Source organism: Thalassophryne amazonica, chromosome 2, assembly GCF_902500255.1.
Source record: "Thalassophryne amazonica chromosome 2, fThaAma1.1, whole genome shotgun sequence".
Classification (NCBI taxonomy): domain Eukaryota; kingdom Metazoa; phylum Chordata; class Actinopteri; order Batrachoidiformes; family Batrachoididae; genus Thalassophryne; species Thalassophryne amazonica.
In genome coordinates, this window is record NC_047104.1 from 22,750,648 (window position 1) to 22,894,826 (window position 144,179).

A 144,179-nucleotide genomic window follows, 5' to 3' on the forward strand; every position below is an offset into this window, starting at 1 on the left:
CTCCTGTGGAGGTCTTTGGCACTGGCTCAGCCCCTTCATGTATCCTCAGGTTTCCAGTGTGGTTTACGCAGATGTTTACCAAAATTCTATCTGTGCTTTTTGCCCAGTCCAAATTATATGTTGACACGGATCACTAGCCAATGAGCCAAGTAGTGTATTTTAAGGCACATATGGTTTCATCTGAGCCATAGAGAATGGGCACCTCATAGTTATTTTACACTCTTTGAAATGATGTGTACAGTCCAGTCTCACACTTTTTTTTCATGCTCCCGTCACAAAATGAGTCGTATTTTTTATTATTTCTATCCCCACTCCTTCCCCTAACCATAACACCCACCAACCCCCCCCCCCCCCATACTTCATGATGCTGTCACAAAATGAATTTGTGCTACCATCACAAAAATGTGGCGTTTTTTTGTTAAGTCTATCATGAACTAATAGATTAATTTATTATTTGTGATTCCATCACGAGATGGCGTGGGAGTGGGTTGGATGTGGATGATGTGCAAAATAGCAGCAATACCTTTGCAGTTGATGGTCCCTTGCAGTTCTAGTTTTGTCTGCTTCTCATTTGTCTGCATTCACTTCAGTGATGTTATTTGCATCCCTTCATCCCTCACATGCATCTTTTCCTTCTGTCTTTTCCCCCTCCCACTGAAGACACAGGAAGAAGGCATGTGAGGGAAGAAGAATCAATCTAGACCACAGCTTCTCCTGATTTTTCTGGGAACCAAAGCAAAATTCTCATAAATGGTCATCTTGTGTAACCTTTAGCCATGTGACATTGACATGGTCCCACCTGACATACCAGTGCTCCCACTGCAGTTGCCCCCCCCTCCTTTAAATCAGTTTACTGCATTTGTCAGTGTAAAAATAAATAGACATGTATATTTAAAAAATAAAATAAAAGAGTAAGTCCTATAGAGGTCCATAGGGCTGGTGCTTATATACTGATTCTTTATGGCCCCTTCACACATAACATGAACAGAGTTCTAGCGAGGACCATTTTAGTGCCAGGTACATTATGTAATAGTGGCTTATACTGGGGGGTCGCAGGCTCCTGGATCCACGGCCCCCTGAAGCTATATGGTTTTATACCACAAAAACATTCTTGGCAAGCCTTATTTTAACTCATTTCCGGTGGTTTTAGACAAATTGAACGCAAGTATAACGAACAAAAAAATTATATTTATGTTCTAATATTTGTAAGATCAAAGTTATTTTTTGCATGTTTCTGTCAAAGTCTAAGTTAATAAATTAAATAACATTGAAAATGTTAAAAACACATTTACTCTTCTTCAAAAATGACACACAGTAGTTTTTAATCCAGTGAAGCAGGCAGTTTTTCTGTCATCCTGACAGTTTAGTTTAGTTATTTATTTTTTAAAGAATACAAGTATGATCCTTCTGTTCCTCTCTACAGTATATGACCCACAGTCATAGATGTACTGACATGAATGAAGACATGCGCTTTTATCATGTCCACATCTGCTGGCACTGCATGTCCAGCCAGCACCGTGTGTCCAGTAGCCGGCGTTCCACAGGACACCGTGTCATATTCACTTTATACATGCTTCCCTTAGGCAGTATTATTAGACGGTATTGCTTAAATTTTCATTGTTACGCAGATGATACCCAGCTTTATCTATCCATGAAGCCAGAGGACACACACCAATTAGCTAAACTGCAGGATTGTCTTACAGACATAAAGACATGGATGACCTCTAATTTCCTGCTTTTAAACTCAGATAAAACTGAAGTTATTGTACTTGGCCCCACAAATCTTAGAAACATGGTGTCTAACCAGATCCTTACTCTGGATGGCATTACCCTGACCTCTAGTAATACTGTGAGAAATCTTGGAGTCATTTTTGATCAGGATATGTCATTCAAAGCGCATATTAAACAAATATGTAGGACTGCTTTTTTGCATTTACGCAATATCTCTAAAATTAGAAAGGTCTTGTCTCAGAGTGATGCTGAAAAACTAATTCATGCATTTATTTCCTCTAGGCTGGACTATTGTAATTCATTATTATTAGGTTGTCCTAAAAGTTCCCTAAAAAGCCTTCACTTAATTCAAAATGCTGCAGCTAGAGTACTAACGGGGACTAGAAGGAGAGAGCATATCTCACCCATATTGGCCTCTCTTCATTGGCTTCCTGTTAATTCTAGAATAGAATTTAAAATTCTTCTTCTTATTTATAAGGTTTTGAATAATCAGGTCCCATCTTATCTTAGGGACCTCGTAGTACCATATCACCCAATAGAGCGCTTCGCTCTCAGACTGCAGGCTTACTTGTAGTTCCTAGGGTTTGTAAGAGTAGAATGGGAGGCAGAGCCTTCAGCTTTCAGTCTTCTCTCCTGTGGAATCAGCTCCCAATTCAGATCAGGGAGACAGACACCCTCTCTACTTTTAAGATTAGGCTTAAAACTTTCCTTTTTGCTAAAGCTTATAGTTAGGGCTGGATCAGGTGACCCTGAACCATCCCTTAGTTATGCTGCTATAGACGTAGACTGCTGGGGGGTTCCCATGATGCACTGTTTCTTTCTCTTTTTGCTCTGTATGCACCACTCTGCATTTAATCATTAGTGATCGATCTCTGCTCCCCTCCACAGCATGTCTTTTTCCTGGTTCTCTCCCTCAGCCCCAACCAGTCCCAGCAGAAGACTGCCCCTCCCTGAGCCTGGTTCTGCTGGAGGTTTCTTCCTGTTAAAAGGGAGTTTTTCCTTCCCACTGTAGCCAAGTGCTTGCTCACAGGGGGCCGTTTTGACTGTTGGGGTTTTACATAATTATTGTATGGCCTTGCCTTACAATATAAAGTGCCTTGGGGCAACTGTTTGTTGTGATTTGGCGCTATATAAAAAAAAAATTGATTGATTGATTGATGTGGACCACAGCTGACATGTGGATGTGACATTCAAATTGCCAGCTGAGTAGACACATGATCAGACGGTTCTTTTCAAATGGGACAGCCTCCCAATGTGCGCACTAACGCGGTCGCTCCCTCCCATCGCAAAGGCGATGTGTTTTTATGTATTTCCGCGTGGACACCATGCCCACGCATGCACCTCACGATGGAGTGTTGTAAGGTCATATCCTTCATGGCACGGTATGTGTTCTCCATCTGTGACTTGTGAGTTCACAGATCTCAACAGCAGTGGCTGGTGTGGACACACCCACCTCTGTTGACAAACTCAGCTTACAGAGAAAAGTCTCATTCTCTGTTCCTTTATGTGATTATTTATTTTATGTATTTGTTATGTAATTATACATGCAGTTGTTGTATGTATTTATTGAATTGTCCTGTTCTTTGTGTTTTTTATTTAACATTTTGTGCACTGAGCCGCTGTTACTTCCAGCTGACAGTGACTCGCTGGCCAGCGATCAGCTGAGAGGCGCTGTGTGTCCACAGCGCTGAGAGCAATGAGCCCAATAATGCAGACAAGGAGACCACATATTGATGTGAAAGAAAAATACTTTATTTTACCTTATAAAGAAGTGCAGTCTAAACAGTCAATGCATGCTTCTGTTTCCAGATCCAGATCTCCGTTTGGATGTGCAGCAGAAACATGCCCCAGCGCTGACTGCTGAAACATGGAGGACGCAGACGCCATTCCAGCAGTAAGCAGATTTCACTTTCGGAGAACACTGGGAGTCCAGGTTGATACACTTTCCACCCAAATTCCAAAACACCTTTTTCTTTTGTTTTTTGCAACAGACACAATTAGAACAATTTACACCAACACCAATAAAATTGCTGCAAAAAACAAGTTATTTGGGAAAAAATACAACTGGACAGACATTGAAATGGAAGATCTGTACAATTTTTTTTGGACTTCTGATATACATGTTGTTGTGTCACTGCCAAGTCTCCATGACTAGTGGAAACAAAATAATATTTTGTCTGTGCCCTTTCCAGTGAACGTAATTTCCAGAGACAGATTTAGATCAATATTCTGGAACATCCACCTAAGTGATCCAGATGAGGATGTAGAAAATGATAGAAAAAAGGGAACACTAGGTCATGACAAACTGTTTCAAGTCAGGCCTCTTTATGATGACATCCTCAGTGCCTGCAAGACTTATTACCACTCGAGGAGGGAGCTGGCAGTGGATGAAAGGATGGTGGCGACGAAGTCAAAAACTGGAATGAGTCAATATTTGAAGGACAAGCCAACAAAATGGGGTATGAATCTTTTTGTGTTGGTTGTTTCAAGTAATGGCTCCACACTCAAGTTCACCATTTACACTGGAAAGACTGTGACCACAAGTGAGCACAGACGGCCATACGATGTGGTCATGAACCTGATCCAGCCATCCTCGCTTGGTACTGGGTACCACATTTACATGGACAATTTTTAAACAAGTCCCAAACTGTTCATGGACCTGGCTAACATGAAGTTTGGGAAATGTGGCACACACAGGGAGAACAGACGAGGATGCCCAGAGGGACGGCAAATGCTCTCACAAAAAATCTGAAAGAGGATCTATAAGATGGATAAGAGAGTAGCCTCTGGTGTTTGTAAAGTGGATGGACACACGGGACGTGTCTGTGTGCTCCACCATCCATCATGCATTTTCGGGTGAGACAGTGCAGAGAAGGGTGAAGGATGAGAAGGATGGATGCTGGATGGTGAAAGACATTCCCTGCCCTACCCCAGTGTTGGCTTATAATAAAAACATGGGTGGAATCGACCTATCTGACCAGCTCATCCAGTACTACTCCACCAATCGGAAAACTGCACATTCGTACAGGACAGTGTTGCTGCACTTCCTTGACTTTGCAACCACAAATGCATTCATCTTGCATCATGAGATCAGCAGCGTCAAGCAAGTGCAGCCCAGGACACACAAGGACTTATGGTGGAGCTGGTGTGTCAACTGTGTGGCACAGACAAAACAGGTGTCCCACAGAACAGGAGCCAGAACCACGTTCCTGTGCCAATTGTGACAGGCACAGATCCTCGCCAAAAAGCCACAAAAGGCAGATTGAGGTGCCAAAGGTGCCTTCAGGTGGACAAGAAGAGTGACACACCGTGGAAGTGTCAGGCCTGCAATGTGCCCCTCTGTGTGGTGTTGGACAGGAACTGTTTTTTTTTTTGAATGACACAAATAATTTGTGTTGCATCTTGTTTTAACATCTGATTGCTTTGTAAATAGTTTAGCATTTCCTGCACTATATGTTTTTGAAATGTAAAATTTATATTTATATTTTACATTTATATATAATTTCTATTTACATAATTTAAATGTTATTGTGACATCTGACTGTTTTGTAAATAATTGTACAAAAATGCCTGAAGCATTTCCTGCATTTATGTAAATAGTTGCATTTAACTTTGTTTTTTGCTACATTTGTACAGATGTTTTTGAAATTTACAATTTATAGTTACATTTTAAGTTATGAAAATGGTTTGTTAAACAAGTTTGTGGTTTTCACAATAAAAAAAACTTTTTTCTACTTGGATTTTATGTTTTTGTGTGAATTTAGGTTCACTGTGTTAATACAGTAGGCCAGAATGAATAAGAAACTGTAAAATCACACATTTGAGGTTGTGCTGAAAAAAATGACACCAAACAAGGCCAGGTAAACACTTTTAAAGGTAAATTATAAAGGTAAAACCAAACATAGTCAAAAATGGCCAATTCTACCCTGGACCCCAGAGGGTTAAGAACCCACAGTGAAATCTGGATGAATGTCTAATGACAAACCTAAAATAACTGCTACAAAGACTGTGAAGACTCAAGGAGCACTGAAAACACCACTAACGTATAATGTGACCAATTTCAACAAACAGGACGCCAGACAGGGACATGGGGTGGAAGTACTGAATCGATATACTTCAGTAACTCAGCGGTCATGTTAATATTTGCATAAGTCACACTACCTTTTGACCTTAGTTTGTCTTACTCATTCTCAGATGACGGGCTTCCATGTCCGTGGTAATGTGTGTGTGAGGGAGTGTGAACCAGATGATATGGAAGCACATAGAACGACTATAAAGCCCCTCCTTCACCTGCCGCTGACACCTTTCCCCCCGCTATAAGAGCTCAGCCTCCTGCCGTCCTCCTCAGTGCTGAAGCAAACCACTATGGCGAGCAGGTGGTTACTATGGCTGACCCTGTCTGCCATCGTAGCAGCTTGGCACAGCGGTATGTAGACCCATCCATTGTTCAGCTGCACAAATGAGAATCAAAGAGCTCACAAAACTTCAAACCTACTGTGTTTGAGTATAAGTCAAGGTTTGTTTATTCTAAATTAGAAAAGTAATAACTAATACTTCTCTCAACAGAAGCAAAGACCGCTGTGAGCACCTTCTCTTCCATGTCCAAATTACCTGAGAAAATCGCAGGTGAGCTTGTTGTTTGGTGGTGACCTGAGCATCACACGAGGAGATGTGTGAAAGCTGCTGAGGTGTGTCATGTCTTTGTCTGTCCTTACAGGTGTGAGTCCCATCCACAACGGTCAGGTCTGCAGTACATGGGGCAACTTCCACTTCAAGACCTTTGATGGAGATGTTTTCCAGCTAAACTCCACCTGCAACTATGTTCTGACCTCGACATGCAAGAACAGCTATAACGTCTTCAATGTCCAGATAAGACGGCGGGAGGTGGACGGCCGTCCCTCCATCAGCAATATTGTATTGAAACTGGATGGTGCCGCGGTGGAGCTCTCCAAAGGCTCCGTGGCTGTGAATGGAAAGCCGTAAGTTCAACCTCAATTATTAAAACAAACAAAAAATAATAATAATTATTACTGCTCCAGACACATCTAACATACTTCTACTTTTGGAAATGTGACTTTTAAAAGTCATGGAGTTATGAAATTTTCTCACATTGTTTTTATTTGAGTGCATTTAGATATAAGGAATAATCATATTTTTTGGAGTGGATGTCACACCAGTATTCTGTTTTATCATCTCTTTAAATTGGGATTTTTGTGTGCTGTAGTAGTGTTATTATTATTGTTGGCATTTATTCCTGTATTATGGGAGAAAGACCAGGAAAGCCTTATGTAAATATTTAGTACTAGTAATAAATGAATAAATAAATACACATTTTTTCACTTATACTCTGGAAAATACAATATTTAAAATTTAAATCCACCATTCCTCAGTACTTAAATGGCAACATAAAATTTTAAGTTTGATTGCTGCCTTAAAGTAAACTCAACTTCAAAATAAGTTTTGTTTCAATGCAAAAAGTAAAGATACCAAAGTGGTTTTTAGAATGATCATTTATAAATGAAGCTTTTGAGCTGTGCTTTAAGGCAGCAGTTGAAATGATGTTTAAATGTAAGACCACCTCAGTCATATTTCACAATGAGTAACAGTCCTGGTCAGCATGACTGGAACCTACGATTTTTAAAGACATTTTAAAATATGTTCTGAAATATAGTCAGTTTGCAAAATTAGAATTTTTAATGAAATGTACATAGTTATGAAATAACACAAAGCTTTCATGTAGTGAAATATAAAATGCTTAAAATGTACATGTAAAAAAAGTGTCACCATTTGGCACATTTACAGTAAATAATCACTTTTACAACCAAACTTTTTTTAGACAAGTCCGAGGATGAATACAAGAGCATTTCCAAGTCACTCAATATGCCTTAGACATCATTTACATCAATCATTGAGAAATACAGACAGTGTGGTACTGTACGCTAAATCTCTCTGGAGGAGGCAGCTCTCAAAAACTGAGTGACTGAGTGCAAGAAGGAGACTAGTGAGAGAAGCCACCAAGATACCCAAGACAACTTTGAAGTAGTTATAAGCATCTCTGGCTGTTACTGGAGAAAATAGTCAATGTGTAACCTTTTGCTTTTGCATCACCCGTCACAGCTTCAGGGTGGAGTGGAGCAGAGAAGGTCTTTAATTCAAGAAAGCGGATTCAATCTAGGCCCGAGTCTCCCATTTGCCTCCAACACACTCAAAAAATGGCTCATTGGATGAACTCAATTCAACTATGAGCAGGATTTCTACCAAATAATTATATGTACCCCCCAACTCAAATAAAGCACATCCATGCCAGATAATTTAATTTAACTGGGACTACATATACTTATTAGATGGAACGCCTGTTCATAACTGAATTGAGTTCATCCAGTGAGTCAGTTTTTTGAGTGTAGAAAACTGAAGCTGAAATTTCATGTTTTATTTTGAAGAAAATCCCTCTCTGTGCCACTGCAGCAGACAAACGCTCCAGTATGACCAGTTTCTGTGATTACAGCTGAAACACTGACTCATTGGATTGGATTTCCATCTAATAAATATATGTAGTCCCAACTAAATTAAATGAAGTTATCTTGCATGAATGTGCTTTATTTGTGTTGGGGCAGTCCAGTGCCTGTAGGAAGTAGCGTCTGGAAGAAGCATCTGTGTGTCTGTTGCTCGCATATTTCTCAGACAGTGTATTATTCATTTATTAAATTTTTTTTCTTCCGTCTCTCCCCCGTAAACACGTGAGAGATAGACATCTGTTTAAGGCTGAGAGTGACTCGTCTTTGTCGAAGCTGGTGCATTAGAATGTTCCACCTTGTGCCAATAACAATGATGACTTCAAAATAAAGGTTTTGAAAATGAATCCCCAAAATTTCATAATAAAGAATGCACGTCGTTGTGCCATGTGCAAGCCAAATCCGAAATGTGAGGCCGATCTGATAAACAGTCAAAGAGATATGCGAGCGACACACACACACAGCTGCTTCTTGCTTTATAGATAGATGGAAATCCTGCCCATAATTGAATTGAGTTCATCCAATGAGCCATTTTTTGAGTGCATGCAAGTCCTTCACAGTTGTCATGGGTGGATGGGGTTTCATTACAGATCTGCACAAAATTTAAATGATAGTCAGAATGTCAATAAAACCCAGTTGTGAAATGACAGTGTTTCCACTGAGTGACGTTGTGCGACTGGGTCTAAGAACGGTCATTCCGATAGTCATGGTAACTTATAAATATTTAATTGCATTTCACTGTTTTTTTAAATTCAATATTGCTGGAAAGTCACTGCAGATATTGTTGCAGGGCATATATTGTGGCCACGACGATATATGCCGACATTTATGGCCACATTGCAGCACATATTGTCGCCAAGGACAATGGGCCTTATTTATCAAACGAATGTACAGCAGAAAACGTATTTATCAATTTGGACGTGAGCGGAGGCTAAGACGAATCTCACGACAGAGCTCACGTCTGGTCTGAGCTCGTGTACGCAAATCTGAGTCTGTGGATCTGCGGCACAGCACTACAAAATCTGTCTGAGTCTGAAAATAATTATGAAACAAACCTCAGCTGTCATCCAAGCAGAAGCAGCCACATATTCAGAACAGATCAAAACGGATTCTTAAAATGGATTAAACAAAGTTCATTTAAAAAAGCCCACGTTTTTAATGATACTGCTTCCTTTGGAAAATAAAAAATACATATGCTAAATAGCCTAAACATGACAACTAATCATTACACATTACAATGCCTAATGCTGCGCTTAAGTACCGCAACAGGTTTTTTGGTGTCCAGCATTAAATCGGACCACTTTTTCTTGACCTAAATGCAAAGAATTCTTAATCAATTAGCAGGCATAAGCTTTTAACTGTGGGTGCATAAAAGATTGATTCAAAATCATTAGGCATAGGTTAAGTTAAAGAATTCTTCAAACCTCAGCCAGAGTCCGTTCCTCTGTGGCAACGCTGTTGACCGCCTCTGTTACACTCTTCCACATGGGATTTTTATCAGCGCCTTTGACTCCACTTTTCAGACTGCCAAAAAGTACAAGTTTGTTTTTCTCCACCTCCGATGTTAGGATGCCGATTTCCATCTCCAAAAAGTTTTTCTTCTTCTCAGTGCTTCTTCTCTCCATGTTGAGCTCAGTGGGCGAGGCTTCCGAACCATGAATATTTAAAGGCGTAACATGCTAACGACGGTTAAATTCAGCCGCCGCATTTATCAAGGGCCGATCATTCGTACGCTGGGATCGGTCAGATACGAATGTTTCATAAATCACACGTGTGTCTTGTCGTAAGACCAATTATGCGCTCAGATCTGCGCCTGTTTTTATACTTGGCAAGTATATGTATGTATATTGTCGTAATTCGTAATTCGTAATTCATGCGTAATTCATGCACTCACAGCGATAAAACGGCAGAATCAAACCCAGTGCACATCCACGGGAAGACTGCTGTTTAGACTTCCGTGCACTGTGTGCCCGCGTAGTGGGTTAGCAGTTGACGTGTGACGGTCTCCGGCAATGGGGTTGCCTGCAGCCTCCCGCGGGCTTCCCCTTGCCCCGTCCCCCACTTTGCCCTCCTGAGAGTGCTGCGAGCACCCCTGCCCAGGGGCCACTTGCAAAAAGAACAAACAAACAAACAAACAAACAAAAACACCTTTGGGCTACGACGTCTCATCAGACGACACCACCCGCTGAATATTAAATAAATAAATGAATGCCAATGACGTTCTTGGCGGACGTAATGAGAGCGAGTGTGTGTGTGTGTGTGTGTGTGTGTGTGTGTGTGTGTGTGTGTGTGTGTGTGTGTGTGTGTGTGTGTGTGTGTGTGTGTGTGTGTGTGTGTGTGTGTGTGTGTGAAACAGAGAAGAAAAAAAAACAATTCATAGTTAAACATCAAGTTTTACTTCTTGATGACCGCCGATGATATGAGCCTTGATTGTCGGTATATATTGTCGCTTGGGACGATGTGTGCCTGCACCTTTGAACATCGGCATATATTTTCTCCATGACAGTATATGCCGTAACAGGGTTAAGAAGCTCTGTATGTCATGTGAACTATAATTGCAGAAACAAGTGTTTCCTTTTACACTTTCGTGAAATATGGCTTTTCAAATCATATGAAAACCCACCTCATATGAACATGAAAATGGTTTGACAATATTTGAGAATTCTTTTGAATTACACGTTTCCTTAATCTTATTTTCAATTCGATTGTTGAAATTGTGTAATTTCAAGGGTCATGGATACCTGCATAATGTTTTGGTGGCTTCCCTCACTAGTCTCTTTCTTGCACAGTCACTGTAGAATGTATTTGCAACAGTTGAAAGCCAGTTTTGTTTATTCTTGAGTAACTGTGACTTTTTCTATATTGATATTATTATTTTTTAATAGCAATTTAAGTGAAATTTTGTTGACTTTTTTTTTTTGGACTGAAGTCTAAAATAAGTTCAAATGTGCTGCTGCTAAGGATGATTGTCTGGTTCCAGGGTGACACTCCCATTCAGTGAGTCAGGGGTACAGATCCAACAAACTCCCACCTACATCAAAATTCAGGCAAAACTGGGACTCACAGCCGTCTGGAATCTGGACGATTCTTTTCTGGTAAGAAACGATTCTACAGAAAACTTACTACAAAAAATTACTTGAAGTAAATGCAATAAAATCATCTCATTGTGTTGGGTGAATATTGTCTCATCTTTGTGCACTTTGTGTGGAGTGTTAAATGGAGTATGAGGACCATCAAGAGAACACAGGAAAGAGTCAGTGATGTACTTGTGTTACTACAATGTTTTACTGGAGATTTTGGCTGAGACCACCTGCCACAAGTGTGTCAAAAATACTCCATCCCCTTTGGATTCTATAGTTTTATTTCATTTAGATCATGCTCTTAAGTTGTTTGTCTACTTCAACATGAATACGATTTTTTTGTTTGCATTTTTAAATGAATAAGCCTGATAAGTAAAAACAATATTTATTTTCATTTGATACCATAATACAATATTAACAGTGTACACAAACCAGTCCACTCATATTAAGCATCAGTAATAAAGAAACACTGTGGCCTTATGTTGACATTCTGTAGCACATAGAGAATATTGTCAGAGCAGGCACAATGTATAAAAGTAAACAAACAAACAACCAAGAACCACCCAGGTTCATTTTGTTTACATATCTGGAACAATGATGATTTTTTTTTTATGTTTGGCACTGGGCTGTCCGACTACAGCAACAAAACAATCAAACTCCAACTTCCCACAAAACATAATGAATTCATAGTTACAAAGTTTGGGTTCAGTGACTTGGAAATGTTCATGTTACCATCCCCTGACTTGTCTGAAGAAAACTGGCACCTAAAACTGATTATTAATTACAGGTTTTATCAAGTTTTAGAGATTTGCTTTCAGTTTGAGTTTGAGGAAGATAATTTTAGAAATTTTTATTCTTTTTTTTTTTTGTATTTCTTGTATTTAAAATGGCATAAACAAATTAAAATGTGTGAAATTCCAAGTGTTCCAATACTTTTGGAGGGCACAGTATCCTAACCTTATGATGAGTGCAAAATGGCTGTGGTATTATTACTGTTTTGTTTAAGAATGTTTAATTTTCACGTTGTTGCACTTTGTGTCAAATCATAGTCATATTGTATATCATATTGATATGACAATATTGAGATACGATAACTTTGCCATATTGTACATAGTGCAGCAGATAACAGAATATTTACAGAGGAATCCTTCAAATGGTGATACAAGCATCAAAGTTGGCAAAAGTACACATTAGATATTACTCTTTTGAAAAAAAAAATGACAGGCCACTTGAATTTTCAACAGGCGGCCACGTAGGGGTCAATTTAAGAATTACATAGGGGTCAAAATATAAAAATGCTCCAGTCATATTGAAAATTATACCACGTTATTTGTCTGATGGTAAAGATTCCAAAAGGGTATAGTTTGGACTATCTATGACTGAATTCTATAGAGTTATGGGGTAAAAACAACAAGAATGGTGACAAAGTTCAGTTTCAGTTTGTACAGGGGTCAAAAGTTAGAGTTGCTCCAATTTTGTTCAAAGGCGATGCAAATTATTGGTTGAGTTAATAGGGTTTCAAAAAGGAATAGTTTGCACCATGTATCATGCTTAGTTATGTTACGGGGTAAGATATGTCACATGTCATAGAATTTAATGGACGTCAACATGATTTGACCTTTACTTTAGAGACCAAGCATTCAACACAGTTAAAACTATCCCATTTATTAATCCAAGTAGCTCAATCAACAATTTGCTCCATATTTTACTAAAATTGGAACTTTAACTTTTGACCCCTGTACAAACTGAAATTGACCTTTGTCACCATTCTTAAGGTTTTTGTTGTGTGGGCCGCCAGAAGAGGAGGTACTGCTGGCCCACCACCAGAGGGCGCCCTGCCTGAAGTGCGGGCTTCAGGCACGAGAGGGCGCTGCCGCCACGGACACAGCCGGGGGTGACAGCTGTCACTCATTATCTCTTGACAGCTGTCACCCATCTACACTTCATCATCCCACTCCATAAAGACCGGACGTCATCTCCACCTCGTTGCCGAGATATCGTCTACCTTAGGAGGTAACCTTCTCAGCCTGCATATCCAGATAAGTGGTTACTCAGACACTGCACGAGTGTGTGTTAGAGGTGGAGGTGGAATTCCCACCGTTGTTGTTACTGGGTGTTCACACACCCACATCTGATTGTCTCTGCTCCTCGCCAGCAGTACCAGATCCGACACGCGGAGACAGTGGCCACCTGGGGTGTTCGGGATTTGGCGGCTCCAGTATTCTTCGGGTTCGGTGGCGGAGGAAATCGTGTGGTTCCGGTTCTTCTCAGGACAGACGTCCTCTATCCTCGAGCCTGCCCACACGTCACCTTTGCTAATTGACTATTGTACATATTCTGTAATCTGCTGTGTTTGGTTGTGCTTTTCACAACAGTAAAGTGTTCATATTTGACTCTTTCATTGTCCGTTCATTTGCGCCCCCTGTTGTGGGTCCGTGTCACTACACTTTCACAACAGTTTTTATCCCATAACTCCATAACATTCAGTCATAGATAGTCCAAACTATAGCTTTTTGGAATCTTTATGATCAAACAAATAATGTGGTATAGTTTTCAATATGATTGGAGCATTTTTATATTTTAACCCCTGTGTAATTCTTCAACTGACCCCTATGTGGCCGCCTATTGAAAATTCAAGTGGCCTGTCTGTTTTTGCTGGATTTGGTGCTTGTATCACCATGTGAAGTATTGTTTCAGTTATTTGCTGCACTAAGAGCCTGACTGTCAACTAACTGAAAACTTTGAATATTAATTTACATCTACATTTAAAAAATGCTTAGAGTGGCAGGGGGTTAAGAGGGCTGTAGTTAGGGGGTCAGGTGAAAGGCAAAAAAAAAAGAAAAATGCTTAAAAAGGTGAGGGGTATGGGGGGCAGAGCTCCTCCAGAAGCTGAAAGGCAAAGTAAGGAAAATGCTTAATAAGGCAGGGTGTGTGTGTGTAGTGTGGGGAGCGGAGCTCCCCCCATATCCCAGAAGCTGAAAGGTTTTAGTCATGCTCATGCGTCCAAGAACCATTTTACTGAAAAACATCTGAAGGACCTAAAGGACATGGTTAGATGGTGAGGAGCTTCCACGCATGTGAGAGGCAAATAAAGAAAAATGCTTAAATAGGCAGGGTCTGGGGGACCCCCCCCCAAAGTTGAAAGGTTTTAGCCATGCTAATGCTCCCCTGAAGCATTTACTCAAAAAAAGTCAGAAGGACCTAAATGACATGGTGAGATGCTGAAGAGATTCGATTGTTCATGTCCGTGACATATATACTCAACAAAAATATAAACGCAACACTTTTGGTTTTGCTCCCATTTTGTATGAGATTAACTCAACGATCTAAAACTTTTTCCACATACACAATATCACCATTTCCCTCAAATACTGTGCACAAACCAGTCTAAATCTGTGATAGTGAGCACTTCTCCTTTGCTGAGATAATCCATCCCACCTCACAGGTGTGCCATACCAAGATGCTGATTAGACACCATGATTAGTGCACAGGTGTGCCTTAGACTGCCCACAATAAAAGGCCACTCTGAAAGGTGCAGTTTTGTTTTATTGGGGGGGATACCAGTCAGTATCTGGTGTGACCACCATTTGCCTCATGCAGTGCAACACATCTCCTTCGCATCATCCGTGAAGAGAACACCTCTCCAACGTGCCAAACGGCAGCGAATGTGAGCATTTGCCCACTCAAATCGGTTACGACGACGAACTGGAGTCAGGTCGAGACCCCGATGAGGACGACAAGCATGCAGATGAGCTTCCCTGAGACAGTTTCTGACAGTTTGTGCAGAAATTCTTTGGTTATGCAAACCGATTGTTCCAGCAGCTGTCCCGAGTGGCTGGTCTCAGACGATCTTGGAGGTGAACATGCTGGATGTGGAGGTCCTGGGCTGGTGTGGTTACACGTGGTCTGCGGTTGTGAGGCTGGTTGGATGTACTGCCAAATTCTCTGAAACGCCTTTGGAGACAGCTTATGGTAGAGAAATGAACATTCAATACACGAGCAACAGTTCTGGTTGACATTCCTGCTGTCAGCATGCCAATTGCACGCTCCCTCAAATCTTGCGACATCTGTGGCATTGTGCTGTGATAAAACTGCACCTTTCAGAGTGGCCTTTTATTGTGGGCAGTCTAAGGCACATCTGTGCACTAATCATGGTGTCTAATCAGTATCCTGATATGGCACACCTGTGAGGTGGGATGGATTATCTCAGCAAAGGAGAAGTGCTTACTGTCACAGATTTAGACTGGTTTATGAACAATATTTGAGAGAAATGGTGATATTGTATATGTGGAAAAAGTTTTAGATCTTTGAGTTCATCTCATACAAAATGGGAGCAAAACCAAAAGTGTTGCGTTTATATTTTTGTTGAGTGTATATATTAATCATAAAACGTGTTCTGATACTTGGTGACCCTATACCAGTGGTGGGCACAGCTAACCAAAAAATTAGCTTCGATAACAGATAATCAGCTAACTGAAAAGTTAACTTTTATAAAGCTAAACCGATAAACCACCCAAAAATTTATTGGAAGCTACAGATAACTGATAACTTCCAGTATTGTCTCCAGTACACTTGCAATTACTAACAAGCTGATTATGAGTTTTAACACCACGATCGCATCTGGTAGCATCAAAGGTGACTACAGACCCAAACAATGAGTCAGCATGTCTGTCTTTGAGCATCCTGCCCACTGCTGGAAGCTCCTGTTTATTACATAGCTTCCAGCAGTGAAGCAGCTGAGAGGAACAGCGAAGCTCAACTCTCTACTCAATAACAGCGTCGCCGTGAGGCAGAGGTCTTGGAAAATAAAGCAGTGCTGACTTATGGTTTGGTTTATAAATAAAATTAATACTGATATAATAACTCCATTAATGTTAATTCTGTCATTTGTACAAAGTTAAAATATAACATATATCTTTTAATGTTGAATAATGACATCTGTCTGAACACAGACAGATGTCAAAGGATTGTGTGTAAAATGTGCCTCCACTAGCACTGATTGGTTGACTCATTCATTCTATGTAAACCAACACATTAATGCGAGGTATGTTGGTGTTTACAGATAAATGTGATTTTTGTAAAATATGCCATTTTTTATTTGTAAAAAAAAAAAGGCATTTTCAAAAAAAAAAGCCAGGTTGTAATTAGATAGTCTTGTAATGTTTAACAACGTCTATAAACCCAGAGAATATATTCACGAGAGTTTTAGGCACAATATACAAAGAGTTTAATGCTGTTGTCTGTGTGGAGCCTGATCAGAGCGTCTCAAATGCATTTCTTCTGTCGTGAATGTACTGAGATGCCCATAATGCACCTGGGCACAGCATGTCCACACTAAAACCTTCAAAATTAGTGCATTACTTTAAAACTAAAACATATATCTGATATTTTCACTTTATAAAACTTCAGATGTGACGTTAATTTAAATAACTTGTCTGAAATCAGTTTTTTTTTATTTTAACCATAAGTTAAAACTGTATGCCTCTGGATGACTTGGGTGATATTCCCAGCATATCTGTATGGGGTTGAAAGAAATGAGCTTTTTTTCTTTATTGTGACCAGTTCTCCTTTGCTTGCAGAGGCTAGAGCAGTTTTTTTTTAGAACTAGAACTGTTTACGGAGGATAGAACTGTGCATCTATTACAAAACAACAAGTAGATACTCAACTGATTTTAGATTTTCTAAATGTTTGTAACTATTCAGCTTTGTTTACCACATCTGCAATACGTTAGCAGGCTAAAAATTATTGGACCAAAACTTATTGGAAGATACTGTAATTAGTCAGATGATGGTTTTCAAAGTTATCTGAAAAGCTAATCCGATAATGAAAACATTATCTTTGATAATTAGCAGTTAGCAGATTAGTGGAACTGTGCCCACCACTGCCCTATACCGCTTTACAACAGCGTGATATCAACCTCTGAATGTGGGATTTTCATGCACACAATATGAAATTTCCGGACTAAGTCGAAATACATCCGTCAGTGCTGTCCATTAATTGGCTGAGAGTCGCGGTCCATCATGCAGAGAAAATTCACACGCACAGTAAATAAAAAGTCTTACCTGATCGTGGAATTCATTGTCATACGATCCTGAAGAATAATCCACATAAAGCCTCCTAAGTTTGGAACAGAACATGTGAAAATACTTTAATTCCTCTGTGTGCCTGGAAAAAAAAAAGTTCCTCTGTGATTTCGGCACTTTGAGTTCTTCCATCAGAACTCAGATCATGGCTTCATCGGTTGTCCATCAGGTTGGTGATTTTCAGCTATTTTTAGGTTTGAAATTTCTAGCAGTCAGTCTTGATGAAAATTAATGCTGTTATAGTTCATAGCTGCACCTTAAACAAATACATTTGGTTTTACAGGTAGAACTTGACATGAAGTTCAAAAACCAAACCTGTGGACTTTGTGGAGACTTCAATGGAGTCCAGCTCTACAACGAGTTCTTTAGCCATGGTAAGGCATGAATTTATTTATTAAAGAAGTGCTTGTATAAATGTAATTCAAATTATGACTTACATGATATATGTACCTACTAATTCTTTTGAAATTTCCCTTGCATGGTCATATATACAAGACAGTGTCACTTTCTAAAAATAATATTAATTGATATTGGAGTTCAAGGCTAATTTTGTGTTCATTTGAATTTTTGTTTTCCTGTAGAGCAAACGCAAAGAAAGCAGTGTTGGTGGATGTATGTGCTCTAAGAGCACATACATCCACCAACACTTCAGCATATTTTTTTTTGCTTTATATATATATACATATATATACATATATATATATATATATATATATATATATATATATATATATATATATAAAATCATTTCCATCTCACCCTGTCGTCTGTATCTTCCTTTGTCACACACCAACCACCCAAATGTCCTCCTTCACTACACCCATAAACCTCCTCATTGCCCCCCCCCCCCCCACCCCCTCTTGGCTGGTGGCTCCATCCTTGGCATCTTTCTCCATATATATCCTGGGTTCCTCCTCCGCACATGTCCAAATCATCTCAATCTCACCTCTCCAACTTTGTCTCCAAACAGATCAAAATGTCATTTGCAAACATCATAGTCCATGGAGCCTCTTGTCTGATCTCATCCATCAACCAGTCCAATAACAATGCAAACAAGAAAGGGCTCAGAGCTGATCTTTGGTGTCATCCTACCTCCACCTTGAATGAATCTGTCATTCCTACTGTGCATTTTACTGCTGTCACACTATCCTTGTACATGTCCTGCACCACCCTCACTTCCTCTGCTAGTCCAGACTTCCTCAACAATACCATAACTCTTCTCTTGGCACCCTGTCATAAGCTTCCTCTAAATCCACAAACACACAATGTAATTAAACTGAACTGCAAACAAATTAAACAAAATACTCCTAGTGGAAAGTTCTGAATGGCAAGAAAGTTAGTTTCTATGCATTCACTGGTCAACTCCACTAAGGAAAGCATCTTCATTGTTTCAGTCCTAATATACCATCATGACTGATTTGATCTGTTTTCACTGTTCTCCTAAAAAGGAGTGAAAATATCCCCACTGGAGTTTGTGGGTTTCTGGAAAATGGATGGTCCAACTGAAAGCTGCTCAGTCTACAAACAAACATCCTCCCAAAGCTGCAACAACATGGTGAGGCCTCACAACACCACAAAAAAGTGAAATGTACAGCACGCCACTTGTATTGTAATTGTAATTAAAGTATTTTTACATAAGGGAACATCTCGGATGTAGTGATTTTGGTCAAATTGAGAACAGGGTCATCATGACAAATTATCTTTTTTATTACCAATGCTAGATGACATAGGGGTGGTGGCCAAGTGGCTAATGCACTTGGTTTCAGTGTGTTAGGTTCCGGTTCAAATCCCACCCCTGCCACATTTCTCCATGCGTCAGGAAGGTCATCCAGCCTAAAACTTGTGCCAAATCAACATGCAGATCCACCTTGGATTTGCTGTGGTGACCCCGAGTGCAAAACTAGGGAGCAGCCAAAGGGACTTACTTTGCCAATGCCAGATGATGACAGATTTTCCAAATCCTGAATTTTAGTTTGCCCCATATAGCCTATGTGCATACAGATTTACTGCAAGCACCTGTGGTCTGATGTTTACATACACTTTTCATGGGCCTGAATGTCATGGTAATTTTGAGATTTTGCTACTAAAACAACATGGACACTGGGTATGAAAATAATAACTGCACAGATGGAAACTAACAGACTTGCACTGCACAGTGCACTGCTTTGAGGTATGTATAATATGTGGAAGTCCCTGTGTCCATTTTGCATTATTTATTCATTAATAATAAATAGACTATGTTATTTGTAATAAATAGACTATGTGATGACTATGTTAGACAATGAATAGATTAAGTTGGATCTGCAACTGACCTGTATTGCAGATTTATCAGATATTTTATTTTAACATTGAAAAGCCCTTTCGATCAATATTATGTATTATATTTTTGCTTATGAAAATCCACTTCTAACAAGACTTTGACCTTGAAAAGTTTATTGAAGATAAAAGTTTGTGGAATTGGAAACCAGTGTTGGTGAAGGTTTGCACTCTAATTTATTTATTTATTTATTGGTGGAAAACCGCTGCAGTGACATTATGGCATATTTCTGAAAAGTTAGGGGTTTTCAGTTTAAAAGCACTTGGAGCTATCACTAACTAGAATAAAAGAGTGAAAAAGATACAGGTTACAGCTTTTTATTTATTTATTTATTTTTTCTGGAGACAGCTGCATGCAGCCACATGCACTCTGTTCTCATTTAAAGCAATTGAGAAAAATTGCACTGAAAAATGCTCTCCCCGCCCCCCCAAAACAAATAGAAATAACTGTTTGATGGACACGGGTCATAATGGTTGAAGCACGACTGGGACTCAGACAATCTTAATTAGTTGCTGGCAGGGCTGATAGTCAAAACTACTGTTACCTATTAGCAGTCTGATCTAAACAGAGTCCGGGTGGGAAACACAGATGATGTGGTCGAGAGCACAGGTGTGGGTGTGGTACGCAGTTAATCACTTCAATCAGCAAACAGTGTCCTTGAGGGCAACAGCAAAGAGAAAATCCATTGATGTTAGCAGAAACGCAAGAGACAGCAGGCTACAGTCGTACAGAACAGGTAGGTACAGTGTCAATAGCTGAAGGTCAGAACACAGGAAACAAAACCCAAGGCAGCTGGTACATGGATGAGACAATCTGCCAGTGAAGTGATGGAATTGTGACACTTAAATAGTGTTTAATCCTATAAAAGGGGTCGCTGTTGATATTTACTTCTGCCTTTCCCACACATGCGCACACAGAGGCAGAAAACTCCAGACTCCAAGCAGATGCACTGAGAAAACACACGGGAATGGCTTCAGATTACGTGTCAACTCTTGATCCCGCGGACTGAAAGCAATATTGTGAGGAATTAAATATTGGAGACGACGACCATGAAGGAGTTCAAGTTTTTGGAGGCGTACAGTTATTCTGTCAGTCATCACGTGAGGGATCGCTGTAATCAGCCTATTGATGCAGATGCTGATGTTTGTCTGTGTTCTTTCTGCTGTCTGGTCCCGTCTCTGTGTGCTGAGTGCAGCAACAGGAGGTGCTTTGAAGTTGAGGAACTTTTTAAACGCGGTCCAAAAAAAAGACACTTCTGCAGAGTCCGGCCGGTGTGCGCATCGTCCGTCAGACTGCAGTTCACCTGTGTTACAGTCATTAAATGCAGTTCTGCGTGTGTGCAAGGTTGGAAAATGGTGGAGAAAAAACAACAAGCCAAAGGTATCTGTGTGACCAAAAAAAAAAAAAAAAAAAACCCACCACAATGAGCCGGCCGCTTTAATTATATATACCCGCACGTTGATTACATACACCTGTGTGGATCACATGACTTCACAAAAATAAAAAACAACAAAAAGATCCACAAACACAAAATCAGCCTCTGTGTGTGTGTGTGTATGTGTGTATTTAATGCATTTATACATTTTAACAACCTGAAAGCCACCAGACCAGCTAGAATCGAACCATGGGTTCCTGGACAGTCACCTCTGTGTTTCTTCTGGCTGGTTTTATTTATTCCGCAGCTTACAGTCATTTTGACACCAGTGAGTCCAACTTTTCACTTTGTGTTCATCCGTTTGGCTGCAAAATCGCTCTTTTGCGCGTTAAACTGTGTTTGATGGTTTGGAGGGAGAGGTTTGTTTTTAATGTGATGAGTTTGAACACAGGGTGAGCTCATGTGATCCATCTCCCACCTGTACTGGACACAATTCTGATCCGATCCTTGAGACTAAATGCTTGAAAAGTGGAAATCTTTCAAATGGATTGTCATCCATCAGGATGTGATGTGTTTTTTATGCACAGCGCTGATCTGTCAGTGTGTGATGGATCACCAACTGCACGCTTTGGGCGGTGACATCTTCAAATATTACGCACCGTCAGTGGCTGCGTAAGAGTTTTCTGCTTACCGCTGTGGCCCCGCCCAGTGCGTGACATCATCACGATTCCTTCTATTAAATCAGGAAATAAGCATGCACTTGAACTCAGAAACCGAGTGCCCAGGAAGTAAAGTCGACGACATGCACTAACAGCAGGACCGCCAAAATAAAAGCTTGAGGAGAAAAATATGGAGGAGATATCACTAGTACAAAGCACTAGATAAACACTTGAAATATAGCACACGCAGTGAGGCAAATAAGTATTTGATCCACTGTCGATTTTGCAAGTTTTCCCACCTACAAAGAATGAAGAGGTCTGTAATTTTTATCGTAGGACACTTCAACTGTGAGAGACAGAATCTAAAAAAAATAATAAAAAAAATCATATTATATGATTTTTAAATAATTAATTTGCTTTTAATTGCATGAAATAAATATTTGATGCAACAGAAAACAGACATTAATATTTGGTACAGAAACCTTTTGTTTGCAATTACAGAGGTCAGATGTTTCCTGAAGTTCTTGACCAAGTTTGCACACTGCAGCAGGGATTTTGGTCCACTCCTCCATACAGGTCTTCTCCAGATCTTTCAGGTTTCAAGTTTCAGCTCCCTCCAAAGATTTTCTATTGGGTTCAGGTCTGGAGACTGGCCAGGCCACTCCAGGACCTTGAAATGCTTCTTACGGAGCCCCTCCTTAGTTGCCCTGGCTGTGTGTTTGGGGTCATTGTCATGCTGGAAGACCCAGCCATGACCCATCTTCAATGCTCTTACTGAGGGCACTGAGGTTGTTTGGCAAAATCTCACAATAAATGACCCCATCCATCCTCCCTTCAATATGGTGCAGTTGTCCTGTCCCACTGGTAAAAAAAAAAAAGCACCCCAAAAATGATGTTTCCACCCCCATGCTTTACAGTTGGGATGGTGTTCTTGAGGTTGTTCTCATCCTCCAAACATGGCGAGTGGAGCTGATTCCAAAAAGCTCTATTTTGGTCTCATCTGACCACATGACCTTCTCTCATGCCTCCTCTGGATCATCCAGATGGTCACTGCTGAAGTTCAAACAGGCCTGGACATGTGCTGGCTTGAGCAGGGGGACCTTGCTGCCCTGCAGGATTTTAAACCATGACAGCATCATATGTTACTAATGTAATCTTTGTGACTGTGGTCCCAGCCCTCTTCCGGTCATTGACCAGGTCCTCCTGTGTAGTTCTGAGCTTTCTCAGAATCATACTTACCCCACGAGGGAGATTGACAGTCATCTTGCTTTTCTTCCACTTTCTAATAAATAATCCTAACAGTTGTTGTCTTCTACCAAGCTGCTTGCCTGTTGTCCTGTAGTCCATCTCAGCCTTGTGCAGGTCTACAGTTTTGTCCCTGGTGTCCTTAGACAGCTCTTTGGTCTTGGCCATGGTGGACAGGTTGGAGTGTGATTGATTGAGTGTGTGAACAGGTGTCTTTTATACAGGTAACAAATTCAAACAGGTGCAATTAATACAGGTAAAGAGTGCAGAATAGGAGGACTTCTTAAAGAAGAACTAACAGGTCTGTGAGAATCAAAATTCTTGCTTGTTGGTAGGTGATCAAATACTTATCTCATGCAATAAAATGCAAATTAATTATTTGAAGACCATACAATGTGATTTTCTGGATTTATTTATTTATTTATTTATTTTTTAACCTACGATAACAATTACAGACCTCTCTATTTTTTGTAGATGGGAAAACGTGCAAAATCAACAGTGGATTAAATATTTATTTGCTTCGCTGTAGGAGGTAATGCAAGAAGGGATAAAAAAACAAACAAAAAAACAGAGATCAAAAAACTAACACCAAAATGTGAACATGGCAAGATGGGACTCGAAGTCTATGTCGTATTATCTTTCAAAAACTACTCCAGATTATGTGTCTTCTATAATGTGAGACATCTTCTCAGCAATATCATTGTACTTTGACAGTGTTAAATCTTTTTATGCCTGTGACTGTAAGTGCATTTTTCCATTTGCGTGTCCGACAGAAACCACTGTGTGAGCAGATTCTCACAGGACCAGCCTTCAACAGCTGTCGTAGCCTGCTGGATGTTACGTCCTTCACCTCAGCTTGTGCCTTAGATATCTGCAACTGTGGCAACAGCTCAGACAGTCGTTCAGACCTCTTCTGCCTGTGTGATACTGTGTCTGAGTTCTCCAGACAGTGTGTGCATGCTGGGGGCAAACCACTCAGCTGGAGAACACAGGAGCTGTGCTGTGAGTACACACACCAAATACTGTTAAGTAAATATTCAGGAGGTCCACGTTAACTGCAAATGTATCAGGAACACAAATATGTTCACTGAGACAGGCACAGGACAAACATCACAATGTGTTTAAAACATATGCACAAAAAAAGTCATCTTGAACCACAGTTCAAGAGATTTAGTATAAAAAAAATGCAGACATTTTGTGGAATAAGGTGAAATTTTCAGGATAGGTCCAGAAAAACATTTAAACTCAGACACTAAAAGTCCTGGAAAATCCCCCTGTGGCTTTTTCAAAATAAAAAATGGGGTCCAAAATGGCTACCATTTGACTTATTTTTACATTTCTTAAAACCTAATAAAAACCTAATTTATGTGACTAAATGTATGTATTAGGGCTTGTGAAAGGCTTTACAATCATTATCCAGAGGTTTTGAGTGTTGGAAATGTCTGTGTATTTATATATTTTTAAATTAATTCTCATTTGCATATAATCTCCCTTAGATGATTTCTTCTTTCAGTCAGAGTTCACATTTTTTACATAAATAAATACATTCATTTTGCTATAAATAAATAAAGCATAAATGGACTAGATTCAGCTAGCACTTTACAGTGATGCCTCACATTCACGCATATCAGGATGCTGCCATGCAAGGAGATCCACTGCACACCAGGATGAACTTGCTGAAGGACTTGCAGAAGGATATTTTCCTGGACGTCTCCTGAAAATTTCAGCTTGTTCTGTAAAATGTCCATTATTTGTTTTTTTGTTTGTTTGTTTGTTTGTTTGTTTGTTTTTTGAGCTAATGTTGCTGAACTAGAAGTTGCAAAAAGAAATCCTGGCTCAGGGAGCGAAATACATAAACACAAGCAAAAGCATTTGGGTCAAGAGAGAATTGTCAGCTTTGTGCAACCGAAAACATCAGGTCATGGAGTTATTTTCTTGCTCAAGAACACCTCAGTACTCAGCAGTGATCGGGGATTAAACCCAGTGAGACCCTTTAGTTAGCAGACCCCCCCCCCCCCCCGCACGTCAACTGAGTTGTAGTCACCCAGTGGATTTAGACACAGAACCAAGATGAAACAAAACTGTAAGAAGCTTTTCCAGGCACATCTACAGAGGCTTCTGCTTCTTTCAGAGTTTTTCATGAATGTCTTGGTGGTTTCTTTCTTTCTTCTTCACTCATGGCCATTCACATTTTAAAGAAGATTGGCTAGACAGTGCCAGAATCTCAGATCAGGTCAGATTTTGTAGCATGTGTTGTTCCACTCTATGGAATGACCTTGCTTCCTGGAAGGCAATCACTCAGGCAGATAACCAGTCCATCCCCACATCTTGAAAGTAACCATCGATCTACTACAATCAGTTGAAACAGGAGCATCACCTTGGCCTTCTCCAACTATTGTGGTCCTCAACACTGAGGCACCAGCCTACCGGAAGATGTACAGAGAAACGAGCCACATGGCCAAATGTCACAGCTGAAGTTCCTTCACAGTGCAAGTGATGCTCCTCCTCTGAGTCTCCACAAGTAATCATTCATTCGACCTCATACCAGTCATACCGGTGGTGCTGCAGTATTCACAGAAGAAACTGATTTCCAAAGACAGCCAGCTGTTACCTGAGGTCACTGGTTAGTGTCTAGATCTCATGTCCATGCAGGAAGGCAGGAAGGACCAGGACCCTAAAGACCTGAACCTTCGTTCCCCTGCAAAAGTACTAGCATCACCAAACACCTCTGTCCAGCAACCTCATGACCCCATAAGCTCTTCCAAGCCGTCTCAGGACTCAGCAACATGAATGTTTGCTTGGATCAGTGAATCACTGGTCTCAGGCCACCAGTGCTCCATCCTCCAGGAAGGTATCCTGTGGGAGACTTGGGCCAAATCTACAAGCAGATCCATATGGGTTCCGCTGTGGCAACCCTGTGGGGGGGGGGTATGAGCAAAAGAACCTTCATAATAAAGTTTATGGTCTGTGACAGACACCTAAAATAATGATTCTGTATATGTAAAGAGGAGATGTAGTACATTTCCTTGATGGCCTGCAGGATCCTTTGAGAAGTGAACTGCAAATGAAGTGCTGAAACAAGTAGAGTTTACCACCGAAAACTCTGTATTATTTATTTATGAGTTAATGTTTAAAAGCAATTCACTGACAAGCAGGACCACCTCTGAAATACAAAAGCTCCCCAACGACTTGAACAGTAATAAACAGTAGTAAATATTGAACTAGAGGTTACTATAAAGTACTGCTGTTTTCACAGTTAAGTCATGTCCCTCCAATATGGAGTATCAGGAGTGTGGAAGCCCCTGTGCTGATACCTGCTCCAACCCAGAGGCGAGCAGCACCTGTGACAGCCACTGCATGGATGGATGCTTCTGTCCCGCAGGTACTGCAAACACACACACACACACACACACACACACACACACACACACACACACACACACACACACACACACACACACACACACACACACACACACACACACACACACACACACACACACACAGAGAGAGACACATAGACACACACACACACGCAGACATAGAGACACACACACACACACACACATAGACACACACGCACACACACACATAATAATAATAATAATAATGATGATGATAGCGTAATTGTTGCTAGGTATGGTTCTGGATGATTTAAATGGAAGAGGCTGTGTTCCACTCAGCAATTGTTCCTGCAGCTACAACGGCAAAACATATGAACCCGGAGCGTCGTACTCAAGCAGCTGCAAACAATGGTAAGCATTTTTATTGCAACTCGGTGTAGACTGTACGCCACAATATGCAATTCTACATTTGCACCGGTGTGAAAGGGGCTTTAACGATCAGCGGCCGTGGGCAACAAGGCTTGCCATCTCCACGAGGCTCCTGCAAACACCCAAGTTGATGACTCCTCATCATCTCCCTGGACCGGGGTCAGCAAAGGATGGGAACCATTTGGGGAGGTTCTCCATCAGATAACTCAGTGTACTTGGACCCTCTGCACCTTCTTTAGGCCCCCTTCACACATAGTATGAATAAGTACAAATCAGGGCGAATCACGACGAAACAGCTCGTATGAACAAACCGCGAAAACATCAAGCCAACGTCAGGAGGGACACATGGCGTGAACGCTCATGCACGAAACCGTCGCAGTGGGAACACAGTGCAAGCTGCTGGAGCATGTGTAACCACATCGCACAGCTGCTGTGAAAAAAAATACATGGCAACCACAGGATTGGAACCTGCAATTTACAAAAGCTCTGATTGTCAGCCAGAAACTTTACCACTGCGCTACATTGCAGTCCTACAAAAGGTGTGGAAAAATGCCTGAAATCAACAAGGAGATAGACATATTTAAAAAAAAAACAAAAAAAACACACACCATAAAAACAACACCTCATTTTATTGAATCCGTCTTATCGAGCGAACATTACAAGTATGATCTGTCTGTTCATCTGTAGATGACCATGGTCATAGACATACAGTCCTGACATGACATAAATGGAGCAGTTCGCTCTTATCATGTCCAGTCTACTACATCTACTGGCCTGGCATGTCCGACCCGGCACGCATGTCCTGTCGACTCAGGACAGATACTGTGTCATGTGGAACAGAGCTCACGTGGGTGACGTGACATTCAGATTGCCCGCTGCATGTTGTGATCTGACGGTCCGTTTCACCTGGGGCAGCCTGTCAATGTGCATGCCATGCGCTTGCTCACTGCAGCCTGTCGCAACAGTGATATATGTTTTTATGTATGTCCATGTGAGGACAGCAAGCAGACACACCCGCGTCACAGTGGACAGGTGTAAGTTCATGTCTATCCAAACACGGTACGTGTTCTCCAGCTGGGAAGGCCAGAACCACAGATCTCAACAGCTGCAGCTGTCAGTGGCCACGCCCCCTGTCAGTTCAGCACACACACCATTGTGTCACTGTGTGTCTGTGTTATGTGATCATTTCATTTTAGTTATTTTTACTGCTATTTAGTTATTCCCCCCACCATCCACAACACATCCACCATGTGTTGCGGGTGGGGTGGGGGGGTGTAGCGCAACACATGCACGATTCACACACACGGCACATGTGTTGCGGGGGGGCGACACTCTGGCACACCACATGTGCGTTGCTGTTTTGCAATTCTACACTCGTGGGGGAACACAGAGAAATTTCGCATCCAGCTCGAACGTGATTGTCTGCTGTTTCGTGCTGACAGCGTGAATGGCCACACATTTTCTAAGTGCCAAGCGAGCGGTGTTAGATGTGCGTGTGTATCACCTGGAATTTTGCTGACACCTGCCGCAAGAGGGATTGAATGGGCTCTCACAGGGCACTCTTTGTCTTTCAGCCACTGGTGCACACAAATAGTTGTAGCAACAGCTATACGAGACATTGGAGGCAAATCCAATTTTACACATATTGCATACGATCTCTGCTTCGTGCGCAATTCAGCCACATTTGTACTACAGTATGTGTGAAAGGGCCCTTAAGGTTGAATACGAGCACATTGTCTCTGCGCTCACGATCTTCTATTTCGGTGAGCTTTTCTTGTTGTTTTCTCAATGTTTCCATGCATGTAGATATGTTCTCCTCTGCGCTCGTCATGCACTCCTTTAAGTTTGCTGTGTCGGTATGTATTTTCTTTAATTCTTCCATGTGTTTAGATAACGTTGATGTAAGCTATCAAGCCATCTTTCCTACCAATTAATACGTGCCTCCGCTTTTTCTACAGCTTTGCTTGACTTTAATTCCTCCATGGCATTCATCATATTTGCATTGGCGTCACCGAGCTGCCTGTTCAGTTCAGTCATACAATAACTTGTTGTTTAGCAGCACTTGATTGCCTAGTCTTATGGATAACCAAAAAGTAACTTTTGCAAATGAAGTATTTTCCATCTTATGTGACAAACAACTCACGTAAGCCTAAAAATTAAAGCTAAATTCGGAGTGTCTAACGCCGTCTCACTACACCGCCGCCACTATCTTCGTCGGTAGGTTTCAGTGAGGAAGGTTCCTGGTTGAAACCCTGCTTCAAAAGTGTTCAATATACAGTGGGGTAAAAAGTATTTAGTCAATCCCTGATTGTGCAAGTTCTCCTACTTAGAAAGATGAGAGAGGTCTGTAATTTTCATCATAGCTGCACTTCAATTATGAGAGACAAAATGACCAAAAAAATGAAAAATAAAATTTAAAGAATTTATTTGTAAATTATGGTGGAAAATAAGTATTTGGTCAACCACAAACAAGCAAGATTTCTGGCTCTCACAGACCTGTAACTTCTTTAAGAAACTCTTCTGTCCTCCACCTGTTACCTGTATTAATGGCACCTGTTTGAACTTGTTATCTGTATAAAAGACACCTATCCACAGCCTCAAACAGTCAGACTCCAAACTGAACCATGGCCAAGACCAAAGAGCTGTCGAAGGACACCAGGAAGAAAATTGTAGATGTGCACCAGGCTGGGAAGAGTGAGTCTACAATAGTCAAGGCAATTGTAAGAAAATGGAAGACATACAAGACCATTGATAATCTCCCTCAGTCTGGGGCTCCATGCAAGATCTCATCCCATGGGGTCAAAATGATCATGAGAACGGTGAACAAAAATCCCAGAACTACACGGAGGGACGTGATGAAAGACCTGCCGAGAGCTGGGACCAAAGTAACAAAGGCTACACACTACACAGAGAGGGACTCAAATCCTGCAGTGCCAGGCATGTCCCCCTGCTTAAGCCTATACATGTCCAGGCCCATCTGACGTTTGCCAGAGAGCATATGGATGATCCAGAAGAGGACTGAGAGAATATCATGTGGTCAGATGAAACCAAAATAGAACATTTTGGTAAAAACTCAACTCGTCATGTTTGGAGGAAGAAGAATGCTGAATTTCATCCCAAGAACACCATGTCTACTGTGAAGCATGGGGGTGGAAACATCATGATTTGGGGCTGTTTTTCTGCAAAGGGGACAGGACAACTGATTCATGTTAAGGGAAGAATGAACGGGGCCATGTATCATGAGATTTTAAGCCAAAACCTTCTTCCATCAGTGAGAGCATTCAAGATGCAACATGGCTAGGTCTTCCAGCATGACAATGATCCCAAACACACCGCTCAGGCAACAAAGGAGTGGCTCTGTTAAAAGGTGTAGTATGGAGTGACCAAGCCAGTCTCCAGACCTCAACCCCATAGAAGATTTGTTGAGGGAGTTGAAAGTCCATGTTGCCCAGCGACAGCCCCAAAATATGACTGCTCTAGAGGAGATCTGCATGGAGGAATGGGCCAAAATACCATCTACAGTGTGTGCAAACCTGGTGAAGACTTACAGGAAACATTTGACCTCTGTCATTGCCAACAAATATTATGTTACAAAGCATTGAGTTGAACTTTTGTTATTGACCAAATACTTATTTTCCACCATAATTTACAAATAAATTTGTAAAAAATCCTACAATGTGATTTCCTGGATTTTTTTTCTCATTTTTTCTCTCATAACTGAAGTGTACCTATGTTGAAAATTACAGACCTCTCTCATCTTTCTAAGTAGGAGAATCTGCACAATTAGGGACTGACTAAATACTTTTTACCCCACTGTAGCTTTGTTTAGCTATTCCAAAGTACCTTGCATACACATTATGTCAGGAAGATGTTTCTCCTTTAAAATATGTCATGCATATGGTTGTTTTACATATTAATAAAATACTGCAAAGAGATTACGAAGAAGTCTTTTATTGTATTGAAATTTGGTTGTAGATTCATTCATTCATTCATTCATTTTTAGGAGCTTTCCCGGGTCTGGGTCTTTCCTGTCCTCAGACAAGCTCTGTAACTGTTCCCAGGGGATAGAATAGAATAGAATAGAATAGAATAGAATAGAATAGAATAGAATAGTCTTTATTGTCACTGTATAGGGGCGGTGGATACAACAAAATTAGGGGTGCTCCTGCAGACCTACTGTACACCACCAACGAAAAAAAACAAAAAAAAAACAAGACATCTTATACGAGGTCTGTCCATAAAGTATCGTACCTTTTTATTTTTTTCAAAAACTATATGGATTTCATTCATATGTTTTTACGTCAGACATGCTTGAACCCTTGTGCGCATGCGTGAGTTTTTCCACGTCTGTCGGTGACGTCATTCACCTGTGAGCACGCCTTGTGGAAGGAGTGGTCCCGCCCCCTCGTCGGATTTTCATTGTCTGGAAATGGCGGAATGAAAAGGACTTTTTTTCCATCAGAATTTTTTCAGAAGCTGTTAGAGACTGGCACCTGGAAACCATTCGAAAAATTTATCTGGCTTTCAGTGAAAATTTTACAGGCTTCACAGAGAATAAGGACTTTAACTACAGGTATAAGGACCCCTTTAAGGACGGTCGGTGCGCCGCGCTGCGAGCTGCGACGATGCGGCACAAACCACTGGATCATTTCTAAGCTGATGGCTCTGTGGATACGAGACCGTCGTGTGCTCTTTCTCTGGTTATCACAAGACCTGGACATCAGCCATTTTCCGGCAGATTTCACTTTTAACAAGAGATTTTGTCATGGAAAGCCGCGCGGAGGCTTCGCGCGTCACGACCGATTCGCTGATGAAGCAAGACAAAGGAACACCTCCGTTTCGGAGTGTTAGAGGACAAGTTGGGACATGTCCAGCTCTCCACAAGTTCTTTTATACTCACTCGACTGGTAAGCACTGAAAGCTGAGATAGGCATGTCCCAACTTGTCCTCTAACACTCCGAAACGGAGGTGTTCCTTTGTCTCGCTTCATCAACGAATCGGTCGTGACGCGCGAAGCCTCCGCGCGGCTTTCCATGACAAAATCTCTTGTTAAAAGTGAAATCTGCCGGAAAATGGCTGATATCCAGGTCTTGTGATAACCAGAGAAAGAGCACACGACGGTCTCATATCCACAGAGCCATCAGCTTAGAAATGATCCAGTGGTTTGTGCCGCATCGTCGCAGCTCGCAGCGCGGCGCACCGACCGTCCTTAAAGGGGTCCTTATACCTGTAGTTAAAGTCCTTATTCTCTGTGAAGCCCATAAAATTTTCACTGAAAACCAGATAAATTTTTCGAATGGTTTCCAGGTGCCAGTCTCTAACAGCTTCTGAAAAAATTCTGATGGAAAAAAAGTCCTTTTCATTCTGCCATTTCCAGACAATGAAAATCCGACGAGGGGGCGGGACCACTCCTTCCACAAGGCGTGCTCACAGGCGAATGACGTCACTGACAGGCGTGGAAAAACTCACGCATGCGCACGAGGGTTCAAGCATGTCTGACGTAAAAACATATGAATGAAATCCATATAGTTTTTGAAAAAAATAAAAAGGTACGATACTTTATGGACAGACCTCGTACACCACAAAAAAATGTTTAAATATGAATCCCGAGGTGTTCCTAAGCCATCTGGGAAATATAATCTCTCCAGCATGTCCTGGGTCTCCCCCTGGGCCTCCTTCCGGTTTGAAGATCCTTGAAGACCTCCCTAGGGAGACAACTGGGGAGCATCCTCACCAGGTGCCCAAACCACCTCAGCTCGCTCCTTTCAGTGTGAAGAAGCATCTGAGTCCCTCCCAGATAATCGAGCTTTGTGCCCTGTTACAGTTGTAGATTTCAACTGGTAATTTTTATAAAATATAATCTATTTTTGGCCTATGGCCCTCCACACAGATTAATTTTTGGCCTTTCATAGGAAAGACTTTAGGCACCCCTGGTCTTGAGGTTAAAGTGTTGTTATTGGGACCAGATAATCACCAGTTCAAATCCCTGTCAAACTTGAAGATTGTTGAGGTCCTTAATCTCCATGTTGCTGCAGCTGAGCAACATGGTTCAAAGTATGGTGACACATATATGTGAGGCATCATTGTAAAATATTTTGTGTTGTGTGTTGGGGAGTGTGGCTGGATATTTTGGTGTTCTTTTCTTTTCTTTGCTCTTCAGGTGGCATGGAAACTGATTTGTCTGTGGAGAAGGTGCTGGCTGAAGAGTCCTCACCCTCATCAACTTCATGTGTAGCACCTGTGACTGGTGCTCACATGCAACCTTAAAGACTTTCAGCTGAAGCAGATAATTGGATGGCGTTCTGCATTTAAGTCATGTGTGATTCAAGCAGAACTGCCGGGAACTCGACCTTGTGATGTTTGTTTGTGAGACGCTGAGGACCGCGCCTGGGTTTGACACATTGAGCCCGTGAAGCAGGGAAGGGTGAGGACACATGCTGTCAGCACACATTAAAGGTGATTAAGTGTTTGACTAATTGTTGATAGTAACTTGGTGTTTTGTTACACAGTATACTTGAATTGAGATGAGAATTGTGCAGCTTGCTTCTCATTGCTGTGGCGTGCGGATAAGTGATCCTCCACCTGTTGTGAGAAGCTGCTCATTTGCATAAAGTTAAAAAAGATATAGACCTGAATGTGTTGCTGATAGCGTGTGTCTTTTGAAAGATATTGTTGTAACTGCTGACTTACCTCACCTCTTCTTTGCTTCACAGAGAGTCAGTTTGTCGTGTCCACCTGGGGGGTGTTTGGCGGTGGTAGTGGGTCCAGGAGCGCCGGGCTTAGATCCTTACGGGCGCTGGAGAGCGTGCCAACAGTCACTCCACCAGAAAGACGCTGTTTAGTTTGTACACATTGTTATGCACCAAAGAGGGTAAAAAATAAATTGTTTTGTTTTGGAACCGCTTTCTGGTTATTTTTAGCGCTGGGTTCTGTCAGACGCAGGTCCGCTCCTCAACCCGCGTTGACACATAACATTTTGAGCTTGAGGATGAAACTGTGATCTAGGAAAGGAAGCCCATTTATATACCAGAGTTAGTGTAAGGGAGAGTTGTTGTGTGGATTGTTGGGTCTCGTTTGCCTCACAAATGGCAGAGTGTAACTGTGAATGCACCAGTTAATCATGCAACAGATCAAGCTAAACTTTATTTGAAACACAACTTTTTGTGCCAAGTTGCCATTTATTCCAGCCCATTGTTGTCTGAAGTATTCCTAAATTATGAATATAGTATCATGTATCGACTACATTTTGCTGTGACAGTGTTTGTGAGAGCGGTCAGTGGAAGTGTAAGGAGGAGAACTGTCCTGGAACCTGTTCTGTGGAGGGAGGAGCCCACATCAACACTTTTGATGACAAAGTCTACACCTTCCATGGAGACTGCTCCTACGTACTGGCTAAGGTAAGGCACACAGTTGTCATTGGTACAACTATTTTTTTTTACTACATCTGTCTGTTTGCTGTGACAATACGTCCCAGTGACACTGATACACATGCTCAGACAGGTGATTGTTTTCCTTTCGCTCATCCAACAAACCATTTCAAACAGTTTCAAGATAAAGTCTGGAATTATCAATGTCATCTAATCCTAAAACAATGTGTCAGGGCTTCTGTGTTCACTACAGTGAAGCAAATGATTAATCTTCTATTTGGCTTTTTTGTTAAAGTAGACCTGCATTGAAATAAATGTGGTCAGATCTCAGAAATGCAGTAAAGTGCAAATGAATGCAGTAAAGTAAATCTGCAAGCCCAAATTTATAATTCAGCTGAGAAATCTTCATTTAAAAATGACAAATTTGCAGCTAAAATTTGTCCCTCAGCGAAAACTGTTTGTACATCCGGGTCATTGCAGTGACTTCCGGCAGAAGACGGAGCGCTTGCGCCTTCAGTCCGATCCCGCATTGAAATTGATTTTATCTGTTAATAATGTTACTGTTATACACGTCCTGGTTTCAGCATCCAAAAGTAAGCTGCAATGAATGTGAGATACAGCTCTGCATGCTCAGATCAGCGGCGAGCGACAGCAACAGCGGGCGCCGTTCTTCCCCGACGCCTCGCTCTCTGCCTCCGCTGCGCTTACTAAGTCTGCGGGCTCGGTAACCGCCGAAGTGGGCCACTCACATCGCCCCCGTGTCTGCTGTGCAGCCACATCACCTTTCTGTCTACTGAATGGAGGTGCAGCAAACTTGGCAAAAGTCCAGAGACTATGCTCGCTGTTTTGATGCGAGCGGCCAGTAACACCTGTTGCTGCAAGGACAGACTTTCCGCAGCGCCGCACGTCTCGGTAATCGAAGCCACAGAGCTCCGTGGCCACTGAGAGAGGTTTATATCTTTTTAATGACTTGAATTCTTTGCAGGTCCCACCTCCGTACCCCGCGACGGTAACACCGGAGGCGAAAGGCAGTAGATTTTCAATGCGACACCACTCAATCAAACGGGCGTATGAAAAAGGCCCCCAAAATAATTTTCAAGCTCAAATAAAAGAAATGTGTACTCACCAAACGTGCCGCAAGACAATATGAAGTTTTTAAAAAAGTAGATCCTTCCTTATAAGACAAGAAAAAGGTGCAGATGCAAACTGACGTAAATCCACAAATTACAGTTGGCGCGCGCATTGCATGCTGGGATAGGGTCTTCTCTCTGACGTCTCGGCAGCGTCCCGGATGTGATGACAGTTTTGCAGAGGGCTAAATTTTAGCTGTAAATTTGTCATTTTTAAATGAAGATTTCTCAGTTGAATGACAGATCTGGGCTTGCAGATTTACTTTACTACATTCAAAAGGATCTTATGTGTAAATATAAGTCATTTTTTGGTCCGAAGATCTGACTGCATTTATTTCAATGCAGGTCTACTTTAAACATTTACATATAAATGTAACTTTATTGATTTTGTAGACTGTGGACCAGTTACTTCTAAATGGTACAATAAATAAATGACCTGCATTTATATAGCGTTTTTCCATCTGCATCAGACGCTCAAGGTGCTTTACAAATAATACCTCACATGTGAGGGTGCTGCCATACAAGGTGCTCACTACACACTGGGAGCAATAGGGGATAAAAGACCTTGCCCAAGGGCTGTTTGTGATTTTCCAGTCATGTTAGGATTTGAACCGAGGATCTTATGGTCTCAAGCCCAATGCCTTAACCACTAGACCATCACCTCCCCTTCTCAACCTTATACTCCATCCATCCATTTTCTATACCCACTCACTCCAATTAAGGGTCACGGGGGTCTGAAGCATGTCCTAGAGGCCATAGGGCTTGAGGCGGGGTACACCCGTCTGTCGCAGGGCCACATATAGACAAACAAACACATTCACACCTGCACTCACACCTACGCACAATTTAAAGATTCCAATTCACCTGACCTACATGTCTCTGGATGTGGGACGAAGCCGGAACACCCGGAGGGAACCCATACAAACACAGGAAGAACGTGCAAACTCCACACAGAAAGAGCCCAAGTGGAATGTAATCTCATAACCTTCTTGCTGTGAGGCAACAGTGCTAACCACTAATCCACCGTGCTGCCCTCAACCTTAGAGTCACAATTAGTTTGTGATTAATCTCACATTGTTCTTCATGGGTTTACTTTATAATTTTTTGCATATTACTCATATGGCTGAAGGTTTTCTCCCTGTTTGTAAAAATAAGTTAAAAAAAAGTATTTTATAAGCAGATATAAGTTACATGTCTTCACAAAAGCAATTTCCAACATTTATTTTGAACAAACACAAGTTTAATGAATGAAGTCTCTTTATTTCAAATATGTTTAAAACAAAAATTCTATTAATGCAAAAAATTTAAACAGGTCGTGTTGATGTTGTGAAGTTGAATGTAGAAAACAGGCCCCGTTTGAATAGTTACAGAGTGTAGTATCACTGCCACCTGCAGGTTTAGCAGCACTGTATGGAGTGTTTATTGTGTTCCTTGGGTTTGTACTTGCAGGACTGTGGTGGAGACAAGTTTGTGATACAGGGCGAACTGCAACAATGTGGACTGACTGACAGCGAAACCTGCTTTAAATCAGTTACCATGGGGATATCAGGAGGCGCTAATGTAAGTGTGACACATACATTTTTGCCAATTTTACACCTGTGCTACACATATCCTGTGAACAAGAAAACTTGCTTTGTATGACAATCATTTCCACATAAATTTAGCATTATTTCATAATAAAAGATGACGGACCGATCAGAGCGCCTACGTCATTTCAGAGCATCAATAATGACTCACCGATTATCACCTTGTTTTTTGCTTAAAACAGCTTAGTTTCTGTTTAAAACTGACTTTAGAATGATTTAAGAGGTTTTAATTTGTCATTTTTATGGTTGATAATATCATTAATCCCTTTGATTGTTTTGGATGTAGATAGCCTGACTCAGATGTGCTGCTGTCGTCCAAAATGATACATGCACAGTGAAGGCAGGGCGGACCAATTTTTAGGGGGGACTGTCCAGTCAGCGACGCCGGTCCTCACATACTCTCTGCCCCCTAGCTCCTCCTCACATACAGCCACTAAACACAGAGAACACTTGAACAGATAAAACATTATAACATCAACATTGCTGTAGGGTCACTACACGTCTCCCCCCTTACAAAGTCCCTCGCCCCAAGGGATCACATAAAAAAAAATCCCTGAGGTGGTCCGAGCGCTTTCTCTCTCTGAGGCCACCTTAGAGTGAACACCAGTGGCTGCACCTGCAGTCTTGGAACAACATGCTGAGGAACCAGAAGTGAGTGTTGGTGGTGGGGAATTAGCGGGGGAAACCATCATTGAGTATGGGGGTGTGGTTGTCTCGTTTCTCGGTTAAGGTGTTGAGGGTCCAGGATGCAGATGTGGATGTACATCACCTGTGTATGGGGCCAGCCTGTCCCTCTGGAGGGCCACCCATCTCCCCCTAGGTGGCAGCTGGTCCCAGATACCACCTCACCCAGCTTCTCCAATACCTCACAAGGCCCCACCCGGTGACAGTCTATTGTAGGGCACCGGCCCTTCATCCTCCCTGGACTATACATCCACACCAGGTCCTCAGCCTTGAAGTGCCTCCCTCTGGCCCTCAAGTCATAGTTTCTTGTCTGCTTCATGCTTGCTTTCTGCAGCTGGTCACAGGCAAAAGCTTGAGCTGAGTCCATTCTATCCTGGAGCATTCTGGCATGTTCTGGACCTATTGGAACATCTGGTGAGTCTGGAGGTTTGCCAAAAATCATTTCTGCTGGTGTCCGCAGGTCTCTTCCCAAAATGAATAGGGCAGGTGTGCATGAGGTTGAATCCTGCACAGCCGGCCTGTAGGCCAATAAGACGAGGGAGATGTGTTTCCCTTATTGCAGTTCCTTGATTGGCCACTTGAGGTTGGTTCCAAAACAGAGTAGTAGGGCAGCATAGCGAAACAATTGTTCATTTTGTGATAAAAGCATGGAATTTGGCACACATATTCTAAATTAACTAAATTAAAAGTGATGCAAATTATTGGTTGAAATAAAAGGATTAATAAATGGAATAGTTTTGGTTGTGTTGAAAGCATGGTCTCCAAAGTAAAAGGTCAAACAAGGTCAACTTCCATTGAATTTTATGACGTATGACATATGTTACCCTGTAACATGATAACTAAGCATGACAGATGGTGCAAACTATTTCTTTTTAAAATGCTATTAACTCAACCAATAATTTGCATCATTTTTTTTTTTTTTTTTTTACCAAAATTGGAGCAACTTTAACTTTTGACCCCTGTACAACCTGAAACTGACCTTTGTCACCATTTTTGCTGTTTTTACCCCATAACTGCATGGAATTCAGTCATAGATAGTCCAAACTGTACCTTTTTGGAATCGTTATGATCAGACAAATAATGTGGTATAGTTTTCAACATGATTGGAGTATTTTTAAATTTTTAACCTTGTGTAATTTTTTATTGACCCCTGTAGCTCATTATAGGTCAGCTCCAGGATGGCTCAATATCTGAAAATAAACATTAGTTACTTTAGAGTATGTGTGCCAAATTCCATGCTTTTATCACCAAATGAACAATTTTTATGGAAATTTTAGCTAAGCTGCACCACTAGAGCATATTCCCATAGGACTCTATGTTAAATGTCCAACTTGAGACCAGAAATAAACATGTTTACAGCCTGGTACCAAAAACTGTTTTGCTCTCTATAGATGGTGTCTCCCTCCATGACAACTGTAAGGGGGGGGCATTTTTTTTTTTTTCTAGCTTCTCAGTTTAAGACATTTTAAGCCATAACATTCTGTATAACTGTGGGCACGGTTGCTTTGAGTGACGGTGGCTGAGCCCAGTGACTCCGCCTTTCAGAGCGTCCGACCGTAACTTTCAGTAGCTCAATGAAGTTGACCCCCCCCACGTAAAAAAAAATCCAAGCAAACACACTGAGTGGTTAGTGCTTTGTTTGTGCAGATTTGTACCGTTAAAATTTTCATTTGTGCTGTTATGGTTTTTGAGATATTAAAGATGATTTTTTCGGTCATTCAGAGGTCATTAATCCCCCAGCTTGCTCCAAAATTACCCAGACTAGTCTACTTTTTTAGTGCTTCATTTGTGCTGATTTGTGCTGTTAAATGTTTCATTTGTGCTGCTATAGTTTCTGAAATAGTGCAACTTTTATTTACAGAGGGTCACATATCTTGACCTGAATTGATTACGTCCGTGTTCTGAAACGTTTATAATGTGTTAATGTACATATGTGTATAATAACTTCTGAGGGTGTTCAACCTGTGTTATTATTGAAAAAATGTAACATATTTTTATGTTAACAAATGATTTACATTTTTAATGAACTGTGCTTTATCTTTACTTCGTCAATCACATTTCTGACATTAAATGTAAATGCTTCATGGTTTATTTCAGAATGTGGAGTGTTGTATTTTAACTTAAAATTGAACTGTATTATGAACATTCTATACTCCCCATTAAAAACTGCACAAAACAGAGGTCTTTCACAGCGAATCAACAAGTACTCTAAAAAAAAATTTCAATGACCTTTACACAATTTTACCATCTCAGTTGTATTTTTACAGCCCTCAGATAAATCTGATGTCAAGACACAATAAATGGACTTGTAAAATACAGAGGTTTTTAGTTACAATACAGAGTTAGCACATGGTATTGCTAACATTTTCAAAATTGAACATGTAAAACCTTCATTTGCAAATGCATAAAAAACCTAAGTAAGTGTGTAGCTTGCTGGAGACTGATATGCTTTTGTCTCCAGGCAGATTATATGGGCCACAATTAATCTTTTGTATGGATACGATGAATTATTTTACCAAAAGCAGTGGGGACGGTGGTAGCGCGCTCACCTGCTTGCCTTCCCGTGGCGTACGTGTGCCCACCGTCGTCCGCAAAAATAAAACTCTTAATATCTCAGGAACTATATACCAGCACAAATACTTATTTTCCTCACTGTATTGAGGAAAATAAGTATTTGAACACTCTGCGATTTTGCAAGTTCTCCCACTTAGAAATCGTGGAGGGGTCTGAAATTTTCATCTTAGGTGCATGTCAACTGTGAGAGACATAATCTAAAAAAAAAAAAATCCGGAAATCACAATGTATGATTTTTTTAAATAATTTATTTGTATGTCATCATCTCCCCAGCTTGCTCCAAAATTAACCAGACTAGTCGACTTTTTTAGTGCTTCATTTGTGCTGATTTGTGCCATTAAGACCTTCATTTGTGCTGCTTTATAGTTCCAGTTTATGGTAGAAACCTGTTCCATAGTTATCGTATTAATCACTGCACTGTAACATTTCAAAGTGGGGAACTAGCATCCTGCTAGCATTGTATGGAATTCATCAAAACTGTAATAATTACACAGTGTATCAGTAATAACACATTGCTTCAGTAACATGTTTTGTTTTTTCCTCAAAAGGTGATCAGTATCCAAGCTAACGGCAAAGTGTTTCTGAATGGCATCTACGCTCAGTTACCGTTTTCTTCTGGTAAGAAAGAGTATGCTATACATGATAGACTACAGACATTTGTCTACAGTATGTAACATTTAGAAAAATAGAAGGGCAGACACAGAGTGCATACCTCTGTCAAAGCCCAGAAGTCCCCGTCACTTTAAACTGAGGCCCAGTCAAAATGCCAGTCCTCAAACCCCTGTATTGGACCAACTCTGTCTGGTCTGGAACCACATAATAATCTAGATGTGGTTTTAAAAAATCTATATTTTCATAGTACGCCCATGGATACACAATCATAGGATCCTGAAAATTGTTCTGTGAACCTGATCATGATCTTAATCCTGATCACTCATTGATTATCATTGCTGACATTAGACCCTGATCACTGACATTTGTGCATGAACACTAATCTATGCTCCTGATCACTCATCTTTGGTCATGTACTTGGATCTCATCATTCATGTTGATCTTGATGTTTGATTGTAGTTACTTATCTTTAATCCTGAACTTTGATCCTTGTTCCTCATTTCTGATATTGAGCTCTGATTTTTATTGCTGATTGCTTTGAATGGCAGGGTGAATCCTGTCTTTTGAATGTGGTTCCTGAAATGAGATACTGGTAGGATCAAAGGAATCAGGATCAAAGATCAAAAGCAGTATGGTTGCTTGATCTGGAAATGTTCCAAATTTTAATGGGTTTTTCCTTGGCCAATGGCAAATCTTGCCACCAAATTAAATACAACCAGTTCATTTCATTTTGAGATATACTGTTGACAAACAAAAAAACACACAAAAAACAATAATAATAATAATAATAAACACAATGTCTGAGCTTCAATCAATCCATCTGTTTATGCAAATTGTTTGTCTGGATCACAGTCTACCATCTACTTGGTGTCTTGGACATCTTGCTGGACTTCAGGATCAGACTGTTTCAGTGTAGTTGTCACAGAATTTGGATGCAGGATTTGCAAACATGGACACAGCTAATATCTTGAAAGGAATGTGGGAAAGAAAATGCCCCAACAGCTGCCAGAGGTTGCACTTGAGACACTCATCTTCACAGGAGGAGGAGGTGATTCATGTCTGATGGCACTCTGAGTATCATCCAGAGGAGTCGTTAGTGTTGGTGGAACCTCTGGGCTGCACTGTATGAGCGGTTGAGAAAGCAGACAGTGATGGTACTGACGTTACACAAGGAAGAATTTATTCGAGGAATGTGCCAACATCTGACACACCATCTGTGATCTAGTGTCCCTCAGCCTGGTTACAGTGGAATCAAAGCATTAGTGTCTCCAAACCTACACCTCCTTCCCTTATCAAGTAGTAAAACCTCCTCTGGTTCTCCATAAGTAACCTGCCATTTGACACACATTCATTCAAGTTCTTTCAACTTCTCTCTTTATGCACAGAGTCACCACAGCAGGTCTTCTATGCATGAGCATTGTTGATTTGACATGTTTATGCCAGATTATCTGTGTGACACAACTCCACAATACATGGACAGTCGTCTTGAAATGTCAGCCGCCTTCTGTTTGGGAAGCAAGTGCACTGACCACCAGTGGCAGAGGATTTTCTAGAAAGACCTAGAACCAAGGAACCCAGTCATTTTCTTAAGTCATTGATAAGAGTCCAAATGTCTCAGACAGACAAACAGACCAGGAGATAGTGGGATTTTCATGCACTGTTCTGCAGTGACCTGAGTCCATAAGCTCCTCACAGACCTCATAAGTGGAGCTCCCAGAATCATGAATGCTATTCCTGAGATAAGTGAGGTTTCAGGATTCAATTTAATGGCGCCCTTCTTTAGAAAATAAAGGTAATTAATATAGAAGGATGCAGATCTTCCATATCCATTGTGTCCTGGGGATGTGGAGTCTCTCCAGTCATATGATTTGGCGCTATATAAATAAAAAAATTGATATGTGCAGGTTACTGAATGACGTCCACCAGGATTTATTCTGTTTAGAGCAGACTTCAGTGTCACTGCAAGAACATCACGTGCAGCTTTTACAGTTAACTCCATCACAGGAGTTTGGCTGCATTTCTTCTCCTGCCTGCTGCTGTATGTGAACAGAAAGAACGTGCACAGCGATCATTCCCCGCAGAAAAGACAACGCTACCACCTGTAAGTTCAACAAAACTGTAAGTCAAACGAACCATACGGTACTTTGTGATCGTTTCACAGCGGTTCAACTGTAAAACACAAACATGCAAAAGCTTCTTCCTTCTGTCTTTCTGTATATGTGCATATGCATGTGCAGGGATGCCCAATGTGTGGCCCGCAGCCCAAATGTGGCCTGACTTTCCCTTGTGTCGACCTGCTTTTGGCAATTAACTGGCTTTCTGGAATTAATAAATTAGTCACTCATCTTCTACCGCTTAGTCCAATTAAGGGTCGCGGGGGGCTGGAGCCTATTCCAGCAGTCATAGGGCGCGAGGCGGGGTACACCCAGGACAGGACGCCAGTCTGTCGCAGGGCCACAAACAGAGAAACAAATACAGACACACCCACATGCACAATTTAAAGATTCCAATCCACCTAACCTGCATGTCTTTGGACGTGGGAGGAAACCGGAGCACCCGGAGGAAACCCACGCAAACACAGGGAGAACATGCAAACTCCACACAGAAAGGCCACAGGAATTGAACCCATGACCTTCTCGCTGTGAGGCAACAGTCCTAACCACTAAGCCACCGTACCGCCCATTAATAAATTACTCTTCAGCAAATTAAAAAGAGGTGATTCTATTATGCTGAAACTTCGCTTTAGATTTAGAATGTTAGGTTTCACTAAAATAGAAAGTATTTGGTTTTAATACATGTAATCCACACAAGATCAGTTTGTTTGGCCCTTGGCCCTCCATTCTCATTCATGTATAGCCAATTTGAGACCCTCTGTTTTTAAGGTGGGAAAAAAATGAATGAAAAGAACAAACCCATGACATCCCTGATGACAGAGGTTGTTTCAACCACAAATACTAAAAGAATCCATGTAAGTTCCAAGAAATATGCACGAGTCCCAATAACAGTATATCTCAAACTGAAAGTGTCATGCTGTCTCTGTGACAAACCATGTGTTGCAGGGTTCAGTTTAACACCATCCATCTATAGAAAAAAAAATGCAAGAAAGCAATTAAATTAATAATACTACAGCGTGCATACCATGTGGGAAAGATAAATGGATTGTATTTGATTGTGCATTGCATCTGAACATCAGATTTCATTGACTGAATAGCGATAATAGCAAATGACAAGGAGACTCCAAATCTTTTACCTTGTGGAGTGACTGGGTCCCCAAATTCCCAAACTCTAATTCAAACCCTGAGGTTTTATTTCCTGTTGTCAAATTCTTACCTTATGATGCCATAATGATATGACCTGATAAAATTCAGGCTTCCCTGCTCTTTTGGGGTGTAGAGGTAAGAAATCTTCAGCTTTGTCACCCCAGCAGAGGTATGACTTTTCTGAGTTGTTTATAATGTAGATAGAGCAAAAGTGGCCGATCCTGTTGAGGGTTTGGGGAACTGGAACCTGTAGCAGGACTTATTGAGTGAAAGGTGGCTACACCCTAGAAGTTGTGTACAGTCTAATAATACGTCACTGTGTCACTGTCTCCTCCTCCTCCACAACCATTAGTTGGGATTTCTGCCTTTCGAGGATCCTCCTTCTATGTGCTTGTACAGACATCTACTGGTGTGTTACTGGAAGTGCAGCTGCAGCCAGTCATGCAGCTTTACATCACACTCACAAGCTCATACCGGACCAAGACCTGCGGTACGTCTTCCTTCGTGAGGCATATTTGGTCAGTGGTGTGCTTTACACTGAAAAACATGATCTGGTCTCCCTGCAGGTCTGTGTGGGAACTTCAACAGCAATCAAGCAGATGACTTTCTTAAGCTCAGCGGTGTTCCAGATGCCACAGCAGCCGGTTTTGTTAATAGCTGGAAGACACGCGCAAGCTGTGCTGACATTAAAAGTAGTTTTGAGAACCCGTGCAGTCTGAGTCTGGACAATGGTTTGTCAGCTCTGCCTCCAGCATTCTCCATGTCATCACGTCACGATATCTAATGTTGAATTTGTCCTTTCACCAACAGAAAAGTATGCTCAGCACTGGTGTTCCATGCTGACTGATCCTCAGGGGGTGTTTGCTCCGTGTCACTTAGAGATCAGCCCCGAGCCTTACAAAGACGTAAGTCACTGCTGGGGTCAGACATTTCTCACGACTGTTCCCACTTTTCCAATTTGTAATTTATGAAGTCCCACTGCTGTTCAGACACTTTTTCTTCTTCTTCTTCTTTTTGCAGAATTGCATGTATGACAGCTGTAACTGTGAGAAAAGTGAGGATTGCATGTGTGCCGCAGTATCTTCCTATGTCCATACCTGTGCAGCTGCAGGGATTCAGATCAGTGACTGGCGAGGGACCATCTGTGGTCAGTGTTCACAGACGGACAAGTAGCTGTTCTTTAAACACAGATAAGCTCCATTCTCACGTTCACAGATATGCATCCAGGAAGGACAGTTTGAAAGGTTGTCCATACCTCGGAAAACCTTTTTGGGTACTGGAGGATCTCCATAATAAACTGGGATATTCCATCATCATGACACTGTGTTGCTTTCACCAAGGCGGGATTTTGAAGATGTTTGAACATGTCTTCTTTTTTTCTTTTTTTTTTTAATCACAAACTTTGACATACTTTAGTAATCCCTCCCATTTGCGTTAAGCCTGTGATGTTGCCGTGCATGCTGTAACATCACTGGGAGGTTTTCTAGAAGTACCAAGGTCAGGCTTGCTAGGATTAGATGATGCGTACAGTTCTAAAGTTAGACCATGACTGTTTCTGCACATCACATGGTACAAATCCAGCACGTTACATCATTAAACTATACATTAGATCATATTTGTGGGCAACCATGAGCTGCATACACCAGTTTGTCATGGTTAGAGAATGTGACCTTCTGAGATGCGTATCACGGAGCATTGCAGTGCTGCAGTAGACAGGTTTTTATTATTTAAGGTTCATTATTTCATTCAAAGGGTTGCCTCCACTGTGCAGTGTTACAGCTACTAGTTGTACAGGGTTGGAATGGAATTTATTATTATTAGACTTTATTCAACCAGATAACAACCCATTGAGATTGAGACCTCTTTCAGTATATAGAAGGAATAAGTCCTCACCACCATGTTGGCAAACAATGTCTCATTTAAATGGTTTGTGGGAAAATGTTTTAGTTTGTTCATCACATAGTGAATGAAAATAAATAGGTTCCACGCAGATTTAGTTATTTACTATACTACTATGTTCTGGTCTTCACTTCATTAGTCATTAATTAATTAATGACAATGATTTTCTTAAACCCTTGAATTAAAGAGTAAAGTCAGCACGACAAGCACATCTTGATTGTTTAAGCCGAACTTCACTGTGGTTGGCGGAGACAAAAATAAGAATCTCTCATGCTGCATTCTCATCAGTGGCAGAAAAACCATAGTACAATTTCAGTCATCTGCAGTGGCAGATTGCAGGTGTGAGGTGTGACTATAATTTACTTCATTGAAAGTTACAACAGAGTTTTAGCATTTTGCACAGCGTTAAAACAGGAAGCCCTGGCTCTGATGGTGGCTTAAAAAGTTAACTTTTTATAAGGGTATGATGAATTCCATTCTGTAATATCACACAAATTATTCATGTTTATCTGTTTAAAACCAGGCAGTTTTGTGCACTTAAATAATCCTTCTGTTGCTGTCCATTTTTCCTTCTTTTTAAAAATAAAACAACATCTGGTTTATACTTGTGGCTGCAGTAAGCAACAAAAGTTGAAAAGTTTTAACTTTTGACATCAAGTCCCATCGTGGTCTGTTCTGTCAAGCTCACAGCCAGAGGTGGAGGAATTTTTCTGTCAACCTGTCATTGAAAACCGTGGAACATTCAGTTTTCCTGAATTTTTGCTACTTCCACGCAAGGTGTGAATGCAGCATCACTGTTCAAATACTGTGTATCTGTGTGTAGTTCACTCACTACATCCCAACGAGCTCTAAGCACAGAAATGAAGTCCTCAATCACATCTAGATTAAGCAAAAAGACTCAAACTGACAAAAATTACAGCAGAGATTAGTTTTAAAACCTAACTTAAACTTTAAAAAAGCTAAACCCAGTAGCTGCTTAAATGTTAAAAACATTCCAGATTTTCAGTTATTAAACACCAATAATTTTCACAATGCCAAAAATATTACAGACATTTTCATTTCCACTAAACCTGCTAACATTTATCAAGACTTTGAGCAATTGTGTAACTTCCTTGACCGAGGGTAACAATTTTAAGCAGTACTTTATATTTTTGAAAATGAAATCATCAAACACCTCACTGCGGTAAGGCTAATCGTACGGGCACACAGGTGTGCTCGTAAAAACATCTGCACCAGTGAGGTAATTGTGCACCATGCTCACAGTCTACGCTTGTGTTTCCACCTCCGCAGGAAAGTACGCAAATTCCTGCCCCAGCAACATGGTCTACTCTGACCACATCACGGCCAGCGGGCGCAGCTGCCGTTGCATCGGTGTCTCCGATCTCCTCTGTCATGCCTCCTCCCACCCATCGATGGGTGTGTCTGCGCAGAGGGAACCTACGTGGACGATTCTGGGAAGTGTGTGCCGCTGAAGGACTGTCCGTGCTTTGACAAGGGCTCTGTGGTTCCTCCTGGTCAGGTCATAAACAAGGACGGGGCCATGTGGTAGGAAAATTAGATTTGGCATTATTTTGTGAGTTTGATGTCTGTGAGATGAGATGAGATATACTTTATTGATCTCACAGTGGAGAAATTATGTTTACACTCCATTTACCTCAGACAGCAATTAGTCCACAATTATTACTTGTTTACCATAATAATTGCACACATCAGAATTAAAGACAGCACATACACATTTGACATTGTTTATGTGCACTAAGTTTGAAGAAGTCCGTTATCCGAATTGAGGCAAGTGGGTGAAGGCCACGCAGCAACCTGAGTCGTGCCACCGTCGGCTTGGGGGAGTAACGGGGGCTGCAGCTAAACTGCACCACCCCCGCAGAAGGGGAAAGAAGTGATGTGAGCAGACGCCGGAGTGGGGAGTGTTGATGGGGGATAGGAGGGGGGTGGGGGGAGGGAATGGAGCATGCTTCAGTCCTGTGAAAAGCAGTTTATTGTCTTTGTGAGTTGAGATAAGAAACAGCCAAATGATCCCCAGGCCGAAGAAATTCCTCTGGAGGGAAAACAGTCGGGCAATTTGACCTTCAGGCTTGATAAGCCTGTAGTGTTATGGTTTGAGCAGTGAAAAACACTTTTTAACAGTTCCACTTGAACAACCAAATCCCAATTATGAATTAAGAATATTCCCAATTATGAATTAAGAATATTCACCGGCTTCTGAAATCTTCAACTTCAACTGCAAGGCATGCATCTGCTCCATGTCATAACTGCAAATTAAATTATCCCAGTAAACGCACTATGTACAACCCCTGGCAAAAATTATGGAATCACCGGCCTCGGAGGATGTTCATTCAGTTGTTTAATTTTGTAGAAAAAAAGCAGATCACAGACATGACACAAAACTAAAGTCATTTCAAATGGCAACTTTCTGGCTTTAAGAAACACTATAAGAAATCAGGAAAAAAAAATTGTGGCAGTCAGTAACGGTTACTTTTTTAGACCAAGCAGGGGGAAAAAAATATGGACTCACTCAATTCTGAGGAATAAATTATGGAATCATGAAAAACAAAAGAACGCTCCAACACATCACTAGTATTTTGTTGCACCACCTCTGGCTTTTATAACAGCTTTCAGTCTCTGAGGCATGGACTTAATGAGTGACAAACAGTACTCTTCATCAATCTGGCTCCAACTTTCTCTGATTGCTGTTGCCAGATCAGCTTTGCAGGTTGGAGCCTTGTCATGGACCATTTTCTTCAACTTCCACCAAAGATTTTTAGTTGGATTAAGATCCGGACTATTTGCAGGCCATGACATTGACCCTATGAGTCTTTTTGCAAGGAATGTTTTCACAGTTTTTGCTCTATGGCAAGATGCATTATCATCTTGAAAAATGATTTCATCATCCCCAAACATCCTTTCAATTGATGGGATAAGAAAGTATCCAAAATATCAACATAAACCTGTGCATTTATTGATGGTGTAATGACAGCCATCTCCCCAGTGCCTTTACCTGACATGCAGCCCCATGTCATCAATGACTGTGGAAATTTACATGTTCTCTTCAGGCAGTCCTCTTTATAAATCTCATTGGAACAGCACCAAACAAAAGTTCCAGCATCATCACCTTGCCCAATGCAGATTCGAGATTCATCACTGAATATGACTTTCATCCAGTCATCCACAGTCCACGATTGCTTTTCCTTAGCCCATTGTAACCTTGTTTTTTTCTGTTTAGGTGTTAATGATGGGTTTCATTTAGCTTTTCTGTATGTAAATCCCATCTCCTTTAGGCGGTTTCTTACAGTTCAGTCACAGACGTTGACTCCAGTTTCCTCCCATTCGTTCCTCATTTGTTTTGTTGTGCATTTTTGTTTTTTGAGACATATTGCTTTAAGTTTTCTGTCTTGACGCTTTGAAGTCTTCCATCTTCCACCTTCCCATGTTGTTTGTATTTGGTCCAGAGTTTAGACACAGCTGACTGTGAACAACCAACATCTTTTGCAACATTGCATGATGATTTTACTCTCTTTTAAGAGTTTGATAATCCTCTCCTTTGTTTCAATTGACATCTCTCGTGTTGGAGCCATGATTCATGTTAGTCCACTTGGTGCAACAGCTCTCCAAGGTGTGTTCACTCCTTTTTAGATGCAGACTAATGAGCAGATCTGATTTGATGCAGGTGTTAGTTTTGGGGATGAAAATTTACAGGGTGATTCCATAATTTATTCCTCAGAATTGAGTGAGTCCATATTTTTTCCCTCTCCTTGGGGAAAAGTAACCGTTACTGTCTGCCACAATTTTTTTCTTGATTTCTTATAGTGTTTCTTAAAGCCAGAAAGTTGCCATTTGAAATGACTTTAGTTTTGTGTCATTTCTGTGATCTGCTTTTATTCTACAAAATTAATCAACTGAATGAACATCCTCCGAGGCCGTTGATTCCATAATTTTGCCAGGGGTTGTAAATGCAACCTTAACTTTGGTTGACATTGAATGTTGCCACATTTTATTATGTTGTGAGAATTACTGAGTAATTCTGTAAATGTTCATGTTTCACTTGATTTCATACAAAGTAAAGTTTTTTTTTTTTTTTGTTTTTTTGGAGCAACACTTTTATTAACATTTTTTATGATAGATGTGCAGTGAACAGTGCATTAAAGTTAAAATTAAAATACACAATTACAAAAATATTGCAGTTGTTGAAATGGGTGATAATTCATCTTTCGCTTTTATTTCTTTTCTTTTTTTTACATTAGCACCTGTAAGGAAGGTAAACTCAGCTGCATCGGACAGATTGAAGATCAGCCGTGTAAGTTTTACTTTAGCCTAAAGCACTTAGTTTTACTATTTATTGTATAAGCTTCTGATATACTTTCGGAGGGGAAAATAACCAAAACAAAATACTGAGGAAGACACAAACCAAAAGACACAACAAAAGTAGAATTGTATCTTGATGAATGAAAAATCTAACTATTTTTCAGCGTATTTGGTAATGATGACCGTTTGTATCATAGTACTGCTTTCCACATTAACTTCTGTATTTTCTGGAGTATTCATCATTTTTTTTTTTTATCTCCCCCGGTATGAAATGGGGGAGATATAACGATCAGCATGTCCATCAGGATGTATTTGGATGATCCCTCAACACCAGTCGATTAAGGTGACCTTGGGGTCAGTTTCAAGGGTCACAGCAAATTATTCAAGATATTTCCATTGCCACCCTTGTTAGTGTGATATCTCAAGAACCAGATGATCAATTTCATTCATATTTAGCATAATGGTGCACTTGGCTGATCCTGTGACACTTTGCATGAGGGATTTGTGGGGCCGTGACGATATGTCATCTCCTGATGGCTCTTGTTTGTATAATCAGCTCTTTAATTTGAGATTTTTGTGCATTGTTGGAGTGTACTTTTTATTTATGGGCATTTAGTCTTTTATTGTTAGAGTTTATTTTGTTTAGTGTTTTGATTCCTGGGAAAGTGCGATATAAATGGTCATTATTATTATTAATAATAATGAATGTGTGATTTTTTTCAGTATATAAGTCACACAGGAGTACAAGTCACAGGACCTCCCAAACTAGTGAAGAAAAAAAAATGTGATTTATACTCGGGAAATGTGGTATATTTGTGTAAATTTTCAATAATATGAAACATTTGATTAAAGCATAAAAATGCATCTCTCATACAACTTTGTCAGTATTGTAGAATGTGAAATTAAATCAAATCAAATCAATTTTATTTATATAGCGCCAAATCACAACAAACAGTTGCCCCAAGGCGCTTTATATTTTAAGGCAAAAGTCATACAATAATTACAGAAAAACCCCAACGGTCAAAACGACCTCCTATGAGCAAGCACTTGGCGACAGTGGGAAGGAAAACTCCCTTTTAACAGGAAGAAAACCTCCAGCAGAACCAGGCTCAGGGAGGGGCAGTCTTCTGCTGGGACTTATAAATTACTGATTTTTTTTTTTTAAATTAATTTCAACGATGTCGTTTTTCACAGCGGCCTGTACTCCTCCCATGCTGTTCTTCAACTGTTCCTCTGGTGGCCCCGGGGCAAAGGAACCGAGTGTGAGAAGAGCTGCAATACATAGACATGGCCTGTGTGAGTCACCTTTTCCCAGACACAAGTAACATTTTCCACATTGAAATTATTGGATTACATGGAAAACAGTTTGGAAGACAACCTCATGTTTTCCAGGTGAGCACAGAGTGTGTTTCTGGCTGTAAGTGTCCAAATGGGATGATATCTGATGCAGGAAGCTGCATCAAGCCAGAGCAATGTTCCTGTGTTCACAACGGGATTTCCTACAGTCCTGGACAGACCATCAAAGTGGACTGCAACACCTGGTATGGAAACCGCAACTCGACTGCAGACAGCTGGGGACTTTGGATGACATCGTCTATATGTATAAAGTAAAAGTTGAGCCTTTTATTGTCAGCCTAATGCAGTCTAATTTTCTTCTGTTCACAGCACGTGTAAAGACAGAAAGTGGCAGTGTACGAGCAACCAGTGCGACGCCACCTGCTCGGTCTATGGTGCTGGACATTATGTAACTTTTGATCAGAAGCGCTTCACTTTCGATGGAAGCTGTGATATGTACTCACTCAGGTATGACTTCAACATGCATAATAACTTAGAGAAACCATAAACACACTCATTAGAGCGTATAGGACCAAAGCCCAAAAATATCTTGGGTCTAGACCAGAGAGGGGTAACAAGTGCCAAAATAATACAGGTGTTCTTAGTAACCAACCCCCTCAGCAGGTGATTTCACTGGTGAGTTCCTCCTCTCCTGATCATGTGTGAAATCAGCTGCTGAGGTGATCAGTAGCAAGGAAAACTTGCACCGTCTCCACCTTCTTGGTCCTTCATGGTCTACATCATGAGCTTGAATTTTTTTTTATTTTTTTTTACCCAAAAACGACCCCAGTTTCAAGCTGGCATCACACGGATAAATTGATCAAACAAGAACTAGGTCATACATAGGTCCTGAGGCCCATTGGTGGCAGTACTTATCCCTAGAGTTCATAACATGGAGCAGAGGGGACGCCAGTCTGATGCAAGTTACTTCCTCAGCCAAAGCCAGTACCCATTTATAGCTGGTTGGACTTGGACAAAGCAGATGAAGTATCTTCTCCAAGATGGGTTGCACGACTGGGAATTGAAATCTACATATTGGTAGCCCAGAAAGCCCGAAATTCCCTATTTACCAGACTAAGTTGCAGTTTTCTGTTTTGTTTTTTACGGATTTGGGAGGTCCTGCAGCTTATTCTCTGGTCTGACTTATACCCCGTCACACATACGCCGCTTGAGGCTGAATTGCGTCACAATGACACTTCCGGCCATAATCGGGAAATACTGAGGCGCGGTCTAAAGAACAAAGGACGGCAGTCTGTGAACATCGACATATTTGGTCCATTCACTCGGCTGTCCGAGTGGTGTTGCACATGTTCAAAACACTCTGGCACCATCGAAATGCGACGCACATCTGATGGTGGTCTATATGCAGTTTTTGCGCAGCCCAGTCTCACGTTTTTTTTTTCGTGCTCCTGTCACGAAATGAGTCAAATTTTCGTGATGGGATTTTTTTTTAACTCACTGTTGCTAACCCTACTCCTACCCCCAACCCTAACCTTAACCCTAACCTAATTCTACTCCTTCCCCCAATCCTAACCATAAGTACCCCCGACCCCCCACCACGCAGCCATCACGAATGAATTAGAATGAATTGTGCTGCCGTGATGAAAATGAGGCGCTTTTCATCACAATATCATGAACCAGTAGATTAATGTATATTTTGTGCTGCTGAATCATGACTTGCCATGAGACCAGGTTGTTTTTGCGCCATGTAATCGCAGTCTGTGTATTCTGACGGGATCAAACAGCATCTGAAACAATCTGATCGTGGTTGATTGAGCTCTGAGATGATCGGTCACAGCAAAGCCTCAGCCACTTCACAGAGGAATCTCACTTCAGCCACTTGTGCCTGGAGTGTTTATTCTTCTCAGTACTTACTAAGCATAAGCAAGCCTGTGCAGCTAAAAATGTAAAATACCCCAAAATGTAAAATTTCCACTCTAAAATGTAAAACCCAATACAAAATGTAAAATGGATTTTCAGGGTCATACTGACAGCCACAAAAAAGACAAAAAGTGTAAAAACAAACAAACAAACAAACAAGAAATACAAACAAACAGATAAGATGAAAATGCTTAAAACCAACAAACTGGACGCTACACCATTGTCCCCCGCAGACGGCAGAGCCAGGAGGACTAACAAGCCACAAAACATAAAATGTAAAACTGCTGAAACAAAGGTATAGACAGAATTTTTACAACTGTTTCTGTGTTTATGTTTTGCGTTGTCTTGACCACAAAATGTAACATTACAAACCCCTAATTAAAGTATATACTGTGCCTTTTATTTTCTTGTCTTTTATCGATATATTGTCAGGGCACAGGCGCAACATATACATGTGAGGGATGAAGACAATAGGCCAATAGTGGGTGGACAAGGGAATGGAGACACGACCGTATCAGCTGGGCCCACAGGTGCACATGCAAACAGGATGGATGACAAGTGCACAGGACACACCTACACACAGACAACAGCAGGACGGCCAGGTGCACAGGAAGGGACGCATGAGGGGCTCACGCACAAACTCACACACGACTGACAGATGACACAGACAGCAGGACGACAGGTGCACATACAGGATCAACAGGGACTCATACTAACACACACACCCACACAGGACACAGGAGACAGACACGACAAGTGACAAAGGCCTCAAATAACAGACACAGAGACCAAACAATAACCCAAGCCCGGACCGAAACCCCAACAAATAATACTAATAATAAAGATTACAGAAATATGCATGAGGTACACCAAAGGGTAACTAGATACAATTCATAATGCATTCAGTAACGTGACACACAATACCATGACAGACATTAGTAACGTATCATATTAATCACTCCTTTCAGATACAATTAAACTATAGGATACCAGGTCTTCTCTGGCAAAGCAGGTTCTTACCATACTGTCAAAGAGGAAGCTTAATCTGTAAGACATCAAACATGGCAAGTAGCTTTAAATTTGATGTTATGTAATGCACACTTTTTTTACATTTTATGTTTTGTGGTCATACATGACATAACATAAAACACAATTTTCAATTATTTCATTTATATAGCGCCCAAATCACAACAGAGTTGCCTCAAGACGCTTCATACAAGTAAGGTCTACCTTACTAACCCCCCAGAGCAGCAGTGGTAAGGAAAAACTCCCTCTGAGGAAGAAACCTCAAGCAGACCAGACTCAAAGGGGTGACCCTCTGCTATGGCCATGATGCAGACACAAATTACAGAACAATTCACAAAATGAATAATACAGGAATGCTGTTGGTGCACAGGACAGGAGGGTCTCCAGCACAAATACCCCACCCATCTCTGGATGGAGCTGCACCTTAAACAGAGAGAAAAAACAGAATCAGGCACAATAGAGAAATATTGTAAAACTTTTACATCAATACATCTGTCCAACAGTTTTATGTTTTATGATTTGAGGCTGTTAGCGCAACTCTCAAAATTACCCCTGTTACAATCTGCATGATATTTTTATGAACATTTTACATTTTGTGGAATTTTATGTTTTGCGGCTGCACAGAGAGCCTGAATTTAAATCAAGTGGTAAACTTGAGAGCCTCATGCTTTGGCTCTCTTTGCCATTTGAATATGCAACAACAGGCAACACCAAAGAAGATGATATTGATCAATCTCATGTTCCAATTTAGGCCTGGCGATCAACTGGTGTGCTGTCCAGGGGTTACCACGCCTCACACCCTATGACTGCTGGAATAAGCTCCAACACCCCACGTGATGCTTAGTTGTAGTGAGCGGGTATAAGCAAATGAATGTTCCATTTTAATCTCAATGAGGAATAACACCTCAAGAGCATTAAACTCCCATCCTTAGGACAGAAACTTGCTCCCATTCCAAAGTTAGCAACACGCCTCCTTCTGGCTAATTATCACAGCCTCATGATACAAACTGCGAATGATGGTAAAACAGTTTGATTCACTCACAGTCCTCACAGAATGCAGAACTAGAACACTACACAGATATCAGCTGTGGCTGTTGGCCAGGCACACAAAGGTCAAACAGTCGCTGCATGATGCTCACTGAGTACTGATTTGTGTGTTTGTTTTTCATCAGGACTACTGTGGCAGTGTCCAGACTAACAGTAGCTTCAGAGTCATCACTGAGAACGTTCCCTGTGGAACCACAGGAACCAGCTGCTCAAAGAACAATCAAGATCTTTCTGGGGGTAAGTAATAAAAATCATAAAAGAGCGACGAGGTTCAAACCAAGCACCTTTTTCCAAGTTTGCCTATATTCAAAATGAGAACTCTGAGAACAAATCTTTATCTCATAAGGACACCATTTTGAGGGAAATCAGAATTGTACAAAATTTAGTTAACTCTTCTTGCCATATCAGTCTCTAAAAAAATCCACAGAGGTCAGACATTAGGGTTAGGAATTCAAAATTTTACAATATTCCCAGTGAAGGTTAGCAGTTCACTTCCCCTGCCTGAAAACAGCAAAAGCTAAATCCTGTTTTCTTTCCTCTATTGTTCACTGGCAGAGGCTCGATGATCATTCTACTTCTACCCTTGTAACTTCAGGGGTTCAATGGGTTCATGGGTTCTCACGACAGCAGCAGCCAACAGCTTTAAACTGTTACCAAGTGGGCTACTGGCAGTGATGCCGGTAACGCGTTACTTACTAACGCGTTACTCTAATCTGACCACTTTTTTTAGTAACGAGTAATCTAACGCGTTAATCTTTCCAAATCAGTAATCAGATTAAAGTTACTTCTCCATGTCACTGTGCGTTACTATATTTTTCATTGTGGGTCGATAACAGCATTAAACTTGGTCTGTGGGCAGGAGGTCAGGGTTCAACTGAACTGCCCACTTTCAGTGAGCTGTGAGCTTTTCATCCACGGTTTTTTGCAGCTGCTCGACTCGTCCTCACCTCTTAAAGCGCGGTGATCAGCACACCTGCACTGAGCTTTACAAAGACATTTTTATACTTTTTCCCCTCCTTTATTTAGAATTCTGAGCTGAGCCGCTCCGTATCGTCTCGTTAAAAACAGCTGATACTCCGCGACGCGTCAACAACTAACACTATTTTCAACTCAAATGCACCTAAACTCTCTTTCTGAGGACCACATGATGTGAAAACGCAATAAAACTTTCTTACCTGTAAATCTGGTCCTGTTTTCTGCATAAATAAATGTTATCCATTCTTTGTGCTCAAACGCCAAAGCAGGGGCGAATCCAGATGGAATGGGGGCGTGGGGCAGGGATGTGCCCCACGCCCCCACAACACCCCTAGATTAAAGGTCCAGTTTTGAAGCCGTTTTTTACTACAACTACTAATATTGCTTAAAATAATAATAATTTCGACAAGTAAAATGTTTAGAGAGTTAGAATTTAATAGTTACATTTCTAAACAATGTAGGTTTGAAATTGCAAGTTTTACTGTTACAGTGCTGTCAACAGTTAAATATGAGGTCAAGAAAGAGGTCTTTATTTTACTTTTTATAAAACAAGTATTTATTTTCATTGAAGTCAAGAAAGGGTGACTATAAAGTGAGTTGTTGTCGGCAGCTGTGGAAAGTAACTAAAAAAGTAACTAGTAATCTAACTTAGTTACTTTTACAATTGAGTAATCAGTAAAGTAACTAAGTTACTTTTCAAGGAGTAATCAGTAATCAGTAATTGGATTACTTTTTCAAAGTAACTGTGGCAACACTGGCTACTGGAGCTTGCCAACAGGAGACTCAACCACACATTACCAGCTTCTTTCACAGTTCATAGCTTCATGTTGGAGTGGAATCAAGCAGGATTGTAAATGGAGAACCAGAACAGGCTTCCATGTGTCTTATGGCAAACTGCAGCTGCAATTTCACATGTTTAGTTTAAGAAAATGGGAATGGACAGCATGGTGTCTTAATGGTTAGCACTGTTGCTTCACAGCAAGAAGGTCATGGGATATATTCCCACCTGGGCCCTTTCTGTGTGAAGTTTGCATGTTCTTCCCATGTTTGCGTGGGTTCCCTCCGGGTGCTTCCACCCACATCCAAAAACGTGCATTTTAGGTGCACTGAAAACTCCCTTGAATTTCAGGAAATTTCAAAGCTGACCAAGACTATAAACTTTCATCTGTTTTTAATTAGAGTGCAGAATTGATTCTGACAGAGGGAAGCTACCAGCTACTTTCAAGTGGAAATGAAGAAACGGTTCCATTCCGTTATAGAACGGTGGGCATCTACCTGGTTATTGAAGCCAACAATGGGCTCATTCTTATGTGGGACAGAAAGACCAGCCTGTTCATCAAGCTCAGCCCTAAATATAAGGTAACCCCACAACACATTTCAGTTTAACTTTAACCCAAGGAAAATCAAGATTTGTTTTGTCATTTAAATGAAGTTGAGTAACTCTCTGTTTTTAGGGGCGTGTTTGTGGGCTGTGTGGGAACTATGACAACACTGCAAACAATGACTTTACAACAAGGTGCCATGCTGTGGTAGTCAACCCGCTGGTGTTTGGGAACAGCTGGAAGGATTCCCCGAGCTGCCCGGATGTTGAAAACATCACAAACCCCTGCAGAGCAAACCCATATAGACAGTCGTGGTCCCAGAAACAGTGCAGCATCATCCAGAGTGAAATCTTCTCTGCCTGCCACTCCACAGTACGTCTTTCTTATATTGTTTTTTTGTTTTTTTTTAATGTGTTTTATTTTGGTAACTACTGTAAGAAATATTTTGCCAGGCTGTTGACAAACTCTATTGATGATGATGATGATGATGATGATGTTGTGGGTAAATTTATAGTTGTAATGGTGAGTGAAAAGTCTGACCCCAGTGTAGAGAACAAATGAGGTGATCAGAGTTCATAGTTCTTTATTTTTTGGCAGAAACCAAAAAGTAGCTGGCAGAAAAACAGTATGCAGGCAGATTGGTGCATGTTGACAGTGTCAAACCTGTAGTGACATTCATGTCTTTGGGTCCTCAATTCTTGAGGTCAGGAGTTACCTGTGAAGACCTTATGAAATCATGACATCCCTTGACACGTATGCGCATAGTGGCCGACTGTCTGCTGAATGCTTTCTGGAGTGGTGGCGAAAATGATGGCCAAAAATCTGGAACAGTCCTCACACATACCGCGGGAGAGCCACTGACATGGCGTGCAGTGCACACGCGAAAGTTGAGCAACATTACTGTGGCCTTTGCAGGTGCAAAATTTGTGCGTGAATACCATGCGGCACTCTCACGGATGATGAGAGCCACTGCCACAGCTGAAATGATGCCATGTTTGTGCAGATAGTGCTCAGGATGGATGTGGACTATTACATAGTTATTATGTGAAAGAGGCTGTGAAAATTCCCCCCACTTTAGGCAGAAAAAGCACAGAAAATAAAAATGAATTAAATAAATAATAAAGAAAGAAGAAAAGCATGAACAGCCACTCACAGACTTACAGAATGATGTCCACTGTGCCGCGTCTCTCAAGTTCCATTGATGTCCCCACAGATACGCCTCATCCATATTCTCCACACAGGTGAAGTCCGTTGTCCCTGCAGCCAGCCGGCAGTGTTAGACTGCGGTCCTCAGAAAAATAAATAAATTAAAAGGAAAATCCAGTTTGTACACTCCTCTGTGATTGGGAACAATGCATAAAGCATGCCTGTACAGTCGGACTGTGCGCTCACACCAGGGCCATGCAGAAAACTGAGTTTTATCAGGTGGCACAGCTCTCTGTGGCCGGGCACGACTCATGGGCATCGTGATCCTTTGGAAGTAATCCGATAGAAATGAAAGATGAAGTGACAGTACTGACATGGTCCGTCCAGCAGTGTTCACCTGACCTACATGTCTCTGGATGTGGGACGAAGCCGGAACACCCGGAGGGAACCCATACAAACACAGGAAGAACGTGCAAACTCCACACAGAAAGAGCCCAAGTGGAATGTAATCTCATAACCTTCTTGCTGTGAGGCAACAGTGCTAACCACTAATCCACCGTGCTGCCCTCAACCTTAGAGTCACAATTAGTTTGTGATTAATCTCACATTGTTCTTCATGGGTTTACTTTATAATTTTTTGCATATTACTCATATGGCTGAAGGTTTTCTCCCTGTTTGTAAAAATAAGTTAAAAAAAAGTATTTTATAAGCAGATATAAGTTACATGTCTTCACAAAAGCAATTTCCAACATTTATTTTGAACAAACACAAGTTTAATGAATGAAGTCTCTTTATTTCAAATATGTTTAAAACAAAAATTCTATTAATGCAAAAAATTTAAACAGGTCGTGTTGATGTTGTGAAGTTGAATGTAGAAAACAGGCCCCGTTTGAATAGTTACAGAGTGTAGTATCACTGCCACCTGCAGGTTTAGCAGCACTGTATGGAGTGTTTATTGTGTTCCTTGGGTTTGTACTTGCAGGACTGTGGTGGAGACAAGTTTGTGATACAGGGCGAACTGCAACAATGTGGACTGACTGACAGCGAAACCTGCTTTAAATCAGTTACCATGGGGATATCAGGAGGCGCTAATGTAAGTGTGACACATACATTTTTGCCAATTTTACACCTGTGCTACACATATCCTGTGAACAAGAAAACTTGCTTTGTATGACAATCATTTCCACATAAATTTAGCATTATTTCATAATAAAAGATGACGGACCGATCAGAGCGCCTACGTCATTTCAGAGCATCAATAATGACTCACCGATTATCACCTTGTTTTTTGCTTAAAACAGCTTAGTTTCTGTTTAAAACTGACTTTAGAATGATTTAAGAGGTTTTAATTTGTCATTTTTATGGTTGATAATATCATTAATCCCTTTGATTGTTTTGGATGTAGATAGCCTGACTCAGATGTGCTGCTGTCGTCCAAAATGATACATGCACAGTGAAGGCAGGGCGGACCAATTTTTAGGGGGGACTGTCCAGTCAGCGACGCCGGTCCTCACATACTCTCTGCCCCCTAGCTCCTCCTCACATACAGCCACTAAACACAGAGAACACTTGAACAGATAAAACATTATAACATCAACATTGCTGTAGGGTCACTACACGTCTCCCCCCTTACAAAGTCCCTCGCCCCAAGGGATCACATAAAAAAAAAATCCCTGAGGTGGTCCGAGCGCTTTCCTCTCTCTGAGGCCACCTTAGAGTGACACCAGTGGCTGCAACCTGCAGTCTTGGAACAACATGCTGAGGAACCAGAAGTGAGTGTTGGTGGTGGGGAATTAGCGGGGGAAACCATCATTGAGTATGGGGGTGTGGTTGTCTCGTTTCTCGGTTAAGGTGTTGAGGGTCCAGGATGCAGATGTGGATGTACATCACCTGTGTATGGGGCCAGCCTGTCCTCTGGAGGGCCACCCATCGCCCCCTAGGTGCAGCTGGTCCCAGATACCACCTCCACCCAGCTTCTCCAATACCTCACAAGGCCCCACCCGGTGACAGTCTATTGTAGGGCACCGGCCCTTCATCCTCCCTGGACTATACATCCACACCAGGTCCTCAGCCTTGAAGTGCCTCCCTCTGGCCCTCAAGTCATAGTTTTCTTGTCTGCTTCATGCTTGCTTTCTGCAGCTGGTCACAGGCAAAAAGCTTGAGCTGAGTCCATTCTATCCTGGGCAATTCTGGCATGTTCTGGACCTAGTGGAACATCTGGTGAGTCTGGAGGTTTGCCAAAAATCATTTCTGCTGGTGTCCGCAGGTCTCTTCCCAAAATGAATAGGGCAGGTGTGCATGAGGTTGAATCCTGCACAGCCGGCCTGTAGCCAATAAGACGAGGGAGATGTGTTTCCCTATTGCAGTTCCTTGATTGGCCACTTGAGTTGGTTCCAAAACAGAGTAGTAGGGCAGCATAGCGAAACAATTGTTCATGTTGTGGAAAAAGCATGGAATTGTGGCACACATATTCGAAATTAACTAAATTAAAAGTGAATGCAAATTATTGGTTGAAATAAAAGGATTAATAAATGGAATAGTTTTGGTTGTGTTGAAAGCATGGTCTCCAAAGTAAAAAGGTCAAACAAGGTCACTTCCATTGAATTTTATGACGTATGACATATGTTACCCTGTAACATGATAACTAAGCATGACAGATGGTGCAAACTATTTCTTTTTAAAATGCTATTAACTCAACCAATAATTTGCATCATTTTTTTTTTTTTTTTTACCAAAATTGGAGCAACTTAACTTTGACCCCTGTACAACCTGAAACTGACCTTTGTCACCATTTTTGCTGGTTTTATAATACACCCCATAACTGCATGGAATTCAGTCATAGATAGTCCAAACTGTACCTTTTTGGAATCGTTATGATCAGACAAATAATTGTATAGTTTTCAACATGATTGGAGTATTTTTAAATTTTAACCTTTGTAATTTTTTATTGACCCCTGTAGCTCATTATAGGTCAGCTCCAGGATGGCTCAATATCTGAAAATAAACATTAGGTTACTTTAGAGTATTGTGCCAAATTCCATGCTTTTATCACCAAATGAACAATTTTTATGGAAATTTTAGCTAAGCTGCACCACTAGAGCATATTCCCATAGGAACTCTATGTTAAATGTCCACTTGAGACCAGAAATAAACATGTTTACAGCCTGGTACCAAAAACTGTTTTGCTCTCTATAGATGGTGTCTCCCTCCATGACACTGTAAGGGGGGGGCATTTTTTTTTTTTCTAGCTTCTCAGTTTAAGACATTTTAAGCCATAACATTCTGTATAACTGTGGGCACGGTTGCTTTGAGTGACGGTGGCTGAGCCCAGTGACTCCGCCTTTCAGAGCGTCCGACCGTAACTTCAGTAGCTCAATGAAGTTGACCCCCCCCACGTAAAAAAAAAATCCAAGCAAACACACTGAGTGGTTAGTGCTTTGTTTGTGCAGATTTGTACCGTTAAAATTTCATTTGTGCTGTTATGGTTTTTGAGATATTAAAGATGATTTTTTCGGTCATTCAGAGGTCATTAATCCCCCAGCTTGCTCCAAAATTACCCAGACTAGTCTACTTTTTTAGTGCTTCATTTGTGCTGATTTGTGCTGTTAAATGTTTCATTTGTGCTGCTATAGTTTCTGAAATAGTGCAACTTTATTTACAGAGGGTCACATATCTTGACCTGAATTGATTACGTCCGTGTTCTGAAACGTTTATAATGTGTTAATGTACATATGTGTATAATAACTTCTGAGGGTGTTCAACCTGTGTTATTATTGAAAAAATGTAACATATTTTTATGTTAACAAATGATTTACATTTTTAATGAACTGTGCTTTATCTTTACTTCGTCATCACATTTCTGACATTAAATGTAAATGCTTCATGGTTTATTTCAGAATGTGGAGTGTTGTATTTTAACTTAAAATTGAACTGTATTATGAACATTCTATACTCCCCATTAAAAACTGCACAAAACAGAGGTCTTTCACAGCGAATCAACAAGTACTCTAAAAAAAAATTTCAATGACCTTTACACAATTTTACCATCTCAGTTGTATTTTTACAGCCCTCAGATAATCTGATGTCAAGACACAATAAATGGACTTGTAAAATACAGAGGTTTTAGTTACAATACAGAGTTAGCACATGGTATTGCTAACATTTTCAAAATTGAACATGTAAAACCTTCATTTGCAAATGCATAAAAAACCTAAGTAAGTGTGTAGCTTGCTGGAGACTGATATGCTTTGTCTCCAGGCAGATTATATGGGCCACAATTAATCTTTTGTATGGATACGATGAATTATTTACCAAAAGCAGTGGGGACGGTGGTAGCGCGCTCACCTGCTTGCCTTCCCGTGGCGTACGTGTGCCCACCGTCGTCCGCAAAAATAAAACTCTTAATATCTCAGGAACTATATACCAGCACAAATACTTATTTTCCTCACTGTATTGAGGAAAATAAGTATTTGAACACTCTGCGATTTTGCAAGTTCTCCCACTTAGAAATCGTGGAGGGGTCTGAAATTTTCATCTTAGGTGCATGTCAACTGTGAGAGACATAATCTAAAAAAAAAAAAAAATCCGGAAATCACAATGTATGATTTTTTTAAATAATTTATTTGTATGTCATCATCTCCCCAGCTTGCTCCAAAATTAACCAGACTAGTCGACTTTTTTAGTGCTTCATTTGTGCTGATTTGTGCCATTAAGACCTTCATTTGTGCTGCTTTATAGTTCCAGTTTATGGTAGAACCTGTTCCATAGTTATCGTATTAATCACTGCACTGTAACATTTCAAAGTGGGGAACTAGCATCCTGCTAGCATTGTATGGAATTCATCAAAACTGTAATAATTACACAGTGTATCAGTAATAACACATTGCTTCAGTAACATGTTTTGTTTTTTCCTCAAAAGGTGATCAGTATCCAAGCTAACGGCAAAGTGTTTCTGAATGGCATCTACGCTCAGTTACCGTTTTCTTCTGGTAAGAAAGAGTATGCTATACATGATAGACTACAGACATTGTCTACAGTATGTAACATTTAGAAAAATAGAAGGGCAGACACAGAGTGCATACCTCTGTCAAAGCCCAGAAGTCCCCGTCACTTTAAACTGAGGCCCAGTCAAAATGCCAGTCCTCAAACCCCTGTATTGGACCAACTCTGTCTGGTCTGGAACCACATAATAATCTAGATGTGGTTTTAAAAATCTATATTTTCATAGTACGCCCATGGATACACAATCATAGGATCCTGAAAATTGTTCTGTGAACCTGATCATGATCTTAATCCTGATCACTCATTGATTATCATTGCTGACATTAGACCCTGATCACTGACATTTGTGCATGAACACTAATCTATGCTCCTGATCACTCATCTTTGGTCATGTACTTGGATCTCATCATTCATGTTGATCTTGATGTTTGATTGTAGTTACTTATCTTTAATCCTGAACTTTGATCCTTGTTCCTCATTTCTGATATTGAGCTCTGATTTTTATTGCTGATTGCTTTGAATGGCAGGGTGAATCCTGTCTTTTGAATGTGGTTCCTGAAATGAGATACTGGTAGGATCAAAGGAATCAGGATCAAAGATCAAAAGCAGTATGGTTGCTTGATCTGGAAATGTTCCAAATTTTAATGGGTTTTTCCTTGGCCAATGGCAAATCTTGCCACCAAATTAAATACAACCAGTTCATTTCATTTTGAGATATACTGTTGACAAACAAAAAAACACACAAAAAACAATAATAATAATAATAATAAACACAATGTCTGAGCTTCAATCAATCCATCTGTTTATGCAAATTGTTGTCTGGATCACAGTCTACCATCTACTTGGTGTCTTGGACATCTTGCTGGACTTCAGGATCAGACTGTTTCAGTGTAGTTGTCACAGAATTTGGATGCAGGATTTGCAAACATGGACACAGCTAATATCTTGAAAGGAATGTGGGAAAGAAAATGCCCCAACAGCTGCCAGAGGTTGCACTTGAGACACTCATCTTCACAGGAGGAGGAGGTGATTCATGTCTGATGGCACTCTGAGTATCATCCAGAGGAGTCGTTAGTGTTGGTGGAACCTCTGGGCTGCACTGTATGAGCGGTTGAGAAAGCAGACAGTGATGGTACTGACGTTACACAAGGAAGAATTTATTCGAGGAATGTGCCACATCTGACACACCATCTGTGATCTAGTGTCCCTCAGCCTGGTTACAGTGGAATCAAAGCATTAGTGTCTCCAAACCTACACCTCCTTCCCTTATCAAGTAGTAAAACCTCCTCTGGTTCTCCATAAGTAACCTGCCATTTGACACACATTCATTCAAGTTCTTTCAACTTCTCTCTTTATGCACAGAGTCACCACAGCAGGTCTTCTATGCATGAGCATTGTTGATTTGACATGTTTATGCCAGATTATCTGTGTGACACAACTCCACAATACATGGACAGTCGTCTTGAAATGTCAGCCGCCTTCTGTTTGGGAAGCAAGTGCACTGACCACCAGTGGCAGAGGATTTTCTAGAAAGACCTAGAACCAAGGAACCCAGTCATTTTCTTAAGTCATTGATAAGAGTCCAAATGTCTCAGACAGACAAACAGACCAGGAGATAGTGGGATTTTCATGCACTGTTCTGCAGTGACCTGAGTCCATAAGCTCCTCACAGACCTCATAAGTGGAGCTCCCAGAATCATGAATGCTATTCCTGAGATAAGTGAGGTTTCAGGATTCAATTTAATGGCGCCCTTCTTTAGAAAATAAAGGTAATTAATATAGAAGGATGCAGATCTTCCATATCCATTGTGTCCTGGGGATGTGGAGTCTCTCCAGTCATATGATTTGGCGCTATATAAATAAAAAAAATTGATATGTGCAGGTTACTGAATGACGTCCACCAGGATTTATTCTGTTTAGAGCAGACTTCAGTGTCACTGCAAGAACATCACGTGCAGCTTTTACAGTTAACTCCATCACAGGAGTTTGGCTGCATTTCTTCTCCTGCCTGCTGCTGTATGTGAACAGAAAGAACGTGCACAGCGATCATTCCCCGCAGAAAAGACAACGCTACCACCTGTAAGTTCAACAAAACTGTAAGTCAAACGAACCATACGGTACTTTGTGATCGTTTCACAGCAGTTCAACTGTAAAACACAAACATGCAAAAGCTTCTTCCTTCTGTCTTTCTGTATATGTGCATATGCATGTGCAGGGATGCCCAATGTGTGGCCCGCAGCCCAAATGTGGCCTGACTTTCCCTTGTGTCGACCTGCTTTTGGCAATTAACTGGCTTTCTGGAATTAATAAATTAGTCACTCATCTTCTACCGCTTAGTCCAATTAAGGGTCGCGGGGGGCTGGAGCCTATTCCAGCAGTCATAGGGCGCGAGGCGGGGTACACCCAGGACAGGACGCCAGTCTGTCGCAGGGCCACAAACAGAGAAACAAATACAGACACACCCACATGCACAATTTAAAGATTCCAATCCACCTAACCTGCATGTCTTTGGACGTGGGAGGAAACCGGAGCACCCGGAGGAAACCCACGCAAACACAGGGAGAACATGCAAACTCCACACAGAAAGGCCACAGGAATTGAACCCATGACCTTCTCGCTGTGAGGCAACAGTCCTAACCACTAAGCCACCGTACCGCCCATTAATAAATTACTCTTCAGCAAATTAAAAAGAGGTGATTCTATTATGCTGAAACTTCGCTTTAGATTTAGAATGTTAGGTTTCACTAAAATAGAAAGTATTTGGTTTTAATACATGTAATCCACACAAGATCAGTTTGTTTGGCCTTGGCCCTCCATTCTCATTCATGTATAGCCAATTTGAGACCCTCTGTTTTTAAGGTGGGAAAAAAATGAATGAAAAGAACAAACCCATGACATCCCTGATGACAGAGGTTGTTTCAACCACAAATACTAAAAGAATCCATGTAAGTTCCAAGAAATATGCACGAGTCCCAATAACAGTATATCTCAAACTGAAAGTGTCATGCTGTCTCTGTGACAAACCATGTGTTGCAGGGTTCAGTTTAACACCATCCATCTATAGAAAAAAAAATGCAAGAAAGCAATTAAATTAATAATACTACAGCGTGCATACCATGTGGGAAAGATAAATGGATTGTATTTGATTGTGCATTGCATCTGAACATCAGATTTCATTGACTGAATAGCGATAATAGCAAATGACAAGGAGACTCCAAATCTTTTACCTTGTGGAGTGACTGGGTCCCCAAATTCCCAAACTCTAATTCAAACCCTGAGGTTTTATTTCCTGTTGTCAAATTCTTACCTTATGATGCCATAATGATATGACCTGATAAAATTCAGGCTTCCCTGCTCTTTTGGGGTGTAGAGGTAAGAAATCTTCAGCTTTGTCACCCCAGCAGAGGTATGACTTTTCTGAGTTGTTTTATAATGTAGATAGAGCAAAAGTGGCCGATCCTGTTGAGGGTTTGGGGAACTGGAACCTGTAGCAGGACTTATTGAGTGAAAGGTGGCTACACCCTAGAAGTTGTGTACAGTCTAATAATACGTCACTGTGTCACTGTCTCCTCCTCCTCCACAACCATTAGTTGGGATTTCTGCCTTTCGAGGATCCTCCTTCTATGTGCTTGTACAGACATCTACTGGTGTGTTACTGGAAGTGCAGCTGCAGCCAGTCATGCAGCTTTACATCACACTCACAAGCTCATACCGGACCAAGACCTGCGGTACGTCTTCCTTCGTGAGGCATATTTGGTCAGTGGTGTGCTTTACACTGAAAAACATGATCTGGTCTCCCTGCAGGTCTGTGTGGGAACTTCAACAGCAATCAAGCAGATGACTTTCTTAAGCTCAGCGGTGTTCCAGATGCCACAGCAGCCGGTTTTGTTAATAGCTGGAAGACACGCGCAAGCTGTGCTGACATTAAAAGTAGTTTTGAGAACCCGTGCAGTCTGAGTCTGGACAATGGTTTGTCAGCTCTGCCTCCAGCATTCTCCATGTCATCACGTCACGATATCTAATGTTGAATTTGTCCTTTCACCAACAGAAAAGTATGCTCAGCACTGGTGTTCCATGCTGACTGATCCTCAGGGGGTGTTTGCTCCGTGTCACTTAGAGATCAGCCCCGAGCCTTACAAAGACGTAAGTCACTGCTGGGGTCAGACATTTCTCACGACTGTTCCCACTTTTCCAATTTGTAATTTATGAAGTCCCACTGCTGTTCAGACACTTTTTCTTCTTCTTCTTCTTTTTGCAGAATTGCATGTATGACAGCTGTAACTGTGAGAAAAGTGAGGATTGCATGTGTGCCGCAGTATCTTCCTATGTCCATACCTGTGCAGCTGCAGGGATTCAGATCAGTGACTGGCGAGGGACCATCTGTGGTCAGTGTTCACAGACGGACAAGTAGCTGTTCTTTAAACACAGATAAGCTCCATTCTCACGTTCACAGATATGCATCCAGGAAGGACAGTTTGAAAGGTTGTCCATACCTCGGAAAACCTTTTTGGGTACTGGAGGATCTCCATAATAAACTGGGATATTCCATCATCATGACACTGTGTTGCTTTCACCAAGGCGGGATTTTGAAGATGTTTGAACATGTCTTCTTTTTTTCTTTTTTTTTTAATCACAAACTTTGACATACTTTAGTAATCCCTCCCATTTGCGTTAAGCCTGTGATGTTGCCGTGCATGCTGTAACATCACTGGGAGGTTTTCTAGAAGTACCAAGGTCAGGCTTGCTAGGATTAGATGATGCGTACAGTTCTAAAGTTAGACCATGACTGTTTCTGCACATCACATGGTACAAATCCAGCACGTTACATCATTAAACTATACATTAGATCATATTTGTGGGCAACCATGAGCTGCATACACCAGTTTGTCATGGTTAGAGAATGTGACCTTCTGAGATGCGTATCACGGAGCATTGCAGTGCTGCAGTAGACAGGTTTTTATTATTTAAGGTTCATTATTTCATTCAAAGGGTTGCCTCCACTGTGCAGTGTTACAGCTACTAGTTGTACAGGGTTGGAATGGAATTTATTATTATTAGACTTTTATTCAACCAGATAACAACCCATTGAGATTGAGACCTCTTTCAGTATATAGAAGGAATAAGTCCTCACCACCATGTTGGCAAACAATGTCTCATTTAAATGGTTTGTGGGAAAATGTTTTAGTTTGTTCATCACATAGTGAATGAAAATAAATAGGTTCCACGCAGATTTAGTTATTTACTATACTACTATGTTCTGGTCTTCATTTCATTAGTCATTAATTAATTAATGACAATGATTTTCTTAAAACCCTTGAATTAAAGAGTAAAGTCAGCACGACAAGCACATCTTGATTGTTTAAGCCGAACTTCACTGTGGTTGGCGGAGACAAAAATAAGAATCTCTCATGCTGCATTCTCATCAGTGGCAGAAAAACCATAGTACAATTTCAGTCATCTGCAGTGGCAGATTGCAGGTGTGAGGTGTGACTATAATTTACTTCATTGAAAGTTACAACAGAGTTTTAGCATTTTGCACAGCGTTAAAACAGGAAGCCCTGGCTCTGATGGTGGCTTAAAAAGTTAACTTTTTATAAGGGTATGATGAATTCCATTCTGTAATATCACACAAATTATTCATGTTTATCTGTTTAAAACCAGGCAGTTTTGTGCACTTAAATAATCCTTCTGTTGCTGTCCATTTTTCCTTCTTTTTAAAAATAAAACAACATCTGGTTTATACTTGTGGCTGCAGTAAGCAACAAAAGTTGAAAAGTTTTAACTTTTGACATCAAGTCCCATCGTGGTCTGTTCTGTCAAGCTCACAGCCAGAGGTGGAGGAATTTTTCTGTCAACCTGTCATTGAAAACCGTGGAACATTCAGTTTTCCTGAATTTTTGCTACTTCCACGCAAGGTGTGAATGCAGCATCACTGTTCAAATACTGTGTATCTGTGTGTAGTTCACTCACTACATCCCAACGAGCTCTAAGCACAGAAATGAAGTCCTCAATCACATCTAGATTAAGCAAAAAGACTCAAACTGACAAAAATTACAGCAGAGATTAGTTTTAAAACCTAACTTAAACTTTAAAAAAGCTAAACCCAGTAGCTGCTTAAATGTTAAAAACATTCCAGATTTTCAGTTATTAAACACCAATAATTTTCACAATGCCAAAAATATTACAGACATTTTCATTTCCACTAAACCTGCTAACATTTATCAAGACTTTGAGCAATTGTGTAACTTCCTTGACCGAGGTAACAATTTTAAGCAGTACTTTATATTTTTGAAAATGAAATCATCAAACACCTCACTGCGGTAAGGCTAATCGTACGGGCACACAGGTGTGCTCGTAAAAACATCTGCACCAGTGAGGTAATTGTGCACCATGCTCACAGTCTACGCTTGTGTTTCCACCTCCGCAGGAAAGTACGCAAATTCCTGCCCCAGCAACATGGTCTACTCTGACCACATCACGGCCAGCGGGCGCAGCTGCCGTTGCATCGGTGTCTCCGATCTCCTCTGTCATGCCTCCTTCCCACCCATCGATGGGTGTGTCTGCGCAGAGGGAACCTACGTGGACGATTCTGGGAAGTGTGTGCCGCTGAAGGACTGTCCGTGCTTTGACAAGGGCTCTGTGGTTCCTCCTGGTCAGGTCATAAACAAGGACGGGGCCATGTGGTAGGAAAATTAGATTTGGCATTATTTTGTGAGTTTGATGTCTGTGAGATGAGATGAGATATACTTTATTGATCTCACAGTGGAGAAATTATGTTTACACTCCATTTACCTCAGACAGCAATTAGTCCACAATTATTACTTGTTTACCATAATAATTGCACACATCAGAATTAAAGACAGCACATACACATTTGACATTGTTTATGTGCACTAAGTTTGAAGAAGTCCGTTATCCGAATTGAGGCAAGTGGGTGAAGGCCACGCAGCAACCTGAGTCGTGCCACCGTCGGCTTGGGGGGAATAACGGGGGCTGCAGCTAAAACTGCACCACCCCCGCAGAAGGGGAAAGAAGTGATGTGAGCAGACGCCGGAGTGGGGAGTGTTGATGGGGGATAGGAGGGGGGTGGGGGGAGGGAATGGAGCATGCTTCAGTCCTGTGAAAAGCAGTTTATTGTCTTTGTGAGTTGAGATAAGAAACAGCCAAATGATCCCCAGGCCGAAGAAATTCCTCTGGAGGGAAAACAGTCGGGCAATTTGACCTTCAGGCTTGATAAGCCTGTAGTGTTATGGTTTGAGCAGTGAAAAACACTTTTTAACAGTTCCACTTGAACAACCAAATCCCAATTATGAATTAAGAATATTCCCAATTATGAATTAAGAATATTCACCGGCTTCTGAAATCTTCAACTTCAACTGCAAGGCATGCATCTGCTCCATGTCATAACTGCAAATTAAATTATCCCAGTAAACGCACTATGTACAACCCCTGGCAAAAATTATGGAATCACCGGCCTCGGAGGATGTTCATTCAGTTGTTTAATTTTGTAGAAAAAAAGCAGATCACAGACATGACACAAAACTAAAGTCATTTCAAATGGCAACTTTCTGGCTTTAAGAAACACTATAAGAAATCAGGAAAAAAAAATTGTGGCAGTCAGTAACGGTTACTTTTTTAGACCAAGCAGGGGGAAAAAAATATGGACTCACTCAATTCTGAGGAATAAATTATGGAATCATGAAAAACAAAAGAACGCTCCAACACATCACTAGTATTTTGTTGCACCACCTCTGGCTTTTATAACAGCTTTCAGTCTCTGAGGCATGGACTTAATGAGTGACAAACAGTACTCTTCATCAATCTGGCTCCAACTTTCTCTGATTGCTGTTGCCAGATCAGCTTTGCAGGTTGGAGCCTTGTCATGGACCATTTTCTTCAACTTCCACCAAAGATTTTAGTTGGATTAAGATCCGGACTATTTGCAGGCCATGACATTGACCCTATGAGTCTTTTTGCAAGGAATGTTTTCACAGTTTTTGCTCTATGGCAAGATGCATTATCATCTTGAAAAATGATTTCATCATCCCCAAACATCCTTTCAATTGATGGGATAAGAAAAGTATCCAAAATATCAACATAAACCTGTGCATTTATTGATGGTGTAATGACAGCCATCTCCCCAGTGCCTTTACCTGACATGCAGCCCCATGTCATCAATGACTGTGGAAATTTACATGTTCTCTTCAGGCAGTCATCTTTATAAATCTCATTGGAACAGCACCAAACAAAAGTTCCAGCATCATCACCTTGCCCAATGCAGATTCGAGATTCATCACTGAATATGACTTTCATCCAGTCATCCACAGTCCACGATTGCTTTTCCTTAGCCCATTGTAACCTTGTTTTTTTCTGTTTAGGTGTTAATGATGGGTTTCATTTAGCTTTTCTGTATGTAAATCCCATCTCCTTTAGGCGGTTTCTTACAGTTCAGTCACAGACGTTGACTCCAGTTTCCTCCCATTCGTTCCTCATTTGTTTTGTTGTGCATTTTTGTTTTTGAGACATATTGCTTTAAGTTTTCTGTCTTGACGCTTTGAAGTCTTCCATCTTCCACCTTCCCATGTTGTTTGTATTTGGTCCAGAGTTTAGACACAGCTGACTGTGAACAACCAACATCTTTTGCAACATTGCATGATGATTTACTCTCTTTTAAGAGTTTGATAATCCTCTCCTTTGTTTCAATTGACATCTCTCGTGTTGGAGCCATGATTCATGTTAGTCCACTTGGTGCAACAGCTCTCCAAGGTGTGTTCACTCCTTTTTAGATGCAGACTAATGAGCAGATCTGATTTGATGCAGGTGTTAGTTTTGGGGATGAAAATTTACAGGGTGATTCCATAATTTATTCCTCAGAATTGAGTGAGTCCATATTTTTTCCCTCTCCTTGGGGAAAAGTAACCATTACTGTCTGCCACAATTTTTTTCTTGATTTCTTATAGTGTTTCTTAAAGCCAGAAAGTTGCCATTTGAAATGACTTTAGTTTTGTGTCATTTCTGTGATCTGCTTTTATTCTACAAAATTAATCAACTGAATGAACATCCTCCGAGGCCGTTGATTCCATAATTTTTGCCAGGGGTTGTAAATGCAACCTTAACTTTGGTTGACATTGAATGTTGCCACATTTTATTATGTTGTGAGAATTACTGAGTAATTCTGTAAATGTTCATGTTTCACTTGATTTCATACAAAGTAAAGTTTTTTTTTTGTTTTGTTTTTTTGGAGCAACACTTTTATTAACATTTTTTATGATAGATGTGCAGTGAACAGTGCATTAAAGTTAAAATTAAAATACACAATTACAAAAATATTGCAGTTGTTGAAATGGGTGATAATTCATCTTTCGCTTTTATTTCTTTTCTTTTTTTTACATTAGCACCTGTAAGGAAGGTAAACTCAGCTGCATCGGACAGATTGAAGATCAGCCGTGTAAGTTTTTACTTTAGCCTAAAGCACTTAGTTTTACTATTTATTGTATAAGCTTCTGATATACTTTCGGAGGGGAAAATAACCAAAACAAAAATACTGAGGAAGACACAAACCAAAAGACACAACAAAAGTAGAATTGTATCTTGATGAATGAAAAATCTAACTATTTTCAGCGTATTTGGTAATGATGACCGTTTGTATCATAGTACTGCTTTCCACATTAACTTCTGTATTTTCTGGAGTATTCATCATTTTTTTTTTTATCTCCCCCGGTATGAAATGGGGGAGATATAACGATCAGCATGTCCATCAGGATGTATTTGGATGATCCCTCAACACCAGTCGATTAAGGTGACCTTGGGGTCAGTTTCAAGGTCACAGCAAATTATTCAAGATATTTCCATTGCCACCCTTGTTAGTGTGATATCTCAAGAACCAGATGATCAATTTCATTCATATTTAGCATAATGGTGCACTTGGCTGATCCTGTGACACTTTGCATGAGGGATTTGTGGGGCCGTGACGATATGTCATCTCCTGATGGCTCTTGTTTGTATAATCAGCTCTTTAATTTGAGATTTTTGTGCATTGTTGGAGTGTACTTTTTATTTATGGGCATTTAGTCTTTTATTGTTAGAGTTTATTTTGTTTAGTGTTTTGATTCCTGGGAAAGTGCGATATAAATGGTCATTATTATTATTAATAATAATGAATGTGTGATTTTTTTCAGTATATAAGTCACACAGGAGTACAAGTCACAGGACCTCCCAAACTAGTGAAGAAAAAAAAATGTGATTTATACTCGGGAAATGTGGTATATTTGTGTAAATTTTCAATAATATGAAACATTTGATTAAAGCATAAAAATGCATCTCTCATACAACTTTGTCAGTATTGTAGAATGTGAAATTAAATCAAATCAAATCAATTTTATTTATATAGCGCCAAATCACAACAAACAGTTGCCCCAAGGCGCTTTATATTTTAAGGCAAAAGTCATACAATAATTACAGAAAAACCCCAACGGTCAAAACGACCTCCTATGAGCAAGCACTTGGCGACAGTGGGAAGGAAAACTCCCTTTTAACAGGAAGAAACCTCCAGCAGAACCAGGCTCAGGGAGGGGCAGTCTTCTGCTGGGACTTATAAAATTACTGATTTTTTTTTTTTAAATTAATTTCAACGATGTCGTTTTTCACAGCGGCCTGTACTCCTCCCATGCTGTTCTTCAACTGTTCCTCTGGTGGCCCCGGGGCAAAAGGAACCGAGTGTGAGAAGAGCTGCAATACATTAGACATGGCCTGTGTGAGTCACCTTTTCCCAGACACAAGTAACATTTTCCACATTGAAATTATTGGATTACATGGAAAACAGTTTGGAAAGACAACCTCATGTTTTCCAGGTGAGCACAGAGTGTGTTTCTGGCTGTAAGTGTCCAAATGGGATGATATCTGATGCAGGAAGCTGCATCAAGCCAGAGCAATGTTCCTGTGTTCACAACGGGATTTCCTACAGTCCTGGACAGACCATCAAAGTGGACTGCAACACCTGGTATGGAAACCGCAACTCGACTGCAGACAGCTGGGGACTTTGGATGACATCGTCTATGTGTATAAAGTAAAAGTTGAGCCTTTTATTGTCAGCCTAATGCAGTCTAATTTTCTTCTGTTCACAGCACGTGTAAAGACAGAAAGTGGCAGTGTACGAGCAACCAGTGCGACGCCACCTGCTCGGTCTATGGTGCTGGACATTATGTAACTTTTGATCAGAAGCGCTTCACTTTCGATGGAAGCTGTGAATATGTACTCACTCAGGTATGACTTCAACATGCATAATAACTTAGAGAAACCATAAACACACTCATTAGAGCGTATAGGACCAAAGCCCAAAAATATCTTGGGTCTAGACCAGAGAGGGGTAACAAGTGCCAAAATAATACAGGTGTTCTTAGTAACCAACCCCCTCAGCAGGTGATTTCACTGGTGAGTTCCTCCTCTCCTGATCATGTGTGAAATCAGCTGCTGAGGTGATCAGTAGCAAGGAAAACTTGCACCGTCTCCACCTTCTTGGTCCTTCATGGTCTACATCATGAGCTTGAATTTTTTTTATTTTTTTTTACCCAAAAACGACCCCAGTTTCAAGCTGGCATCACACGGATAAATTGATCAAACAAGAACTAGGTCATACATAGGTCCTGAGGCCCATTGGTGGCAGTACTTATCCCTAGAGTTCATAACATGGAGCAGAGGGGACGCCAGTCTGATGCAAGTTACTTCCTCAGCCAAAGCCAGTACCCATTTATAGCTGGTTGGACTTGGACAAAGCAGATGAAGTATCTTCTCCAAGATGGGTTGCACGACTGGGAATTGAAATCTACATATTGGTAGCCCAGAAAGCCCAGAAATTCCCTATTTACCAGACTAAGTTGCAGTTTTCTGTTTTGTTTTTTACGGATTTGGGAGGTCCTGCAGCTTATTCTCTGGTCTGACTTATACCCCCGTCACACATACGCCGCTTGAGGCTGAATTGCGTCACAATGACACTTCCGGCCATAATCGGGAAATACTGAGGCGCGGTCTAAAGAACAAAGGACGGCAGTCTGTGAACATCGACATATTTGGTCCCATTCACTCGGCTGTCCCGAGTGTGTTGCACATGTTCAAAACACTCTTGGCACCATCGAAATGCGACGCACATCTGATGGTGGTCTATATGCAGTTTTTGCGCAGCCCAGTCTCACGTTTTTTTTTTTCGTGCTCCTGTCACGAAATGAGTCAAATTTTCGTGATGGGATTTTTTTTAACTCACTGTTGCTAACCCTACTCCTACCCCCAACCCTAACCTTAACCATAACCTAATTCTACTCCTTCCCCCAATCCTAACCATAAGTACCCCCGACCCCCCACCACGCAGCCATCACGAATGAATTAGAATGAATTTGTGCTGCCGTGATGAAAATGAGGCGCTTTTCATCACAATATCATGAACCAGTAGATTAATGTATATTTTGTGCTGCTGAATCATGACTTGCCATGAGACCAGGTTGTTTTTGCGCCATGTAATCGCAGTCTGTGTATTCTGACGGGATCAAAACAGCATCTGAAACAATCTGATCGTGGTTGATTGAGCTCTGAGATTGATCGGTCACAGCAAAGCCTCAGCCACTTCACAGAGGAATCTCACTTCAGCCACTTGTGCCTGGAGTGTTATTCTTCTCAGTACTTACTAAGCATAAGCAAGCCTGTGCAGCTAAAAATGTAAAATACCCCAAAATGTAAAATTTCCACTCTAAAATGTAAAACCCAATACAAAATGTAAAATGGATTTTCAGGGTCATACTGACAGCCACAAAAAAGACAAAAAGTGTAAAAACAAACAAACAAACAAAACAAGAAATACAAACAAACAGATAAGATGAAAATGCTTAAAACCAACAAACTGGACGCTACACCATTGTCCCCCGCAGACGGACAGATGCCAGGAGGACTAACAGCCACAAAACATAAAATGTAAAACTGCTGAACAAAGGTATAGACAGAATTTTTACAACTGTTTCTGTGTTTATGTTTTGCGTTGTCTTGACCACAAAATGTAACATTACAAACCCTAATTAAAGTATATACTTTGCCTTTTATTTTTCTTGTCTTTTATCGATATATTGTCAGGGCACAGGCAGCAAACATATACATGTGAGGGATGAAGACAATAGGCCAATAGTGGGTGGACAAGGGAATGGAGACACGACCGGATCAGATGGGCCACAGGTGCACATGCAAACAGGATGGATGACAAGTGCACAGGAACACCTACACACAGACAACAGCAGGACGGCCAGTGCACAGGAAGGGACGCATGAGGGGCTCACGCACAAACTCACACACGACTGACAGATGACACAGACAGCAGGACGACAGGTGCACATACAGGATCAACCGGGACTCATACTAACACACACACCCACACAGGACACAGGAGACAGACACGACAAGTGACAAAGGCTCAAATAACAGACACAGAGACCAAACAATAACCCAAGCCCGGACCGAAACCCCAACAAATAATACTAATAATAAAGATTACAGAAATATGCATGAGGTACACCAAAGGGTAACTAGATACAATTCATAATGCATTCAGTAACGTGACACACAATACCATGACAGACATTATTAACGTATCATATTAATCACTCCTTTCAGATACAATTAAACTATAGGATACCAGGTCTTCTCTGGCAAAGCAGGTTCTTACCATACTGTCAAAGAGGAAGCTTAATCTGTAAGACATCAAACATGGCAAGTAGCTTTAAATTTGATGTTATGTAATGCACACTTTTTTTACATTTTATGTTTTGTGGTCATACATGACATAACATAAAACACAATTTTCAATTTATTTTCATTTATATAGCGCCAAATCACAACAGAGTTGCCTCAAGACGCTTCATACAAGTAAGGTCTAACCTTACTAACCCCCAGAGCAGCAGTGGTAAGGAAAAACTCCCTCTGAGGAAGAAACCTCAAGCAGACCAGACTCAAAGGGGTGACCCTCTGCTATGGCCATGATGCAGACACAAATTACAGAACAATTCACAAAATGAATATACAGGAAATGCTGTTGGTGCACAGGACAGGAGGGTCTCCAGCACAAATACCACACCCATCTCTGGATGGAGCTGCACCTTAAACAGAGAGAAAAAACAGAATCAGGCACAAATAGAGAAATATTGTAAAAACTTTACATCAATACATCTGTCCAACAGTTTTATGTTTTATGATTTGAGGCTGTTAGCGCAACTCTCAAAATTACCCCTGTTACAATCTGCATGATATTTTTATGAACATTTTACATTTTGTGGAATTTTATGTTTTGCGGCTGCACAGAGAGCCTGAATTTAAATCAAGTGGTAAATTGAGAGCCTCATGCTTTGGCTCTCTTTGCCATTTGAATATGCAACAACAGCAACACCAAAGAAGATGATTATTTGATCAATCTCATGTTCCAATTTAGGCCTGGCGATCAACTGGTGTGCTGTCCAGGGTGTACCACGCCTCACACCCTATGACTGCTGGAATAAGCTCCAAACACCCCACGTGATGCTTAGTTGTAGTGAGCGGGTATAAGCAAATGAATGTTCCATTTTAATCTCACTGAGGAATAACACCTCAAGAGCATTAAACTCCCATCCTTAGGACAGAAACTTGCTCCCATTCCAAAGTTAGCAACACGCCTCCTTCTGGCTAATTATCACAGCCTCAATGATACAAACTGCGAATGATGGTAAAACAGTTTGATTCACTCACAGTCCTCACAGAATGCAGAACTAGAACACTACACAGATATCAGCTGTGGCTGTTGGCCAGGCACACAAAGGTCAAACAGTCGCTGCATGATGCTCACTGAGTACTGATTTGTGTGTTTGTTTTTCATCAGGACTACTGTGGCAGTGTCCAGACTAACAGTAGCTTCAGAGTCATCACTGAGAACGTTCCCTGTGGAACCACAGGAACCAGCTGCTCAAAGAACATCAAGATCTTTCTGGGGGTAAGTAATAAAAATCATAAAAAGAGCGACGAGGTTCAAACCAAGCACCTTTTTCCAAGTTTGCCTATAATTCAAAATGTAGAACTCTTGAGAACAAATCTTTATCTCATAAAGGACACATTTTGAGGGAAATCAGAATTTGTACAAAATTTAGTTAACTCTTCTTGCCATATCAGTCTCTAAAAAAATCCACAGAGGTCAGACATTAGGGTTAGGAATTCAAAATTTTACAATATTCCCAGTGAAGGTTAGCAGTTCACTTCCCCTGCCTGAAAACAGCAAAAGCTAAATCCTGTTTTCTTTCCTCTATTGTTCACTGGCAGAGGCTCGATGATCATTCTACTTCTACCCTTGTAATACTTCAGGGGTTCAATGGGTTCATGGGTTCTCACGACAGCAGCAGCCAACAGCTTTAAACTGTTACCAAGTGGGCTACTGGCAGTGATGCCGGTAACGCGTTACTTACTAACGCGTTACTCTAATCTGACCACTTTTTTTAGTAACGAGTAATCTAACGCGTTAATCTTTCCAAATCAGTAATCAGATTAAAGTTACTTCTCCATGTCACTGTGCGTTACTATTATTTTTCATTGTGGGTCGATAACAGCATTAAACTTGGTCTGTGGGCAGGAGGTCAGGGTTCAACTGAACTGCCCACTTTCAGTGAGCTGTGAGCTTTTCATCCACGGTTTTTTGCAGCTGCTCGACTCGTCCTCACCTCTTAAAGCGCGGTGATCAGCACACCTGCACTGAGCTTTACAAAGACATTTTTATACTTTTTCCCCTCCTTTATTTAGAATTCTGAGCTGAGCCGCTCCGTATCGTCTCGTTAAAAACAGCTGATACTCCGCGACGCGTCAACAACTAACACTATTTTCAACTCAAATGCACCTAAACTCTCTTTCTGAGGACCACATGATGTGAAAACGCAATAAAACTTTCTTACCTGTAAATCTGGTCCTGTTTTCTGCATAAATAAATGTTATCCATTCTTTGTGCTCAAACGCCAAAGCAGGGGCGAATCCAGATGGAATGGGGGCGTGGGGCAGGGATGTGCCCCACGCCCCCACAACACCCCTAGATTAAAGGTCCAGTTTTGAAGCCGTTTTTTACTACAACTACTAATATTGCTTAAAATAATAATAATTTCGACAAGTAAAATGTTTAGAGAGTTAGAATTTAATAGTTACATTTCTAAACAATGTAGGTTTGAAATTGCAAGTTTTACTGTTACAGTGCTGTCAACAGTTAAATATGAGGTCAAGAAAGAGGTCTTTATTTTACTTTTTATAAAACAAGTATTTATTTTCATTGAAGTCAAGAAAGGGTGACTATAAAGTGAGTTGTTGTCGGCAGCTGTGGAAAGTAACTAAAAAAGTAACTAGTAATCTAACTTAGTTACTTTTACAATTGAGTAATCAGTAAAGTAACTAAGTTACTTTTTCAAGGAGTAATCAGTAATCAGTAATTGGATTACTTTTTCAAAGTAACTGTGGCAACACTGGCTACTGGAGCTTGCCAACAGGAGACTCAACCACACATTACCAGCTTCTTTCACAGTTCATAGCTTCATGTTGGAGTGGAATCAAGCAGGATTGTAAAATGGAGAACCAGAACAGGCTTCCATGTGTCTTATGGCAAACTGCAGCTGCAATTTCACATGTTTAGTTTAAGAAAATGGGAATGGACAGCATGGTGTCTTAATGGTTAGCACTGTTGCTTCACAGCAAGAAGGTCATGGGATATATTCCCACCTGGGCCCTTTCTGTGTGAAGTTTGCATGTTCTTCCCATGTTTGCGTGGGTTCCCTCCGGGTGCTTCCACCCACATCCAAAAACGTGCATTTTAGGTGCACTGAAAACTCCCTTGAATTTCAGGAAATTTCAAAGCTGACCAAGACTATAAACTTTCATCTGTTTTTAATTAGAGTGCAGAATTGATTCTGACAGAGGGAAGCTACCAGCTACTTTCAAGTGGAAATGAAGAAACGGTTCCATTCCGTTATAGAACGGTGGGCATCTACCTGGTTATTGAAGCCAACAATGGGCTCATTCTTATGTGGGACAGAAAGACCAGCCTGTTCATCAAGCTCAGCCCTAAATATAAGGTAACCCCACAACACATTTCAGTTTAACTTTAACCCAAGGAAAATCAAGATTTGTTTTGTCATTTAAATGAAGTTGAGTAACTCTCTGTTTTTAGGGGCGTGTTTGTGGGCTGTGTGGGAACTATGACAACACTGCAAACAATGACTTTACAACAAGGTGCCATGCTGTGGTAGTCAACCCGCTGGTGTTTGGGAACAGCTGGAAGGATTCCCCGAGCTGCCCGGATGTTGAAAACATCACAAACCCCTGCAGAGCAAACCCATATAGACAGTCGTGGTCCCAGAAACAGTGCAGCATCATCCAGAGTGAAATCTTCTCTGCCTGCCACTCCACAGTACGTCTTTCTTATATTGTTTTTTTTGTTTTTTTTTAATGTGTTTTATTTTGGTAACTACTGTAAGAAATATTTTGCCAGGCTGTTGACAAACTCTATTGATGATGATGATGATGATGATGATGTTGTGGGTAAATTTATAGTTGTAATGGTGAGTGAAAAGTCTGACCCCAGTGTAGAGAACAAATGAGGTGATCAGAGTTCATAGTTCTTTATTTTTTGGCAGAAACCAAAAAGTAGCTGGCAGAAAAACAGTATGCAGGCAGATTGGTGCATGTTGACAGTGTCAAACCTGTAGTGACATTCATGTCTTTGGGTCCTCAATTCTTGAGGTCAGGAGTTACCTGTGAAGACCTTATGAAATCATGACATCCCTTGACACGTATGCGCATAGTGGCCGACTGTCTGCTGAATGCTTTCTGGAGTGGTGGCGAAAATGATGGCCAAAAATCTGGAACAGTCCTCACACATACCGCGGGAGAGCCACTGACATGGCGTGCAGTGCACACGCGAAAGTTGAGCAACATTACTGTGGCCTTTGCAGGTGCAAAATTTGTGCGTGAATACCATGCGGCACTCTCACGGATGATGAGAGCCACTGCCACAGCTGAAATGATGCCATGTTTGTGCAGATAGTGCTCAGGATGGATGTGGACTATTACATAGTTATTATGTGAAAGAGGCTGTGAAAATTCCCCCCACTTTAGGCAGAAAAAGCACAGAAAATAAAAATGAATTAAATAAATAATAAAGAAAGAAGAAAAGCATGAACAGCCACTCACAGACTTACAGAATGATGTCCACTGTGCCGCGTCTCTCAAGTTCCATTGATGTCCCCACAGATACGCCTCATCCATATTCTCCACACAGGTGAAGTCCGTTGTCCCTGCAGCCAGCCGGCAGTGTTAGACTGCGGTCCTCAGAAAAATAAATAAATTAAAAGGGAAAATCCAGTTTGTACACTCCTCTGTGATTGGGAACAATGCATAAAGCATGCCTGTACAGTCGGACTGTGCGCTCACACCAGGGCCATGCAGAAAACTGAGTTTTATCAGGTGGCACAGCTCCTCTGTGGCCGGGCACGACTCATGGGCATCGTGATCCTTTGGAAGTAATCCGATAGAAATGAAAGAATGAAGTGACAGTACTGACATGGTCCGTCCAGCAGTGCTGCTGACGTGCTATGCGCACCAGCCAAGGGTAGTCACCGGCTAGCAGCATTAAACTTAATTCTCATGTCTGTCCTCACAAAAGTAAATGAATGAATAAATAATTAAATAAGCACTGAATCCGGTTCATGCAGCTTGTGCGTCCAGCCTAGAGCCCGTGTACATCAGGTGTGCACTGACCAGGAGCATTAAACTTAAATCCACCTCTGTCCTAAGGATAATGAAGAAATAAACAATAAGTCCTGTTTGTGCAGGTTGTCTGTGGCAGGACAGGATGTGTTCAGTGCTGACCAGGACCATTCATCTTAAATCCACTTCTGTCCTCAGAAAAATTAACACATAAACTGAGGTAAACACAATGAATCCAGCTGTGCAGCTCGTCTGTGGCTGGACAGGACACGACCAGCTCGCTCACGCTTGTGCACGTCACGTGTGTGCCGGCCTGCTGCAGAGCGGAGTGGTTGGAGGCTGCTGGGCTGTTCAGTCACTTCCAGAAGCACTGTTGCTCTCCGATCATACTCCTTACTAGATAGCTGTGAGACTTGGATGCTAAACACTAACCTATGGTGATGACTAGAGGTATTTAGTACTAGATCTCTTCAGAGGACCCTTAAGTACAAACCAATGGTTATGGGAGACTCCACTGCAGGTGATCCAGCATATAGGTCCCTTAGTTTTGAGGAGCCCAATAACTGTAAAAATCCATGTGTCCATGCATGCATCACGTGGCTGTCGCAGGTAAGTGGTTACTTTCAAGAAGTGGATATGGCAGGGTTATGCTCCAGGATTCAAGAAGCTTCTGTTGTCCATGAAAAATGAAAAACATGTCCCTTAACCAAATGTCTAATTCTGAAATTAGATACATAAATGTGTGAAAGCACACTTTTTGTGATGGTTCCATCACATTAAAGTGAAATCTCTTCCTTTTTCTGCTCCACTGTCTGTATGTATAAATATGGATTGTTGAATATGTTTTTGACCCTCCTCAAGAAATCTTAATAACATTTTGAATTAACAAAAACTACATATTAAAATCAATGGTGGCCTCCTACGACCAACATGATAGTTCCTCTCTGCTTGTATTTTATTTAGCACATTAGAAGATGCCAACATCACCCTAAACAGGAGGTTCACTAATTCTCACCTCTGTCTATCAGAACCCAGCATCTCAGAGCAGAAAATGCTGTAGTTTCAACAGTTGCTTATGGAAAAAGTAACCTCCTTACTGACTCCCTGCCTCAATTATTATAACAGAGAAAATAATTTATGTTTTTTTATTAAAATAAACACTTTTAAAGTATTTTTTTTTCTATATCCCACAGTTAACATAAGTTTAAATAACTGGAGACAAAAGGAACATTAATCATATGATAACTCAGAACAAATGTGGCACGTTTAGTATGGTAAAGCATAATAATAATAATAATAATTATAATGTTGTTGAAGTGACACCCCTTAGGGCCCCTTCACACATAGTATGAATAAGTACAAATCAGGGCAAATCACATCGGAACAGCTCGTATGAGAAAACCATGAAAACCTCGAGCCAATGGGCAGGCGTGAATGAACCCGCTGCAATGGTTTCGTGCATGCGATGGTGTCGTGCACGAGCGTGCACGAATCCGTCGCAGCGGGAACACAGTGCGAGGGGTTGGTAAGGTTAGACCTTACTAGTGTGATGTGCCTTGAGGCAAATTTGTTGTGATATGGCGCTATGCGTATACATGAAAGTAAATTGAAATTGAGCAGCTGGAGTATGTGTAACCACATCGCGCAACTGCTGTGAAAAAAAATACATGCCACCCATGGGATTTGAACCTGCAATTTACAAAAGCTCTGATTACCAGATGGAAACTTTACTTGTGCGCTACCATTGCTGTCCCGTAAAAGGTGTGGAAAAAGCCTGAAATCAACAAGAACATAAATATATTTTTTTTAAAAAGAGAAAAAAGCACCGTGATAACTGACCAAACAGCGTTTGTTACAGCATAGTTCTGCTGATACATGACTGAAAGTGGTGTATTTGTCGCACTGTTGGCTTGTCATATAGTCTTGCAGTGCGGCGCTCACGGGACACGTGTGTCCTGCTAGACAGACGTGACATTCAGATCGCCTCCTGCTGCATGTCCACATGAAATGACGGTCCGTTGAAACTGGGGCAGCCTGTCAATGTGCACGCTCTCCAGCCCGTCGCAAAAGCAATATATGTTCTTAGGTATTTCCACGTGAGGACGGCAAGCTCACACACACGCGCATGTCTGTCAAAACACGGTACATATTCTGCAACTGTGATGTCCAGGACCAGAGTTGTCAACTAGCCAGCCACGCCCCCATCCGGTCAGCACACAGACCAAGGTGTCACTCTGTGATCAGATGAGATGCTCCTCGCCTGCAGGGGGGGGGGGGGGGACCACATGCACGCACATGTTAGGCCTGGGCACGTGAAACACACGTACGTGTTTTGGGGGGAGCTGACACTGTGGTATGCCACATGTGTACTCGGTAACTCCATAGTCATGGGGGCACTTCGACAGATTTCACCCCCAGCATGAAAGTGATCATCTGCTGACTGTTTTCGTGCTAATAGCGTGAATGGCCACACATTTTCTAAGTGCCAACCATGCAAGCAGTGTTAGATGTTCGTGTATTTCACCTGGAATTTGGCCGACACCTGCCGCAAGAGGATTCGATGGGCTCTCACAGTGCACACTCTGTGTTTCAGCCGCTGGTGTGTGCAAATAGTTGTACCAACAGGTGTATGAGGTGTTGGAGGCAGCTACGATTTTACACACGTATTGCATATGATTCCTGCTTCATGCACAATTCGACTACATTCGTACTATGTGTGAAGGGGTCCTTACTGTGGTGACTGTAACTCAAGTGCCAAATTGCCAATTAAACAAATGCTGTGTGCTGAAAAAGACCCCGCAAGTGCTTTTCTCCAACATTTTGTGTGGATTTGTTATTTCATGTTAATTAATGGCTTTTTTAAAGTCAAAATGTATGTAAATGTGCGCTTGTGCCTACAGGTGGATCCTGCTCCATACTACGACGCCTGTGTGTTTGACTCCTGTGCGTGTGACACTGGTGGAGACTGTGAATGTTTCTGCACAGCTGTGGCTGCTTACGCTGAGTCCTGTAATCAAGCTGGAATCTGTATACAATGGAGAACACCAAAGATCTGCCGTGAGTAACAACTGGGAAAAATTAATTCTGGTTTGTTATTGTCTTACAGCAATTGAAGGGGAAAAAAGAAAAAAGAATTTTTTTTTTGTGGGGGCTTAGATCTGAAATAGTACTTCCATCTCATTTGTAAAACATTTCAAATGTATCAGTAATTTCATAAATGTGTAATAACTAATAGCATTTAAACTGAAAGATTAAAAATGAATGTTTTTTTGTTTTTTTTTAGATAAAAGCATGGATTTGGATAGATTCGGCATGGATTGTGAAAATGTTTCTTAAACCAATCAAATTGTAAGAAACAATTTGTTTTGTGCTCGTCTTGGAAAACATTTGAATGATGGTCGAGTTGCAGTCATACCACATTCTGTCGTACTAATGCAGTACGACATACGTACTTGCAATTCGAACTGCATTTGAGGGGCTGTAAGAATTGTTTGAGCACGTTGAATCCTGGCCGAATGTCTCGATCGTCCTCCCCGTCACACTAGAACACGAATGAGCATGAATGGACATTCAAATGGACATTCTACCGTCACCTTTTGTGCTTTATTACATGCACAACTGTGCAATTTATCTTGTACAATAATTTTACGATATCTATAAATACTTATACTCACTATATATGAATAAATGACCTGCGGAGGGGTTCTGTTTTGCACTGATGTCAGCTTAGCTCAGATAATAACAATCCAGTTTGGATTCTGCAAATGCCAAATCAGCATCATGATGTCTTCCAGCACTCTTCTGTGATTATTACAATCCCCCCGGTGAATGTGAGTGGCACTACATGCCGTGTGGATTTCCTTGTATGAAAACCTGCAGGAACCCCTCAGCCATCTGCTCCACACAGATTCCTCCTCTGGAAGGTATGTTATGACTTATTTTATTCAAATATGATTTATAATAGCTTAGAGAGGTAATAAAGATAGAAATATCAATTAACAGAGTAGAACTACACAAAGTAAAGTTTCAATTTTAATTTTCACCCAACAAAAATGGTTTTTAAAGGCCTGCTATGTTTTCTGAAATTTGTACTATTGTATTGTGTAAATATTTGTGTTTTTTGTTTTTTGTTTTTTTTGTTGTTGTTCTAATGCAAAACTTTTTATAAGATGTCTCATACGAGATCAACCTTTTGCAAAGACTGGTCATGGGACCACTGGTGGTCCTTGAGTGACCCCTAGTTATATTCCAACTTAAAAGTGTTTTAAAAGTACTCCAAAGTGTAATAGATATGAGCATATTATGTGACTGAGTGTTGGGAAAGTGTAGTGACACGGACCCACAACAGGGGGCGCAAATGAACGGTCAATAGATGAGCCAAAAAGTAACAATTTAATCATGTGAATGTGCACAACGAACATACAGACAATCTCAGAATATCACAACAGTCAATACACAAAGGTGACGTGTGGGCAGGCTCGAGGATAGAAGACGTCTGTCCTGAGGAGAGCCGGAACCACACGATTTCCGCCGCCCCAGAACCTGGTGAATACTGGAGCCGCCAAGTCCCGAATTCCCAGGTGATCACCGTCCCCGACTGTCGGATCTGGTACTGCTGGCGAAGAACAAAGACAGTCGAGTGTGGGTGTGTGTACACCCAGTAACAACAACGGTGGGAATGCCACCTCCACCTCTCACTCAATACTTGCAGCGGTCTCAGCTGAAAAGGAGCGCCGTCTTGCACAGCCTCCTCAAAAACGACCGGTTCTCCTGCAAACACTCACAATAAACAGATTTACAAAAGGCTGATGATATTACCTCCTATGAAGTATGATATCTCGGCAACGAGGTGGAGATGACGTCTGGTCTTTATGGAGTGAGATGATGTTGAGTAGATGGGTGACAGCTGTCAAGAGGTAATGAGCGACAGCTGTCACCCCCGGCTGTGTCCATGGCAGCAGCGCCCTCTCGTGCCTGAAGCCCGCACTTCAGGCAGGGCGCCCTCTGGTGGTGGGCCAGCAGTACCTCCTCTTCTGGCGGCCCACACAACAGGACCCCCCCCTCAACGGCCGACCAGGTTTGTCGGGGTGTCGGCGGTAGAAGTCGGCCAGGAGGGCCGGATCCAGGATGAAGCTCCTCTTCACCCAGGAGCGTTCTTCGGGTCCATACCCCTCCCAGTCCACCAAGTACTGGAACCCCCGACCCATCCGACGGACGTCCAGGAGCCGGCGCACCGTCCAAGCCGGCTCCCCGTCGATGATCCGAGCAGGAGGCGGCGCCGGTCCGGGAGCACAGAGGGGTGAGGTGTGGTGAGGTTTGATGCGGGACACGTGGAAAACCGGATGGATCCGCAGTGAAGCCGGGAGTTGGAGCTTCACTGCGGCAGGACTGAGGACTTTGAGGATCCTGAAGGGGCCAATGTACCGGTCCTGAAGTTTTGGGGAGTCCACCTGGAGGGGGATGTCCTTCGTGGAAAGCCACACCTCCTGCCCGGGCTGGTAAGCAGGGGCCGGGGATCGCCGGCGGTCTGCATGGGTCTTCGCCCTCGTCCGGGCCTTCAACAAGGCAGAACGCGCGGAGCGCCACACCCGACGGCACTTCCGCAGGTGGGCCTGGACCGAGGGCACACCGACCTCTCCCTCCACCACGGGAAACAACGGGGGCTGATACCCCAAACACACCTCAAATGGGGAGAGGCCGGTGGCAGAAGACACCTGGCTGTTATGCGCATACTCGATCCAGGCCAGATGGTTACTCCAGGCCGTCGGGTGCGCGGATGTGACGCAGCGGAGGGGCTGTTCCAAGTCCTGGTTGGCCCGCTCTGCCTGTCCGTTCGTCTGTGGATGGTACCCGGACGAGAGGCTCACGGTGGCCCCCAGTTCCCTGCAGAAGCTCCTCCAGACGTGTGAGGAGAACTGGGGACCACGATCAGAGACGATGTCGGAGGGTATCCCATGCAGACGGACGACGTGGTGGACCAGGAGGTCTGCTGTCTCCTGGGCTGTTGGGAGCTTCGGGAGGGCCACGAAGTGGGCCGCCTTGGAGAATCGGTCCACTATCGTGAAGATGGTGGTGTTGCCCTGGGACGGCGGGAGGCCCGTGACGAAATCCAGGCCGATGTGGGACCAGGGGCGATGAGGCACCGGCAGCGGCTGGAGGAGTCCTTGGGCCTTCTTATGTACTGCCTTGCCCCTGGCACAGGTGGTGCAGGCCTGGATATATTCCCGGACGTCGGCCTCCATAGACGCCCACCAGAAGCACTGCCGGACAACTGCCACGGTCCTTCGCACCCCTGGATGACAGGAGAGCTTGGAACCGTGACAGAAGTCCAAGACTGCAGCTCTGGCCTCTGGTGGGACGTACTGACGGTCCATCGGACCGGTTCCAGGGTCCGGGCTCCGTGCCAGGGCCTCCCGGACGGTCTTCTCCACGTCCCAGGTGAGGGTGGCCACGATAGTGGACTCCGGAATGATGGGCTCCGGTGGATCCGACAGCTCTGTTTTGACTTCGTCTTCGTGTACCCGGGACAAGGCATCCGATCTCTGGTTCTTGGTCCCGGGGCGATAGGTGATCCGGAAGTTGAAACACCCGAAGAACAGTGACCAGCGGGCTTGCCTGGGGTTCAGCCGCTTGGCGGTCCTGATATACTCCAGGTTCCGATGGTCAGTGAAAACCGTGAATGGCACAGACGCTCCCTCCAACAGGTGTCTCCACTCCTCAAGAGCCTCTTTCACCGCAAGGAGTTCTCGATTGCCGACGTCATAGTTCCGTTCAGCCGGGGTCAACCTGCGGGAAAAGTAGGCACACGGGTGAAGAACCTTATCGGTCTCTCCGCTCTGGGACAGCACGGCTCCTATCCCTGAGTCAGAGACGTCCACTTCAACCATGAACTGGCGGCTAGGGTCGGGCTGCACCAAAACTGGCGCAGTAGAGAACCGTCGTTTCAACTCCTTGAACGCGGCTTCGCACCGATCCGACCAGGTGAAGGGGACTTTTGGAGAGGTCAGGGCGGTCAGGGGGCTAACTACCTGACTGTAGCCCTTAATGAACCTCCTATAGAAATTAGCAAAGCCGAGGAACTGTTGCAGCTTCCTACGGCTTGTTGGTTGGGGCCAATCTCTCACCGCCGCAACCTTGGCCGGATCAGGGGCGACGGAGTTGGAGGAGATTATAAACCCCAGGAAGGACAAAGACGCGCGGTGAAACTCGCACTTCTCGCCCTTCACAAACAGTCGGTTCTCTAACAACCGCTGCAGGACCTGACGTACATGCTGGACATGGGTCTCAGGATCCGGAGAAAAGATGAGAATATCGTCCAGATATACGAAGACAAATCGGTGCAGGAATTCCTTCAAGACGTCGTTAACCAAGGCTTGGAACGTCGCGGGGGCGTTGGTGAGGCCGAACGGCATGACCAGGTACTCAAAGTGACCTAACGGGGTGTTAAATGCCGTCTTCCATTCGCCTCTTCCGGATCCGAACCAGGTGATACGCATTCCTAAGATCCAGCTTAGTAAAGATTTTGGCTCCATGCAGGGGGGTGAACACGGAATCCAACAAGGGCAATGGGTATCGGTTGCGAACCGTAATCTCATTCAGCCCCCTGTAATCAATACATGGACGGAGTCCGCCATCTTTCTTGCCCACAAAAAAGAAACCTGCCCCCATCGGAGTCCATGACGCTGGCCGAGATATCCTGTTGGGAAAGTATAGTGACACGGACCCACAACAGGGGGCGCAAATGAACGGTCAATAGATGAGCCAAAAAGTAACAATTTAATGTTGTGAATGTGCACAACGAACATACAGACAATCTCAGAATATCACAACAGTCAATACACAAAGGTGACGTGTGGGCAGGCTCGAGGATAGAAGACGTCTGTCCTGAGGAGAGCCGGAACCACACGATTTCCGCCGCCCCAGAACCTGGTGAATACTGGAGCCGCCAAGTCCCGAATTCCCAGGTGATCACCGTCCCCGACTGTCAGATCTGGTACTGCTGGCGAAGAACAAAGACAGTCAAGTGTGGGTGTGTGTACACCCAGTAACAACAACGGTGGGAATGCCACCTCCACCTCTCACTCAATACTTGCAGCGGTCTCAGCTGAAAAGGAGTGCCGTCTTGCACAGCCTCCTCAAAAACGACCGGTTCTCCTGCAAACACTCACAATAAACAGATTTACAAAAGGCTGATGATATTACCTCCTATGAAGTATGATATCTCGGCAACGAGGTGGAGATGACGTCTGGTCTTTATGGAGTGAGATGATGTTGAGTAGATGGGTGACAGCTGTCAAGAGGTAATGAGCGACAGCTGTCACCCCCGGCTGTGTCCATGGCGGCAGCGCCCTCTCGTGCCTGAAGCCCGCACTTCAGGCAGGGCGCCCTCTGGTGGTGGGCCAGCAGTACCTCCTCTTCTGGCAGCCCACACAACAACTGAGTATTCAAAGCTTTCTGTAACCTTGTCAATATTAGGTTGTACTCTGTAATGGACATTTTGATAGTTAGGTGGCCTGTAAGACTTTTTTTATTGGTTAAGTGGTCCTTGGTCTGAAAACGTTTGAGAAACACTAACTAGATGAAAGGGTGGATAGATCATCTCATTCACTAAAACTCAGCCTGCATGCCAATACAGTCACAAATGAAGATTGATATTTTTGTGAAGGGACATAGTTATTTGAATTTACTTATTGGTAATACAGTAATTGGAAATGTATATACAATTGAATGTTAGCGACAGTCCTTAAACAATAATAAATAAAGTTCTATATGCAAATATGTGATGTGAAACATGCTACTGTGGCTTGGGTTAGAGACGTGATCTTACAACTACACAACAAGAGTTAAGTTGCAAAGAACAAAAAAGGGAGAATGTCACTGTAACAAGATGAGTTTATTACTGTTATTAAAATTATAAAACTATAGACATTTACATAATTTGTATTTTTAAGAGTCGCATTTAAGTATCCATGTTAGCATGGTAACCAAGGGGCAGAGTTAGTATCCAACAATAAAAATGAAATTCATATTAGCTTTATAGAAAATGTGCCCGTTGGTCAGCGTGGAAATGGGTGAGTACCTACAATTTATCTTTGGTAGCTCAATTTTGGGTTCATTATTAGCATGGCCAGTTTAAAATCACTAATATCATGTCTTCAAGTTAGTCAGTTCAAATTATGGCGATCAGTTTTATCAGTGACAGAACTCAAATTAACTCAGGTCACGAATTGGCAACAAGTCATTGGTAACATCAGTGATCACACAACTGTAATTGTTCAAAAACACAGTTGTCATTCACTGGAGTGGTTTGATGTTTAAAACACTTTTTTTTAGAAAATGTTTAATTTGAAGGAAAGCTTTCAATGAGACTATGGTAAAATAATGTGGAACATGGTGGTTTTATGGCAGCAATATTTTTGATTTCTAACGTTCAGAGAGATTTGTTCAAAATGGGTCAGTGATGTTCAGAGCTCTGGAACCAACCATTCTGAATGTTGATGAAGATGTCTTTGTAATGTGTCCTTTGTATTGTTTATTGTCACTGTGTAAAATTGAATGAAGATGATTGGGGTGATTGAAAGGTTTTGAGACTGAGCCAGAATAAGTAAAGTGTGATTCTGCAGAATAAGACCTTCTATGAGAACAGTACTAAGGTACTGCAGTGATGTTGGAAAAAGTGCGTGGACTTACATGGGGGATTATGTTGAAAAATAAAGGATTACATTAATTCAGATGTGGGTTTTTTTCTTGGTCGGGCTCAATTTTTTTTCATTCACCCTTGTTGTGTGCTTATTTTTTTCTTTTAGCTGGTCTTGCAATTGGCACCTTACACTGATATGTATGTGTCTGAACTGCAGTATACTCCAAAATGCAGACTAACAAACAACAAGTTGCATAACAATTTAAAGTTTATGATAGTTTCACTCCTTTGGTGCTACATATTCCTGTTGTTAGGTGACCATCTGTTTTTCATTTAGGTTGCTATCCAACATGTCCACCTGCTCAGCCATACTTTGATGAGGACACAATGAAATGTGTCTCCAAAGAACATTGTGGCTGCTATGACAAGGACGGAAAGCACTATAATAATGGTGACAACGTGCCCACAGCTGAAAATTGTCAAACATGGTAGGCCCTGTAAATACTACATTAGTATTTTGGAGCCAGGTTTAAATTATATGAAAAATAATGTCTAAAAAGATGTTTCAATATTTTCTCTTCTTAAGTACATGCAATTCCATGACCATCCAATGCCACTATGACAGTCAAGGTAAGATTGGGAGAGATTGTGAACTGTAAATGAATGTTTTTGTTGTACAATAATATATTAATACCACACCTCTCTTCCCAGCTTGTACATGCACATACAATGGAAACAAGTATCCCCCTGGCTACACCATCTACAATACAACAGATGGACTTGGCAACTGCATCACTGCAGTGTGTGGGAAGAATGGTACTATTGATCGGAACGTATTCCCATGTCAAGTAACTACAGCAACAACGACACCCACTACAGTTACTCCAACAACCACTCAGCCACCTACCACTTTTGTGTTTTCAACGACCACACTAGGTATGTACCAGACTATGGTCTGACATTTCAATCATACAGATTCAATGAATGAACAGTATAAGATGTTAGATGTTTGGATTTTCCACGTTAAATAACAATGTGCAACATCATCTCTCATGGTTCTTCTTATCAATGTGTATGTATATGTATAATGTATATTAATGTATTATTATTATTATTATTATTATTATTAATGTATTAATGTATATTAACAACTTGCCACATTTGTAAATATCTATGTCAAATTCAGCTATTATGTAATACTGTTCAGTTCAATTTCATGTATTCAGTTTATTTATATAGCTCCAAATTACAGCACAAACCAGGTTGATCATGAAGGATGTGGTGTTGTGAACCTGGGTAGGGGTGCCCTTAGCTTCTGAACAAGGACACTTGTGGGGCATGTCCTTGTCTAGACAGTGCATTGTGAGGGCGTGTTGGGCTTGAGGGCTGGGTTACTGACCACTGGTTCAGGCCAACGGCTTGGTTTGGTCCATGTGGTGGGTGGGTCCTCCTGGTGTGCTAAAGAATGTCATTGTGGAGGGCTGTGGGAGCATCCATACTGTTCAGGTTAGTGGGTGGGGTTGGGACTATTCCTGGGGTCTGGCTAGTTGCCACATGGGTCTTCCCCTGGTTGATTAAATTAAATTTAATTAAATTAATTGTCCCTTGCTTCCACCTTATCATCATATCATACTCATCGGACCTCTGGGACCGCCGGTATACAGCTCTCAGAGGCTCGACTTCCTGCTTATCTTTCCTGGTTATCTAAGATTTTAATTGCATGTTACCATGTTGGAGACCAGGGGATGTATGTGTTGCTTATTGGCCTTCCAGTTTCCTTTCAGTATGATGTGCTTGTGCGCACACCTGACTCATGATTTTGTGAGTCATAAAAATGTGTGTTTTCTCATAAAATGACAATTTGTCATACATGTCCAAAAAGTGAGGTGTGTGTTACAAGTGAAAATGACCCCAGCAAAAGAACAAATAAGGGTTACATGACGAGTCAAATCCACACTGTCTAAGAACCATAACCGGTACGCATCAGAACAGCTGAGACAAACATCGACATTGTATCCTTGATACCCTCGTCACTCTAGAGGCCGAATGAGCCTAAATGCCATACGAATAAAAATTTGACCTCCATTTGGGCAAAGCCAAGGCACACTTGGGAACCTCCAACAGCATTCTGTGTGCACTCCACACAGTCGCGCAAATTCCTGTGGTCAGCCCCAATGTTTAGCACATTCAAAACATTTGAGGTGCAGCCAAGGTGCAAAAAGCTTGAACAGTGGTCAAAGTGCAGTCTGACTGGGTTCTAAATATTTTCACGGCATCAAAACAGCATTTGGAACAGTTTGATCACGCTTGAGAGACATTCACCATAGTCAGGCACATCAAATCCTGCTGACATGGATCCCGTCCAGGGTGTGCAAAGGAAATATTATGTGCAATGTCTGTGGCATTGTCAGAGTTGAAATCTGTAAAAAAAAAAAAGCAACTCAGTTAACTAACAGAGAATGATCACGCCAGAGACTGAGTTTCATTTCCTGATCAGGGAGAGCAGCATGACCCCTCGTTACTGTCCGTCAGTCAGCTCTGAAGGGCCCGCCCATTCTGCTCCTGAATTTATTGCACACAGACATATTACAAAATAATATACAAGGCACAGCTGCGTTTCTTCAGTCAATTCATACTTGTATCACTTAGCACCTGGAAGGCACCCTGCAGTCTTGCTCAGATAGTAATTGTTCTTCAAATTGAGACATTACAGCACCAGTCTCGAACTAGTGTACAGGCTATTTAAAAAGTTCTTTTAGTCAGACAGGGAAGATTGTTTTACCTGCTTTACATGTTTCGGCTACTTCCTGTAGCCTTCCTCAGAAGCGTCACAAGATGGGGAAGTGACGTGTCTTGTAGGCTGCTGCTTCTTGGTTTGGCCAGACAGCAGGGGGAACTTACGCCCCCTACTGTCTGACGTCTTCTCCAAAAAAATATTGTACAGGCTGTGTTATTCTCTGCTCAAGGCCGAAATATTAATCTGTGCTCGACAAAAACATAGCTCTAGCAAAACAGTCTGCGCATTCATTCACCAACAAATGTTACTTTTCTTATGGGAGCAGTTGTAATCTGTGTTCAGCAAAAATAAAACCTGAACTGCTTTACTTCTGTTTTATTTGATTTTATTAGATCTTATTTTACGTTTTATTTATCTTACTAGGTCTTATTCTACTTCTTCCTTTACTTCCATGTATTTTATGTATCTTATCTGTTGTGAAAGTGTAGGAACACGGACCCACAACAGGGGCGCAAATGAACGGACAGTGGAGGAAGTCAAAAAACAACACTTTACTGTTGTGAAGAAGCACAACCAACACGGCGAATAACAATTGTAATCAAGTAGTCAATTCACAATAAATGTGTCACGTGGGCAGGCTCGAAGATAAGAGACGTCCGTCCAAAGCAGAACCGGAACCACACGATTTCCTCTGCCACCGAACCCCGGAATATTGGAGCCGCCAAGTCCCGAACACCCAGGTGGCCACTGCCTCCGCTTGTCGGATCTGGTACTGCTGGCGAGGAACAAAAACAGTTAGATGTGGGTGCGCGTGCACCCAGCAACACGTATGGTGGGAAAACCACCTCCACCTCTCGTCGAAAAAAGAAACAGAAAATCTGTTGTCCAACACACACAAGCAATAGATATTCCTGTTAGTAACACAGTCAGCTGAGATCGTTACCTCCTTGGTAGAGCGATATCTCGGCAAAGAAGTGGAGATGACGTCTTGCAGATATACCGCTGTGGATCAGATGATTGGTAACAGCTGCTCCTGTGAGATGGCAGCGCCCTCTGGTGCCTGGAGCCCGCACTCCAGGCAGGGTGCCCTCTGGTGGTGGTGGGCCAGCAGTACCTCCTCTTCAGCGGCCCACACAACAGGACCCCCCCCTCAACGGGTGCCTCCTGGCGCCCGACCAGGCTTGTCCGGGTGGCGGCGGTAGAAATCGGCCAGGAGGGCCGGGTCCAGGATGAAGCTCCTCTTCACCCAGGAGTGTTCTTCGGGGCCGTACCCCTCCCAGTCCACCAAATACTGGAAGCCCCGGCCCATCCTTCGGACATCCAAGAGCCGGCGCACAGTCCAAGCCGGCTCGCCATCGATGATCCGGGCAGGAGGTGGTGCCGGACCCGGAGTACAGAGGGGTGAGGTGTGATGTGGTTTAATTCGGGACACATGGAAAACGGGATGGATCCGCAGTGAGGCCGGAAGCTGAAGCCTCACTGCGGCTGGACTGATGACCTTGAGGATTTTAAATGGACCAATATACCGATCCTGCAGTTTAGGGGAGACCACTTGGAGGGGAATGTCCTTTGTCGACAACCACACTTCCTGCCCTGGCCGATACGTAGGGGCCGGGGTCCGCCGACGGTCTGCATGGGCTTTCGTCCTCATCCGGGCCCTCAGCAAAGCAGAACGGGCGGCACGCCACACCCGACGGCACTTCCGCAGGTGGGCCTGGACCGAGGGCACACCGACCTCTCCCTCAACCACCGGAAACAAAGGAGGCTGGTACCCCATACACACCTCAAAAGGGGAGAGGCCGGTGGCTGACAACACCTGGCTGTTATGGGTATACTCGATCCAGGCCAAATGGGTACTCCAGGCCGCCGGGTGCGCGGCCGTCACGCAACGCAGGGCCTGTTCCACCTCCTGATTGGCCCGTTCTGCTTGCCCGTTGGTCTGGGGATGATACCCGGATGAGAGACTCACCGTGGCCCCCAGTTCCCGGCAGAAGCTCCTCCAGACTTGCGAGGAGAACTGGGGACCGCGATCGGAGACGACGTCTGTTGGAATCCCATGCAGCCGGATGGCGTGGTGGACCAGGAGGTCCGCTGTCTCCTGGGCAGTCGGGAGCTTCGGGAGGGCCACGAAGTGGGCCGCCTTGGAGAATCGGTCCACTATCGTGAGGATGGTGGTGTTGCCCTGGGACGGTGGGAGGCCCGTGACAAAATCCAGGCTGATGTGGGACCAGGGGCGATGAGGCACGGGTAGCGGCTGGAGCAGTCCCGAAGCCCTGCGATGATCAGCCTTGCCCCTGGCGCAGGTGGTGCAGGCCTGGATATAATCCCGGACGTTGGCCTCTAGGGACGCCCACCAGAAGCGCTGCTGGACAACTGCCACGGTTCTTCGCACCCCTGGATGACAGCAGAGCTTGGAGCCGTGACAGAAGTCCAGGACTGCAGCCCTAGCCTCTGGTGGGACGTAGAGTCTGTTCTTCGGCCCAGTTCCGGGGTCCGGGCTTCATGCCAGGGCCTCCCGGATGGTTCTCTCTACGTCCCAGGTGAGGGTGGCCACGATAGTGGACTCCGGGATGATGGGTTCCGGTGGATCCGACAACTCCACTTTGACTTCATCTTCATGTACCCGGGACAAGGCATCCGATCTCTGGTTTTTGGTCCCGGGACGGTAGGTGATCCGGAAGTCAAAACGGCCGAAGAACAGTGACCAGCGGGCTTGCCTGGGGTTCAGCCGCTTGGCGGTCCTGATATACTCCAGGTTCCGGTGGTCAGTGAAAACCGTGAATGGCACGGACGTTCCCTCCAACAGATGTCTCCACTCTTCAAGAGCCTCTTTCACTGCAAGGAGTTCTCGATTGCCGACGTCATAGTTCCGTTCGGCCGGGGTCAACCTGCGGGAAAAATAGGCACACGGGTGAAGGACCTTATCGGTCTTTCCGCTCTGGGAAAGCACAGCTCCTATCCCTGAGTCCGAGGCGTCCACTTCAACCACTAACTGGCGACTAGGATCGGGCTGCACCAGAACGGGTGCAGACGAGAAGCGCCGTTTCAACTCCTTGAACGCGGCATCGCAACGATCCGACCAGGTGAAGGGGACTTTTGGTGAGGTCAGGGCTGTCAGGGGGCTAACTACCTGACTGTAGCCCTTAATGAACCTCCTGTAGAAATTAGCAAAGCTGAGGAACTGTTGCAGCTTCCTACGGCTGGTGGGTTGGGGCCAGTCTCTCACCGCCGCGACCTTGGCCGGATCAGGAGCGACGGAGTTAGGGGAGATGATAAACCCCAGGAAGGACAAAGAAGTGTGGTGGAACTCGCACTTCTCGCCCTTCACAAACAGCCGGTTCTCCAACAACCGCTGCAGGACCTGACGTACATGCCGGACATGAGTCTCAGGATCCGGAGAAAAGATGAGTATATCGTCCAGATATACGAAGACGAATCGGTGCAGGAAATCCCGCAAGACATCATTAACCAATGCTTGGAACGTCGCGGGGGCGTTTGTAAGACCGAACGGCATGACCAGGTACTCAAAGTGACCTAAGGGGGTGTTAAATGCCGTCTTCCACTCGTCTCCCTTCCGGATCCGAACCAGGTGATACGCATTTCTAAGATCCAGCTTAGTGAACATTTGGGCTCCATGCAGGGGCGTGAACACTGAATCCAACAAGGGCAATGGGTATCGGTTACGAACCGTGATTTCGTTCAGCCCCCTGTAATCAATGCATGGACGTAGTCCGCCATCCTTTTTCCCCACAAAAAAGAAAGCTGCACCCATCGGGGAGGTGGAATTCCGGATCAACCCGGCAGCTAGAGAGTCCTGGATGTAGGTCTCCATTGATTCGCGCTCAGGTCGTGAGAGGTTGTACAGCCTGCTGGACGGGAACTCAACGCCTGGAACCAAATCAATGGCACAATCATACGGGCGGTGTGGGGGAAGGGTGAGCGCCAGATCCTTGCTGAACACGTCCACAAGGTCATGGTACTCCACCGGCACTGTCCCGAGATTGGGCGGGACTCTGACCTCCTCCTTAGCCTGGGAACCGGGAGGAACCGAGGAACCTAAACATACTTGATGGCAGGTCTCGCTCCACTGAACCACTACCCCGGATGGCCAATCGATCCGGGGATTGTGTTTTAACATCCAGGGGAACCCTAGAATCACGCGGGAGGTGGCAGGAGTCACAAAAAACTCGATCTCCTCCCGGTGGTTCCCTGACACCACCAGAGTTACTGGAGGTGTCTTATGTGTGATTAAAGGGAGTAGGGAGCCATCTAGTGCCCGTACTTGCACAGGTGAAGTAAGTGCCACCAGAGGGAGCCCTGCCTCCCTGGCCCATTTGCTATCTAGCAAATTCCCTTCAGAGCCCGTGTCCACCAGTGCTGGGGCCTGAAGGGTTAAATCCTCATAAAGGATTGTAACCGGGAGTCGTGTGGCAATATGGGTGTGTCCCACATGAATGTCTTGGCCCACCCCTAGCCCAGTTTCTAGGGGCGGGCGTTGGTGTTTAACCGCTCGGGGCAGTCCCGAGCGGTTAAACAATCGAGCCACAAACAAAGCACGCTCCGCGGACCAGCCTCCTCTGTCTATCCGGTGGTCTAAATGTGGCCCTGCTCGTGTCCATAGCTTCATCAGCAGGGGGAGCTGTAACCACACGGAGCGTAGAGGCCGTGGAGCGTGGGGAGGGCGGAGCTCGGTTGGAACCGGAAGGGAGAGGGACGGCGCGTGCCCGGCCACGCCCTTCATCTTGTTCCCGACGGCGTTCTTCTAACCGATTGTCTAATCGTATAACCAGATCAATAAGCCCGTCTAAATCACGCAGTTCGTCCTTAGCCACCAGGTGCTCCTTCAGGACCAACGACAGTCCGTTTACGAAGGCGGCACGGAGGGCAGTGCTATTCCAGCCGGACCTCGCCGCCGCGATGCAGAAGTCGACTGCATAAGCAGCTGCGCTCCGCCGCCCCTGTCTCATTGACAGCAGCACGGCTGAAGCGGTCTCTCCTCTATTTGGGTGATCGAACACTGTTCTGAACTTCCTCACAAACCCATCATATGTCTGAAGGAGCCGTGAATTTTGCTCCCAGAGCGCTGTAGCCCAAGCGCGTGCCTCACCGCGAAGCAGAGTTATAACATAAGCTATCTTGCTAGCATCAGTTGCGTACATGACGGGACGTTGTGCGAAGACGAGCGAACACTGCATAAGAAAGTCCGCGCACGTCTCCACACAACCCCCGTACGGCTCTGGAGGGCTTATGTATGCTTCAGGGGAAGGTGGGAGGGGTCGTTGAATGACCTGTGGAATGTCAACGTTGCGCACAGGATCGACAGGAGGGAGAGCCGCAGCAGCGCTCTGAGGGCGCGCTTCCACCTGAGCTGCGAGAGCCTCCACCCTGCGGTTAAGGAGGACGTTCTGCTCGGTCATTAGATCCAACCGAGCCGTAAAGACGGTGAGGATTCGCTGCAACTCACCGATCATTCCTCCTGCAGACGCCTGTGCACCCTGTTCTTCCATTGGCCGTTCAACAGCCGGTTGACGCCCCTCGGGGTCCATGACGTTGGCCGAGATATCCTGTTGTGAAAGTGTAGGAACACGGACCCACAACAGGGGCGCAAATGAACGGACAATGGAGGAAGTCAAAAAACAACACTTTACTGTTGTGAAGAAGCACAACCAACACTGCGAATAACAATTGTAATCAAGTAGTCAATTCACAATAAATGTGTCACGTGGGCAGGCTCGAAGATAAGAGACGTCCGTCCAAAGCAGAACCGGAACCACACGATTTCCTCTGCCACCGAACCCCGGGAATACTGGAGCCGCCAAGTCCCGAACACCCAGGTGGCCACTGCCTCCGCTTGTCGGATCTGGTACTGCTGGCGAGGAACAAAAACAGTTAGATGTGGGTGCGCGTGCACCCAGCAACACGTATGGTGGGAAAACCACCTCCACCTCTCGTCGAAAAAAGAAACAGAAAATCTGTTGTCCAACACACACAAGCAATAGATATTCCTGTTTGTAACACAGTCAGCTGAGATCGTTAGCTCCTTGGTAGAGCGATATCTCGGCAAAGAAGTGGAGATGACGTCTTGCAGATATACCGCTGTGGATCAGATGATTGGTAACAGCTGTCATAGGTGACAGCTGTCACCCCGGCTGCTCCTGTGAGATGGCAGCGCCCTCTGGTGCCTGGAGCCCGCACTCCAGGCAGGGTGCCCTCTGGTGGTGGTGGGCCAGCAGTACCTCCTCTTCAGCGGCCCACACAACATTATCTTTGTTTTATTTGTGTGTTTCTATGACTGTTTGTATTTTAGTGTTGTCTTTTTTGTGCTGGTGAGCCGAAGACAATTTTCCACATCGGTGGACAAAAAAAAAAAATTCTATTCTGTTCTATTCTATTCTAAAACATAGCTTTAGCAAAACAGTCTGCGCATTCATTAAGCAGAAGAACAAATGTTACATCAACAGTTCAGTTTATATTATTGTTTTAACAATGAGTGATTATTTAGAAGAATAATGGTGCATGAACTCTTACACATGCATATGTGCATGTGTGTCTGTGTGTGTGTGTGTGTGTAGTTGCTGTGTAATGCTTTACTGTCAGGACCTTCCTTACCTCCCCTCTGGCTTACATATGTTATCCAACATTTGTAACTGATATATGTTGTCCAGGGTCCCCTGATTATGGGTTTACTGTGATACACAGTAGACTGGTGGCTATTACCAGTAGTTGCAGTGGTAATAATGGTTGTGGGTGTGCACGTCTGTGTCCTGATGGTCGTAATACTTTGAGCATACGCGGTTACATGCACTTCAGTTATGCAGTTGTCAGAGTATCCTGGTTTACATGTTCACAATACATAGGTTGGATATCATTTGACATCCAGCAGGAAGACACGGCATGTCTTCAAAAGATAGCGACCACAGGGCTCGTTCTGCAGCACCCTCCCCTTGCTTGCCTTCCACACAGGCTTCGGGTGGGGATCAGACCGCACTTGCACAGCATTCGAGTGCATTCTTGATATTCTTAATGCATTCTGACAGCATTCTGGGTATTCATACTGTGTTCCAGCTCCATTTGAACTGCATTCGTAAGCATATGTATGTGATGTGCATGAATCAGCCGAGGTGGGAATCCGCCCACATTTAAGTTATCAAACGGCATTCGTGCACAGCTGTCTGAATGTCTGTTCATCAGGACTGTGGCCTGAAGTTTTTTTTCCCCCCATTCGGCCTGATTCGGCTTCATTCGTGCTCATTTGTGCTAAGTGTGATGGGGCTCTAAGTAATGCATTCTATCTTAAAATGTTGTATTTGTGAAATAAATGCACGATATCTATAACTAATGTCTGGATTATATGTGTCCACAGAGCCAGTCACAGTCACATGCACTCCATGTGAATGGTCACTTTGGTATGACACCAGCTTTCCAACACTTGAAACACCTGGAGGAGACAGTGAAACCTATGACAAGATCAGAGAGGCAGGCCACAACATATGTGACAAACCAAGTCAGATTCAATGCAGAGCTGAGAAATTCCCAAATGTAACCATTGAAAATGTAGGACAAGTCGTGCAGTGTGACCTAGATAAAGGATTGACATGCAGAAATGAAGACCAGTCAGGACCTTTGGCCTTGTGCTTCAACTACCAAGTCAGAGTTCTATGTTGTGACTATAATGCATGTCCAACAACACCTCTGACATCAACACCTCTGACATCAACTCCAATACCCCCTGAAGTATCTACAACAGCAACAACTGAGTTTTCAACACCTTGTCAAGACACATGCTACTGGTCACAGTGGATAAACTCTGACTATCCTGAATATGGCCATGAAGGTGGTGACAATGAAACTATTGGACACATCATTCAGAAAGGATATGACATATGTGAGAAGCCAGTAGCTGTGGAATGTCAGGCTGAGCATTATCCAGGGATTCCAATAAACAAACTCGGTCAAATTGTAGAATGTAACAACAAGATTGGACTTCTATGTCAAAACAAACTGCAGTACCCCCCTATATGCTTGAACTATGAAATAAGAGTAAAATGTTGCAAGACAGGGCAGTGCAGCACAACATCCAATCCTACAACAAAAACAAGTACAGTTCTGCCTCCAAAAACTACAGCTACCCATTCAACTACAACTGAAACAACTACAACTCAGCCACCAACAACTACAACAGAAACAACTACAACTCAGCCACCAACAACTACAACTGTAACAACTACAACTCAGTCATCAACAACTACAACTGAAACAACTGCTACACCAGTGACAGCAACCACTACTCTTTTGCCTTCAACTCCAATCCCAACAGCTTGCCCTGGGGGTGACATTGTGACTTGTTATTGGTCATCATGGATCAATGTTGGCCAACCCAGTTCAGGACCTAACGGTGGAGACAATGAATCTATCAAGCAGATAATATCTGATGGATATGATATTTGTTCATCTCCAGAAGAAGTCCAGTGTAGAGCTGCAAAGCACCCGGATATTCCCATGTCAGAGTTGGGACAAAGTGTAACTTGCAACAAAGATGTTGGACTACTATGTAACAACAACCAGCAAGGCCTTCAGCAGCAGTGTTTTGACTATGAGATTAGAGTCAAGTGTTGTGTGTGTCCAACACCTCCTCCTCCAACAACTCGGTCACCAACAACTACAACTGAAACAACTACGACCCAGCCACCAACAACTACAGCTACGGATTCAACTACAACTGAAACCACTACGACTGAGCCACCAACAACTACAGCTCCACATTCAACTACAACTGAAACAACTACAACTGAAACAACTACGACTCAGTCACCAATAACTACAACTGAAACCACTACAACTGAAACAACTACAACTCAGTCACCAACAACTACAACTGAAACAACTACGACCCAGCCACCAACAATTACAGCTACCCATTCAACTACAACTGAAACAACAAGTCAGCCACCAACAACTACAACAGAAACATCTACAACTCAGCCACCAACAAGTAGAACTGAAACCACTACAACTCAGCCACCAACAACTACAACTGTAATAACTACAACTCAGTCATCAACAACTACAACTGAAACAACTGCTACACCAGTAACAGCAACCACTACTCTTTTGACTTCAACTCCAATCCCAACAGCTTGCCCTGGGGGTGACATTGTGACTTGTTATTGGTCATCATGGATCAATGTTGGCCAACCCAGTTCAGGACCTAATGGTGGAGACAATGAGTCTATCAAGCAGATAATATCTGATGGCTATGACATTTGTTCATCTCCAGAAGAAGTCCAGTGTAGAGCTGCAAAGCACCCGGATATTCCCATGTCAGAGTTGGGACAAAGTGTAACTTGCAACAAAGATGTTGGACTACTATGCAACAACAACCAGCAAGGCCTTCAGCAGCAGTGTTTTGACTATGAGATTAGAGTCAAGTGTTGTGTGTGTCCAACACCTCCTCCTCCAACAACTCAGTCACCAACAACTACCATTGAAACAACTACGACCCAGCCACCAACAACTACAGCTACGCATTCAACTACAACTGAAACAACTACGACCCAGCCACCAACAACTACAGCTACGCATTCAACTACAACTGAAACAACTACGACCCAGCCACCAACAACTACAGCTACGCATTCAACTACAACCGAAACAACTACAACTCAGTCACCAACAACTACAACTGAAACCACTACAACTGAAACAACTACAACTCAGTCACCAATAACTACAACTGAAACAACTACAACCCAGCCACCAACAACTACAGCTACCCATTCAACTACAACTGAAACAACTACAACCCAGCTGCCAACAACGACAACTGAAACAACTACAACTCAGCCAACAACAACTACAACTGAAACCACTACAACTGAAACAACTACAACTCTGTCACCAATAATTACAACTGAAACAACTACAACTGTAACAACTATGACCCAGCCGCCAACAACTACAGGTACCCATTCAACTACAACTGAAACAACTACAACCCAGCTGCCAACAACTACAACTGAAACCACTACAACTCAGCCACCAACAACTACAACAGAAGCAACTACAATTCAGACACCAACTACAACTGTAATAATTACAACTCAGTCATCAACACCTACAACAGAAACCACTACAACTCAGCCACCAACAACTACAACTGTAATAACTACAATTCAGTCATCAACAACTACAACTGAAACAACTGCTACACCAGTGACAGCAACCACTACTCTTTTGACTTCAACTCCAATCCCAACAGCTTGTCCTGGGGGTGACATTGTGACTTGTTATTGGTCATCATGGATCAATGTTGGCCAACCCAGTTCAGGACCTAATGGTGGAGACAATGAGTCTATCAAGCAGATAATATCTGATGGCTATGACATTTGTTCATCTCCAGAAGAAGTTCAGTGTAGAGCTGCAAAGCACCCGGATATTCCCATGTCAGAGTTGGGACAAAGTGTAACTTGCAACAAAGATGTTGGACTACTATGCAACAACAACCAGCAAGGCCTTCAGCAGCAGTGTTTTGACTATGAGATTAGAGTCAAGTGTTGTCTGTGTCCAACACCTCCTCTTCCAACAACTCAGTCACCAACAACTACAATTGAAACAACTACGACCCAGCCACCAACAACTACAGCTACACATTCAACTACAACCGAAACAACTACAACTGAAACAACTACAACTCAGTCACCAACTACAACTGAAACAACTACAACTCAGTCACCAATAACTACAACTGAAACAACTACAACTGAGTCGCCAACAACTACAACTGAAACAACTACAATTGAAACAACTACAACTCAGACACCAATAACGACAACTGAAACAACTACGACCCAGCCACCAACAACTACAACTGAAACAACTACAACTCAGCCACCAACAACTACAACAGAAACAACTACAACCCAGCCACCAACAACTACAACAGAAACCACTACAACTCAGCCACCAACAACTACAACAGAAACAACTACGACTCAGCCACCAACAACTACAACTGAAACAACTACGACTCAGCCACCAACAACTACAACTGTAATAACTACAACTCAGCCACCAACAACTACAACTGAAACAACTACAACTCAGCCACCAACAACTACAACAGAAACAACTACAACTACAACCCAGCCACCAACAACTACAACAGAAACCACTACAACTCAGCCACCAACAACTACAACAGAAACAACTACAACCCAGCCACCAACAACTACAACAGAAACCACTACAACCCAGCCACCAACAACTACAACAGAAACCACTACAACTCAGCCACCAACAACTACAACTGAAACAACTACAACTCAGCCACCGACAACTACAACAGAAACCACTACAACTCAGCCACCGACAACTACAACAGAAACAACTACAACCCAGCCACCAACAACTACAACAGAAACCACTACAACTCAGCCACCAACAACTACAACAGAAACCACTACAACTCAGCCACCAACAACTACAACAGAAACAACTACAACCCAGCCACCAACAACTACAACAGAAACCACTACAACTCAGCCACCAACAACTACAACAGAAACCACTACAACTCAGCCGCCAACAACTACAACAGAAACCACTACAACTCAGCCACCAACAACTATGACAGAAACAACTACAACTCAGCCACCAACAACTACAACAGAAACCACTACAACTCAGCCACCAACAACTACAACAGAAACCACTACAACTCAGCCACCAACAACTACAACTGAAACCACTACAACTCAGCCACCAACAACTACAACTGAAACCACTACAACTCAGCCACCAACAACTACAACAGAAACAACTACAACTCAGCCACCAACAACTACAACAGAAACAACTACAACTCAGCCACCAACAACTACAACTGAAACAACTACAACTCAGCCACCAACAACTACAACTGTAACAACTACAACTCAGTCATCAACAACTACAACTGAAACAACTACAACTCAGCCACCAACAACTACAACAGAAACAACTACAACTCAGCCACCAACATCTACAACTGAAACAACTACAACTCAGCCACCAACAACTACAACTGAAACAACTACAACTCAGCCACCAACAACTACAACTGTAACAACTACAACTCAGTCATCAACAACTACAACTGAAACAACTGCTACACCAGTGACAGCAACCACTACTCTTTTGACTTCAACTCCAATCCCAACAGCTTGCCCTGGGGGTGACATTGTGACTTGTTATTGGTCATCATGGATCAATGTTGGCCAACCCAGTTCAGGACCTGACAGTGGAGACAATGAGTCTATCAAGCAGATAATATCTGATGGCTATGACATTTGTTCATCTCCAGAAGAAGTCCAGTGTAGAGCTGCAAAGCACCCGGATATTCCCATGTCAGAGTTGGGACAAATTGTAACTTGCAACAAAGATGTTGGACTACTATGCAACAACAACCAGCAAGGCCTTCAGCAGCAGTGTTTTGACTATGAGATTAGAGTCAAGTGTTGTGTGTGTCCAACACCTCCTCCTCCAACAACTCGGTCACCGACAACTTCATCAACTGAGTTACCTATAGTAACTGGTACACGTACAACAACAATTCCATCTACTCTTCCAGTATTTTGCAAATGCCATTATAATGGTGAAGACTTCCTCCCTGGTAAGTTATGATTACTAACTTTTTTAATGGAATATTGCTTCATACTCTAGTCAGTACGTGATAGCCTGTGGTGAGCTTGAAAATCTGTACTTGAAACACTTTCTGTACTTGAAATCCTTCAACTCGTAACTTCACGGCGTTCATTGCCTACATTCACCAACTTGTTCTGCATATTTTAGAAGTGGAATGAAGTTGATTGGGTTAAGTATGTGACATCAGGACCTGTTAAAGTAAAAATAGGACATTTCCCGCCACCACCGGAGGGCGTTATGGCAGAGGTGGGAACTTAATATATGTAAACGTTCAGAGCAGAGCCCTCATCATGTCCAGCAAGTTTGAAGGATGTACGATGAAGTATGTGGGCGTAACAGCTGTTCGAAGTGAAACGGCGTGCTCCGAAAAGCTCGCCAAAGTTTGACGACCCCTAGCAGCCACGCCTTTTGACCTAATTAGAATCTTTTGATAACATTTGATCACCATTGTGTCGTGATGATGTTGACCAAATTTGAAGACGATTGGATGAAATCCTGAGGACGAGTTTGTTCAAATGTAAGTAGTGGAAATGGCCAAAAATGGCAAAAATTTGCTCTAAATCGAAACTTAAAATCAAAATGGCCGACTTCCTGTCACTATTTCACCATGATGGTAAGAGACTTTTTTGTGCATCCCGGCATGCTAAATATGTGTACCGAATTTCGTGAGGCTGCGACGAAAAAACCCCAATGCGGGGGTGTTTTTGAGAAATTCTAGGGGGCGCTATTTCGTGATTTCACTGCGACCATGTGCGACACCCCCAAAATATTGAATTTCGGATTCGGCTGGATGACTTTGGAAAGTCTGGTGAGCACGGGAACAGGCCGAAATTTTGATTTCAAGAGTGAGAATAATAATACTAATAATAACTAGGACTGCAAGCAGTCATATACGGGCCCTCGTTCCGCACAACCGCCTACCCAGGGCAGTGTGTTCTCTTGTGACCAGATGTGGGCATGTGCGTACAGGGGCAACCATTCATCCCACAGTTCAAATTTCAAGCAAATCACACAATGCATGAAGGAGTTATGACATCTTGATGGTTCATCCACTAGGGGGCGCTCAGTGTGCAAACAGAGGGGCCAGGTGTGTTGAGGGGCCAACCGTCATCATACATGTGAAGTTTCAAGTCAATCAGGCAAAGCATGAAGGAGTTATCATGACTTGATGTTCTATGGCGAAGGGTCAAAATGGCGGCACCACAGCGGCCACACCCTTCAACATAGAGAAAAGCTTTCGATAACTTTTGGTTAGTATCATCTCTGGATGCTGTTAAATAAATTTGAAGTGCACTGAACAAAATCCCAAGGAGGAGTTCGTTCAAATACAACGTGTGGAAATCATGGCAAAATGACAAGAAAATTCAAAATGGCCAACTTCCTGTTTGGAGTAGACAAATGGTGCAAGAGACTTTTTTGTATGTCTATGCAAGTCACACGTGTACCAATTTTCATCTCCCTAGTACAAAAAAACCCCTATGGGGAGGGGTTTTTGAAAGATTCAAGGGGGCACTATTGAGGCATTTTCGATTTCAGAGTGAGAATAATAATAATAATAATAATAAACAGCAAATACAATAGGGTCCTCGTAGGACTTTTTCCTACTCGGGCCCTAATAACAATAATAATAATAATAAGAAGAAGAATAAACAGCGCAATTACAATCGGGTCCTCGTAGGACTTTTTCCTACTCTGGCCCTAATAATCAAATAGATATGTGTAGACACTTCTGGAAACTGCCTGAGTCATGTTGGAAGTGCAACGAGTTCTTGTGTTTATAGATGTTTTTGCAACATCAAACCAGAAAAAAGTTGGGACAGTTATGAAAGTGACCGTGACCATGATTTGTTACAAAAGCAGTATGTTTGAAAAGGCTGAGTCTTTGAGGAGTCTTTGAGGAGCAAAGGTGGGCAGAGGATCTCCACTTTATTAAGAAATGTGTGAGAAAAATCACTGAAATATTTAAAACAATGTTCCTAGGCAAAAACATGGTCGTAAGACAGGCTGGGTTCAAAAACACGGAGAGAAACTGTACCATGGGCTGAGGCAAAAACAAGGTCCGGAAAACAAAGCGAGGTCAAAACACTATGAGGCAAAAACAAGACAATGGCAAAAGGTTGGGACGTGGATACAAGGATCGCAACGAACTGGCACGAGAGTGGAGAAAGTGAAGGGCTTAAATACACAGGTGGGGTAATTAGGGTAACAAGGTGCACGTGTGGAAGAATGTTCTAGAAGGGAGGCGTGGTCAGGTGAATCCAAGAGGAGGGAAGAGATGCAAGAGAGTGAGGGAATGATCCAGGCAGACAGAGACAAAGAAGAGACAGACAGGTGCAATAGTGTAAGTGAAAGATATACAAATGGTGACCAAAATCAGTGACTATTAAGGTAACAAACACATGGCTGAAGTCTCAAAGATAATGAACAGAACAAAGTAAACTATAGATAAACACCATAACTGCATAACAGAAAACAAAACCCAAGACAGCCATAAAATGTGTCGCACAAAAAAGGAATGAAACAACTAAAGACTACATTATAAGAAGCAGAAAATGAAACCAGAAACAAAAGCATAACACAGTGGATAAATCAATAATTGGACAGAAACTGAATAAACCAAATGACTAAAAACAGAAAATACAAAATAAACAGAAAACAAAACCAGAGACTACATTATCAGACTGTGAAAAGGGGAAACAAGAGACGCGACACCACCCCGGGGCAGAAATCTGAAAACTGACATGATATAATTAATCCATTTAATCCATTAATCCACATAATATAATTATACCACTCCCAAATACATAGTGTATCTCTATGGTAAAACACGTCGACAGTCGCATATTGTCACGCCGGCGACTGATCTGACTGCGAAGCAAACCAGAAGTGACGTTGCTGCGACCGAATCAATTCTTCCTCCACACTGTTTTAGATCACATCATTTTATCATTCAAAATGGCGGCACCCTTGGCAGATGAGGTGAATGGCATGTGTGACCATTCAAAATAGTCACATATGCCAGCTGCCTCACTCGATTTTCAGTATTAACAAATGAAATTAAATTGACCACACTGCAGACAAAATTAACCCAAAATATTTAATTATTTTGGTCATTAACTTTTTCTGATTTGGTTTGGTTTGGTTTGGTGTGTGTGTGTGTGTGTGTGTGTGTGTGTGTGTGTGTGTGGTGTGTGTGTGTGTGTGTGTGTGTGTGTGTGTGTGTGTGTGTGGTGTGTGTGTGTGTGTGTGTGTGTGTACTAAAATATTAATATTCGCACTATGTCTCCTTTGTTTTTCCAGGTTCCTTAATCTACAATGTGACCGATCACGATGGCCATTGCTACACAGGTTACTGCGATGAGAACTGTAAAGTCGTGGTCACACACTACACATGTCTTTTTGAGTCTACACCTGCTCCAACTACACCTAAGACCACCACAAAACCCATCATCACCACTCCCCCAAAACCCACAGACTGCACTGATGTGCGTCCTCCAAGAGAGGTACTTTCTTATTTTTCATGAAGGAGTTGCTCCTTCTGATAAATATGTTTGAACCTGACCTAGATATTGCATGACTGCTTTTGTTTGTCATTATGCTGTCACTGGTCTCAGGGTTGCATGCGTTTACTGACTAGGAAGACAACTGGGGCTTTTTTGTGATGAAAATAAAATTTCAATCACAACACAAATAAATTAGAATGACAGTATAATACATAACTCTGCCATGTATCCTAATTACTGGTCTTTGATCCTGATAGTTGAACTTTGATGCTTTTTGCCTATCTTTGATCCTGATTCATAACATTTGATCTTGATCCTAGTCTTAATTGTGACTGTTTACATCTGATCCTTATTACAGTATTAACATTTGATCCTGATTCCTAAAATGTGTTCCCAATCGCTGAACTTTGACTGTGATCTGACCTTTAAGCCTGTTCACTGACCTTTGGTCTTGATTGCTGATCTTTGGTTCTGATCATTGAGCTTTAATCCTTAATAGGCTTTGATTCTGATCACTGAATTTGATTGTAATCGTGGCGTCTGATATTGTCCCCTTTTCACTAATTGTGATTGTTCAACTTTGATCCCACTCAGTGATCTTTGATCCCAGTCCTTGAACTTTTTTCTTGGTGATGCTATCTTACAGTTTTAATAAATGTAATGGTGTGTGTGTGTGTGTGTGTGTGTGTGTGTGTGTGTGTGTGTGTGTGTGTGTGTGTGTGTGTGTGTGTGTGTGTGTGTGTGTGTGTGTGTGTGTGTGTGTGTGTGTGTTGACAAATGTAACCTTCCTGTCACATCAGTTGTTAAATAAATAGAAATAAGGTGCATATTTTCTTTCATTTCTAACATCTTATTCTGTTTACAGAACGGTGAAAGCTGGAAAGAAAGTAGTTGTGTTACAGGAACCTGTCGTGATGGTCAGGTGACCTATAACCACACACAGTGTCCACCTTTGGTACCTGTTGTATGTGAAAATAACTTCACTGCCATGAAAGTGTTGGATGATGATGGATGCTGCTACCACTATGAATGCCAATGTGAGTCTGATCCCTCAGGACAAGGCTGGTGCTTCGATCTTTGAAAACCTTTGGTGGGGATTATGTTGACCTGTATGTGTTGTTTTGCCCATTTAAAATGACTTCTTTTGGCTTCTCCCATTTATTCAGTCAGGGTCGCCACAGCTAATCTGATATGGATCATGTTGATTTGGCACAAGTTTTACATGGAGATTGAGCAGCGGCGGCTTTTAACTGGGAACCTTCTGCTCTGGAAACACGTGCACTAAACACTTGGCCACCATACTGCCATAGTTTTGTTCATTTGAACATCTCCAAAGTTTTTTTTTTTTTTTTTTTTTTTTTGGATCTTTATAGCATCATATAGTTGAAAAACAAATTATGAACTCTAGCTTGTAATGCAGATTAGCTCAGTATTTCACCAGAATGTCTTTTTTTATACTCTTAGCATGTTTTGGGGCTATTCTTACCGATATCTGTAGTATAACTAGATAATGTCACTTTTCAGCTGTCTTTCAAAAAGTCTATCTTGTATCTGGCTGATAAAACATAACTGATTTTTGAAAGAACTTTGATTTATTTTTTTCTGTCTTCTTTTATAACATGACTTTTCAAAACAAAACTGAATATCTTCCCTTACTCTCTGAAACTGTTCCGATCTAATCATCCCAAATAAAGTGCAGCAATTATGAAAAATTGACACAAAGATCAAAATGTTACTCTACAATCTGACCAGATACCATCATGATGTCAAATTGGGGGCCAAACTGACCCCAATAAGAAAAAATACTATTTTGCCCAGAGTATTTAATCTAACATGATCAAAATTAAAAAAATCTACACATGGGGTCTGCTTTGACCCCCGTGTTACTGATTAGGGTTAAGCCATTAATGATGACAGTCTGCACTTCAAACTCTCACATATTATTTGCTCTCAGTCATAATAGACTGTGATTGACAGCTAAAACAACCTTTGTCACTGTCCAAATGATAAACTATAAACAGTGCACGGTGTGGATATCCCTTCTTTGCAGACATTTGACTATGTGTTTCTTCCAAAGGTATCTGCTACGGTTGGGGCGATCCCCACTATGTCACCTTCGATGGCACCTACTATGGTTTCCAAGGCACCTGCTCCTACTGGCTAGTGAAAGAGATCTCACCCAAACACAACTTCAGTGTCATGATAGAAAATGCAGACTGTGAAAAAGGAGAGGGCTTGTCCTGTCCCGAGTCTCTAACTGTCTTCTACAACAACTACAAGATCTTTATGACTCAAAAACGTAGCAATGGCAGCTTCATAAATGAGGTACTCAATTTACTGTATACAATAAAACATTTCAGTTTGTTTTTGTTGGTTTTGTTTTTTGAGTACGACCCCCAAATCAGAAAAAGTTGGGACAGTGTGGAAAATGCACCCCCCCCCCCCCCCCCCCAAAAAAAAAAACAACCCAGTGATTTTTACATTTACTTTGACTTCTTTTCATTGCAGACAGTATGAACCCAAGATATTTCATGTTTTTTTGCGGTCAGCTTCACTGTATTTGTTAATATACTGGACATCCATTTCTGGACCTCAAGCCTGCAACATATTCCAAGAAAAAGGTTTGGATGAGGTCAATTTAGAGTTAGTAATGAGGGGAAAAAAAATTAAATAATGCTAATTCACGGACAGCATGGTGTTGTAGCGGTTAGCACTGTTGCCTCACAGCAAGGAAGTTGTGGGATCGCTTCCCACCTGGGCCTTTCTGTGTGGAGTTTGTAAGTTCTCCCCGTGTTCGTGTGGGATCCCTCTGGGTTTGTACTGTCTGCAATGAGCTAAAACAATAAATAAATGTAAGAGTTGGTGCAGTTTATATTTTTCTTTTAAGTTTACATTTTCCATACCGTCTCAGATTTTTCAGATTTGGAGTAATTATCTCTGGCAATGTACCGTCAGGTTTGGAAATACATATATATCTGACTATATATTTTACATTTGTAATACACCCCAAAATGAAAGTATAATATTTGACGTAAAATTAATTTTGAAGATATGTATTTAAAAAATTTTCTGTGACTTTTTTGTGTTCATGATTCTTGTTTTAGATTTACGTGAATGAGAAGCGTGTAAATACTGCATATCAGAACAATGACTTCCGTATCACCACTACTGGTATTAATACAGTACTCGTCATTCCTAAAATCCAAGCCAAAATCACCTTCTCAGGACTCATATTCAGTATCTACCTGCCTTACAAGCAATTCAGCAGCAATACCATGGGGCAATGTGGTAAGTTTTTCTGCAAAATTTAATCACCTCTTCTTCTTTTTTACTATAAACCTGAAACTGTCATCATTGATAGTTTGGACATTATGATATGATATGTTGTTACTGTACATGTTAATTTCTTGAAAGGAAAGGTAACACTATGGTTAAATAATTTTAAAATGTGCCAGTCCATGACAGACTGCAGATGTTTATTTACTGACAATGAGGGTTCTTCTAGGCACATGTGACAACAACCGAAAAGATGACTGCATGTTGCCCAATGGTAACATTGATCCCTCATGTCCTGATATGGCATTTGAATGGCATGCCAACAACAGTTACTGTGAACATGTGGTTCCACCAACCCTCTCGCCGAATCCCTGCGATGCAGCCATCTGTGAGGTCATCACGAGCAAGTAAGAGGAATTTATGCCAGTAATGACTACTGACCATCTCAATCAAATGATCGCTTTAATGTGTCATTTACAAAGTTTGACCATTTTATCAGTTTGATGTGTGTATTATGTGTATATGATTTGTGAACAATATTTGAGAGAAACAGGTCTTTGTGTCTATAGAAAATGTTGAATTCAGTTCATGAAAAATGGGAGCAAAAACAAGTGTTATTTTTATATTTTTGTTCGTGTGCTTTCCCGATACACTGTAGCTGTGTGCAGTGGTAGAACGTACAGACAGGTGTTTGTGTGCCATGTCAGACCGTCCCCACTAAAAATCAGTTCGCTTTTTGCATATGCGCATGCATGCAACAATGGTGACGCGTATTGTTTATTTTCACAAAAATTAGCCCCCCTAGGTTTCTCGCTTTGCCACTGAAGGAATAAGACGCTTGCTTGCGATCTCGCTCTTGATATACATACATTTTTTCAATGCGGCAATCTGATCATGTCATAATAATAAATTAAAAGGATCTATTACGCTCATCATTTTTAAATATGACGTAAGACTGTGCCGCACCACCACGCTTTTTTTTTTCAAGGCTCCTGCACCACTCCAACCCGCATGAAGGTGGAACGATAACTTAATTGAAAAATTAATAAACAAGCAAAAACTTTATACTTATATTTAATAGTTTTGTGTTACAAATCAATACATATGGCTTAGTAACGTAAGACACGCCACGCCACGGTGCTTTTTTTTCCAAGTTTCCTCTGCCACTCCAAACCACATGAAGGTAGAATGATAAATTGTTTGAAAAATGAAAACCAAGCAAAACTTACCTTCTAGCTTGTACTGCCCTTTTTTCAAATCCTTCCTCGCCACCCACTTCTGAACTTTGGTAAAACCAGCCGGGTAAGTGAAATCCTTCAAGTACAGCTTAATCGCCTCCATCAGTTCATCAAAACTCTGTCATCCAAAACTCTCCATTGTCCAAAACGGCGTCGTCATCACCTCCATCAGTTCATTGTAGTCATGAATAGTCTTTCCGCTGTCCAAAACTCTGTCGTCCAAAACTCTCTCTTTAGTGGCATCCATTATTACTAGATATATATATCAACAGCGAGATTGCAAGTAAGCGTCTTATTCCTTCAGCGACAAAGCGAGAAACCCGGGGGGGCTAACTTTCTTGAAAATAAACAATACATGTGACCACTGTTGTGTGCATGCGCAGATGCAAAAGGTGGATCGATTTTTAGGGGGGACCATTCGGTCTGAGACACCAGCAGACCACACAGCCATGTGCGTTCTGTGTGTACGGATGTTTGTGTGTGTTTCACTGGCAGAACGTACACACAGCATGCACAGACATATGTGCATCATCCCACATAAACCCTGAGACATGTGTGTGTTTATATGTGTGACACATTGTGATACATCAGTGATGGTAATTATCAAGAGTTCCATCAAAATGTAGTCTGGTTATGTATGAAGACATATATTGCTAAAGAAATAAATACCAAGTAAACCAGTGAAATGTGGCCCAACATTTGCAATGAATGATTATTTTTTTCTTCTGTGTATGAGGAGGCAGCGGTCTGTGTGCTGCCGGAACAGCATCCTATCAAGCACAGTAATTAATTTAATAATTAATGCCAAAGCTTCAAACTTACAAAATACACACACAGTCAGTATGCACTTGATTTGCTTTTGACCTTGATAAATCGTGTTGTGTATGGAAACTGTTTGCATGTTGCCTCCAAGAATTTTGTATGCTTTGGTGGATAAACCCCAGCTTGCATATTAATAAAGGCCAACATGCTATATGGACAACACACTATTTTGTCATTTGAAAGATGCAATCCTCGGGGCACTCTGAGTGCAGCATTGTTTTAACACACACAAACCTTAATCAGACCCTATGTATTTTATATGCATTTGTTTACATTCATAATGCCATTACTTGAGGACATTGTGCGATAGTTTTGTTCATTTTCATTAACATGTTTCCTGACAAGACTGCTGACAGACCACATCTGATATTTATAGAGTCTGACTTCAAAGCCCAGAAAATTCCTCACCTTCAGATTTATTCAGTTATTTAGTTATGTTCAAATTCATTGTAACCTGCAACGTAAACTTCAAGTAGACCAAACCTTTTTGGCATGTATAGTTGTCATAGCTTTTGTGTATTTTTTTCCCCCAGAGTGTTTGAAGCTTGCCACAAGGTCATTGACTACAATCCGTTTGTGGAGGCCTGTAAGTCTGATGTGTGCGACAAGCACAGTGAACACACTGGCTGCGTCAGCTTGCAGACGTATGCTGATATGTGTGCTGAAGCTGGAGTGTGTATCGACTGGAGGGACGCGACCAATGGAATCTGTGGTATGAGCATTTCTCAAGACCATGCACCTAAGGGGCTCTGCTCTACTCTATTCTACTCTTCTTCTTTTTTCAGATATTTAGACATACATTAATATACGCTAGTAGACTTCTACCTTAGAATTGGAATGTTTAATAGAAGACATACCTCATTGAATTTTCATATCTAGGACCATGAGCTTGTTGCATTCTTCAGCTTGGAGACCCTTGTCTTTAACATATTACATACTGCAGAGAATATTACAATATCAAAAGGTTTCCATACTCCCACCATGTTTTCAATTAAATTGGTGAGGTCAGCAGCCTTTATCACCTGGAGGGGGCGCTTGCTGCTTGAGTGTGGTCCAACCAGTGTTTGGTTCATGCAATTGAATACCAGTGAATTGATTCATGTTTTGTTCCTCAGGTGGATGTTTTTAACCACATCTTATCAATTTAAAAGGTGTTTAAACACTGATTGGAAACAGTGGGAAAAGGGTCAATGTGTAGAAGGCACTTTGAGAAAACATGATAGTTTGTCCTTTTGGTTACAGTGACCACACCCACTCTTAAAGTTGGGTCCATTATTAAAACAATTAGAATATGATTATTAGTTAATATAGCAGGTGTCATGTACAGTATAGGTGGTAATAAATCTTTTGTGATGAAACACCTCATTGACAAATGGGTCAACCTCTGTACATGTAACTGCCAAATATAATGTATTAAAAAAACAACAGCAAAAGTTCAGCTATCTCTCCTCGAAGATGCTGGACCAGTATTTTCCTTCATGCACATCTTCACATGGTGTGCTCCATTTGTGTGACATTGTTTTAGAACTTACAAGACTTGACGGATGGCAATATAAGGTGATTATAAGGGGTATAATAACACAGTTATAAAGCAGTAATGTCTGTGCTGGAATGATGATGTCCGCTCTCTCTTCAAACAGAATATAATGTCCAAGTCCTAAAGTGTATAAGGCGTGTGGGCCGATGGTGGAGCCTACCTGTGAATCCTGGTACTGTCACTCTCCAACACAGTGCAGCTGCTCATATCGCCAGTTAACGACTGTTCGTTTATGCTCTGATACGCCAGTGGAATGTGGCTCTTACCCAGTGTGCCACTCTGTCTGCAGGTACAATCAGAAATTTATCTACACCACTGATGCATTCAGTGCCATGACAACCCAGATGCTGGAGGGTTGTTACTGCCCGAATGGGACCATCCTCCTGTCTTCTAACTCAGATAAATGTGTGCCCAGCTGTGGTAAGAGCAAACACTATAGCACAAATTTACACTGTCACAGCCTCACTGGACCTTTAGTTCTTTCGTCATTAGAAATTTGGCATTGTATGCTGTATCTTTTGACATCTTACTGTGAAATTCGGCAGCTTGATCTGCTGTATTGTCGATACAAGTTTGCATAATCATCCCTTAAAAGCATGTGCAAAATGGAGACCAGAGTACCCTGAAAAAGAGAGGATTTTGTTTGATGAATCAGTGATTATGAGCCCAAATGCATCACGTTTCCAGCTACTGACCCACATGAGGATCAAATGTCATTCATATCCCACTTTGACCTGCAAGTGGAATAAAAACCACAATTGCGTTCCATGAATGCATTAAAAGAGCTGGACGTTTATAGTAAAAAACAAAGAAATAACCAAAAATTCACCACCACCATTGAATAACTGTGAAGAAAATCCTTTTCTCTTCCACTGCACCCTGAAGCTCTGTAACTACTGATGCAACAGAAAAAAAGCTGCACTGTGCAGCTTCTGCACTCATGGGTTGTCTTGGGTTGTCTTGGTGGCTTCCCTCACTCCTCTACTTTCTATGTCACTCAGTTTTTGAGAACTGCCTTCTCCTGAAAGATTTACCATACAGTACCATAATGTTTTTTTTTATTTCTCAATGATCGATGTAAATGAAGTGTAGGATAGATTCAGGGACTTGGAAATCTTCATGTATCGATCCATTGTCTTATCTGAAGAAAACGGGCTATGAACATTTTGATTTGTATGAACAATAACTGTGATGTTTTCTGATGGATTCTGAAAATGGAGAGACTATGGACAGAAATGTCCGTAATTCCTAAATGGCTTTTGTTAGACCCCTTGAATTAAAGTTAAAACTCTGCACTACAAGAGCACCTAGATTATTTTAAATGAACTCTGCTGTGGTGGTGTACAAAGGCAAAAGAACAGCATGCCACTGTCCAAATACTTATGGACCTCTTAAAATGACTTTTGATAAGATTTGAAATATGAGCTGATGAGGCAGTTACAAAGAAAATAAGACATAAAAGTATAGAGTGATTCTAAAGAGAACTGATTTCATTTTAAAGGAGTGTAAATATCTTTTCCCTGCAGATATTTGCTTGCTTCCAAATGGAAAATGGAAGAAGGTAAACAGCTCTTTTCTAAAGTTACATTCTGTACCATAGAATCTTTAGCAGTAATATTTTGAGCCCTGTGCTGCTCTGTAATAAATACATAATGTGTGTTCAGCCCAATGAGACGTGGACAGATGGCTGTGACCAGTGTGTGTGTGAGGATGACACTCTGCAGGTCAGCTGTCATCATGTGGCCTGTCCCACAGTGCCACCCACCAGCTGTGACCAAGAAGGTCAAGTTAAGGTCACCGACACCGGTGGATGCTGTACGGTAGAGAAGTGTGGTAAGTGAATCAAATAGCTCAGGTCTTCTGTTTAAGGGCCCCGTCACACTCAAGACCAAGATGACTGCACTGCATCTTGAAAATTTTGATGAACGCAGCAGGGTCCAACTCGCACTGTCCAACACTTTTCCACTAATGTTTTACCACGTGCATAATCACAAGTATCACGTACAGTTTGTTGTTACAAAGCTCTTACTACAATCACATCACCCACGTCCGTGCCACATTATCACTGCATCTGTCCTCACTGTGCTTTTTCATTTGTTCTGCAAGTTTTCTTGTGTCCACATGTAGAAAATCAACGCTCCTGCCAACATGCCCTCTCCTTTATAGACACACACTTAGATATGTATTTTTTTTTGGGGGGGGGGGGGTGATGCATTTAAACAGACTCAAATAATCACCATGCCTACATATGCACATACACATGCTTTGAAGTGAACCTTGGTTTGTACGTGACTTTTTTTTATTCATTTTTGGCTTTGTTTACAGACTGAAATATGCCCTTGAAGTGAACCTTCATTTGTACAAAGAGACGTGGGAGAATGTTTTTGTTACGTGGCCAGGGAGGCCACGTAACAAAAACACACACTCAAATTTGAGTGTGTGTTTAAATGCTGCCCCCCGGCCTGATGGCCTGGGGACCATGGTTTATGTGAGGAGGTGTCGGAGTTTTATTTGTTTATTTTGGCTGTATTTCAACATCATGGACAGCGTTCAACACGCTTCAATCAAAAAGCAGTCCACAGACTGACGCTGGAAGACGCTGTATGTGACACACTTGTACTACATCAGTGAACTCCCTACTAGAGTTATCATATATTCCAGAGTATAAGTTTTTTGTTGTTTGTTTGTTTGTTTGTTTTTTAACTAGTTTGGGAGGTCCTGTGACTTATACTCTAGTGCAACTTAAATACTGGAAAAAAAATACCTATTTGTTATCAATAATAGTTAGATTAACTATTAGAACTTTCACAGGAGTTGAAGCACACAAACAAAATCAACTCTAATAATAAAAGAGGTAAATGCCAAGTAATCCAACCTACATGACAACAATGCACAAAAATCCCAAATTATAGATTTAGTACAGAAAAAAGGTGTGACTTATAGTACTCTGGTGCAACTTATATATGGGTTTTCTTCTTCGTTTGACATATACTCCAGAAAATATGGTAATAAGTCTGTATTACATCAGTGATGCCGTTAATACATCAGTATTTAATTCTTACTGTGTCCCAATTCACCCGTTTCGCGCTGCATATTTTTTCAAAGTTCAGTCATGGCCAACATCCATGGAGAATACGCCACAGTTTCTACTGTCTTCCTAATATGAGGGTATTTGTTTCAGAAGATGTAATGGAAACATACAGTAGCTGAGTGTGACAGGGTATAGAAATCTGCATACACTTTTTGGGTAAAAGTACAAGCAATATTTTTTGTGTTGGCTTTGAACAGAATGTGACGTGAAGCTCTGCTCCGATGTAACGCCGACCTGTCCCGCTGGCTTCACACTCAACACCACTATGGGGGTCTGTTGTCCCAAACACACCTGTGGTGAGTGTGTGGAACTGCACAGCATGCTTTCACTCCTTAATTATATTTGCAGAATACTTATTAAATAGTGTGTTTTCTTCACAGTGCCCAAAAAAGACGTGTGTGTTTTCAACAATCATGAATATCAGGTGAGAGTGAAGACCTTTCAACTCCAATAAAAACATATTTCAGGGTGATATGCTCAGCAAAATTAAATGTTTTTGTTATGCTTTGAGCGAAGTCAGAGGCAAATTCAAATCAAATCAAATCAATTTTATTTATATAGCACCAAATCACAACAAACAGTTGCCCCAAGGCGCTTTATATTGTAAGGCAAAAGCCATACAATACAACAACAACAAATTGAACCCTAATACGCAGACAGCCAGGACACAAAGATATGCTGCAAAAACCACGGCGCTTATATAATCACAGGTGAACCCAACAATCCAGACACATGACGAACAGGGACGGCTAACACAAAGAGTCCAAACCAAAACTGCAGGGCAGTGATCAGAACTGGAGGTACAAGGAAAAAACAAAGCACAGATGAACAGACAGTAGGGGAACAAAACACGGGGTACTCATGGAGTGACTGCGGGTAAGACCAAAGTACGATAAGACATGAAAACAGTGTCAAACAACCAGCAACCAACAGTGAGGAGGGTGCGGCTTTTAAGTAAACAGACTAATGGACAACAGGTGCAAAAATCAGGGTGGACAGGAACAAACGAGACACTTGATAACTAAAGGAACACAAGGTGACAGAAAACTGAAGGTAACTGGTAAATAAAACACAACAATGAAACATACAACCAAAATAAAATGCAAAAACAACAGTGGAACTAAACAGGAAACAAAAACTAAATCCAAGAACACACATAAGAAACATGGAACTCAAAAGGGAGATAGAGTGTAAAACGTGAAAAACCAGCACATAATGACATTACATGAGCAGAAATACAAGATGTGATGAACTAGAGACCGGGGTAAAGTCAGGACAATGCAGACAGCGGACTGATGAGATAAACACGGGGGAGGGCAACAACAGAATATACACACACACACACACACAAAGCACCGAGACAAACCACGGAAACACACACACCGAAAACCCAAAGGGTAAAGGTAGGAGATGATCACACCAAATCTTAGACACAGCTGGACTAAAAAAAATACAACTCATTGGATGAACTCAATTCAACTATGTGCAGGATTTCTATCTAATAAATATATGTAGCCCCAACTCAAAAAAGCACATCCATATTTATTAGGTGGAAATCCAATCTTATGAGTCAGTTTTTTGTGTGTGGCTCTAAATACATACACTTAACGCACAGACATAACTGACAGAACACAGCCACAACAGTTTTATTTATTAAAAAAGCTTTTAGCTGAAAATGTGGACTAAAACCTGCACCAAAAATCCACAACTGCATTGAATAAAATTTTGAGAAGGTCTTTGAGACTCATCTGGGATCATCACAGTGAGTCTGTGAGACCATTGCTTAGAACAGTGATTTTCAACCTTTTTGAGCCGCGGCACCCTTTTTATATTTACAAAATCCTGCGGCACACCACCAACCAAAATAATATTATAATGCTATTACCTCTGGTTTTACGCAAAACCCAATTATCGCAACAGAAAATCGATACAGAAAACACCGCATTTCGAAAATCCTCAAGCATTTTGCGCTCTGATCTCAAGTAGGGCTGTCACGATTAGGAATTTCTGGAGACGATTAATTGTCAGACAAATAATTGCGATTGACGAATATATTGTCTATTTTTTTTTCTTTTTTTCCCCTTCTTTATATTCTACTATTGTAGTATAATTACACAACTCTGGAAGAACGTTTGGCTTCTGTGAGTGGAGAAACTGGAACAACATTTTTATTTTTATCTTCATTTACATACAGTCCCAACTTTTTCTGATTTGTGGTTGTTTCTGTTGCATTTCTGAAATTGTTTCTCCTCATCAGTCACATTTTGTGCTTAAACACTGCATTAAGCTCAAGATTGAACAAATAAATACCTTTGGAAAATAACAGCTGTTAAAGTTCAGAGTTCTCACCTGCTTTTTGTGATCTGTGCGTCTGAACATTGTTTTTTTTTAAATATGTTTTTAAAGATATTTGACCATTTATTTCATCTCATGATCTCATAAATTCAGCATACGACGCGCACATGGTGTGAACAGGACGGTAACGGCAGAATCACACCTTTAGAGAAAGTTCAGGGAGAAGTAAAGGCAGCTTCATGTTTTCGTTTTGTTAACGTTCACCTGGGTTAAAATCCTCTCTCTGCTCCGCGCTCGCTGCGCACTGAACGTGTCGTGCCTGCATTCAGGAATCTCCCTCACCCACCCCCCCCTCCCTCGCAGTCTGCAGCCTGTTAACTCCGCGCGCGCGTGCACACACAGGCACAGACACACACACCGACAGCTCCGCATTTTAGACGGCTTTTGAAGAAGACGGCACTGTTTTAATCGGCCGTCAGCCTCCTTGTTATTGTCCCGCCTTAAGACGAGAGCGAGGCTGCAGCACGTTTGACGTCAGATTCTGAGTCGTTTTATGCTTTGTGGATAAAATAAATAATTCACGGTAATCGCGAATATGAAAAATACCCACGGCACCCCTGACGATCGATCACGGCACCCTAGGGTGAGAATCACTGGCTTAGAAGCATCGACTGTACTCGCAGGAATCAATCACACAATCTGTGAAAACAAAGCTTTACTGCCTAATGCGACTGTATTGTGGCAGTATTGTCCTGATCTGCAGTACAAGCATCATTGAAGTAATCACTTTTGGTTTTATTCAGAATTTACAGAAATTAAATTTTAATTTAACTTTGTTACATGAGAATAAGTCAGATGGAGAATCCTGTAAGTTTGCTGTGTGTTAGTTCATAGTACAGATACATTTTGTTCAAATGTACCATTTAACATTTGTGCCATGTGGGGGCAGCATTGTCATCCTGTTAAACACATGGAGTCCAAAACATTCCATCAAGGCAGTAGAAATGCAGCATGTTAACTGAGCACATGCTTATTCACACGTGTACAAATCACATATTGGTTGTTTTTCCAGTTTGAGTCCTTTGTGTGTGTGTGTGTGTGTGTGTGTGTGTGTGTGTGTGTGTGTGTGTGTGTGTGTGTGTGTGTGTGTGTGTGTGTGTGTGTGTGTGTGTTTTCACACCAGTCTATCACAGGCCATAATAATAATAAGAAGAAGAATAGCAACAACAATTATTATTATTACACATACATGCATCCAGTAACATGCATCCTTCTTGGACACATCTTCATGAAAGTCCAGGTTCAGCACACTGTAAAACTTAAAATGATTAAATAAATAATAATTTATCACTACAACACAGCTCAGAGACAAGAACAGAAACCAGCAATAAGAAATATAAATTCCACGTGAGTTTAAAGTCTATTTAAGCTCTATTGAACTTTCTCATCAATGAGCTGTACAGAAAATGTACATATGTATGACCTGTTTGGTGTCTTTACATACTGTGAGTCTGCATCATATCAGTGGAACCCTTCCTCCCCGCCTTCAGGTCGGGGACCCGGTGCCGATGAAGCCCTGTGATGACTGCACATGTGGCCGTCTCATTGATGCCAGCAGCAAACTGCACATCATAGAATGCCAACCTATTAAATGTGACACACACTGTCCTGTGGTAAGAACACACTCACTCAAAGGCACAGAGAAGCAGCTTGAGCACACACCTGGAATCACACCCTGGTCTATAGGTTGGTAGTCCGTTACATCAGAAATAGATATTATATAAGGCAAGTTTTAAAAAAAAACTCCTTCATTATCACAATGTGCATTTAATTAATTACGCACAGGTACTTGCCATGGGCCCTATCTTGACCATTTACTATATGGTCTTGCACATTAGCACAAGCAAATTTGTGGCATGTCCAACTCTATTTTGTTATTTGCAAGAGTCTATGATGTCTTTCAAGTCCACCCAGCTGTAAAATTGGTACCAGCATTTGGCTGGATAAGTAACCTGCAATGCACCGGCATCCCCGTCCACTTCATGCTACAGTATCCACAGATAAGCACTCGTTCTGCTACTAGTAGACAGGTGTTCCTATCATGATTGAGAAACTGTGTCAGTATCTGTCACAACAAGGTCTGAAAAAAATTCAAATAGTACATCAGTGGAAATACTTTACTCTGTAGACTGTTCTAGATTCTGCACGGCACAAACGGGCAATTGTGTTTAAGTGAGGATTCTACATGCATTTCAGTCTTTACTCGCAATACAAACTCTTGATTCATTTTATGTGAGATTTTATTACCTCACATTAAAAAATTTAAACTGTTAAATTTGTATTTGCACTGAAATAGACTTGAATGAGTTAACCTATATGCTATGCTAACTGATCAGCCTAACTGAAACACTGCGAGATGGCATACCAGAAAATAAAATTATGTTCATCTCCAAAGTCTCCAAATCCAGACTGTAAAGTTTCCTCATTAATTTTGCATTCACTGTAAATTTTTATGGCTATGTGTGCTAACTTTGTGTTTGTGTCTAGGGTCATGAGTACCAGATAATTGCTGGCCAGTGCTGTGGAAAGTGCATCCAAACCAGCTGTGTTGTCATGCTGTCAAACAACTCAACTCACACACTTAAGGTTTGTATGCATGCACAAAAGGAAAAGCATGAAAATTAAATAGATTCATGAGAATTTTTACATCTCTGTGGAACATAATCTCTAATAATATTTCTGACAGATTAGCTTCTTTTCTCTAGTTACAAAGTGTGAATTATACAATCATAATCCAGGGATGCTCACATAACATTAGCTAACTAATGTTATGCAAGGCAAATGGTAGCTTTAGCTAGCTAAAGTTTGTTAGTAAAACTGATAGGCAAATGTTACAAACTTGCGAAAGTTAGTGTGTATCCATGGAGACTTGACCCAATCTAAGTGTATTTAACAAGCATGATCCAGTATCTACGTGTCCTTTGACCTGCACCATGCACTGGACCACAGATGTCAATGAGCCAATGCAATGATGGGAGTGAGGCAGGCCGACGGTCTGAAATTGTATTGCAAAATGTTTCCAGGCATGAATGTGGGGAATATTATGCAAATAATGAATGTTTGAGTCCATCCTTTAATGCATGCAAGTATTGTTACCATTGCACAGATGGAAAACATTCATTATTTGTTTTATATGACACCTAAAAATGTGATATTTTGCCTAAAATTAGACAAGCTTTTTCTCAGAGCAGGAAGCTGACAGCCATGGGCGCAATTTGGTGGGGGATGTGTCCCCCCCCCACCTTTTCAACCAGGGGGGACAGAAGCTATCTGGGACCTCAGAAAGCCCATCTGCAATTATTGCTTGATCTCCAAAATCAGTCTATGCAAGCGAAATTATGTTCAGTATGAGTGTTGTCATTAGTGCCACTTCGAAAATTAAATTCATGATAAGTAATTTATCCTAAACTTATGATTTGTTGTTTTTTCAAACTTATGCAAAAACAAATCTTGAGAAAAAAATACAGTATGCGATAGTTAATAATTATTAAGAGCCTGTTCTTTCATATTTATGAATACATTTGACCACATTGCAGTTGTTTTTTCAATGAGAACTCAACCTATCATTCTTTTTGAGTTCTACACATGTGGTGATACCTTATTTACACCAGGATGTTAATAAAATCAATGCTGGCTATTCTCAGAATAAAGTACTTATATCCACAGTTTCAAATTGTATAAGTCAAATAGTGTCCACTTTATGGTCTTCTCAAAACATTAAAATTACTGTTCTGGAGGCTCAGAATGCATCTGAGCTTATCTAGAAACCGTTGGCTTCTGGGGGCCTAAAGTGGCCCACAGACCCCCGGCCTATGGGCTTCGGCCCTGCGGGCCTCGCACTTTGTCCCCCCCAATTTCTAGTTCTAAATTGCATCCTTGCTAACTGCAGTGAGTGTGTGTCTGCACAGCAGTTGACTCCACCCTGAAGGCGAGCTGCGACACACCACTAAGTCGAGTGAATGCTGCAAAGAAGTGAAGTGGACTGTGTAGAAACACCTCCGCTTTCCTCAATCCAGCAAAAAACCGCAATAAGAACTTGTCCAGTTCTTCATTTGAAAGTGCTTCTACTGCCACTAAAGACAACCCCACAAATACTGCCCAAGCTTCTTATCAGCTTATGGTTTACTTGATTTAGCTTCCTCATATTGTGGACACGTTTACAACAAGGCACTGCAGTTGTTCAGTAGAACAAACCATATGGGACTAAATGCAATGTAACTAAAACAAACATGCACAGTGCATGATGTCAGTCATGTGTAAATACTTGTATGAGCCTCCCCGTGGACAGTGACACATGTTCACTTGTTGGCACGCTGTTGGGAAAGCAACAAGCAACCTCAGAAAGCAAAGAAACATGGTGACCGACTACGTTGCAAGATGTTACAGGATTTTGCACTGATATGATAACCCACACTAACACACACACATACACACACAAAAAATAAGTTAGCCAACATAGAAACACAGTAACTGATGGAATAATGGAATACTGATGTTCCCTACATTTCCATTACTGTATGTGAATTTGTGTCCTTCAGCCTGGGACCATCTGGACACCTGCTGACGATCCCTGTGTCCGGTTTGAGTGTGTAAAAATTGGCAATCAGTTCATCACAGTCGAAGCCAAGATAGTCTGTCCTCCGTACAACCCTGAAGACTGCATACCGGTATACACACACACACACACACACACACACACACACACACACACACACACACACACACACACACACACACACACACACACACACACACACACACACACACACACACACACAGAAACTGAGAGACAATGATGGATGATAGACTACATTAATTTCAGCATACTGCCCCATTGTCAAATAGAAACCTCATCACAAATATGAGCTGTAGAGCAACAATGTGAATGTGTTGTGATGTGTGTGTGTGTGTGTCCTTGTTGCAGGGAACAGAGACCGTGGCTCCAGATGGATGCTGCCATGTCTGTACGTAATAGTTCCATCTGTATTGTTTAATCTTAATGTTTCCAAACTGTACTGCACACTGGGATATAGGCAACATAAACACAAACACAAACATATTTAAAAAAAAAACATGTTCTGAAGATGAATTAATCTTGTTTTGGCAAAAGAAAATTCTGTTATTGGAAAATAATGTTAATAAGAGCACACTGGGAGAGGAAAGAACAGGCAAGGTTGCATGAAGTAGATGCGCAATAAACAGTGGTGCGACAAACAGGGCCAACAGGCCGACACGGACTCCTCAGATCATCATGTCAGTTAGTTAGTCTTCACTGGTAGAACTTAGCGCTATCACTGGATGCTTGTACCTTAATGACATTAGTAATGATGTGGTGCAAGAGACAGACACTCTCTTCAGGGGTTACTGTCGTCACGTATTGTGTATATTAGAGGTGGGCGGATCGATTCTAATATCGATAATATCGATACCAATGCTGGTATTGATATTGAACAATCCCCGTGTAAAAAGATCAATACTCAAGCTTTTTTTCTCTCCCACACACACTGACTGCTGTGAACACAGATTCATCAAAGTCTACTCTCTGTCTGTAAGAGCAGCACTGCGCTGTGTCACACAACACGGAGCAGCGCACCCTTGTATTGTGGTTTGTCAGCCCTCTACGAGGTCTGTTAGAAAAGTGTCGGACCTTTTTATTTTTTGCAAAAACCATATGGATTTGAATCACGTGTGATTGCATCAGCCAAGCTTGAACCTTCATGCGCATGCGTGAGTTTTTTCACGCCTGTCGGTTGCGTCATTCGCCTGTGAGCAGGCTTTGTGTGAGCAGTGGTCCACCCCTCTCGTTGGATTTTTATTGCGAATAAAATGTCTGAACGATTTGGAGCTTTGCTGCATCAAATTTTTCCAGAAACTGTGAGAGACCTCCAGGTGGACACCATTCGGAAAATTCAGATGGCTTTCAGGGACGATTTTATGGGGATTAGACAGATTAAGGAGTGCTCCAGCCGGATTAAAGACCGCCCACAGCTGCTGAGAGCGCGGCGCACTCCGAGCGCTGTTCAACAGGCTGAAACCCTGCTGAAACAACCAGATCATTTCCAACGTGAAGGCTTTGTTGATCCGGGATGTCATCTGACTTCCACAAAAAAGGCAGAAGACGTGGACATCAGCACTTTTTCGGCACATTCCACTGTTACAGGAGTTTTTTCATGGAAAGAGAAGCAGAGGAATGCACCACGGAGCCGCTCATGGCGCGGGACAAAACCACCTCCGTGTTGGTCTCACAGGACGGCTTTCAGATGGCTTTCAGACGGCTGTTGGTGGCTTTTCAGTCGTGTGACTATCCAAGAAATTGTGCATGAGCTGGACATGCCACAACATGTCCTGTGAGGCTTCATCACAGCGTTGCTTTGCGCCATGCGGCTCTGCCGCGACGCGCGGAATTTCTCCGCACGTCTGTCTCAATGTACCGAAAAAGTGCTGATGTCCACATCTTCCGCAATTCCTGTGGTAGTCAGACGACGTCCCGGATCAACACAGCGTCCAGTTTGGAAATGAACGGCACATTTCACTGTTACAAGAGTTTTTGTCATGGAAAGAGGAGCTGAGGAATTCCACATGTCGCGGCAGAGCCGCATGGCGCAAAGCAATGCCGTGATGAAGATTCACAGGACATGTTGTGGCATGTCCAGCTCATGCACAATTTCTCGGCTTGTCACACGACTGAAAAGCCAGCCAAAGCCGTCTGAAAGCCATCTGAAAGCTGTCCTGTGAGACCAACACGGAGGTGGTTTTGTCCCGCGCCATGAGCAGCTCCGTGGCGCATTCCTCCGCTTCTCTTTCCATGAAAAAAACTTCTGTAACAGTGGAATGTGCCGAAAAAGTGCTGATGTCCACGTCTTCTGCCTTTTTTGTGGAAGTCAGATGATGTCCCGGATCAACAAAGCCTTCACGTTGGAAATGATCTGGTTGTTTCAGTGGGGTTTCAGCCTGTCGATCGGCGCTCGGAGTGCACCGCGCTCTCAGCAGCTGTGGGCGGTCTTTAAACCGGCTGGAGCACTCCTTAATCTGTGTAATCCCCATAAAATTGTCCCTGAAAGCCATCTGAATTTTCCGAATGGTGTCCACCTGGAGGTCTCTCACAGTTTCTGGAAAAATTTGATGCAGCAAAGCTCCAAATCGTTCAGACATTTTATTCGCAATAAAAATCCGACGAGAGGGGTGGACCACTGCTCACACAAAGCCTGCTCACAGGCGAATGACGCAACCGACAGGCGTGAAAAAACTCATGCATGCGCATGAAGGTTCAAGCTTGGCTGATGCAATCACACGTGATTCAAATCCATATGGTTTTTGCAAAAAATAAAAAGGTCCGATACTTTTCTAACAGACCTCGTACCTCAGGAGATTTTAAGTTGTGTTGAGTGATATTAAATGATGATTGTGATAATAAAGTATTTTGTTGTCACGTACAATGTTTGGCGAAATTCTATCCTAGGTCTTTTGGATCCTTTGGATTTATGAAGCTTAAATATGAAAAAGTAGCGGTATCGATATCGATCTCGGTGATACTGGGCCTGTATTTACTTGGTATCAGATCAATACCAAAATTCCCGGTATCGCCCACCTCTAGTGTATGTAAATGATGTGTGAAAGTCTTCGCAGTTATAAGATGATTCCCTAGTTGTCAGATATATTTCTGGGAGAAAAATGGTTTCATATATGGGCTAATATGGTAGTTTATCTGGGTCTTACAATGAACAGTGTATCATATTAATTTGTTGACATCTACAGCATGCATTGTCATGGGGGTACAAGTACAGGTACTTTAATACTATATGTTTGTTGGTACTGATGTTTTCGTGCTGTACGTTTCTTCTGCAGGTATAAAGAAGGATCGTCCGTGCAGGGTGACCACGAGCAGTGTTCACCTGGAGAGCCAAGGCTGCCACTCCAAAGACCTGGTCAACATCACCTCCTGTACTGGAACCTGTAGTACTTTTACCTTGTGAGTTCTCTCTCTCATGTTATATTTTACAGTCTGTTATTAATAGAAGAACAGATATAACTTTTTCACTTTATTAATTTTGTATTCTTTAAAATGTTTACTTGATAAGAGACTTGATGAATACTTCCAGTGATCAGTGGAATTAATGGCAGCATTTCAGCAGTAACCCCGTTTACCAGCATGTTGTAGTTATTTGGATCAAAGTTGTCAATTAATCAATCAATTTTATTTATATAGCGCCAAATCACAACAAACAGTTGCCCCAAGGCGCTTTATATTGTAAGGCAAGGCCATACAATAATTACGTAAAAACCCCAACGGTCAAAACAACCCCCTGTGAGCAAGCACTTGGCGACAGTGGGAAGGAAAAACTCCCTTTTAACAGGAAGAAACCTCCAGCAGAACCAGGCTCAGGGAGGGGCAGTCTTCTGCTGGGACTGGTTGGGGCTGAGGGAGAGAACCAGGAAAAAGACATGCTGTGGAGGGGAGCAGAGATCAATCACTAATGATTAAATGCAGAGTGGTGCATACAGAGCAAAAAGAGAAAGAAACACTCAGTGCATCATGGGAACCCCCCAGCAGTCTAAGTCTATAGCAGCATAACTAAGGGATGGTTCAGGGTCACCTGATCCAGCCCTAACTATAAGCTTTAGCAGAAAGGAAAGTCCTACATATTTGTTTAATATGCGCATTGAATGACATATCCTGATCAAAAATGACTCCAAGATTTCTCACAGTATTACTAGAGGTCAGGGTAATGCCATCCAGAGTAAGGATCTGGTTAGACACCATGTTTCTAAGATTTGTGGGGCCAAGTACAATAACTTCAGTTTTATCTGAGTTTAAAAGCAGGAAATTAGAGGTCATCCATGTCTTTATGTCTGTAAAACAATCCTGCAGTTTAGCTAATTGGTGTGTGTCCTCTGGCTTCATGGATAGATAACGCTGGGTATCATCTGCGTAACAATGAAAATTTAAGCAATGCCGTCTAATAATACTGCCTAAGGGAAGCATGTATAAAGTGAATAAAATTGGTCCTAGCACAGAACCTTGTGGAACTCCATAATTAACCTTAGTCTGTGAAGAAGATTCCCCATTTACATGAACAAATTGTAATCAATTAGATAAATATGATTCAAACCACCGCAGCGCAGTGCTTTTAATACCTATGGCATGCTCTAATCTCTGTAATAAAATTTTATGGTCAACAGTATCAAAAGCAGCACTGAGGTCTAACAGAACAAGCACAGAGATGAGTCCACTGTCTGAGGCCATAAGAAGATCATTTGTAACCTTCACTAATGCTGTTTCTGTACTATGATGAATTCTAAAACCTGACTGAAACTCTTCAAATAGACCATTCCTCTGCAGATGATCAGTTAGCTGTTTTACAACTACCCTTTCAAGAAATTTTGAGAAAAAAATAAGGTTGGAGATTGGCCTATAATTAGCTAAGATAGCTGGGTCAAGTGATGGCTTTTTAAGTAATGGTTTAATTACTGCCACCTTAAAAGCCCATGGTACATAGCCAACTAATAAAGATAGATTGATCATATTTAAGATCGAAGCATTAAATAATGGTAGGGCTTCCTTGAGCAGCCTGGTAGGAATGGGGTCTAATAGACATGTTGATGGTTTGGATGAAGTAACTAATGAAAATAACTCAGACAGAACAATCGGAGAGAAAGAGTCTAACCAAATACCAGCATCACTGAAAGCAGCCAAAGATAACGATACGTCTTTGGGATGGTTATGAGTAATTTTTTCTCTAATAGTTAAACTTTTATTAGCAAAGAAAGTCATGAAGTCATTACTAGTTAAAGTTAAAGGAATACTCGGCTTAATAGAGCTCTGACTCTTTGTCAGCCTGGCTACAGTGCTGAAAAGAAACCTGGGGTTTTTCTTATTTTCTTCAATTAGTGATGAGTAGTAAGATGTCCTAGCTTTACGGAGGGCTTTTTTATAGAGCAACAGACTCTTTTTCCAGGCTAAGTGAAGATCTTCTAAATTAGTGAGACGCCATTTCCTCTCCAACTTACGGGTTATCTGCTTTAAGCTGCGAGTTTGTGAGTTATACCATGGAGTCAGGCACTTCTGATTTAAAGCTCTCTTTTTCAGAGGAGCTACAGCATCCAAAGTTGTCTTCAATGAGGATATAAAACTATTGACGAGATACTCTATCGCACTTACAGAGTTTAGGTAGCTACTCTGCACTGTGTTGGTATATGGCATTAGAGAACATAAAGAAGGAATCATATCCTTAAACCTAGTTACAGCGCTTTCTGAAAGACGTTTAGTGTAATGAAACTTATTCCCCACTGCTGGGTAGTCCATCAGAGTAAATGTAAATGTTATTAAGAAATGATCAGACAGAAGGGAGTTTTCAGGGAATACTGTTAAGTCTTCAATTTCCATACCATAAGTCAGAACAAGATCTAAGATATGATTAAAGTGGTGGGTGGACTCATTTACATTTTGAGCAAAGCCAATTGAGTCTAATAATAGATTAAATGCAGTGTTGAGGCTGTCATTCTCAGCATCTGTGTGGATGTTAAAATCACCCACTATAATTATCTTATCTGAGCTAGGCACTAAGTCAGACAAAAGGTCTGAAAATTCACAGAGAAACTCACAGTAACGACCAGGTGGACGATAGATAATAACAAATAAAACTGGTTTTTGGGACTTCCAATTTGGATGGACAAGACTAAGAGTCAAGCTTTCAAATGAATTAAAGTTCTGTCTGGGTTTTTGATTAATTAATAAGCTGGAATGGAAGATTGCTGCTAATCCTCCGCCTCGGCCCGTGCTATGAGCATTCTGGCAGTTAGTGTGACTCGGGGGTGTTGACTCATTTAAACTAACATATTCATCCTGCTGTAACCAGGTTTCTGTAAGGCAGAATAAATCAAAATGTTGATCAATTATTATATCATTTACTAACAGGGACTTAGAAGAGAGAGACCTAATGTTTAATAGACCACATTTAACTGTTTTAGTCTGTGTTGCAGTTGAAGGTGCTATATTATTTTTTCTTTTTGAATTTTTATGCTTAAATAGATTTTTGCTGGTTATTGGTGGTCTGGGAGCAGGCACCGTCTCTACGGGGATGGGGTAATGAGGGGATGGCAGGGGGAGAGAAGCTGCAGAGAGGTGTGTAAGACTACAACTCTGCTTCCTGGTCCCAACCCTGGATAGTCACGGTTTGGAGGATTTAAGAAAATTGGCCAGATTTCTAGAAATGAGAGCTTCTCCATCCAAAGTGGGATGGATGCCGTCTCTCCTAACAAGACCAAGTTTTCCCCAGAAGCTTTGCCAATTATCTATGAAGCCCACCTCATTTTTTGGACACCACTCAGACAGCCAGCAATTCAAGGAGAACATGCGGCTAAACATGTCACTCCCGGTCCAATTGGGGAGGGGCCCAGAGAAAACTACAGAGTCTGACATTGTTTTTACAAAGTTACACACCGATTCAATGTTAATTTTAGTGACCTCCGATTGGTGTAACCGGGTGTCATTACTGCTGACGTGAATTACAATCTTACCAAATTTACGCTTAGCCTTAGCCAGCAGTTTCAAATTTCCTTCAATGTCGCCTGCTCTAGCCCCCGGAAGACAATTGAATATGGTTGCTGGTGTCGCTAACTTCACATTTCTCAAAACAGAGTCGCCAATAACCAGAGTTTGATCCTCGGCGGGTGTGTCGTCGAGTGGGGAAAAATGGTTAGAAATGTGAACGGGTTGGCGGTGTACACGGGGCTTCTGTTTAGAACTACGCTTCCTCCTCACAGTCACCCAGTCGGCCAGCTTTCCCGGCTGCTCGGGATCTGCCAGAGGGAAACTAACGGTGGCTAAGCTACCTTGGGCCGCACCGACTACAGGGGCCTGGCTAGCTGTAGAATTTTCCACGGTGCGGAGCCGACTCTCCAATTCGCTCAGCCTGGCCTCCAAAGCTACCAATAAGCTACACTTATTACAAGTACCATTACTGCTAAAGGAGGCCGAGGAATAACTAAACATTTCACACCCAGAGCAGAAAAGTGCAGGAGAGACAGGAGAAGCCGCCATGCTAAACCGGCTAAGAGCTAGTAGCTGCGCTAAGCTAGCGGATTCCTAAAAACACACAAAGTGAATAATGTGTAAATAATTTAGAGGTGATTCAGCAGAGTGAGTGCTTTAGTTAAGGCACGTGAAGATTACACTGTGAAACAAATTGTTATCTAGTTAACTAGATCAATCTAACTGCGCACATTAAATAGCTAACAGATACAGCAAAACACCGCTGTGCTCCGGAACCGGAAGTGATACAATACCGCAGTGAGAGCCAACCACCAGTAGAGGCAAGCAGTTTGTAGCGACAAACTGTGTAGTTGTGGAGACACTTGACACCCCCACAGACCAGGGATATTGAATATGCTCCCTTGGCAGGCTTTTGACCCAGACTGTTAAAAAAAAGACCTTTTATGAGTGCAGTGATTATTATAATATCTTTGAATGGTATATTTTATCTTTGAGTGGTTGTCCATTCAGTTACTCTCGTTTTTTGTGTTCGGGGTCGCCACAGTGGATACAACCAGATTCGCATTGATATTTGGCACAGGTTTTACGCTGGATGCCCTTCCTGACGCAACTCCAGTGTTACCTGGAGAAACACACTCAGCTGCTGGTGTTCCAAAGAGGTCTCCCATCCAAGTACTAACCAGGTCCCGCACTGCTTAGCTTCTGAGACCTGACGGGATCAGCCTGACACGGATGAAAATATTTTTTGCATTCCATGAATGGAAAAGATTCATTATTTGTTTTATATGACACCTAAATAGATCCATGCCACATTTTTTTGATAAAAAGTAAGTCCCTTCAGCTGCTCCCTTGTTTTCAGTCCGAGTCACCACAGCAGATCCAGGGTTTATATGCATGTTGATTTGGCACAAGTTTTATGCCGGTTGCCCTTCCTGACGCAACTCGATGTTGCATGGAGAAATGTGGCAGGGGTGGGGTTTGAACCAAGAACCTTTTGCACTGAAACCAAGCACACTAACCACTTAGTTGCTTAAAATTAGAGAGGTTTTGCTATTTGGAGCAGGAATTGGACAGCAGCAGTTTACTAGCCCGTAGGCAGCTGCCGACACATGGCTGAGAGCCCGAGGAGCTTAGTGGTGTGTGGTAACATGCCTGCTTTCTTAAATCCAGTGAAAAAAATCACGACAATAACTCATTCTATTGTCTGTCTGACAGAGCTTCAACAGCCGCTAAAGATGCCCCCGTGTATTCCACATATATAACGTATTAATGGAGCCATACAATGATTCGAAAAATGCACAGAAACTACCAAAAATGCACACTAGTGATGTCACCAATGCAATGGGACAAATAATGAATGTCATGTGATGTAGAATCCACCAATCAAATGAGAAGGATCTATTTAGGTGTCATATAAAACATAGGTATAAGTATTGTGCTTACTTGTGGATATCAGGTGTCTCCATAATCAGACTGTAGCTGCTCAGTCAGCCCTACTAGATATAACATCACAGACTAACTACAACGTGACTGAGAGCTCCTTTCATCAGGTGGGAGTTTTTATACTGTGACCTCTCAAGTAAAACCTTTGTGAATGTCGTTCAAATCTTTCTTGGCCATCACATCTATATCATTATAACCGCTTTTTGTCAAACACATCCTTTGTCTTTTTCTCTTAGGTACTCGAGCAAGTTTAATTCCCTGCAGCACTCCTGTTCCTGCTGCCAGGAGGTGGCCACATCAGATCGGCAGGTCCGGCTCTCTTGCCCTGACGGCTCTGAAGTCACACACACCTACACACACATCAACAGTTGTGCCTGCCTGAAGACGGACTGCGTTGTGACCGGCCGCAGCAACATCCCAACGACTCCCACCATCTTCTAGTCACATCGACGCAGGAGATGAAGCAATGATGTAATCAGCAGCCAGCTTTTAAAGAACAATTTCTCTCTTTGATCTCTAAGTGTTTGCCTGATATGATTATACTCACAAAGAACTTGTTAGCACAGCTCAACACTGCAGTTGGGTTTTGGCCTACAAGTACAGTCTGTGAGCATGTCAGCCAGCCATCAAAAGTTTAATGCATGTATGCCAAATTGATATAATATTAGTCACCTGGATTTGTAAGGGAACACTTTGGTGTTCAGGATAGATTATAGTAACATGTGCCAATACAAACGTCTGATATGTGGCTGACAAATAAATTCAGCAAAAATCAACCACGTCAGAAACCTGTTTTATAATTCATGTCTGTTTGTGCGTCATATATGAGTTTGTCACATTCTTGCTTCAAGGCTTTGCCTTAATTAAATAATTCCTACAGAGCCAAATGTTAATGTATCATGTTCACACAACATGTATTTACTGCCAGCAAAATGTCAAAAAGTGTTTAAAGATGAACTCCAAGCAAAAATCCATAAAACATGAGCTCTTCCTTACATTAGGCCCTGGGTCCATATTATGTTTTTGTCTGGTGGGGGGAGGGGGGAGGGGGCAAAAATGCTTTATCCCAGCAATTTCAGCATTTTCAGTTTGTATGTGTGTGTGTGTTGTGCACTTGGGATTTGTTTTTATGACATTAATTAGCTGACAATGAGCTTATATAAAAAGTACTCATCCTCAGCAAAAACCGCCTGCCCAATCTGCTGTCACAGATGAGCATTTTGTGATAGATTTTGAGAGAAAAATTAGCCAAAATAAACCTCTCCTCTAAGATGCCTGAAAAGGCGATGCAGTGATGTTACAGCATCTTTCTGAAAAGGTGAAATGGTCAATGATTTTCAACTTAAAAGTGCTTAAAGTGGCTGAAAAAAACAAAAACAAAGAGGCTGGGCTTGCAGACATAAGGGTTTTACAGTAGTGTTCAGAATAATAGTAGTGCTATGTGACTAAAAAGATTAATCCAGGTTTTGAGTATATTTCTTATTGTTACATGGGAAACAAGGTACCAGTAGATTCAGTAGATTCTCACAAATATGCACACTCTTAAGGCTATGAAATTGGGCTATTAGTAAAAAAAAAAAAAAGTAGAAAAGGGGGTGTTCACAATCAAATCAAATCAAATCAATTTTATTTATATAGCGCCAAATCACAACAGTTGCCCCAAGGCGCTTTAATAGTAGTGTGGCATTCAGTCAGTGAGTTCATCAATTTTGTGGAACAAACAGGTGTGAATCAGGTGTCCCCTATTTAAGGATGAAGCCAGCACCTGTTGAAAATGCTTTTCTCTTTGAAAGCCTGGAAAATGGGACGTTCAAGACATTGTTCAGAAGAACAGCGTAGTTTGATTAAAAAGTTGATTGGAGAGGGGAAAACATATGCAGGTGCAAAAAATTATAGGCTGTTGTTATAGGAGGCCTTTGTAGGAGGCCTTTGAGGGTGAAAATGAGGTGGTTTTTAAAATGTTTTTGTAAGTTTTTATGGAAATGTTGTAATTTGCAACATTGGGCTCTAAGGGGAGCAAAATCTCTGTATTTGTGGTCATTGTCTGACCAATAATACAGAACTAAGGATTTATTTGCAGGGTTTTGCTTTTGTGCCAGAACAGTAAAACATGAAAAATAATCTCTTTCATGTTGTTGTGAACAGTCATTTATTTCAAGACAAGAACTTTGCTATTTATTCACAATAATATTCCCAGAAACAGTTCTTGTCCTCTGAAAAACAGAGGCAGACATCACACTTGGAACACTGGGTGTTCGTATACCTTTTACTGCAATGTCTGCAGTGTCCCCTCTTTATCTTCATGGGGAAATGTCCAGTTTGGTCCTTGCGCACATCCTGTGGGGGGTGTGCACATGTTTTCTTTGAAGAAGGACCGTTTGGACTAGGGTTAGGGTATTTCGCTGTGAATGAGTCCATCAAATTCAGGGCTCCCCCGTATTTGTTGTAGGTACCCACAATGTAAGGCTGTTCAACGTCAATGTAGGTTTTGGTGGCTTTGTCCCAGCATTGAATCTTCTACACAGGTTCTGGTCCAGTGAAGGATGACACAAGTGTGACGGCTCTGTTGTCATGCCATTTTGGCAGCACAGATGTAGTGTTCCCCCTCCACTCTGTAGTCAAAGCTTCCTCTACCCTTCTTCTTCAAGATCTTTTCATCTTCAAGGTTGCAGTTGGGAAGGTGAACCTGCCTGGCTGTTCCCACATAATGGATTCCTTGCTCAAGGAGCTTCACTACCAATGGAACAGAGGTGAAGTAGTTGTCTATGTAGACCTTGTAGTTCTGACCCTTTGGAAATGTGGAGGCAAGCTTCATCACAACATCACCTGACAATCCAAGTTCAGATTTGACTTGTACTCCAGTGTTCGCACTCCTTTGGTAAGCATCAAAGTCAAGCATCATGCTAGAGATTCCAGCTCTCACCCACACTTTGAACCCCCATGGGTGTGGCGTGCCTTGCATATACTGCTTGATGCTACTGAACTTCCCCTTGAAAGGAATCATCATCCACAGAATCGTGTTCTTCGGGTACCACCTGCAGGTTCTAGATAAACTGTATAAAAGAGGGGATGGTGGGGAAATTGATTTCAGTATGAAGTGCTTACACATTGCACTAATGTAACCCATTCACACATTTAACTGGTCACACAACAGGTGTATGATCGTAAACTCTGTTTATCATACTAATACAAGTAGATGTGCAGGTCGCCTCCAAGTCACAACACCACCTTACATTCCTGAGCATCATCACCTGTTACAGAACAATGGAAATATGCCCCCAAGCACCCCCCACTACAGCTTTGACTATGAATTGATCTGAACATTCTTATCATGAACCAAGACAAGGGGCAGACATGGACTAACAGAATTACTTTGTTAGAAAGTCATGCTTCATGTGAAAGGGGAAAATACTGAGTGTTGAATGTGGTTAAAAATCATAAGTAAATGGAAAAATATATGTATGGCAATATATCATCGCACACTAGTTTCTAATACAATAATATGTAATCTAATATAAGGCTAGCATGTGTAAATCATGTGTAGTTTAAATTTATATTGAAGTTCCTCTCAAAGCTGGGTTCTTTTGACTACCACAATCACCCAACGTTGTAATATTGCAACAATTACAAAACAAGCTCTAAATAAAATGTAAGACACATTTTCAACAATGACTACATATGGACATGTTCTAGACACTGTAACAAACACACAAAAAATATTTAAAGCATTTTATTTACGTTAAACAGATGAATCCAAGGGAGGGATGATGGAGTCTCAAAAATCTGGAATCTGAAATGTATGACCCAATAGCATTCTGAAGCTGAACAATGGGACCAAATGAGTATGTTAATGTGGTTTAACCCCCCCCCCCCCAAAAAAAAAACAACAACAAAATTTGATATCTTAACTATTTTTATATTTATTTTGATAGCACCTGTACATGGATGTGTTGCTGTATTTGGTTAAATGATTAAAAAAATGTTGAAAACATTAAAAGGTTCATTCAGTAGTTCAGCGCCGCTGGAAACAAAATGGCGCCATGTTCTGAGTTAACGCCACTCTCTCTATCTAGGCACTCTACCCGATGGGTCTGAAGCCTGCTCCGAGAAAATGTTATTTACACCAAACTGTATCTTTCAGCTCTTTGAGATCTAAGTAAAGACTTTATGTTTATTGGTTTTTAGTGTGAGAGTCCCTGGAGGCATGTTGTTGAACTTGGGCACAATGCTAATTTATAGTCATATAAGCATCAACTTTAACATCGTACATCTGGATGTTTAATGCCCCCTACTGGTTGTTTGATAACCACAGGGCATTGTTTCAAACTTTACGTGTGTGTGTGTGTGCCCAACCACTTGTTTAGCTCCACCTTTTTGCAAGGACTTGGTACTCAGTGTGAATTACAATGTCATTTTCTTGCCCCCCGTTGCTCTGGATCATGACATCACAACAGCCCTGGGACACAAATTTTGCACCAGATGCTATTCCTGAAACAACACCATTTCTGGATTGAGAACCAGACACTGACTGAGCAAAAAAATGTGATGAGGGGGGAGTGAGAACATGTTACACAGAATCTGATCCAGTCTGAGATCTGATGGGATCAGGTGTGCTGAGGGCATTATGCATCCATCCATTTGTGCAGGGGCTGGAGCCTATCCCAGCAGTCACAGGGCATGAGGCAGGGTACACCGTGGGCAGGACACCAGTCTGTCACAGGGTCACATACAGACAACCTGGACATTCAAAGTTTCCAGTTCACTGAACCTGCATGTCTTTGGATGTGGGAGGAAGCCAAAGCACCCAGAGGAAACCCACACAAACACGGGGAGAACATGCAACCTCCACATAGAAAAGTCCCAAGTGGAATTGCAATCTCACAACCTTCTTGCTGTGAGGCAACAGTGCTAACCACTTATTCACCGTGCTCTAATATGTATATGTCACAGACATGAACAAGCGAAGCTCTTCAGCATCTCACCATGTCATTTAGGTCCTTCAGACTTTTATTTCAGTAAATGCTTCTGGAGAGCATTAGCATGGCTAATAATCTTCTGTTTCTGGGGGCCTTTGTCCCCGAGACCCCTCAGCTACAGCCCTCTTAATCACCGCCATTTTTTTAAAACATTATTTATATTAAATTTTTCAGTTTTACATGAAAAACAACAACAAATAAATCAAACATCTGAGAAACCAACAAAAACAGGAAGAGCCATCTAGTAAAAGTAATAATAGTAGTAGTAGGAGTAGTAGTAAGGGTCAGTGAAAATTAAATGAAAGTTACACATATTCCACAAGGTGTTTTTTATTAAAGCCAAATCAAAGGTCATTACAAGTCAAGGAAACATTTCCATTTTCCTAGTACTTGTCACATTTTTCAGAGGAATGTAACACTTTATCCCAATAACAGAGGGAAGAGGTACTTGGACTTCAGCCTGGTCTCTCTCTTTCCATTTGGCGTCACATGTTGGATCACACCAAGCGATCAGCACTCTGAGCTGTGCAGCTTTATAATAACTCTACACAAGGTAGAGCCACGCCACCTTCATTTCTCGCTATTTGTAGTGTTTCAAATTTTACTCTTGGTCTCTGTTTTCCCAAAATAAATACTGATATCATTCTGTTCTATTCAGTGAACTGTTTCATGCGCACGTCAATAGGTACTGCAGAGAATAGGTGAAGTAATTTGAACAGCACGATCACCTTAATTAGCTTGATTCTATTCATTGGCAGGTAGAGAGCTGTCTCAAGCACTTGTACCATTCGGATGGAAAACCTTCTGGACCTGACATCTTGTTCCCCCTCAGATTTGATATTGTTTGACTGATTTCGTCCTCTGTTATTTGTTGCATAAGAGTTTTATTTTGTGTTACAGAGTGGCTATACGCCCAACCGTTGGGTCAATAAAGTAAATACACAAGCATATATGCCCAATCACAACCGACCAGTGAGCGAGCTTGTAAGTTCACTTCAGGTTTCAACGCGGGGGGAAAAAGGGCGGATATTTTCTCACTGGCTGCGTGAGGGTTCGCAGCCCACAGAGGGGCTGTGATCTAAAGTGGTTCTATTTGGCTCATCACACCCAGAGAACTGTGTCAAACGAACACCATCTTACAGGCAACAAGCAGCATTTTGTTCATAAAAACTGTTTCGTCGTTAACAGGCTTCCGTTCAAAATGCTTATGAAGTTTGTTGTTTTATCGCAGTAATTAAAGACGGCGCCGTTAAATGTGTCAAACATACACCGCAATAGGCCAGGTCGCAATAGAGCATTAAAAAAAGTGGTGTAAAAACGTAGTTTCGATGCACAAAACGTGTCAAATACACGATCACAGTTGGGCAAATAAGGTAAAACCACAATGGTATCTGCCCAACAGTTGGGCAAATACCCTTTGCCTTTGTGTTAACCCTATAAAGGGTAAATCTGCCGCTGGGGGTTGCATGTATAAGCTGGAGCAGTAAGTCGCAAAGGCTTGTTGTATGTTATCCAGGTTGTATTGCATCTTGTTGGTCTGTGGGTGTTTTATGTATTTTATCAATCAATCAATCAATTTTATTTATATAGCGCCAAATCACAACAAACAGTTGCCCCAAGGCGCTTTATATTGTAAGGCAAGGCCATACAATAATTACGTAAAAACGGTCAAAACGACCCCCTGTGAGCAAGCACTTGGCGACAGTGGGAAGGAAAAACTCCCCTTTTAACAGGAAGAAACCTCCAGCAGAACCAGGCTCAGGGAGGGGCAGTCTTCTGCTGGGACTGGTGGGGGCTGAGGGAGAGAACCAGGAAAAAGACATGCTGTGGAGGGGAGCAGAGATCAATCACTAATGATTAAATGCAGAGTGGTGCATACAGAGCAAAAAGAGAAAGAAACACTCAGTGCATCATGGGAACCCCCCAGCAGTCTACGTCTATAGCAGCATAACTAAGGGATGGTTCAGGGTCACCTGATCCAGCCCTAACTATAAGCTTTAGCAAAAAGGAAAGTTTTAAGCCTAATCTTAAAAGTAGAGAGGGTGTCTGTCTCCCTGATCTGAATTGGGAGCTGGTTCCACAGGAGAGGAGCCTGAAAGCTGAAGGCTCTGCCTCCCATTCTACTCTTACAAACCCTAGGAACTACAAGTAAGCCTGCAGTCTGAGAGCAAAGCGCTCTATTGGGGTGATATGGTACTATGAGGTCCCTAAGATAAGA

At 42.1% G+C, this 144,179-nt stretch overlaps 1 protein-coding gene and 2 long non-coding RNA genes across 3 annotated transcripts; 2 read left to right on the forward strand and 1 right to left on the reverse strand.

Annotated features, from left to right (window-relative positions):
- Positions 1-11,229: 11,229 nt before the first annotated feature.
- LOC117503350 (mucin-5AC-like) lies at positions 11,230-119,818 on the forward strand. The gene is made up of 54 exons (XM_034162567.1): positions 11,230-11,338; positions 17,691-17,781; positions 18,856-18,962; positions 23,777-24,005; positions 26,260-26,385; positions 26,641-26,758; positions 34,035-34,173; positions 36,723-36,833; positions 40,666-40,735; positions 44,342-44,479; positions 44,556-44,720; positions 44,800-44,894; positions 45,010-45,136; positions 47,179-47,259; positions 47,319-47,433; positions 50,145-50,197; positions 51,400-51,467; positions 51,598-51,746; positions 51,871-52,008; positions 55,620-55,731; positions 57,649-57,828; positions 57,924-58,163; positions 59,920-60,030; positions 61,077-61,157; positions 63,856-63,925; positions 67,529-67,666; positions 67,743-67,907; positions 67,987-68,081; positions 68,197-68,323; positions 70,366-70,621; positions 73,334-73,386; positions 74,588-74,691; positions 74,789-74,937; positions 75,062-75,200; positions 78,820-78,930; positions 80,858-81,037; positions 81,133-81,372; positions 85,571-85,727; positions 86,465-86,593; positions 92,648-92,798; positions 92,897-92,940; positions 93,022-93,246; positions 102,411-103,661; positions 105,306-107,696; positions 111,029-111,231; positions 112,097-112,268; positions 113,309-113,556; positions 114,336-114,519; positions 114,737-114,914; positions 117,101-117,279; positions 118,208-118,276; positions 118,394-118,524; positions 119,631-119,665; positions 119,769-119,818. Exons 2-52 carry the CDS (start codon positions 17,703-17,705, stop codon positions 118,438-118,440), a joined length of 10,287 nt encoding a protein of 3,428 aa, XP_034018458.1. The 5' UTR covers positions 11,230-11,338; positions 17,691-17,702; the 3' UTR covers positions 118,441-118,524; positions 119,631-119,665; positions 119,769-119,818.
- LOC117522887 lies at positions 47,321-51,453 on the forward strand. Its single transcript, XR_004564362.1, has 3 exons — positions 47,321-47,433; positions 50,145-50,197; positions 51,400-51,453. It is a non-coding gene; the product is annotated as an uncharacterized LOC117522887 (long non-coding RNA).
- LOC117522884 lies at positions 103,702-105,949 on the reverse strand. Its single transcript, XR_004564360.1, has 4 exons — positions 105,903-105,949; positions 105,162-105,182; positions 104,769-104,854; positions 103,702-103,850 (listed from the first exon to the last, which is right to left on the reverse strand). It is a non-coding gene; the product is annotated as an uncharacterized LOC117522884 (long non-coding RNA).
- Positions 119,819-144,179: the final 24,361 nt, after the last annotated feature.

Excerpts from the sequence above, each read along its gene's own strand:
- LOC117503350 (XM_034162567.1), top strand. The coding sequence starts at position 17,703 with ATGAAGTTCAAAAACCAAACCTGTGGACTTTGTGGAGACTTCAATGGA. Across the intron at positions 51,468-51,597 it reads CCGGGGCAAAGGAACCGAGT|GTGAGCACAGAGTGTGTTTC; the intron begins GTGAGAAGAGCT and ends CATGTTTTCCAG. Across the intron at positions 81,373-85,570 it reads TCTCTGCCTGCCACTCCACA|GTGGATCCTGCTCCATACTA; the intron begins GTACGTCTTTCT and ends TTGTGCCTACAG.